A 115867-nucleotide genomic window follows, 5' to 3' on the forward strand; every position below is an offset into this window, starting at 1 on the left:
CCAAAAGATAACTCTAGTGGATTGCTCATGTTATTGAGTTACCTCACTTGTGGATAGGCTCTTGCAGTGTCTAAATTGTGTGGATGAGGTTTGTGCAACACCTCTTAGCCACTGAACCACCAAGTGTTGGTCAACACAACGAGGACGTAGCGTGTTGGCAAGCACGTGATCCTTGGAAGAAAATTGGTTATCTCTTGCCATTTGGTATTCTCCCAGTGATTAATTTAATATTCATCTTATGATTGGTTCACTCCTCTATACGGCGGTATAATCACCCTACTCACTCATTTATATTCTTGCAAACTAGTCCTGGCAAGCTCTTTAGTGTAATTAGAATTGAGAGCTTGCTTTGTTATTTTAAGTTCATCTAGTGGAGCTCTTTAGAGTAGCAAGATTGAGAGCCCTTAGTGAGTAGTAACATTGCAAGTTGTGTGCCTAGTAATCATTACAACTAAAATTGTTATATAGGTGGCTTGCAACCCTTATAGAGCTAGAGCAAGTTTGTATTTTGCTATTTGTCATACTAATCAAATTGCTCTAGTTGATTTATAGATTTTTAAATAGGCTATTCACCCCCCCTCTAGCCATATTAGGACCTTTCACAATCACGATGTCTTTGCGTGGAAACCTTCTAACATGCTAGGCATACCAAGGGAGGTCGTCGATCATGCACTACGCCTCGTCCTGGGCTCAAAGCCCACCAAGCAATGCCTATGTCACTTTGACAACAAGAGGCACAGGGCCATAGGCAAGGAGATTACCAAACTCATGGCAGTCGGATTCATCAAAGAGGTATACCACTTCAACTGGTTAGCCAATCCTGATCTTATTAATAAGAAGACTGGAAATGGAGAATGTGTGTTGATTATACTAGCCTCAACAAGACATGTCCAAAGGACTATTTTCCTTTGCCACGCATAGACCAGATAATTGAATCCACCTCAGGATGTGAAATCCTCTCCTTTCTGAATGCCTACTCTAGCTACCACCAGATCATGATGAAAGAGTCCGACTAGGTCGTGACTTCATTCATCACCCTATATGGTTCGTAATGTTACGTAACCATGCCTTTCAGTCTGAAGAACGCTAGTGCCACCTATCAATGGTGCATGCAGCGGCGCTTTGCCAACCAAATCGACCTGCCCGACCAGCCTGACCAAGTTGAGCGGCCAAAACTAGCAATCGTCGTCTATGTAGATGACATAGTGGTGAAAATGGCTCAAGCCAGTGACCTGATCGCAAACTTGACCGCAACATTCGTGAACCTCCGAAGGTTCAGCGTCAAATTGAATCCCGAAAAATGTGTTTTCAGGGTTTCAAAGGCGAAGCTGCTCGGATACATCATGTCCGAGCGTGGCATCAAAGCCAAACCCGAAAAAATCATGGCCATCTTCAATATGGGCCCTATACACATATCAAGGGCGTACAGAGGCTCACCGACTGTTTGGCCACCCTGAGCACGTTCATCTCCTGACTAAGCGAACGGGGGATGCCTCTCTACAAATTTCTCAAGAAGACACACGCATTCATCTAGACAGAGGAGGCACATCAGGCTTTGGAAAGCCTCAAAGTATCACTGACGTCAGCCCCAATCCTCATCGCTCCTGAACAGGGAGCATCCCTCCTCCTCTACATCGTGGCAAGCAACCATGTTGTAAGCGCCGCCCTCATTGTCGAGAGGGAGGAGCCAGGACACCCCCTAAAGGTCCAACAACCGATATACTTTATCGATGAGGTACTCTTTGATGCCAAGGTTCAATACCCCTAGGTTTAGAAGCTTCTGTACGCCGTGTTGATGGCAACCCGGAAGCTTGTCCCCATGGGGGAGCCCCCATGTGAACAGTTCATTTTCATGAATACACCCATTTCGTTTTGTGATGAAACACTTTGTTCGGGGAAGCTTGTCCCATCCGTTCCTTATTTTTACCTTAACATAATTTTGTTTATTATTCTTTCTTTTTCGCACATGCCCATTTGTCCCATAGGCTACAACCTTAGGAGCCCAAGCATGGCCCGCGAGGCTCAGCTACTTATAACCATAGGTAGAGGCGGGGTGCGATCGATCGGAATATTTAAAGCAAAGTTACTTAAGGTAATTAAAGGAACGGACTACCCATTTGTTCGGGTAGAAAGGTATTTACCACATGATAGTAAACAACAAGAGAGGTGGTACCGCACCTCCATGGAGCCCCCGAGCGACCTGGGCCGAAAGTGTTTGGGTCAGGATGTTCTATAGGAGCGAACATTGAGTGAAAAAATGGTAAGACCAAATTTTTAAGGGAAGAAACGACATAATTGTTCGATGTTCCAAGTGTTGGTGAGAACGTCGCCATTGTCGTCCTTCAGTCAGTAGGCTCTCGGTCGGATCACTTCGGTCACCGTATAGGGTCCTTCCCATGGTGGAGAGAGTTTGTGTTTCTCCTTGGTTGATTGGGTCCTTCAAAGCACAAGGTCTCCAACCTAGAGGATCACCTCGACCGAGAGGTTGGCTTGTTGCAGTCCGAGGCTGCTGGGGTCGACAACTCCTCGAGCCATGGGGGCTCGGAAGAGCTGACGATTGTAGTTATGAGCTCGTAATGCTCGCGATCGCATGTGAAGGCGTGCGAGAAGGTGCTACCCATAGTGATGATGTCGTTCGGTCTTGACATCTTCAGCTTTAGGTAGGTGTAGTTAGGCACCGCCATGAACTTTGCGTAGCATGGGCGCCCCAAGATGGCGTGGTAAGACCGGAGGAAGTCCACCACCTCGAAGGTAAGTACCTCCGAGCGGAAGTTGGCTTGGTCACCAAACATGACGTGCAGGTTTATCTGCCCGAGTGGGTACGCCTGCGCTCCCGGGATGACATCGTGGAAGGGGGAGCTCACCGGGCGGAACTCCGACCAGGGGATGCGCATGGTGTCGAGGGTGTCGACGTAGAGGATGTTGAGGCCGCTAACTCCTTCCATCAACACCTTGGTGAGGCGCTTCTTGTGGACGATAGGGTCGATGATGAGTGGGTAGCATCCCAGTCTGGCGACGTGCGATGGATGGTCCCTCCGATCAAAGGTGATCGAAGATTCCGACCAGCGAAGGAAAGAGGGAATGGCCATTTCGGTGATGCATGCCTCTTGGTAGCGTACTTTGTACTAGCGCTTGGAGTAGACGACATCGGATCCCCCGAAGATCATGATGCATTCCTTGGGGTCGGGGAAGCTGTCCCCATCCTTGCCCACCATGCCTCCACTCTTGGCTGCTGCCTCTTTGCCTTTTCCTTCTTTCGGCCCATTGGCCAGTCATAGGAAACACTTGAGGAGCTTGCAGTCCTTGTAGAGGTGCTTGATGGCCTTGCCATTGTCTCGGCTTCCGTTGAAGACTGCTCCGACCACCTCCTCACCGGAGGCGTGGTTCGTGGTGATGTCGAGTAGGTCATAGGTGGTACGGGGCTTCAGGCAATCAAGCTTGTGGATCAGGGACTCGCAGGCTGTCCCAGAGAGGAATGCACTGATGATGTCCACGTCGACGACATCATGTAGGGAGTTGCACCGCTTTGAGAACCTATGGATGTAATCCCGTAGGGACTCGCTGGGCTTATGCTGGCAACTCTTGAGGTCCTATGAGTTTCTAGGGCGGACATACATCCCCTGAAGTTCCCGACGAAGATCCTCTTGAGGTCCACCCAGTCGCGGATGCTGTCATGCGGGAGGAATTCGAGCCATGCTCGAACATGTTCCCCCACGTAGATGGGGAGGTACTGAATGATGAAGTGAACATCATCCACTCCCCCAGCTCGATAGGCGAGCCGGAAGTCTTTGAGCCATATACCGGGATTTGTCTCCCTGGTATATTTGGCGATGTTGGTCAGCGATTGGAAGCACTGTGGGAACGACACTCTTTGGATGTGCTGACCAAAGTCCCAGGCCATCTAGGCTGGGACTTCGGTCGTTGGGTCGGTGACCACGCCTGGGGTGCATTTCACCGGTCCCCTCGATGGTCCGGCTGGAGCCCATGTCTTTTGCTCTTACCACCGCCCGATGGACGTCATCATCATGCTGTTCCCGACGTCGGTTGCTGATGATGCTACGAGCGTCTTGGTTTGGCCCGAGACGTTCATGCACAGGCGGTCAGTGTGGAGCGGGTGCCGGGTCAAGCTGTGGCGCAGCTGTGCCCTCATGTTCCACGCTCGGCGGCTGTAGAGGCAAGCGGATGGAGTGATGTGTCTGGTGTGTTCCCGCTCCCCTAGTGGGGAGAGAGGCCGTGAGTAGATGGTGCGATGCGGAGCTTTTCGCCTGTTGAACGGCGGTGCTCTCCACCAGTGCCCGGAGATTCCGGTGGATCGCCTGTTCCTAGGGGTCATCCGGCTCGGTAAGGCCACACAGAAGCATCACTGCGGCAGCGATGTTTTGGCCAACCTAAGCGAACTGTGGGGGATCATTCTCTCCGTCTATGATGTTACGCTGGACCTGGCGGGCGCGACCTCGGGCATCGCTCGTCGGGTTACGCGCACGGGGCACATCGTGGTGTGCCGAGCGTGCCGGCGCAGGTGGCGGCTGGTTCTGCCACCTTTGTCGTAGCTCCTCACCATGTGCCTAGGCACACACGATGGCGTCCGTGCGAGGGTCCAGAGGGGTGAGGGTCTGTAGAGACTTCGCCACCACCGGCGGCTGTCCTGGAGCGTCTGCTATAGCACACTCCCAAGACAGAGGGTGGCTAGGTGCCATGACATCGCCAATGCTGGAGCCGTCGCTCTCAACATTATCATCTATGAGGTCATGAAAAGAGGTAGGAGCATAGCTCGCCATCCCCATGAATTCGGATGTGAGAGGAGGCGGTGCCAGCATCCTTCGAAGCCCCCGGGCGTATGCGTCCACGGGAGACGCGAGGCCATAGGGGAACCGGGCGCATGGCAGACGCAGCAGGGACAACAGGATCCCTCTAGAGAATCAGCGAAAGACAGTAAATAACAGTACGTACATTACTCACAGCGGGGTTTGAGCAGAACGTATGCTCGGAACAAAACGTAGGCGCCTCGCCGTTGAAGTCGTCGGGTGTCCCAGAGCTGATGGAGGACGCGTCTACTCCGATGGGCGCCGGAACAAGTGGCTCCTCATGGAGGTGCAGCATGCCGAGCCGGTCGGAAGTCCAGGCTTTCGAAGCGGAAGGCCTGGGACGGCTCGAAGATGGGTGGAACCCACATCCCAACAGGTGGGAGTGCGGGAAACTCCAGGGAGCCAAAACGAGTCGTATCGCTTGAGCCTGCCATAGCGAAGATTGTGGAAAAGTGGGCCATCCGATGACCAAAAGTGTGAACGTACAGTGTCCTTCCCACGGATGGCGCCAACTATCGGTGCAGAAAGTGACCAACACGTAAATATTTGTAGTTTTATTGTACATTGTGATTGGATATGGCCTAGCACTCAATGACACAGGGTTTATACTGGTTCAGGCAACGTGCCATACGCTTAGTTTGAGTTGGTCGGTGACTTTATTCCTGAGCCTAGGTGCTCGAAGTTTGCTGTGGGGTTACAAATGAAAGGGAGAAATATGGGGGTGCAAGAGATCCGGTCGGACTCCGATCTAAAGGACCGAGAGTGATGGGAGCTCCGCTGTGCGCTAAGTGTTCGAACGTTTGTTGTTCGTTGGGATCCTTGGTCGTTCAGATCGTGTGTGTGTGTTGTTTTGAGCTGTGACTGATTGATCTTGAAGTTGTGTTTGAATCGTCCAAAGAGATCTCTCCCATTCGGAGATAGCGCATCCCCTTTTATAGATAAAGGGGATGGCCTTACAAGTGAGAGGAGGAGGGTTTATGTATGCTATTAAGTCTTGTTGCCCACGCCATCAGGTACAATGATGATTGTAGGCGCCACAACACTGTTAATGTCAGATGTATGTGGAAGGTTCCGTCGTCTTCTTTCGGTATGGCAGATGTCGGCGCCTACCATACTGTTGGTGCCCAAAGGCATGGGGGTTTTTACCGTGTTCGCCTGGTATGGGAGTTGAGGGCGCCCACAACACTGTAGGGCAAACGTCGGCGCCCACAACACTGCTGGGCCTCTGACATGCCTGGAAGTGGAAGATGGCAGGGCATCCTTCTGACATGCCCTGTCGGTACTGTGCTGCAGGTGTACAGTGTACGGTCCTTGGTACTGTGGTTTGATTTGAGCGCCCTGCCTTTCTTGCCCCGCTCGTTTCCTGGGTCCTCATCGAGCGGACGTCCCCGGTCGGTTGGTCCCAGTTAGTTCCAACAGCGCCAGTCAGAGAGGCGGGCCGGAGTCGGAGGTGGGCCGGCCAGGCCTTCCAGTCGGAGAGGCGAACCAGAGTCGGAGGCAAGCGTCGTTCCTCCTTGGCCAGGATCGCCCTTCTGGCCTATTGTGAGGTTTTTTGGGCCGACCCAGGAGTTGCGCGTCGTTCGCAACGTCGTCTGTTGGGCTGATCTTTTGCTGGGAAGCCGGTCCATGAGGGACCCCGGGTTTATGAACCAGACACTCGCCGTCACCACCTCGATCTCCCTCCTCACTGCCTTTCCCGCGCGGCGGTGGCGGACCCTGTCCTCGCCGGAGCTCCAAGCCGCCATGGCTGAGCCGCTCGCCGTCACCACCTCGATGTCCCTCCTCACTGCCTTCCCGCGCGGCGACAGCCCTTGTCCTCGCTGGACCTCCAAGCCGCCATGGCCGAACTGCTTGGTGTCACCACCTCGTCTCCCTCCTCACTGCCTTCCCGTGCGGCCGCGGCAGCCCCTATCCTCGCCGGAGCTCCAAGCCGCCATGGCCGACCCCCTCGCCATCACCACCTCGATCTCCCTCCTCATTGCCTTCCCGCGTGGTAGCGGCGGCCCCTGTCCTCGCTGGAGCTTCAAGCCGCCATGGCCGAGCCGCTCACCGTCACCACCTCGATCTCCCTCCTCACTGCCTTCCCGCGCGGCGACGGCGGCACGGTGGGTCGGATTCACGGAGAAGAAGGGTGGGGCCGGTGGGTGAGAGACGAAGGAGCAGGGGGTGACCCCATCTCTCCCACAAGCGCCCACGCGCGCTGCAGCCAACCAGGCGAGTAGAAACGGACCCAGGGGTATTTTTCTGGGTGCAGGAGAGAGGGCGATTTGCACGCACCCAGTCAGTATGTTGGGCTAAATGAATCAAACAAGGCCGGTTGCAGCCGGAGGGAGCAGGGCCACCCCAAGGCTCCATATCAAACAGGCCACTTCGAACCAGTTATTAAATTAATAAAACAAAAATAATTCCCAGAAGGCGGCGGCTCGCAAGTACTGAGGTACCCGATCGAGGTCACATGTTGCTTCGCAGAAGGCGGCGGCTCGCAAGTGGTGCTCCTGCCCTTGACGCTACACATAGAAACATCCCAAATCTCGATGCTCATTATTCAGCGCCAAGACAGTCAAAACAAATGAATGAAATCCCCAAAAGTACAGCACATTTGCTTCTCCCTTTTAAAGAAAACCAACAAGTGTAGAACTTCCAACATTGTTTTGAAGATTTCAGCACGGTTCCGGTTCTCATAATTTGTCCAAATCATCGCAAACCAAGAATCTAGTACTGATAATAGAAGTCACATGCCCAGTTCTACAAAGTCACAACCCGGAAGTTCCCAAAAACTCTTGCAGATAGATTTGAATGAACCACACAATCACGCACGCAAACCTTGAAGTTGAACTCCTCTGCTTATTCATACGTGGTGGGAATTACTCTTAAACTCGCCCTATTGCACCGCACAGCTAGCTAATCCCTAAAACTCTACTGCTACTGCACAAGATAATCACAAACTTCAGTTCAGATCCCAGAACGGCGTGATACTCACACATGCGTGCCTCCATCGATCTGCTACTGCTACCACTAAACTACTAGTGCTACCAACCGCCCGTCTAACCTTGGATTGCGCCTCCAACACGCGCGACGCTCAGAACCAGGCGAGCGCCGCGGCGGTGAGGGCGGCGCCGGCTCCGGCCACCCTCCACACGCCAGGCCCGCCCGCGCCACCCACTGCGGCGCTGCGGTGGCCGTGCGATCCTCCCGAGGCCGTCCTCGCGCCGACGCCGGCGGCGGCGCCAGCACCGACCCCGCCGAGGAACGGGCGGCCGGAGCCGGAGCGGCCTCTTCCCGACCCGCCGCCGCCACCTCCTCCTGACCCGCCGCCGCCGCCGCCACCACCGCCTCGTCCTCCTTTGCAGGATGCGCCCTGGAAGTGGGTGGCCACGCAGAGCAGCGCCAGCGCTAGCGCGCAGAGCAGCCTCGTCCCGTCTCTCATCGCCGTCGCCGATGCGGTGGCAGCGCGGTGCGTCGAGGTGGAGATTGGGAAAGCGCTCGTGACGAGGCCAGCAGGGAGAGGCGTCTTTTTGGCTGTTGCGGCAGGACAGCCACAGCCACAGGTGAGGCGAGAGACGTCGTCGTTCGTCAAACTTGGCAGACGTCGTCGTTCGTCGTTCCCAAATCATAATTTGACAATTCGATACTAGTACAAGTCTCAAGTCTCTCTGTCCAACTTATATTGTGTCACCAATTAGTAACGGGGAGACGCAAGTGGCGAGCGCCTGGCACGCGATTTGCATTACTATTACTATTAGCCGTGACTTTTGAGAAAAGATCCTCCAGCTCCAGGAGAAAAAGAGATGAACATCTATCTATAATAATTCTCTCTCTCTCTCTCTCTCTCTCTCTCTCTCTCTCTCTCTCTATATATATATATATATATATATATATATATATATATATATATATATATATATATATATATTCGGCTGCCGTATCGTCCTAGCAAAGATCGCGTCTCATTTTGGCCGCAACCCTCCGATGCATAGTTTTCTTCTTTTTCTTCTTTCCCGACGAATATGAACACAATCGTTCACATTAGGGTAGGAGGCAGTCTTCTTGACTTACTCCTATCTATATTAGTGGAGGGACCTGCCGCTTCCTAGACGACTTTTAACGCTACGTTCGTTTGGTCTATAAGTCGTGCTGACGTTATAGCTGTGCTTGAACTGACGTCGCTGAGCAGCGCTGGGACTGGGAGTACGAGTACGAGTATGTACAGGTCGCCGTATAGGCGGTTCCGGGATTCTGCAGTTGGAATCTCACGAGATTCCAGGAGCTTTTGCAGGTCCGAAGAGCAAATCGAGCCCAGGCAGAGGTAGCACATTCAGGGCCTGCACGCGGTAGGGCCACGTGATGCTCCACTCCTCGATTGGGCTGGGAAAGGTCGTACTGGGCTAGAAATTCGGAGTTGGGCCGCACGAGTGAATACCACCTGATCGTGCCTCTCCCTCGTCGCCTCATCGGAGCGCGGGTGGGCCAACCCAATGCGGCACAATAAAACGGAAATATTCATTTTATCTCTGAATTATCATCGTGGCCCGATTTTTATCTTGACTTCAAAACCAAACATCTTACTCCATGAGCTTAGAAACCATTTAAATTACCTCCACACCTGGATTAAAATAGTTTGAATGCGGTTTCATTCCTTTTTAGTTAGTAAAAATCTAGTAAATACTTTTTAAACCTACGAAAAATGCCTCTATGCTTATAAAAAAAATTCAAGAGATAGATTGGAACAAAATACACAAGTAAATATTTAGAGCTCATGAAAATATCTCTAGAAGCTTTAAAAAAAATATTTGGTTCTAGAGAAATAGTAAAAATAATAATAAATGGAACTGTGTGTTGTTTGCATCTGGATGCATTCATTATATGCATTTGTGTTGTTTGTATCTTATGTTTTTGTTGCAGAAAGTTTTGAAAATGCGTTTAGGCATCAATTTTATGGCACCGTGGCCGTGGCGCTAGTGCGCTACGCGGCTATGCGCCTATATATGTCTACGGAGACGCGTGGACAAGTTCGGTTTCGATTTCGCTTTTTCAATTGGAAGACGCGTGGACAAGTCCAGTACTTCGGCTTCGATTTTTTTTTTTTTTTTTTTGAAGAATTCGGCTTCGATTTTTTCTTGTTCGATTCGAACTGACAACTGAGCTGCGTGGTTTACAGCTTAGCTTTGCTGGACTCGGCGAGGTGTGCGTACAGTACATGCGCTGTGTCGTTCTTCTGCAATTAGCCACGTGCTCATCACCTTAGCACGTGTTTAGTTCCAACTCTAAATTCTCAAAAAGTGTTACAGTACTTATCATATTGAATCTTGCGATACGTGCATGAAGCATTAAATATAGACAGAAAAAAACTAATTGTACAGTTTGGTTGAAAATTACGAGACGAACATTTTGAGCCTAATTAGTACATGATTGAACATTAATTGTCAAATAAAAACGAAAGTACTACAGTAGCCTAAATTCCCAAATTCACCAAACTAAACACGCGCTTAATATTCCTCAAGTACGTACTCCCCTTCTAATCTTTTATTAACTCGCTACTAACAATTAGCAAAGCCAGCAGAAGTTAACAAAGCTGTCAACTACAGCAACTAGTCCACGGTAGCGCCTAGTGCTGGTTTTCGAGCACTCGTGGTTTGCATTATTGCGTAGTATGATCAATTTCAGTAAATATTAGCAGACGCATCGTGCCGATTGCTACAGTAAGTACTCGATACTTCCGTAGTTCATCAACAAAAAATAATAATAGCACTAATGAGCAATATGACACGACTTGTTTCATTGTCTGCCATATACACAAGGATGGCCCTGCACATTCGTGTTTGAACTTATTTCCTCTTATCAAAGCATGGAGCTTTGGCCGCTCCTCAGATCGTCCACGTCGCCCAAATTACTTCAGTCGTTGGATTCTTCGATCGACAGTCCTCGTTGTTCCCACCGGCGTCTACAGTTCCCTCCTTGGAATATGTCAGAAGAAAGAAACCGAACCCTGTCTCCTTTCACCTCTCCGCGACGCTCGCCGCTCCCCACGCGCAGCGCGGCTCAGGCGATGGCGCGGGACGGCATCGGCGGTTGCCGGGCCTCCACGCGGCGGCGGCCTCCCTCCTCCTCCTCCTCCTCCTCCTCCTCCACCACCACCAACCCCACGCCGCTTCCTCGTCGCGACGCAAGGCAGCGGGTCGTGCGGCCTAGGGTTTCGCCCCTCCGTCGCCGGTTGTCCCCACGGCCGCGCGGCCAGCCAGCGGAGCCATTGACGCGTCAGAGGGCTCTAGCGGTGGAGGAACCTCCGTGCTGGCCGTCGATGACGACGGAGAGGTCACGTCAACAACCTCAGCGGTGGATCTAGAGCCGCCGCCCGCGGGGCCCATCCCGACAGCAGATCTGAAGCTGGAGCATGGCGTCCAGCTCGCGTAGGCAACGGAGGCGGTGGATCTACGGCCAGCAGCCGGATCCAGCGCGAGTCCTCCCCGTCTCCACTAGATCCGGCTGCATGGCCTCCACCGATGGCCGGCAAGGTAGGAAAGGAGATAAAGAGGATTTTTTGCTCAGCCCCCTTCCCACGCTGCCTGAATTTGCTCAGCCCTAAAATAGAACCTTGTCCTATTTACATGGATAATGATCTCTGTTAGTTTCATATGTCTAAATCCAATCCTAGACTGATCCTATTGTGTGCGTTTAATTATATGACGCCACCAACAGGAGGTGTTTCCAAAGCCTGTGCTTTTAGCGCCACCTTCTCATATAAGAGATGGTGCCGGCCTAAACTTCTTGTGTGTTCATATGTGGATCATGTGCTGCATAGCTGAGTTCTATCTCTTATAGGTGTGTTCATATGTGGATCATGTGATTTTATGAAAAGATAAATGGTAGGTCAACTCGCCAGATAACATTGTAGCACCATCAAGAATTACCTCTATATTTTTTTGGGGTACCACTAAGCTAATATTAGTTGTTATGCCGTTTGTATGTATATAAGTTGCAGCAGCAATGTAGTGCCTCATGGTTTGCTTTACTTTCTAATAATAGCTTCTAAAAAGCGTTCAGCTTAGCGATATAGGCTTATGCCTTGCTGCCTATGGTGCCTTTTAGCGAAGTGATCACCTTATCAATTTATCCCTGCAGCTTACCGCCGATATTTTACAGGAAATAACTGCTTCTTTGTATGCCTAATCTGGCTGGCCAGCGTTAGATGCAACCAAAAAAAGATGTTTGACTCAATATAGATCCATGATGAGAGTCCTTGCTATAGGCTCATGTCATTTGCAGTGATTGTGTGTTGACGCTGGTTGAGTCATTATCAAGGTACACTTTGTCAAGCTATATTCTTTTCCCGTGGCAGGGTGGCCCGTACTGAGCCGGATCCGTAATGCTTCATGATCTTTGGTCTGTGCCTTGTTAATGACAAAGTGTACCTTGATAGTGACCACATGATCATTAGAGTACAGTGATCCGAGCATTACGAATATAGAGACCAGATGAAATGATCTGGTCTCTGTATTCTAATGTTTTCCCCAGCTTATTTCATCTTATTGATTTTTTACAACTGCATCTCTTCATAGGATCATTACTGTGTTGGTTGGGCTTTGTCAATTCAGCAGGATTAATCGCTCCACTATTTTTCCCTTTGATAACCCAGTCAATACCTACTACTTTTAGATGCTTCTTGGATTAATCTCCTCACCCTCTTCTTCAAGGTACATTAGGTTGCTCCTCTCATTTAAGCTGATTTCTCCCATGTAAGTTGTTTTTGCCATAAATGCAATTGACAGCTGGCTAGTCACAAGGCCATGGTATGTTCATCCATTTTTTCCTTGTTCCTTTCTGGTATCTATTTATGGGATATGAATATGACCTTTTTTTGTATACCTTCCGTTGATCAGTGATGTTTCAGAGGTTACATATGTTTCTATTACAACAACTATTTCTTAGCTTACAAAAAAATTGGCCTTCATATCATGTATGTGTTTGATTCTGATGATAGAACAAAGCTCGATGAAACTTAATAATTTGATTTGTTCATACACGGTTGGCCCCAAGCAGTGCCCCATTCAATGCATTTTCGTTTTCCTGCCCATTCATACTGCATAATTATGATTATGATGTAATCTACTTTGCTGCACTAAACTCCCTCTGCTGCTACTCATGCAGTCATGCTATCAAAATATTTACAGGTTCAGGTTAACCGCTTTTAGCAAAATATTCCTGCTCCAAAGACCCTCCTGATTGCAATTTTTTTCCTTTTGCTAGGTTACCTTTGTAGGGTTTTGTTACCACCTGGGTTCTAAGATTGTTGTTTCTGTCATGCTTTATTTAATTTTCCACCTTGTGTCGCATGAATGCTCCACAGCATTATTGCGCAGAGTTAAGGAATTTGCAATTTCTTTGTATCCTTGGTGTGATCGTATAGAGCAACTGTTGTGGCGTGATCACTCTACTACTCATTTGCTCATAGGTTCGGCTGAACACCCACCATTTGTTGTTGATTTTCCTTATACAATGCACCATATCGAATGTGTGTGATCAAGGCAGGTTGCGTACATCTCCATTTATCCGGTATCTCTCCTCCATCCGATTTAATCCATCTAGTCTTTTCAAATACTTCTTGCTACAGCTTGTGACTGTGTCCAACAGTGCTGTAGATGATGTCTAAAAATGTATACATTTACAGTGTGTGTAAATTATGATTAAGGGAAATAATCATTTTTCGATAATTTATTAGAGTCAGCTCATCAACCATAATGGTAATTTGTTTAGTATGAAATATCATGGTTGCTGATAACTCCATATTACTGATTATAGAATTCTTTGTTTCTTTACATCTCATTATACATCCACAGTCCCATTTTTAGTTCTGTTAAGCTAGCAAATATGTCCACTGCTTTTTCAATATAGTTCTACTTTATATAGTTGCATCAAGACTCTATACAGACTTACTGCTCCACCAATGAAGGAAACTATATTATGCCATTCCCATTAAATAGAAATGGAATATTTTAAACTGCCATGTATATACGCTTATTCTAGATTTGGTGCGCTACATGCTCGGACAAATAAGATATGGCTTCGATCCTTCCTAGGGCCAGGCACAAACTGTGCAGCCTATTCTGCTGCGATTAGTATTGTATTTCAGTAATGAATGCTAGCGCTTTTGTTTTGCTAATTTTCTACGTACCCAACATTCGGCTGCACAAAGATTGCCTTCCAGCTTTCTCTGTTGTGCTGCCATGTGACATTATCCTTTATTTCTTAGGCATCATGCACTGCCACTAATTCATTGCTTGCTATTCATTCAGTAACGCTGATTTACCTAAATTTAGTTTTCTTTATTAATTTCTATGTAATGTGTATTTTAGGTGATACAATATATAAATATGTGGTTTACAAAAAAGAAAACCTAGATTCCCAACGCCGATATTACTTTGCATTATACTGATACACATGCTTACCAATTTCGTGATTAAACGTTGCCATGGTTTTAGCGGTAACCTCCCATCATTTTTGTTTTTTTACTACTAACATGATTAGCATCTACATGATCGCCCATGATCTATGAGGAACACAGTCAACATTTAGAGGCCAGTATTTGCCTCTCCATTGAACTCCCTGCTTAGCATCACTGCAATTTGTTCAGTACCCAAAATGATTTTACAAGGTGATTCTGTTTGTTGCATGTTATGTTTCAGGTTTGCATCATCACATTGTTCTATAGCCCGAGCTATATGAATTGAGTCAACTCAGAAGTTACATTATGCCACAAACATTCTATAATCCTGTATCTCCCGAACATATATGTAACCACGCGTTTATCGTCTCTGCGCGCAATGGAACACCAAACTCTGCAAGGTCAGATATGTCTGCTATTTATTGATTCCAAAATACAAAGTAGAAAACCTTGGAAAACTATGCATGTTGGGCGAAATATGTGGACGCCAAAGCTAAAGATTTTAGATTGGTTATTACATCACTGAGATACAGTATTGTCGTTCTACTGATCCAAGCATAGATCACTCTTAATTTTTTAATAGTCTTACCGTATTAAATATAAAAAGAGCACCAATCTTTAGGTTTTTGTGCATGACGTATCTACATTAGACTCCTAATATTGTTTCCGTCCAAATATTAAACTTATTTTTTTCTACGCCTTAACCGGGTGATTTGTCGGCGCGCGTGATGGTGCGCATGATGGACTAGTATATACAAACCACATGTGCAGTCGCCATCCTGTAATAACTACGATGATCATCAATGCCATTGAGCTCATGGCACCCGACACAGTCCGCCCCCATGTCTACATCTACAAGAGCCAGGCGACGGCGAGAACTATGGCAGCGACTCCCGCCGTCTTCCAGGCGCCACCGCGGGCACCGGTAGACGAACTGTCGTAATCGAGCTGAGAGACTGATAGCACTTTAGACGTAGATCAGTGAGTAATGCTTAATTTAGATGGACTTGGTGATGTACCTCGCTCTAGGACAGTTGCGGCCATGGTGCCACAGCGACATGGTCGTCGGTGTCATAGCAGTGCATGCATGGTGTAGTGACGGCGGTCGAAGGCGATGACGTTTCCCGTCATTCACAACGCCCCTTTAGATCGTACTAGGGTTAGAAACTATGGAGAACTGGCGACTACTGCTAACCTCATAATTTGTGCTCCATCCCCCACCATCCTTTTATAGCGCTGCACGATGGGGGCCCATCAGCCAGTAGAAAGGCTGAGCGTCCCCGATCAGGGCACGGATCAAGGGCCTAATTGGTCGTTGAGTCAATTGGTGGAGATCAACCTTACATTCTCCTCCTTTATCTCACCTTATGACTTAAACTTAACTTTTCTTTTATTTTTCCTATTCCATCACAGATCAGTGCATAGAGCGTGCCTTATCGTCACGGTCACTTGCCATTAGATTTAACAGCTACAATGCACCTCTCTATTTTGAAATAGATACTCAACTAGGCCCTTAGTATCCAGAAATCATAGACTTTTCCATAAACCCATGTCGATTGTGTGTTCTCTGAACACACTGGGTGGTAAGCCTTTGGTAAGCAGATCCGCAAGTACTTGCTTGATACTTATATGCTCATTGCTTTCAAAATGATTATGGATTTTCTCCTATACAACATATAACTTAGTGTCAATGCGTTTGGCAGCACACTTGACCTGTTGTCTTAGGAGTTAACTTACTTTAAATGGTTATTATTATTGTCTACCATTGTTAAATCCGGGTATAGATTCCCTTAACCTTCTTTTTCATAATAATATTCGAACTGTGAGTGTTTGCAACTACTGTGGATTTTACTACACATCTCGCCAAGACTTAACTTTTGTATCCTCAACTATTTGAGAGTACTTGTTCTATCTTACTCAACATGAGGCATATGATACTTTGCAAAATTGCAAGACATTCTCATCTCTATTCCAGTGATCTATATCTGGACTGGACTTCTACCAAAATATCCTAGATACGTAAACTATGTTAGGGTAGGTTCTTACTTGTACTTGTACACTGATCAAGCTTCCAACAGCTGAAGCATATGGAACTATATTCATTTGATCGATCTCAAATCAGTTTCTGGAACACTTAAAGTTCCCAAAACTGTTATCCTTGACTATAGGAGTAGGCGTAGGTTTACTCGCATACATACTTGTAAGTGCATCTAGCTCTTTAGTGGGTTTTGGTAAATTGAATGACAACACAATTAAAGGTCTAATAAGTTTGCTAAGTGTTGAACATGAAATTGAGTCTATTGCATATACTTGTGGGTTGTGTATTAACAAGTATATACAAGGTTCAACTAGTAGGCAAACTTGATGATATGCCACATTGTGTTAAAGTGAATGCCAAACTATGTATTGTTGTATTGGAAGTTTTTGGAAGCAATCTAGTTCAAGCAAAAGACAACAATGCAAATGGAATCAATGAAATGGCTTTTATGTTGTGGGATATCATAGCATCATGTGAAAGCAAACATACTTGGTAAATGACAATATATAGTGGATATAAGTCAGTCTCTACATTGGTTTGCTTACATGGATGAATATATGAAAGATCAATTGGAATGTCAAGCCAAAATAAGAAGGGAATAAGGAATTGTGAATTGGCTTGACCATATTGATGTTGATCCATGTATGTCTCTATGTGAGACAAACTGAAGCTTGATTGATCTCAATATTCATATCTAGAAAATATTCAAGCAAGGATCAAAATATTGAAGAAATGTTTTTCAATGGATGCTTAATATAATGTGACTTGAGTATGGCTTGATAGGGTGAAGATAGCAAGGAAAGGGCTTCGAGGTACTAAGCGAAGGTGAAGGGCAAGCGACGGCTTGGCGACTGAGGTACCATGGCTAAGGTGAAGAAGAGAGTACTTGCATTGAGTTGAGGTACTAATCAAGCTATGACAAGTCATATTGTGTTGAGGATCAAATCATTAGTGGAAGTGACTTGAAGCCACGAAGGTGAACTCATATGTATAGAAATAGTTTAAGTCACATATTCAAGGTATAATGAGAATGGGGAAAACATATTCGATAATAGTTCTCAATTGCCAAATGAAGTGGCAACCAGCTCAAAGACATTTACATTCTTTTATGCTTTGAATTTGAGTTTAGGGAAAGCCATACTATAAAGAGGGATTCTAGTACAGTTGGTCAACTATGCAACCAGATGCTCAAAACTTTAGATCTACATCCTCTTACCTAGCCAAAGCAGCCAGCCAAAAATCTCCAGATTCTACCTATTTTGGCTAGGGCGACAGTGCCGCCCATAAACGACTGTTGAGACCCAAGAGGTATAAATACCATTTGGGCTGGCCCATAATAAAGAGCCTTCTTCTCCAACGGTTCAGTTCGAAACTGAACAGACCAAAGCTCACCTCTCTCTCCTCCATTGTTGCTCCTTCAAGCTCTCAAGCAATCCTTGATTTCCACCATCAAAACTTAAGAGAAAAGGCAGCAAGACTCGATTGGAGAGCAGATCCACTGATTCCCAAAGTCTAAGAGCATTTGGTTCATGTTTGGCCGGTGGTTCTAGGGTTTGTTACTCTTGGAGCTTGCTCCTAGCCGGCTAGGCATCGCCCTTGTGCTTGCCAACTTGTGTGGCAGCCTTGGGAGGTTTATAACCTCATCCTGTAGTTAAGAAATTACCCCTCACTTCAAGAGTTCATTCTCTTGATTTGAGAATGAGGGCAAGGCAAGCCTTGGTGGCGAGCCAATCCTTTTGTGGATGCCTCATCAACATGGACTTAGGCAAGCCTTGGTGGCGAGCTGAACCATGAAATAAATTTTGTGTCCCACATGCTTCACTTTGTGTTCTTGCTGGTTCAACTCTTTGCTAGCTGTTGTTAGGGTTTCGTAGCTCGATCCTCTCTTGTGTGAGATTTCTGTTGTATCCAGTCTACGAATTGGATTTTGTCTTTCTGTTGTAGGATTGAGTAGTTGAGAGGGTCAGGTTACTATATGTGAAATCTCAACACTATCTACTTTATTTTTGAAGAGCGGCAGTGCCGCCCTATAAGGCCGGCAGTGCCGCCCTCTATTCTAACAGAGTTTTGAGTTGAATTTGTAGAATTGAGCAGCTGAGAGAGTCAGGTTCTTATCTGTGAAATATCAACGCTGTCTGCTTTATTTTTGAAGAGCGGTAGTGCCGCCCTATAAGGCCGGCAGTGCCACCCTCTGTTCTAACAAAGTTTTAAGTTAAATTTTTACAGGCCTATTCACCCCCCCCCCCTCTAGGCCTCCTAGGCGACATCAAGGTCCTTTCAATTGGTATCAGAGTCTGGCTCTCAATTTCGGGCTTAACCGCCTTGAGAGAACGATGTCGACAAGTGAGGAGGTATCTCTAGAACTTTTACTTTTAGATGGCTCAAATTATACATCTTGGTCTGCTAGTGTGCTTGATGTTTTTAGGACCATGGGTCCTTAAATAGAGTAGATTGTAGATGTGAGCATTTCACCTCCTCATGATGATTTGATCTACCTATCTAGAGAGGAAGTGAAATGCTTACAACTCAATGCTCAAGCTGCTAATGTCTTATTTAGTGCTTTGAGTGAAGATGTACTTGATGATGTCATATTTGGAGGTGGTAAACCACTTGGTGATGCTCATATCATTTGGACCACGCTCAAGGAAATGTATGGCAACTCCAAATGTGAAGAGAGCAACCTCTCATTGGAAAAACCACTTGAGGAATGCTCAACTTCATTGACAAATGATGAGCCTCAAGTGATTCTCTCAAAAGGCCTATTTGATCATGCCACATTCACTTCCTCGCCAACATATGACTTATTGGATGGTAATGAAATAATTGGTGAGAACAATATTTTTACATGTGGTACTTCTACTTTCTTTAGTTCTTGTGAGACTAACATTTTGAAGGAAGAAGAAGCTTGTGATCGATGGAAGCCAAATAATGAATCCACCTTACCAAGAAGCTCAACTCTCTATACCACTTCACATATCGGTCTCATGGCAAAGAAAGAGAAGAAAGTGGTAAGTGAGAGTGAGAGTGACAGTGACAGTGACAGTGGTAGTGATGATGATGAGATTAATCAACACCTTGCACGTCTAAGCAAGAAAGACAAGTTGATAGTGATCAAGTTCATAGAGAAGATTCAAGAGCAAGAAGAAGATCTCTACAAGCAAGAAGAGCTTCTCATTGAAAAGATCAAATGCTTGGAGAAGTTGACCAAAAAGCATGAAAAGCTTAAGTGCTCACATGCTAGCTTGGTCCAAAGGTATGAAAACTTGTCAATTGAGCAAACTCATACTATTAACTCTCTATCTTGTGTTGCTCAATTAGAAGATCAGATTTATATGCTCAAAGACAAGTTGGAAAAGCTTACTAGCAAAAATGAGACTTTGCAAGAAAGTCATGATGGGCTTTTGTGCTCTCATGAGAAGCTTATGGAGTCTCATCTCATGCTAGAAGTTGCTCATGAGGTTGTGGTAACAACGGTAAAATCATACCAACCTCACACTCATAAATGCACATATACACAAGGTTCATCTATTTTATCATGTGCTAATAAGTGTTGCTCTCAAGCAAGCCAACCTTCTGTTGAGCATGTAATTGTAGAAACTTGTGATGATTCCATTGCAAAAGAAAATGAACAGCTCAAGGAAGAAGTTGAAATGCTAAAAAGGGACTTGATTCAATGGAAGGGCAAGTGCAATGCTCAACCTTCTCAAGATAACCATGAAGACATGGTGAAGAAGTTTGAGAAGGGATCAACCAATGCATGCATCAAGCCTTATCAAAAGGGTTACAAGTCCAACAATGGCAAAGTGAAGGGGATACTTAAAGAAGTGCAATCTGTCCAGAATGCAGTAGTTCAGCCAGCTGCACAGACGGCGGCAGTACCGCACCTGGACAGAACAAAAAAGTTCCCAAGGCCATCAAGGTGCAACATCAATCAAAGAAGACTCTCATCACTTGCTTCAAGTGCAAGAAAGAAGGTCACCATGTCAGAGATTGCCCCTTGAAGAAAGAAGAGAAGGGCGTGAGCAAGATCCAAGAGAAGAAGAAGATGGCTCATGTCAAGTTCTCCAACATGGGACACAATGCTTCTATGTGTTCCAACAAGGTCGATGATCAAGCCACACTTCCAAAGAACAAGACAAGAAGAAGCAAGAGGAAGTGTTATGGTTGTCATGAGAATGGACATGAAATTGGCTCATGTCCTAATAAGAAAAGTGAAGGCTTGTCATCATCAACAAAGAGGTTCATTAGCAAGGTAACAAGCAAAGTGCAAGAAGAGAAGGATAGAAAGAACAAGAACCGCCTATGCTACACTTGCAGAGGAAAGGGACATTTAAGTAAGGATTGTCCCATGGGTAACACTTCTAAGCTCAACTTATCAATTGATTTAAATATGCTTAGGAGGCCCAAAAATGATACTTGTGCTAGAAAGATGATTGGTTCACCATGTGCTAGCACACAGGCCATTTGGGTGCCTAAGTCTCTTGTGACTAACCATAATAGACCCAACATAGTTTGGGTACCAAATTGTGCTTAGTAAGTGTTGTAGGTACTTGAAGGTGATATGAAGCTTCGGGGTGCTTGAGCAAGTTGATTGAAAATATTCACTCAAGCTATCAATCAATTCACATTGTATATTCTTATATGGTTGACCCGAAGATGAATTAATGGGAATACTTCAAACTTCATATTCACCTTGGTAACTAGTACCTAACCCTTGCTAGCTAGCCACTTGACATGTGTAGTCTCTAATAGTTGACAAATATATGTGTGTTTGTAAATTATTAAGAGTGGCTAGAGTACTTCAAGTCTAAGTGAATCATTTGCCATATGATGCTTTTAATGGCTTTCTAGTAGAGCAAGATCTTATTCAAGTTGTAGGTAATGAGGAACCACCTTGTGGAGTAATCAAGAAAATGGCCATTGGTGATATAAGACCACAAGAAGTACATGCTACAAACATGGAAGCTCCTCAAGTTGCTTCTATACCAAATTCCGCTGACAACTCTGATGCAGAGGTGCAGCACACCCCTGCTATAAATCAGCAGGGCGGTAGTGCCGCACCTAAGGGTGGTAGTTCCATCCCTCCTACATAGGAGCAGCTGACTTCACTCTAGTTCATGGACAAATCTACAACCCTCATATGTGCAAGATGAAGATAAAAGACCACCTCATCCATTACAATCAAGAAGGGTGGTAACATCTAAATCTCAAGTACAATTTATTTGAAACTAAACTCCTTTGTGTCTTGTGTAGCCACTTAGGATAATAGAAGCACTTGAGGATATTCATTGGTTGCTAGTCATAGAATAGAAATATGATCAAAATTGAATTGATCATCCACATCAAGCAACATAGGTGACTTGACTTTCCTTTGTGGACTTCAAACCAAGAAAAACAAGATGAAGCAAGTTTATGTTCGTGCACATTATGAGTTGGTTTGATGGATTTGGAATCTTGGTACACATTGGAGGATGCAAGTAGATTTCAAAATGGCCAAGAATAAAGAATCAAGCTCAAGTCAAGTAAAAGGACTTATTACTCATAAGTCAAGAACTTCCTACTTGATGGAATCTTGTCATATGTCAAATTGCCAAATTCTTATTCTCATCTTATGGGCATCTACATGCTATAATGGTTGTGAGTATCTCTTGGCATAGTTCAAATTGATTACACTATTGTTGCCATGACCTAGACATAGAGTGAAAATCTCAAGTTCTTAAATGAATAAAGTGCTATGTGAGAAATTCAAATACTTAGAGCACTTATAAAAGGAGACTTTAATCTATGGCTAGAGTTGTGAGACTAATCTTTCTCTCTAAGTGATTTATGTAGTCTCACTAAATGAGAATGTGTTTCTCAAATAGAGTGTGCTATTATATGAAGGCTATCAATCCAAAACCATGTGATATATTTTCTCTCTAGTTAATTTGGATTAGATTTGTCTATGTTAGCCACTCACCATAACATGGGTTAAATCTGCCCTTTGGACTTAAATGACCAACCATGCACATTTACATTTCCATTCCACTCAAAAGAATGTGCATGAGACATCAAGGGAGATTTAGTTCATGTTATGAGGTTTCTCCATTTTTGTAACCCTCTTGTCATCCATATATAAATGGTTACTAAATGGAAAACTAGTACTTGTGTTACTAATGTCTCCTTATGATTGAGCTTATTCATAGAAAATCAATAAGAAGATGTTGTGCTAATTTAATTCACAAGCTTAAAGGTTATTCTTCACCTAAAAAAAGATATTGCTGCTAAAGACCATTTAGATCAAAAGTTTATGAGTGTTGATGAGAGGACTGAATGGATATAACATCTTGTATGTATTCTCAACTGAAATCACCTCAAAGATTGGACAGGAAAAAAAGAAGAATCATCGATCATCAAATCTGTCCAGAAAATTGCAAATCTGAGTTGACTGCCTTCAAGCATGGATTTGGAGATTCAAATACTAATAAATTGACCTGAAACTTTGTGAGCATGCTATACACATCTAGTACTTGTTTTTGTACAATTGGTATGAAGATTGGCTTTGAAGAAAATCAGTTTTCAGTTGGTTTCTGTCAGCTTTAATAGTGCAGTTTTAGATTTGAGCAGTTCTGGTAGAAAATTATTTTCACAGACCAAATGGAGTTCAAATGAGCTAAATTTTTTAGAGAAGTTAGAGGACTCATAGATGAAGATCTCTACCAAATTTCATGCATATTGGGCTGGTGGTCTGAGAGATATGGATTTCTTTTTCCTTTCTGAGGATGATAGAATCTGAAAACTGACTGAATGGAATTGGATTGCATTGTGGCAATAAGATTGAGTTAGCTCTCAAGTTGGTTATGAAGAATCAGTAAATATGAGAAATATAAATTTGGTCTAAAGGAGTTTCAATGAAAGAAAAGAACTCACACAAGGGTCCAAATAAGTTGCAATCAGAGTACAAGCAGCAGCAAGTGATTGCAACTAGTTTGAACAAAAAGTAATCAGCTGAGACTATTGAATTGCAAGTAGTTTCAAGGAGTTCAAATCAGTTGAAGTATAGTACAAGTCACTCCCTTGACCTCATATTGTTAATGTGCTTAAGTGAACTTTGTGTACTCTTGTATGCACAAATTTAGGGTGTGGCATTCATGCCTTGAATGATGCTTGTTTTCTCCTGTGCTGGTCAGACAGGTGCAGCAATGCTGCTCTCTAGTGCGGCAATGCCACCCTCTGCTTGTCAGTAATCTTTGAGTGTATGAACTGTCATGAGCATCATGGTTATCATGTTACAACTTGCACCCCATTGATGCTAAGATATAGGGGAGTTCCCATACTTCATCTTAAATATGTGCATTTGACGTTTGAGGCCAAAATTTGAATTCCTTCAATGCACACATTTAGGGGGAGCTCACTATATAATAGGATTCAAAATCTTAATGTTTATCAATCTCTTGTAAGCTTTAGTTGTGTTGTCATCAATCACCAAAAAGGGGAAGATTGTAAGTGCATCTAGCTCTTTAGTGGGTTTTGGTAAATTGAATGACAACACAATTAAAGGTCTAATAAGTTTGCTAAGTGTTGAACAGGAAATTGAGTCTATTGCATATACTTGTGGGTTGTGTATTAACAAGTATATACAAGGTTCAACTAGTAGGCAAACTTGATGATATGCCACATTGTGTTAAAGTGAATGCCAAACTGTATATTGTTGTATTGAAAGTTTTTGGAAGCAATCTAGTTCAAGCAAAAGACAACAATGCAAATGGAATCAATGAAATGGCTTTTATGTTGTGGGATATCATAGCATAATGTGAAAGCAAACATACTTGGTAAATGACAATGTATAGTGGATATAAGTCGGTCTCTACATTGGTTTGCTTACATGGATGAATATATAAAAGATCAATTGGAATGTCAAGCCAAAATGAGAAGGGAATAAGGAATTGTGAATTGGCTTGACCATATTGATGTTGATCCATGTATGTCTCTATGTGAGACAAACTGAAGCTTGATTGATCTCAGTATTCATATCTAAAAAATATTCAAGCAAGGATCAAAATATTGAAGAAATGTTTTTAATGGATGCTTAATATAACGTGACTTGAGTATGGCTTGATAGGGTGAAGATAGCAAGGAAAGGGCTTCGAGGTACTAAGCGAAGGTGAAGGGCAAGCGATAGCTTGGCGACTGAGGTACTATGGCTAAGGTGAAGAAGAGAGTACTTGCATTGAGTCGAGTTACTAATCAAGCTATGACAAGTCATATTGTGTTGAGGATCAAATCATTAGTGGAAGTGACTTGAAGCCATGAAGATGAACTCATATGTATGGAAATGGTTCAAGTCACATAATCAAGGTATAATGAGAATGAGGAAAACATATTCGATAATAGTTCTCAATTGCCAAATGAAGTGGCAACCGGCTCAAAGGCATTTACATTCTTTTATGCTTTGAATTTGAGTTTAGAGAAAGTTGTACTATAAAGAGGGATTCTAGTATAGTTGGTCAACTGTGCAACCAGATGCTCAAAACTTTAGATCTACATCCTCTTACCCAGCCAAAGCAGCCAGCTAAAAATCTCCAGATTCTACCTGTTTTGGCTAGGGCGGCAGTACCGCCCTATGAGGGCGGCAGTGCCACCCATAAACGACTGTTGGGACCTAAGAGGTATAAATACCATTTGGGCCAGCCCACAATAGAGAACCTTCTTCTCCAATGGTTCAGTTTGAAACTGAATAGACCAAAGCTCACCTCTCTCTCCTCCATTATTGCTCCTTCAAGCTCCCAAGCAATCCTTGATTTCCACCATCAAAACTTGAGAGAAAAGATAGCAAAACTCTATTGGAGAGTAGATCCACTGATTCCCAAAGTCTAAGAGTATTTGGTTCACGTTTGGCTGACGGTTCTAGGGTTTGTTACTCTTGGAGCTTGCTCCTAGCTGGCTAGGCGTCGCCCTTGTGCTTGCCAACTTGTGTGGCAGCCTTGGGAGGTTTGTAACCTCATCCTGTAGTTAAGAAATTACCCCTCACTTGAAGAGTTCATTCTATTGATTTGAGAATGAGGGCAAGGCAAGCCTTGGTGATGAGCCAATCCTTTTGTGGATGCCTCAACAACGTAGACTTAGGCAAGCCTTGGTGGCGAGCTGAACCATGAGATAAATTTTGTGTCCCGCGTGCTTCATTTTTGTGTTCTTGCTGGTTCAACTCTTTGCTAGCTGTTGTTAGGGTTTCGTAGCTCGATCCTCTCTTGTGTGAGATTTATGTGGTATCTAGTCTTCGAACTAGATTTTGTATTTCTGTTGTAGGATTGAGTAGTTGAGAGGGTCAGGTTACTATCTGTGAAATCTCAATACTATCTGCTTTATTTTTAAAGAGCGGCAGTGCCGCCCTATAAGGCCGGCAGTGCCGCCCTCTGTTCTAATAGAGTTTTGAGTTGAATTTGCAGGATTGAGCAGCTGAGAGGGTCATGTTACTATCTGTGAAATATCAACGTTGTCTGCTTTATTTTTGAAGAGCGGCAGTGCCGCCCTATAAGGCCAGCTGTGTCGCTCTCTGTTCTAACAAAGTTTCGAGTTGAATTTTTATAGGCCTATTCACCCCCCTCTAGGCCTCCTAGGCGACATCAAGGTCCTTTCAATACTTTATTTCTTTAGAATCTTTTCTAAGTATGCCTTTGCGATAGTCCTGATACCCCATTTTTCTTCTATCTCGGTGAATTTCGATTCCTAGAACCAATGACGTTTCACCAAGACCATTCACATTGAAACTTGAGGACAAAATTTCTTCTTCTTCAATGACAGATTAACATCACTACTCGTGAGTAGAATGTCATCTATTCACAGGATGTGGAAAATGAATTTTCCATTCTTGATCTTCACATAAACGCTATTATCCTTCTTATTTTCTTTAAAACACAAACTTTCTTATCATTTCATCAACTTCAAATACTACTGTCTAAAGACTTGTTTTAACCCATAAATGGATTTCTACAGGTGACATCCCATACGTTCTTTTCTTCCATGACAAAACCTTTTGGTTGTGCCATGTAAAACTTTTCATATAAATCTCCACTGAGGAATGTCGTCTTTACATCCATCTGATGTAACTCTAAATCGTAATGTGCCATTAGCATCATTATGATTCTAAGAGAATCCTTGCAAGAGACTGGAGAGAAAACTTTTATTATAATCTATTTATTCTCTTTAGCATATTTGCTACAAGTCGTGCTTTATATCTTTCTACATTCTCTTTGGAGTCATATTTTGTCTTGTAGACCCATTAATAACCTACTGTTTTGGCTCCATTAGAAATTACTTCTTAGTCCCAAACATCATTGGTATTCATCGAATTCATTTGAACTTTCACAACTTCTTGCCATTGAAATGAGTAAATATTTCTCATGACTTCTTCAAATGAGATGGGATCACCCTTCATTTGAATCTCTTTACTAACATAGACATCATAGTCATAAAAAAACTAGTTTACTAATTCTTTGAGATCGGCCTCAGCCATTGGCACTTTTATATAGGGCTGTTGTTGCTCTTTATTGCCAAGAGGCAATTAATTCTATAGGCTCATGTATTACAAGATCCTTGTTTATATTATTTATCTTCTTCGAAGAGCTAACAACAGGTGTTGTATTAGTCATACAACATCAACAGGTATTGAGAAACTTATTGCTCCTGAGTGATTAGAGTGGGCATGTAGTCCCTCTTCTCTTCAAGTCTTAGATCTCTACATACCTCTACATACAATGCTCTCCCAGATCTTCTCATCTTTTTTTAAAGATAGTGTATCTTTAAATATCTTATTTTGGGTTTAGTCTGTTAAAACCTCATATGGCGCTTTAAGCACCACCTAAACTTCTTTGAGGCTGACTATGCTATCTTCCTGTTGGAACTTTAAAAGGTCCAGGAATTTAGCTATTTCTCTGCTTAGGGGTATCATTGTTGAGACCGTTGTACTCCTCCGACGGTCGTATTCATCTTAATTAATCTTTATCTCACTCTTAATGAAGAGTATATTTCTTAATTGACCTTAATACTCTCCCCCTCGAAATATGGCATGAACTTTACTACAATAATTTTGAGAACTATTCAGAAAGCCTGTTAACGAGGAGACATTTATAACTTACTTCATTCACATGATTATCTCATGTAAACAAAGTTATTTTTTAATCCATTTAGGAGTACACTTTCTTTATTTCATTTCAAGAACTCAACGACGTCTTTCATTAGCAGTACTTTTGCAAGTTACGCTTGCATCTTTTCTTATCTTTTGGTTAGTATTGACCATGACCATACATTTCTATTATGTCATGGTCAATATTAGGACAGCATAAGAGCTATCCAAACTTCTCTTGCTATGCGGGATACAAAACATGTGAATCATCACTAAACTACTTCCGCCATGCAGGATTGACTAGCATAAGTACTATACCAAAACTTCTCCCCATGCGGAATAAATCTATACAAAACTTAATCATGACGACTAAAACATTCACTTAAACTTTATTTTTCAATTAAATCTTTCCATTGGTTCTAATTTAATCAGAAAATTAATAAACTAACAAAAAAATGGTCCTGAACTGGCTTGACTCAAGCCTTTTTATTCACATACCCCAGCATTATAGCCTATTGACATGCAACCAAGTGATCTCGTTGGTTAAAAAACAAGGTGCTTCTGTATCAATTCTACATCACCATTGGGTAGAAAACAGAATTAATGCATAAAACTCATAAATTAACTTGAAATACATATAACTACTCTTCAAAATTAAATTCTTCCATTGGTTCGAATTTAATTAGAAGATAATGAACACTTCATCACAGCGGAAACATGTTAATAAAATACATTCTATTAGTTTAGGAGCATTTCTTGGTCCTTATCTACTCTCTAAAAAATTGACCATGTTGATGTAAACTTTATCAGAGATTTAAACCTCAAATTTGAACTCATTATAATATTGTCATCATCAACGTTGGTCAGAAAATGACAATACCATAATCTGACTTAAACAAAATAGACTACTCCACTAATTTAAAATTTTCCGTTGGTTCCAATATAATTAGAGGATAAATATAATCATAATTTACTAAATATAACTGTTCTTCAAATTAAATTCTTTCATTGGTTTAAATTTAATTAGAAGATAATCACCATTAAACTTTGCAGCGGAAATATAAAAAAAATTCTTTATCTACTTTTCATAAGCATTTTTACTGTACTCATCTATTCTCTGAAAAAATTATCCCGTTGGTTCAAATTTTGACAGAGATTTAAACTAAACAAAAATCATCAAAATTTGCTTCTAAAAATAATAAAACAATTCGTAAATTTCACTGTGCATTTTGGGCCAAAACCCTCTCGCGCGCTGCGTGCTGTTGAGGCCCAGCAACAAAATATGGCCCAGTCAGTCACGCGTGTCGCGCCGTCCCTGCGCCCAGGTGAAAGGTCCTTGTTTGGTTTTGGTAATTGAGTGACAACTTAGGTGGACTAATTATGTTTATGTGAGATACACATGTAATTAGTCCACAGGTATATATGTGTGAGCAACATATGCCATGAAGGTGAAAATGGCTTGGAGATATTGCAAAGCTCACACATGTGATGATGAAGGAGCTTAAATGCACATGAGACATGACATTGAGTCATGTGATCAAGGTGGAGAAGATCAAGACAAGACTTGGCTTGATGGACCAGTTGCAAGTGTGAAGGGCAAGTCGAAGGCTTTGGAGTGATGGACCGCGTGGCGGTGAAGCTTGAGCAAGACTTGGCGTCGATGGACGATGGCAATGGTGAAGAGCAAGTAAAGTCAAGATCGATGAACTAATATGATCACGTGATGATATGAAGTGGATCATATCATTGTTGATCGTGTTGGTGCATGTGTTGCATCGACGTTGGAGGAGATAGAATGGAATGCGCAAGGCAAAGGTATAACCTAGGGCATTTCATTTCACCGGTCATAGGTGTGTAGAGAAGTTTATGATTGGGTTTAGGATAGATGGTCGTACTATCAAGAGGGGCAAACTTGTTTGCATATTGGTCATCTAGTGCCACTCAAGTGATCTAACTTTGCATCGTCGCTAGGATCAAGTGACGTGGCAAGTTGAGTGGCTAACATCCTTTGGGAAATGATTGTGAAAAGCTAACGTACATACACATGGTGGTGTACACTTGTTGGTGTTGGCACATTTACAAAGGAGATGAAGTTGGAGTTGATGTGGATCAATTTGGTGAAGAAACTCCACCGGCGGAGTGCCTGCCCGTAGAGTGCGGACAGTCCGACGGTGCCACCGATACCCTACATAGAAAAGACAGGGTCTCACAGAGTACAACGGACGCTGGTCATGTGGTGATCGGACGCTGGGGTCCTACGTCCGGTTAGTGGTGGCAGACAGCGTGTAGGCGTCGGTCATCGACCGGACGCTGGCGCTGGAAGTGACCAGACGCTAGCTATGTGCATCTAGTCAAGGTGACGCATGGTGATGCAGGAGCTAGAGTGTGACCGAACGCTGGGCTGCGTCCGATCACGTGCGACCGGATGCGTCCGGTCAAGGTCGGTACCTTACTGTAAACGATCGGACGCTGAGGTCCAGCGTCCGGTCAAAAGATGACCGTTGAGATCAAAATAATACCATTGAACGTAGGTGACACGTGGTTGTCATCGGGCGACCGGACGCTGAGGTCCAGCGTCCGGTCAACACGACTAGAGCGTCCGGTCGACCCGATAGTTGCCCAGTGAAGGGCTAACGGCTAGTTTAGCCCTTGGGGCTATAAATAGAAGTGGCCTTCATCCATGGCTGGTGTTGAGCACCTCGGGGGACTTTGTGTCCATGCTTGAGAGTGCTTAGGAGCCCTCCATCTCACACATACTTGATAGTGATCATCCAATTGTGTGAGTGAGCGATTCTAGTGTGATTGCATCGTGAGGTTGCATCGAGTGACACTAGGTGATCGAGTTGTAAGCCGGTGGTGCTTGTTACTCTTGGAGGTTGCCATCTCCTAGACGGCTTGGTGGTGGTCTCCGTTGAAGCCCACAAGAAGCTTATACGGTGCTCTGGAGAAGTGCTTTGTGAGGGGCATTGTGCTCGCCCCGTGGGAGTCACGAAGAGCAACTTTAGTAAAGTGTGTCATTGAGCTAACCTCACTCAAGGGGTAGGTTCTTACGGCGCCCAACGTGCGGGCTTAGCGGGTGATGCTAATTAGCCGCCGAACCACCAAGTGAGTGGTCGACACAACGGGGACTAGCGTGTTGGCAAACACGTGAACCTTGGGAGAAAAATCATCGTGTCAACTTTGTTCTTCCCATTGGTTTGCATCCCCGTTACACAAGCTTGTAATTACTTTCATATATATTAAGCTTATGTTGTTGCTCTTGTAATTAGATAGCTTGTGTAGCTTGCTAATTACCTTCTTGCTTGTGTAGCATAGAAGTAGCTCTCTTACGTGACTAATTTGGTTTGTGTAACCTTGTTAGTCACATTACTTAGTTTGTGTAGCTAAGTATTTGCGCTCTCTAATTTGGCATTAGTTGCCTTGTTATTGAGCATTGCTAGTGAGCTTAGTTGGCTTTGTGTTTTTGCTTACTAGCATGTGTAGGAGCTCCCTTGTTGCTTAAAGTACTAGCGGCATAGGTTTATGTGACCTTGCTTCTAGAATTGGTTAGGTGAGCTCTAGCTAGCCTGGCACCTTTGTTACTTGATTAGTATCTTTACAAGGTGCTAGTGAACATAGATAGATGGGTGTAGTCTTGGCTAAATCGATAGTTTTAATTCCGCACTTGTTTCGGTTAGCCAACGTGATTAAGTTTTAAAAAGGACTATTCACCCCCCTCTAGTCGCCATCTCGACCCTTTCACCAGGCCACAACCTGGGCCTAGGCGGGGATTCCCCAAACCCGCCTGGGCCAAATCCGGTCCGATTTCTACCGATCGTCGGATCTCATTGGATGGTGCACCGCGCGTTTCGTCCGATCAAAATCGTGTCGCGGTCGCCCCGGTGGAAACCCTAGGTCCATTCGTCACCCTCCTTTCCTCTTTCTTCGCTATAGACGGCTCTCTCTCGGCTCTCTTTCCCTTCTCACCCAAAACATGGTGGTCGGAGATGGCGGCGCTATCGCCAGTACCCTCACCGATGCACGCGCCCACCATGGGGTGAGCGCATCGCCATCGAGCGGTCTAGCGGCATTGCCCTTGACCCCGCACGACTCCACTTCCCAAACCCTAACTAACTCCTCTCTCCCCATTCTCTCTCTGAGCGGCTCAACACTGAACGAGTGAGCGTAGAGAGCCATCTGAGTGAGCCCACGGTGGAGGGATGGTGGTGTCATCGCTGGCCCCCTTGCCAGCGCGCACGCTCCCCAGCAGGTGAGCGCGCCACCGTCGAGCGGCCTAGCCGCGGTGCCCTAGCACGACCGTAGTACACCAGCACGAAGGCCCTTTCCCGGGGTGATCTGGTGAGTGGAGGTCGACGAGGTAAGCCGCCTCCCTAGCCTTTGCCCTTTCCCCTTGATCTTCTCTGTTTAGATCTTCTTTCTTTTCTTCTCGGAGCTGATCTGATTTAGAGTTAGGGTTAGGGTTAGGGTTAGGGTTAGGGTTAGCCCTACTTTTCATCTTCCTCGTCTGCCTTCGCGGGTTAGGGTTAGGGTTCGAGTTGTTCTCGAAATCGAGACCCCCTTTGTTGTTCTTTTCTTCACCCCGATTAGGGTTAGGGTTTTAGTCCGAACCGGATCAAACCCTCTACTTCTCTCTCTCCGGTTTTTTTTTAATTTTTTACCCCTCACTCGATGTACACACTAGCCACCATGGCTCTGGTACCATTGATGGAACTGAAAGAACTTTTAAGCGTAGATCAGTGGGTAATATTTTCTGCTTAGATGGGCTTGGTGATGTACCTCGCCCTAGGAAAGTTGCAGCCATGGCGCCGCAGCAACATGCCCGCCGATGTCGTAGCAGTGCAGACGCGGTACAGTGACGGCGATCAAAGGCGATAGCGTTTCTCGTTGCTCACAGCATCTCTTTAGATCGGACTAGGGTTAGAAACGGTGAGGAACTGGCAGCTACTGCTAACCTCATAACTTGTGCCCCTAGCCTCCATCGTCCTTTTATAGCGCTGCGCGACGGGGGTCTATCAGCTAGTAGAAAGGCTGAGCGTCCCGGATTATGACGCGGATAAGGACCCAATTAACCGTCGGTGGAGATCAACCTAACATGAGCGAGTCAAGCACGCTATCATAGTTAGTGGTGCCTCTCGAGCCGCCGCCGGAACGAGAACTACCACCGCCTCTTGATCCACCGCCGGAACGGGAACCGCTGCCCTTTGACCCGCTGTCGGAACGAGAACGAGAACCGCCGCCTGATGATCCACTGCCGGAACGAGAACCAGAACCGCCACTTGATCCGCTGTTGGAACAAGAACCAGAACCACCACTTGATCCGCTGCTGGAACGAGAACCTGAACCCCCTTCGGAGCCGCCGCCGCTGCCGGAGGACACGCGCATGACCCCCTCGCTGACGTGCTCGTGGTCGTGGACCTGCTTGTCGGCGGCGGCGTGCTCGAGCGGCACGGCTCCGCTGCCGGCCGGTGCTTGTCCTTGGTGAGCGGCCTCGGTGCCGCCATCCTGAAGGGCGGCGGGGACTCGGACTGCGTGTGCGCAGCTGAAGGACACCGCGAGCGCGAGGCCGACGAGGAGGAGCAGTAGGAGCGCACCGGGACGGCGACGCGTCGGGAGAGGGGCCATGTCAAGAGCGCGTGCGTTGCTGCCTTACCAAATACGGAGTATAAAGCTCCGTTTAGATTCAAAAATTTTTGGGTTTTAGGTACTGTAGCACTTTCGTTTGTATTTGGTAATTAGTGTCTAATTATGGACTAATTAGGTTTGAAATTTTCGTCTCGCGATTTCTCGCCCAAATGTGCAATTAGTTTTTTTTTTCATCTACATCTAATACTCCATGCACGTACCGCAAGATTTGATGTGATGGTTACTGTACAAAAATTTTTGACTTTTGGGGAAGTCAACGGGGCCTAATACTATACGACGTCTGCCTGGACAAGTAGACAACGCTTATTTATTGGTGCGGGCGTGTATTGCGCTGGGATTCGTAGTCCGGCGGAGCTTTGTGGTGCCGGCGCGTGCCCGAACGCTACTCCGTACTCGGATTCGGTGAACACATTTTTTTTCGCACCAGGCAGTTGTCCGCGTCGAACTCTTGGGAGTTGCACGGTGTGGTCTACAACTAGACTAGATAGATTAAGGGCACGTTTATTTGAGCTTTTGGCTATTTTAGCTAGGTTTTTATTTTTTTTTCTTCAAAAGCCAAATAGCTTCCTTCCATAAGCCAAAAGTTCGGAAGTTTCTGGTTTTTGGCTTTCTGGAGTTATTTTTTTTTATCTTGAAACCCAAACAAACAGGCCTGGGGCGCTTTGAAACACGAATCTTATAAAAATCAGCTAGAGACCGGCACATCTTAGCCCTGGTTTAGTTCGCGAAAAGTTTTTCCAAAAAGTGCTATAGTATCCATCACATCGAATCTTGCGATATGTGCATGGAGCATTAAATGTAGACGAAAAAAAACTAATTGCACAGTTTGGTTGGAAATTGCGAGATGAACGTTTTGAGTCTAATTAGTACATGATTGAACACTAATTGCCAAATAAAAACGAAAGTGCTACAGTAACCAAATTTCTAACTTTTCGCGAACTAAACAAGGGCTTAAATATATGCACCTATTGTGGAGCTAAGAAAGTGGAAAGAGAGCCACGTGTTTGCATACGTCATGTGAACTCGGGGAAAAAACAACGCCACAAACCAAAAAAAAGTCCCCCTTTCTTTCAGGAGCAGAGCTGAAAAAGATTTTAAATATTTCATCTCATAAGAAAGATTTGCATTTTTTAGTTTGAATGATTTCAATTTCATCAGATCCTTTCTATACTTCTTAGATTGCACTCACCGTAACAATAAGTTGTTGAAAAGAAAAAGAGACTTTGAGTAGGACATCCATGCTTTTTTCCTCGAGAATCAACATTTACTGAATAATATAGAAGGGGTATTATTTTTTATCTAAGTAGATAAATCTCTAAATAGAGACACTTCTTTTTTTTCCTTTAGGGTCAAAATCTCGGGTTATTTTCTTTATAGTACGGAAGGAGGTGAGATTAGGTTCTCTTTTCTTCATTTTTTTCATTTCTTATTCTGCTATTTGGAATATTTTGGTATTCTTACTTATCTTATCTTACTTTCCTAGTTGTTCTAAGTAATGCGCGCGGTACAAAGTTCGTGGGACTTAGACGGCCGGGCTAAGAAAGGTAGAAGGTGATCCATATGCTTACACGTGTCGCGCGTCATGATGCACGAGATCTTAGGCTTAGATAGTTGGACCAGCTAAGGTTCCATAGCTCCAAAATGTATCTGACACTCTGTTGGAGGTTGATGATACAATCTATTGGCTCTTGGACTACACCATGGGTCCACTTTTGTCACCATGACTTAGATTTGTGATGTGGGTCTATGTTTACCACATATAAAAACAAGAAGAGAGGATGGGAGAGAGATCACAAATAGAGAAACCGACTAGGAGGTGAGAGTTAGGAATGGAAGTAAATAATCGTCATATTTAATATTAAATATAGATATAATATAGCTAGGCTTCAACTTATTCGAGGCAAGAGGCATTAGTCCACTATTATATTTATTACAAAACATGTAGCCAACGCTACAAACAACCAAAACGAGACAAAAGCACATAAAAACACCACAATACTGAGCAATTCATTTAAAATGACCCCATCAATGGAAAAAGTGAAAAATTGCATTGCCATCAATTTCACTTGTTTGTAATCTATATCTATATTATTTATAATATTAAAGAGCAAATGGATTCTCTCATCTGTCTTTTTTTTACTTTTCATAATGCCCTTGCGTCTCTCGTTGTTTCTTTGGACCCTGACCGACAATTCATGCTCATATTCGAGTTAGAAATGCATATTTTTATGCATCTAATGATACAGAGTTCGATTCTAATACATATTGGAACAATTATACATCATGTTGCAATACATAAGCATATTTGCTTACAACAACAACAATAATAACATAAATATATATAGGAACACATGACGCAACCATTACATAAATCATAGAACTACAACTCTACAAGTCATTCGGGACGTTTGCTAGTAATAAATACAATTTGTAGAAAGAATAAAAAGAGCTAAAATAAATAGGAAAGCTAAAGTTCACTCGTGTGATTTGAGCTTTCCCCTTATTCGAATTTTTTTGCCCAATCAAAGGACGTCACATGGCTTTCTGTCGGTGATATGGACACAGGTACCTCATCGTACGATTATTAGCCCATTACCATTGGAATAGGCCGAAGTTGACGAAGATGAGGTCCATCCGAATCAGGGCGCATCATCAGACGTGCTGGACAAGTAACCTGATGTAAGGAGCTTGGACGCCAATTTCTACAAGATATGATAGTTATTTAGATGTGGATTTTCTTGTAACCAACTAGGAAATATATTTGTAAATCGATCGCTACCGATCGAGCCATAGCATACTTTAGGCTACATGGCATCAGCAATAGTCATCAACAACCTCTTGCAAACTTGAGCACAGAGATAAAAAAAGGTCTACTCCCAACTGGACGTATGATACTATGTACCTGAATCAGTATAAATATGTTTTTCCTGTGCTATCCTTCTGATTCCCGTACGTGATACGCTGATCTGCATTGCCGAGGTCAAAACCTCCAACACCTTATTTCCCAATTCTGACCAGACTATAGTGTTATTCATGTGACGGATGTGGTTGTATCCCATAAATTTGTGGCGTTAAGAAATGTAAGTGATTTGGTCATCTAAGCCCAGATATCATCTAGGATTTGAATAGACAGACAAATTATAGTTGTTATCAATATATACTGGATTTATACTATACTGTACTTATATTAAAGTTACAATCTTATTGTAATTTCTATATAGAATTGTTGTAACCATAGATCTATTTGAAATCCTTTGTTTTATTAAATATGTTATATGTTTGTTTAAAATTTGCTTTTTAATATGTCATATTTTTTAAAAAAATCTGTTTGTATTATAAGATTCGTGTGATGGATATAGTTGTAGAACACAGATTTATATAGCATTAAGAAATCTGCAAATCAATCGGGTAATTGTTCCCCAAAAAAATCGGGTAATAAAATCCACACATCACTTAAGTTTTGTAATAAAAAAGAAAAAGAAAGAAACAAGAAGGATCCGCTAAACATTTGTTTTCTTTGAATCTAAACAATGAAGGCCCAGGAGGAGGCCCACGCGGTTGGGCTGCCCCTCGGCCGAACAGCACCTCGGCTATTCGTTCTCCCCGCGTGCTCTCGAGCAGGGACGAGCGGCCGCGCGGGACGAGCCGCGGGCGGACGATCAGGGACTCGCCGAGACCCGCAGGGGCTTGCCGGGGGAGCTGCTCGCCGGGTCACCGGGGGAGGAGCCCGCTGCGGCACAGGCTCACCGGAGAAGAGGAGGGGGGGGGGGGGGGGGGGGGGGGGGGGGGGGGGGGGGGGGGGGGGAGCGGGAGCTCGTGCCGGAGGAGCGGCTGCCGTCGGGAGGAGCTCGCTCCAGGGGAGGGGATCTTCTCCGGAGCTCGCTCTGCCGCGCGCCCGCGCCGTCGTGAGGAGCTGGGAGCGCCACCGTTGAGAGGAGCTGGGAGCCCGCGCCGCCGTCGGGAGGAGCTGGGAGCGCTCGTTCGGGATTAACTGGGGGCGCGACGACTAGGCTACCACCGCTGGCCGCCGCCGCCGTCGCTCTACGCCAGATGCCAATGTCTTCGCCGGACCTTTCCCCGGAAACGAGCACCCAGCAGGTACCGCCCCTTCTCTTCCCTTCCTGCTGTGCGAAACCGAACAGCATTCAAAGCCTAACCTACCTTGTCTTCCCTGTCTGTTGTGCGAAACCGAGCAGCACTCGAAGCCTAACCTAAGCTATTGGCTATTTGTAATCGGACAACGGGCATGATCTAATTGCAAGTGTATACGTGAATTTTGCCTACTAACTTCGATTTCTTTTGCAAAAAAATTTCGGGTGTACATATGTACACAGTACACCCATGTCTTTACTGGGCCCGCTCCTGTCTTTCAGTTTCAGCTCAAACCTGCACTTCGAACATATATACATTATTAGGAATTTATAGTACGAGTGATATTTTGCATGTCAACAACATTTTCGCAATGCCATAATTTTTTTGTTCTAGCTGACTCTTTTTTTTATATGTAAATGCAGTTGTTTCATATGTAAGACTGTAACCCAAAATTTGTTTTATGTTGGGCAGTAAATTTACGTTCTAGCTGACTCTTTTTTGATTCTGTGGTATCATGCTTTCTGCACATGTCATTTTGATTATTATCAGTTATTTTGTGCAAAGGTGCATATCTTCATGCTATCACTGTACTCACTGAATGGCTTTCTGATTACATTTCAGGTTCATATGGCCTGTGTAATGCAAGGACGTAGGTAAATCTAGATCACTAGATGCACTTCATTGTCCATTAGCTATCGTTCTTTTCACTTTTTTTATTTTTATAAGACATGTTTCTTTACTTAATGTATGTACACCATGTCAGTTGAATGGTTCCTTGCTATTTTATTTTAATTTCATTACAAGATCCTACTTCATTGACTTCCTCAATAACGTGAATGCTAGACATCAATCTAAATAGTCCTGTGAATATTGTTAAACAAACACCATCATTTATAGTTGCACCACACTGTCCAGTGCTAAAGTTTGTTTTGTGAATTATTATCACAGTGCATAGTTAAGTTATTGTATTCTTTTTTACTTTATTGTGATTCAGAGTTGGAGTGGCATACTATGATTCAGATACACGCCAACTTTTTGTGTTAGAAATCTGGGAAGACAGTGCTGGGGAATTTCCTCTGATTGATCTTGGTATGTTCCTCACATAAATAGAAATAAAGTTTGCTTCCTATTTGTTTGGAATATAGACAGAGGGGCTGCTATGGTAAAAAAGACAATTATGTATGTTTTCCAATATGTTCAAAAATTGAACTTTTAGGATTGGTAGAAAATGAAACCATATAGCTGACACTTTGTGATCCTGGTTTTGCATCAGTGAAATTTCAGTCAAAACCAAGCACAATATATGCAAGCACAAAAACGGAAGAAGCACTTTTGTCGGCTTTACAACGAAATGGTATGGCCACAACCACTTCTTCGAACTGATATCTTTAGTTCTCTTTTGATGGTTTTGCATGAAATAATGCAGATGGTAACGATGAGGCTCCTGTTGTGAAGCTCATGAAAAGCTCAACATTCAGCTATGAGCAAGCCTGGCACAGGTTAGCTGCTTTATCTACTGTTCACAAAACCTGGCACTTCTTAAATGTAGTAAGAAGTATTATTTCTGTGCCTTACAATATTCCTTACATCAGTATATAAGGGTTGTCACAATATTGTCTCGATTTGCATAGTACAACATTTACAAATACACTAAATTGCTCGACATGCTTTGTTGGATTGCTCTTGTATTCCTTCTTGAACATGTAGTAACCAAATTCGTCATGGTTTGGTGCAAAATTACTTCACTTTAGTAATATGTATACGGTGATGAGGTTTTGACATTATTAATTTCTAACCGGAATACTCTTTATTAGCTGAACATCTACAACCAAAAATGCTTAGTTGGAGCTATGTGATGACCTATGCTATGACTATCAATTTTCCTTTTGTATATATCTGTATTCAGGGAACTTGTAAGTGAAGAAACAAAATAACAAGCACGATCTCTTCTTGTAAAGTTCATAATTAGTAACCACTATTTTTAGAATATGAATAGCCTAGAATTTGTGGGGTCTAGAATGAAGAGTCTTAGTAGTGGAAGAGTCTAGAATGAAGAGTCTTAGTAGTGGAAGAGTCATGTAACTCCTTTATAAACTCTTGATCAATGAATGGAACAGTGGGGAGAATTCCACTTACATGGTATCAGCTAGGAACCGTTCCTATCCCTCTCCCTAACTCTTCCTCTCCACCCGCCACCTCCTTCTCTTCCTCGTCGTGTCCATGGCCGATGATGATACTCAGGCTGCTGCTGCTCTGGCCGCAGCAACCCCCCTTCCGTGGTCCAATCCGTGGAGCGGCTCCTCCAGATGTGGCCGATGCCGGGCCAAGGCATCCTGGCTATTCATATTCTAATAACCACCAAGCCTCATAGTATTTTTGTTATCTCTCTCAATGACATCTTTAAGCTGATAACTTGATGATGTAATACTTTGTATGCATATCTAAACTGCAGATTGATCTACTTGAAAGTTGCAGCTATGGATGATGGACTCAGTGCAAAAGAAAGGATATGCTTTGTAAGTGATCTTAAATGAGAATCTTGCTACACTAATTGCTACTTACATGTTTCAATTCGTCTCCTGAGATTTCTTTAGAAATATTAATTTTATTGTAAGTACCTGTTAATTGCATCTCTGAGATAAAAAAAAATATCGTTGGACCAATAATGGGCCTGTTCGGCAGGACTGAAAAATACTGTTACGGCTGATTGTTGTGAGAGAAAAATACTGTTCTGGCAGGACGTGAACAGTGATTCTGTGAGAGGAAAAACAAGCCAGCCGGCTGGCTTTAAGCCAGCCGAACACGCTAAATATGTGACTATGTGATCAAGCACTGCAACAAGGATTGCTATTTTCCTCAAAAGGATCGCTATCCTACTGCTTTTTCTCATTCCATTCTAAACTGATATTATCCTACTACTTTTCTCGTTCCATTCTAAATTCAGTCACTGATAACCACTGATTATTCATTATCTTTTTTATCATTCATTTTTCTACTCCCAAATCTTGTTAGCCATTTCTAGTTACGAGATGGAAATATCTTTTTGGTTTACTTGCAGCTTAATTCCATGATGGATCTTGGAAGCGATGTTCAAGTTCGTGCCGCTGGAGGTCTCCTAGCCATATTAGACAATGAGAGACTTCTTGACACCATTGAGCAGATGGAAGGTGGAGCATCCATTGCAATCGATTCTGTGGTACAGATCTCATTTTATCCTTTGATGATATGAGATAAACCGAACACACTGATGTGTTGAGATTTAATTACATCTTATGTCATGGGCAGTCAGCTGGGCTTATGGTCCTGGACGGCAGTATGTCAGATCAGATCCGACCTGACATACTGCTGCCCTGGTCGGCCAGCCCGTAACCAATAGACTGCCCATGACATCTTCCAGTGATAGTCTAGTTTGTAACCAACATAATTTTATATATATATTCTGGAAATATGGACTGAACACATTTTTAACAGGTTGGCATTCTCTTATCTATTTTTTAGTTAGCATTGAACGCCTTGACTTATAATCACAGAGATAAGTTCCTTAAACTCGATGCAACTGCTCATGAAGCACTACAGATTTTTCAAGTAGATAAACACCCTAGTTACATGGGAATTGGAAGGGCTAAAGAAGGGTAAGAATCTTTCATCAAGGATTCAAGTTTTTTGTGGTAGCTTTTGGCTGGTGTCCATTTTTTAATAATATTGACAAACTGCAGGTTCTCAGTTTTTGGCATGCTCAACAAGGTAAAAAACCTCTTTCTTTATTTGCTTCTTTTCTGAAAAGCACTGACTGTGTTTTGAATTTAGTGTGTCACGCCAATGGGAAGACGCCTCTTGAGGTATCTCTTACCTCTGTTAATAATGATTGCAATAATGATAAGCCAAATCTGTATTAACTATTCCTTTTTGGTTTCAGGGCATGGTTCCTACGTCCTATAATTGATATTGATGTCATAAATAATCGCCTCAACACAGTATCCTTACCCACTTTTTCAATTCTTGATGCCCACTAGACACCATTAGTTTTCTGTACTGTTTTCCTAGAAATGGCAGATAACATTCTTTCTTTGCTGTGAAGAAGTAATGTCTGCATTGCGTGAGACTTTAAAGTCTGTCAGAGATGTTCCCCACATGCTCCAGGTTCTAAGTTGGCAATACATACAAATTTTAATGTGGTGTTATTTGTACCTTCTTTGGTTGTGAACTTGTAGTACAATCATAACCCCTTTAGGCCTTTACTATGTCAATATGTCATAGAAAGACCCTTTCAAAGATAAACCGAATATCGATTTTATAGCTTTAATTATGCTCTCTTTATGGAAAACTGGCCTCAAATTCTGCTTCTGAGTTTGTTGGGTCTTGTGGTAGTTTCACCCTACACTTGCTCCCAAATTGTTCCGTGGTCTGATATTTTATTTTGCCCACCCTGTTCTTGCTATAAATATTTTGATTTTAGCATAACATAGTACGCATCTTGTTTCTGATAATGAATAGTGAATGAAGACATTGTTTTGGTTTATAAATGGTAAAAACAAAACCTGATATTGTGCTTATTCTTATAAGTGTCTCCAAGCATGCTGATTCAGGTTTAGAGCTCTTAATACTCATGCCTGATATTTGTTTTTTCTGTAGAAATTCAACTCTCCAAGTTCCTTCTGTACAAGCAGTGATTGGAACACATTTCTTAAGGTACCCCAAAAGTCTTGTTTCGAAATACCTACATTTTAACCTGAAAGATAGAAAACATGTCTTTCTAGATCGTTAGTACTTTTATGCCTTGCATGCTTGTGCAGTGCGGGACTAATAGAAAACTTAAATTTGAAATTCCCTGGTGTCCGCAAGTAGGCATAACACCAAACCATGTTTGTTATATTACTTACTTTAACAGCGTAAATATTAAGATCAGTAGTTAGAATTTCTGGCAGGAAATACCTGAAGAATTTCTCATGTGGATCTTTTGATTATTGCTTCATAGCATTCGTCATGCAACATGTTTTGATTAACGGTGTTGGGAAAGTAAGATTATCAGTCATAGTTGGTGCATGGTTTTTAGCATAATTGCTATGCCTACTCCTCTTGTCAGAACTTCTAGTCTTCGAGTATGTCAAGCTCCTCTATACAACTAGAGTACATAGGACAAACTGTTTGGTTTTAAGGGAAGTGGAACTTAGAATCAGGACCCAATCACTACAACCATGTGTTTTATCACTATCAGTGTCAAGTGTACATTGTAGATTTTTTTTAAAAAAAAAATAAACTCAATCATTTTGAATGAGTTCTTGTTTTTGGCCTTTCTCCTGCCTAGCAAGTTTACTATTTTGCATAAACTATGAATGAAGTGTTATATATTCAGTATGCACATCTGTGTCATCGTAAAAAAATTTCTGTCTTTTCCCCATTTACTTATTGGTATATATACGTTTCCCCCCCTTTTTTCAGTGCATTTGCTCTCTGCTGCATATAAACAAGATTTTTGAAGTAGGAATATCAGAGCATCTGGCGATTAAATTGGCAACATATGAACATTGATTTGATTGGAAAGGTATCAGTTCCAAGGGAGAACCATCAGTTCCACCAATCCAATATTGAAATTTGGACAAGTTTCATGTGGTTATTGTATCCTTTTCCTCATCGTGCATCCTTTATGTTTTCAGGCAAATTCTTCCATTACAGCAGAGTTGGATTACGTGTCAGACCTGGTCAGTTCAAAACTTTGTCAGGTTTCATTTTGATTTGGAAATATTGCGACCTTTTATTTGTATGCTTGATAGAAAAATATGCACAAAAGTATAAATGGTTTGACTGCAAAACTTCTTAAGCATCACTTATTTTTTTATCAGGCAGTGTAATGACCAAGTCTTCTCTCGCTCTCTCTCTAGAGATCTATGTCATATCTTATCTCGTTTTGTGCCAGTGATACATGTATCATTACACATTATACATGATGAACTTCTATAGTGTGATTTTTGGGTACTGTTAAAAAGTTCATGACATAATGATTTGTGAAACTTGTTACTTGAGGATTTAAGCCTGAATAAACAGTATACACTTTGACACATTCTTCTATTAGGCCCAGTCCACTGACCAAGCGCTTAGGTGTCAAATTTGGTTGACACGTTTTTGACTGCAAATAACTAAGCGCATATAAAGTAATGATAAATATATGACACCCTCAGTATCCAGACCGTTGCCTGGGATCGCTAAGATTCGTTTTGACGGCAGGCTGTAAGGTATCCAGACTGTTCAGGAATCTATAGTCTCTATACAAGTCATATATGTATGCATGTAAGGTTATCTGCACGATTTAGGGCTAGAAGTAAAACAAAATGGCTGGAGTTTGTATAATTTAAGTTTATATCTAATTGATCCCTTTCCTTTGTCAAAGTCAAGTTTATTTCTATTTTCTGCTTTCTGGACTATTAATCCTGTTTGGGCCCACGCATGGAGGACCTTTTTTATGCTTTTGAAAATGCATTGGAAACTCACAAAGTCACGAACATATTTTGTCTCATAGCTGTTCATATTTCATACAGACATGGAGAGAGCTATCTTAAGGGATTTAGTGTGTCGCGTCCTTCAATTTCTACCTCAACTGACAAAAGCAGTGAACTTTGCAGCAGAACTTGATTGGTATGTATGCTTTTACTGGGTATACAAATAGTATAGACATCTTACTGACAGTACATCAGTTAATGTGCTCTTCTTGATACTGTTACATCAGTATTTTATCATTAGCAATTGTTGCCCGCCAAAACAATTATGTGAGGCCCATCTTAACTGAAGATTCAATACTCGAGATACATAATGGCAGGTTAGTATTTATTTTGTTGATTTACAAATTCCATGATAGTTAGCTAGTCTTTAGTTTTACAATGTCTACAACCTAAACTTACTCCAGCAGCATTTGGACATGCTTTGCAGGAAATGACTGTTGATACCTTTGTTCCAAATGATACCAAAATTCGTGATGCAGGTGAATAGTGTGCGAGATTTATGAACCTTCATTCTTTTGGCACCTAGAATTGTTGCAAAACTTCTGACATAAGATTTTTTTAATTTAGGAAGAATAAACATAATAACTGGGCCCAACTACTCAGGAAAAAGCATTTACATTAAGCAGGTAATTTACTTTTACAATACTTCCTCTCTTATAACAAAACAAATTATAGGAAAGATCAATTTGCATTGGATATCTGCTTTCAGGTGGCCTTGATAGTTTTTCTTGCTCATATTGGAAGCTTTGTTCCTGCTGATTCTGCTATTGTTGGATTGACAGATAGGTTGGTCTAACATATAAGCACTTTCCTTGTATGTCACATGGTTTATATGTTAGAAAAGATTATGTATTAAGGTTGTAGACCAAAAAGCATATGTATGTACACACATGGGTTTGGACCAAACCTTGACATGCTCAAGAATCTTTTGCAGGATATTCTGTGCAATGGGAAGCAAATCCATGACAACCGAACAGTCAACTTTTATGATTGACTTACATCAAGTTGGAACAATGCTCAGGTATCGTGGTAGTGACCCTGAAGCTTGTGGTCTCATCTTTCAGCTGTAGGTTTGATGCTCAATTTGTTTTTCAGGCATGCAACATCAAGGTCATTGTGTTTGTTGGACGAATTCAGTAAGGGCACTCTAACGGAAGGTGAGAGTGGGACCACAGTAAATCTAACTCCTTTCTGTTTATCCTCAACATGGCTCAAGATTACATGGTTTGTTTTTCTTTCCTGATTATTTGTAGATGGCATTGGTCTGCTTGGAGGTACTATCAGTCATTTTGCAAACTATGATGCCCCCCCCGAAGGTTAGATAGCTATCTTGGGAAATGTTGTTTTAGAAATTCAATCTGATAGGTTTGCCAGTCTGGTCTTGTGGGCTTCCTTTCAATCACTTTGAATTTGTGAACTTCATTGCATGATTTGGTTAGCTCAAATTTTCTGCATTCTATTTGTTCTTATATTTTCCTCCTGATTCTTTTCAGTCCATTTAGTAAATTGATTTCATTTTCTGCTTAAGTAGAGAATTGAGCTGTGAATGTTAAAAAAAACGACTAAGACTAGAAAGGCAGATTTTAGAAATTGATAGTACTGTTGGGCTGTAATGTATAAAAAAAAAGGGCGTACCCAGTGCAGAGAGCTCCCGCTCTGTGCGGGGTCTGGGGAAGGGTGTCAGTGGCAAGCCTTACCCTCGCCTGTGCAATGCGACGAGACCGCGACTCGAACCCAGGACGTTCCGGTCACAGGCGGTAAGACTCTACCGCTTGCACCAGGCCCGCCCTTCGTTGGACTGTAATGTATATGAATAGGAAAAAGTTATCAGATCAGTTTCTCAAATCATATCATTTCCCCCCTGTTCCTTCCATATCTATTTCATTCAATGATGCTTTTGCACGAAAAAAGCATTTTGACATTACATTTCTCAGGCATGAGTAAAATTATTGTCCATGCACATGCAAATTCTTGGCATATTAAATGTGACTGATTAGTTTGATCAATGAGTAAAAAATACATCAATTAGACATTGTTGGCACCTTGACACCTTGAATTCCTTCTGTATTGTGGAAGGAATTATGTGGTTTTGTGTCACACCTGTGGCCCTACATCCTGTAACATATTAACCATATAATAACTTGTTTTCTATATCGTTTGCTATACTGGATGGGAACAAAATAAATTGGTGTAATTGCTGATTGACTCTTGTAGATCTCGTAAATGGCTTACCCATACATGGATGGCCAATGTATTCTATGATGCTTGAAACTAGCTAGCCCAGCATCAAAATTGACCAGTTCAGTATGTTGCGACATTGTCTAATTATTGCAGGTCCTTTTGTCAACACATCTGACAGAGATCTTCACTGAGAACTACCTACCACAGGTTAATAGTCAATGTCCATTTGCTGATGCATAGAAACAATTATTTTGTTTTTCAGTCAGTCTTGTGTAGTCCTGTTCATAACAACAAGAAATCTGAGACATTTGCAGTCTGAACATATCAAATGTTATACCATGAGTGTTCTGAATCCTGATGGACAGACGGGCAATGAAGATATCATATTCCTTTATCGGTAACTTGACAAGAAACCATGCATGCTTTATTCTTGTTCCTGTTTTGTTTTCCTTGTGTACTAATTACTTAATTTGTAATGCACATGATGAAGGCTTGTACCTGGGCAAGCTCTCTTAAGCTTTGGTAAGCTTACGTACTGCATTTCCAACAATTGCTATGGATCCTTTTGAATCAGTTACAAGGTAACATTTTTTTTGCCTTGCAGGTCTGCATTGTGCATGGCTTGCTGGTACGTACCTGGACGAACTTCTAATCACCCGGCATGTAATGATAACACGATTACTTTTTCAGTGAAACCATAAACTACTTTACTATTTTGTTCAGATTGGTATTGTTGTCATTGTTTTGCTTCAATTAAAAGTTGTGGTCATAGTGAAGTGATTGACATGTTGACGTGCCATGTAAAGAAGTTCCATCGAAGCGAGCAAATAAAAACAAGGGAGAAAAAAGAATTAAAAAAAAGAGTCTGTCTACCCAACAACCATGTGTTTTATACAGTTTCAACACATGAATTTTTTTACACCATAGAATTAAGATCCAACAACATTCATCCTCCTTCTAACTCTAGCATTCTTCTACCTTCGGCCTTCTCCCCTAGATAATCATAAATCACAAGATAATAGATCCACATATCATAAGAAATAATTTTTTTCTATGCAAGGACAAAAAAAAAAACAAATCACATCCAGATCTGATCGGAGCCATACGACATGACTGACGGAACGCGCGTATAGGCCTGCCCCCAGCATGGAGGTGAGCTACAATGGCTTGACGTAGACACGCACGGACGGACACGAAGCGCTTGAGATGGGCATGCATCCTTCCTTCTCAACACGCGACTTCAAGACCCTACTGGCTTGTGCGCCCATGTGACGATAAGAGGCCACCATGCAACCGGGCACGTAGTTGTACGTGACTGCTTCTTGAGACGACATCGGAAATGCGACCATATGTGTTTTTTTTTATCATAGGTGTTGTACAAAGAAAATCTATATTTTTTTTATGCTAAAACACATGTGTTATATAGTTTTTTTTTTTAAAAAAAAAGGCATCCGTCTCGATAGGTCTGCAGGAATCCAGAGCCCTACAGTAGAGCCGTGTGGGGATGCATAATTAGCCAGCTTCCTTCGGAACGGCGGTTCGCCCACCTAATTATACGCATCACACGCCTATAAAGCCAACAAACCCGGTGGAGGGGCTCCTGCATCCTGGTCAAGTCTTATCCGCCTCTCGCCTCCAACCGCGTGCGCTCCACGCCTCCTCCAGGAAAGCGAGAGGTGAGCACAGCCCCCCTTTCCCCTCCCTTCAATTCACATTCGTCGTCGTCGTCGTCGTCTCGTTCTTAGCCCTAGGATTTGGGGATCTGGAGGGGTTCGATCGCTTTTTGCCGCGAATCGGCTCTGGTATAACCAACGGATCTCGGATCGTTGTCTTCAGAAGGTCCCTAGTTTTGCGATGTGTTAGTTTTTGTCCTATGATTCTTAGAGATAGAGGGGATGGTTGTTCACGACCTCTGGGCTTCGGGGCGGTTGTTGAATTGATTGGATCTGTTCGGGATGCTGAGCAGCTGGGTTTTTCGGGGGAATTTTTATGTTGTGAGGTCACTCTGTCGAATCATGGGTTTCGACCCGATTCGTAGGCGTGCTCCCTGTTTTGGGTGGGAAGTAGGCGTATTTGTAGTGTTTGGGCTTCGATTCATGAGAGAGAAGATCTGGGATGGGATTTGAGGAAATCTGAACATTTGTCTAGCGCGTTTCTAGATCTATTGTCCAGCTGTTATATTATATTGTTCAGCTGTTATATGAGAGTGATTTTGGAACCCTGGGGTATGTTTGACCGAGTATGGTGTGGATGATTGTCCGTAACTTGCTGATCGCTACCGTCCTATCTCTGCATCATCAATCTGTTTACTTCTCAAATGTTTCGGCTTGTGTAGCATGTGATTGATAGTATGATTTTGGCAGCTTCTGCTTAAGATCAACAAATCAAAGCGTGATCAGCTCGGTGCCAATCAAACCTCAACAACCAAGTTTCATGTCTGATCTCGACGTCACGCTTCCATCTGCCTTTGGTATGCTCATTACTTTTCACATCCATGATTCCATGTTTTCTTGCGTTGTGGTTTAGCATAGCATGTTCTAGTTTCCTGAATACATTGATGACATGACATGCACGAATTTCATCTTGAGTTTGGTTCTTTTTGATGTATTCATGTGTGCATGCGAATCTGATGGTGTGGCATCATCTCTGATAGATCCGTTTGCTGAGGCAAATGCTGAGGACTCTGGTGCTGGTCCCGGAACAAAGGATTATGTGCATGTGCGCATCCAGCAGCGCAACGGCAGAAAGAGTCTGACTACAGTCCAGGGACTGAAGAAAGAGTTCAGCTACAACAAGATCCTCAAGGATCTCAAGAAGGAATTCTGCTGCAATGGTACTGTAGTCCAGGATCCAGAGCTAGGCCAGGTAAGATGCGAGAGTGATACGATTCAAATTCACAAAATGAAATGGTACCTGCTGGCTGTGGGTATACTGATGATGTGTTTGTCCTCTACAGGTCATTCAGCTCCAAGGTGATCAGCGCAAGAATGTCGCTACTTTCCTAGTTCAGGTATTCAGAATCTTCAGAGCTGAACTGAATACTGTTTTAGCAGACTCATAAATGTTGCTTCTGTTTATACTAATCATGTAAATGTTACTTGTCTTGGTAGGCTGGGATTGCAAAGAAAGAGAACATCAAGATTCACGGGTTCTAAGGGACCTGTAAATGCTTGTGGCCTATATTGTGCGCCTCCACATATTGGGAAGCTTGAAGCAGCGACAATTACTAGTCATTGCTTTCTTATATAAGAACATATAAGAAGAACTATTGCCCTATTGTCAAGTGTGTCTTGCTTGATGCAAGTTGTGTTTTCGTCTCATTGTTATGTGCGGCCAGCATATGTGTATGTCTTGTACTATGGGTTATTGCCAACTTAATAAGAGTACTCCCTGTTTGGCTATAAGCGCTGATGTTTTGTCTCGTGCACTTGTTCTGAGTTGGTTTTTATTTGTAACTAGGTAGCAACGGGTAACAAACTTATATTTTAAGTTTTTCACATAAATATGCTACAAAACACGGTGCCAATTTTCATACAAAACAGTATATTTTCATAGATATTCATGCCACTGAAACATGTAAATGTTTTCTTAAAAAAAGAAGCATCTAAATGAGGCATTCTTGCCTCAACATCATCAACCTACTTCAAAAAAAAAAAACATCATCAACAATACTACTAAGATGTTTTTGATAGGTATACTCTCAAAAATAGTTGCTCTTACAAGCAAATGTAAGGGACGGATAAAGGGTCTAGAAGCTGAATAGCCAGAAGTAAAAAAAAGTCCCTATGATTGTTCAAACACACCGGTTACATGTCAGAGCGAGTGGTCAACCGTGTTCTTTTATTACACTGTTTTATTTACTAATATAGAGATACAAACAAAAAAATATGATCGAAGCTCTTAACTTCAGGATAATAGATAGCCTAAGCTGTAGAGTTCTCATCCTTCTGACAATGGTGAGCAGCACTTGAACACTCTGATCCAGCCTTCTTAATTGACAAGGTTGGCAGCATGTACACAAGCTTCGACTTCACTTTCTTAACTTCGACCTGCTCACTCTTGCAACTTCTGACCAACACCACCGGATTGCTCTACCTTCTCGGTGCCTGCATCCTTGGTTCCTGACACCGCTGCATCTGTCTCACCAGTCCCCTGAGTGCTCCTCGCCTCTACAACAACCGCTGGCACCATATACAGATTAATAGAGTGGCCCCTCTCGATCTTACTGTCATCTCTCGTCTTCTCCTCCTCCATTGCTATCGAAGATTAACTCCTACTAACTCCGGTTCCTCCATCTGATATGGGGATAAATAACTCCCAGAACCCTGGCTATCTATTCAACAATCTATCCACAAACTATCAGCAAGAAAGGGGATTGTAAAACATTATTACAAACAAAAATCACATATTTAGATCCAGAGAAGCAAAGAACAAACCACAAAGTTACCTGTAATACAAAATCAGAGAAACCAAGGAAGCACTTGGCTGCTGCTCCTTCTTGGTCGTCGTCCGTAGGTGTACTGTTGTTGACTTAGTTGGTCCTGAAACTGAATGGCTAGCCACTTAGTACCGTCCTTTCCAGGTTCCATTAGTGGTTATAAGCGAGTAGCATCACATGAATTGCTAGAGGAATATGAGAAACAGTGTTCTGTGTAGCAGCAAACTGAAGAACTAATTGAGTCTAACCCACTCAGCCGTGCCCTCTACAAACCACAGTAACCAGACCAAACCGGCCACTACCGGGCTGGGTTGAAAGACCAACAAATCAATGTAAACCATGAGTGGACACTGCAGCCTATAAAAAAATTGAATGTCTGATCATACAACAAAACTATGATTGATTTTGCAGAGTCTGTTAGTTGATCTCCACCAATAGGCCCAACGGCGGCCTATTGGGCCCTATCTCTGCTCCCTGATCGGGGGAGCCCAACCCTAATTCGGTTGGTGGGCCCCTGTCGCCCAGCACACATAAAAGGAAGGTGGGGGCGAGGGCTCGGACTACGAGGTTCAACGGAGCCGCCATCCACCTACAGACAAACCCTAAAACCGATCTAAAGTCGTGCTGGAAGCGACGGGATGTGCCCCACCATCGCCGTCGTCCCTACAGGTCTACACCGGCCCCTCTGGACCACCACTGTACCTCGCCACCGAGCCGGAGCTGCCTCGACATCGGTGTCCGCGAGGTCACGAAGCTATTGTCCACGGCGGATCTACGGGTTAAACACAGAGGTACCAATCCTACGATCCTAACAATGGTACCAGAGCAGGTTACCTCTGTGTATTCCTGTGTATCCCTAACCCTAACCGGGTAAAAGCAAAAGAAAGAGAGACCGGCTCACGGTCTACCGGTCATCACCGCCACCGCGCGTGGGGGAAAGGAGCCGCACCGTTCGACGGCGCACGGCAAAAGTAAAGAAAAGAACAGATCCTTTCGGATCAGAGAAGAAATAGGGCCCTAGGCTCACAGAGCCGAAACCCTAACCCTAGAACGGGGATAATCTGTTCCGGTAAACAAGGGAAAAGAAAAGAAATAAAAGAAAACAGAACCTAACCCTAGATCCATTCGGATGTCAAAGAAAAGAAAGGAAAAACAGAAAAGAAAGGGGAAAAGAACAGGGTCGGCATACGAACCCTAAACCTAACCCTAGAACGGATCCTCATCCCTAACCGGTTGAATCCGAGAAGAAACAAAAGAAATCAAAGAAAAGAAAAGAAAGGAATCAAAGAAACCCTAACCCTAATCCCCTCCTTCGGTTCGGTTCGGATAAGAGGAAAGCGAGATCCAAATCGAAAAGAAGGGGGTGGGAAAGGAGAAAGGGAAGGGGACGGATCCACCCTCGCCGGCGCGGGAAAAGAAGAGCCAGAATAGCCTTGGCCGGCGCGGGAGAAGATAGGCCGAACCGGGGCTGCTGCTCGCCGGGCTCGGCAAAGGGGGCACCGCGGCCAGGCCACTCGACGGCGGCGCGCTCACCCGTCGGGGAGCACGCGCGCCGGCGAGGGGGCCGGCGATGGCGCCGTGGCTCGCTGCTCACTCCCGCTCGGTGTCCTCTCGGTGGCTGCGGCTGCGCTGAGGTAGAGAGAAGAGAGAGCGGCGAGCGAAGAGAGAGAAGGGCAAAGGGAGAATGAGCTAGGTTTTCGGCCGACGCGGCCGCTCTGGTTGCTTTTGATCGAGCGAAACGGCCGGGCGACCGTCGGATGTGATCCGACGGCGGAACGCGTTTGGGCCAAACTCAGCCTAGGCAGGAGCGAGCGCCGGGCCGCTTTCCCGGCCCAGGCCCAGGTTGCGGCCTGGGCGCGGGGGTGAGCGCGGGACTGTGCGCGTGCTGGAGTGGGCTGAACCGATTTTGGCCGTTTTGGGCCGAGAAAGAAAGAGATATAGCCTGTTTACATATTTTCTTTTTCCAGGAAAATTGAAAAAAATGCAAATTGGCTCAAAAAGAATAATAGAAAAGGTATTTTACCTGTGGGTAAAATTCAAGAAATTGAGCATATGTTTTCCGCTGCGAAAGAAAAGTACATCCTCCAGTGATTTTGAACCGACATGATATTTAACTGGAGAAAAGAAAAGATTTTCCAGAAAATGTTTATTCCCTGGAAATTGATTAATGGATTAAAGAAAATATAAAAAGCAATTTTCCCTGTGGGTAAAATTCAAGAAAAGCAGAAGTTTTTCCATAGCTAGAGAAATTATTTATTCTCCAGTTAATTTATACCAACGTGGTATTTAATTGGAGAAAAAGAAAAGTTTTCCGCTGCTAAAGAAATTGTTGATTCTCCAGTTATTTTGAACCAATGTGGTATTTAATTGGAGAAAAGAGATTTGTCATGGATTATGATGTTGTTATTTTCTGACCAACGTTGTTAATAACAATATCGTAATTTTAATGATTTATGCATTGATTCTACTTCTGCCCAACGGTGATGTAGAATTAGTGTATAAGAACAGATGTTAATTTTAATGATTTATGCATTAATTCTACTTCTGCCCAACAGTGATGTAGAATTAGTGTGTAAGAACAATTGTGAAAGTTAAAGATTTATGCATTAATTCTATTTCTGCCCAACGGTGATGTAGAATTAGTGTATAAGAATAATTGTATGTTTTGATTTTGACCAACGTTGGAATTAAGGCATGCAAATGATGTTATTTCTATGTTAAGAAAAGTTTTAACCTGGTTTTTCATCTTGTTTGAGGTGGACTGGGTAGTCACCTCACCGTGTTCCACTGAGTTTGTGGCACCGGTGAGGGAGACAAAAGATGCCACTTGGGCAACTAAAGAAAGGGATTTTGAATCCTAAAAGATATCCTATGGCTTTTGAGCATAGAAAGTGGGTCACTACCAGCAAGAAATGTTTGGCTGTGATAAAGAACATGATTGAACCCACAATTATGGGCTTAATCCTAGAATGTGACACGGTCACCAAGTACTTCGATAGAATAAAGAGTCAGTTCACTGACACTTCAAAGACATATGCTACTCAGTTGATAAAGCAGCTGGTGACAGAGTGTAACTCTGGAAATGGTGGCATAAGAGAGCTCACGATGCGTTGTCGAAATTATGGCACTATCGTTCAGGCCATATTTCAAGGGGGAGAATGGAAAGACAAGTTAATAATGATATCCTTCCTCCATTAGAGCTCTCAGTTTTAGAACAAAGGAAAGTATGTAAAAAAAATTAAGAAAAGATGACAAACGAAGCGTAGGAATTCTACAGATTATTCACACAGACATCTGTGATCAGTTTCCTATAAAGAGTGTGGATAGTTATGATCCATTCACAGATGATTACTCCCATTATGACTATATTTATCCAATCAAAGAAAGAAAAGATGTATTGGATAAATTTAAGATATTAAAGATTAAAGACAGTCAGGTCTGACCGTGGTGGAGTACTACGGTCGGCATACCCTAAAAGAATGGTATAGTAGCTCAGTATTCAATACCGGGCAAACCTCAGCAGAATAAAGTAGCTAAAAGAATCAATCGTACCCTGATGGATATGGTGGGCAGTATGATAAGTTACTCCACCTTACAGTTGAGCCTGTGGATGGAGGCGTTAAAACCTCCATTCATATTCTCAATAGAGTATCAAGAAAGTCGGTGCTCAAAACACCGTATGGGTTGTGGACAGAAAGAACACCCTCACTTAACCACTTGCGTGTGTGTGGGGAGCCCTGCTGAGGCTAAAGTGTTTAACCCAAATATTGAGAAGTTATATCCCAAAACAGTAAGTTGTCATTTATTTGGCTACACAGAAAAGTCAAAATGTTTTCGTTTCTACCGTCCAGAGAGATATACAAAGTTTGTGGAAACGAGACATGCTGTCTTCCTAGAGGACGAATTGATGAAGGGGAGCATGGTAGCTCGAGAAATTGACCTTAAAGTGAAGCGGGTGTAAGCGCCCACTCCAATGATTCATGAGCCAATTTTCTCACTACCTGTTGTAGCTGCACCGACAGTGCTAGATACTATGGTGCCAGCACCTGTTGTTATTTCACCTATGGCAACAATGAATGAAAATGAGGAACCTGTTCTTCAGGATTCTATAGAACCTATTGCCATACATGAGGGGGAGCAACAACAGCCTCAAACAAAAGATGTGCCAAAAGTGGAGACCCCTAAAAGGTCTCAAAAAGTTAGAAAATCAGCTATTTCTGCTGATTATGAAGTGTATAACACTAAGTAATTTCAAATGGAGGATGATCCCACCTCATTTGAAGAAGCCATGAGAAGTGATCATTCATCAAAGTGGCTTGAGGCCATGGAAGATGAAATAAAAACAATGAATGTCAATAAAGTTTGGGATTTGGAAATAATTTCTAAAGGAGTCAAAACAGTAGGCTGTAAATGGGTCTATAGAACAAAGCTTGGCTCTCAAAGAAATATAGAAAAATATAAAGCGCGACTTGTGGCAAAAGGCTATATGCAAAGAGAAGGAATTGATTACAATGAGACATTTTCTCCAGTCTCATGTAAAGTTTTCTTCAGAATCATAATGGCATTAGTGGCACATTACGATTGAAAATTACATCAGATGGATGTAAAGACGGCATTTCTCAACGGAGACTTGGAGGAAAATGTTTACATGGCATAACCGAAAGGTTTTGTCATGGAAGGAAAAGAACGAATGGGATGCCGCCTAAAGAAATCCATTTATAGATTAAAGCAAGCTTCAAGACGGTGGTACTTGAAGTTTGATCAGTCAATAAAGAATTTTGGGTTTTAAAAGAGAATGTAGAGGACAATTGTGTCTATGCAAAGTTTAAGAATGGGAAGTTTATCTTCCTTGTCCTGTATGTAGATGATATCTTACTTGCTAGTAGTGATGTCAGTCTACTACTGGAGACAAAGAAATTTGATATAAAAGATCTTGGCGAAGCCTCGTTCGTTCTAGGGATCGAGATTCACCAAGATAAAAGAAAAAGGGTATAAGGACTGCCACAAAAGGCATACATGGAAAAGATCTTAAAGAAATTCAGTATGCACAAATGTAGTCCCTCACCTGCTCCTATAGTCAAGGGCGACAGATGTGGGGATTTTCAATGCCCTAGGAACCAATATGAGCTCAATCGATAAAGTGAAAGTGGTTCCATATGCTTCAGCTGTCGGAAGCTTGCAACATGCTCAAGTATGTACGCGCCCTGACTTTGCATTTGTTACCGGGTTTTACTTGGTAGATTCCAGAAGAATTCTGGAATGGAACACTGAAATTGATAAAGAAAGTCTTGCGTTTTTTGCAAGGAACGAAAGGCCTCATGATGACATTTAGAAGATCTGATTCACTCCACATGGTGGGATATTCAGATTCTGATTATGCGAGAGTGAATGCATATCCAGACGTGGATTTTCTATCATCTCGCAAAGGGGAGCTATTTCATGGAAAAGCTCAAAACAAATTGTCACTACATCGTCCACAATGTATGATGTTTTGTAGCATGCTATGAGGCAACGGGCAGGTGAACTAACTAACGAAGTTCATACCCGGTTTGAAGGTGGTTGACGACATCTATAGACCACTAAAGTAATACTGCGATTATAATCTGGCAGTACAGGATGCTCACAACATAAGTCAAGTGGTGCTGCCAAACACATTGACATGGAGTATTATGTTGTGAAAGATAAAGTCCGGAATCAAGTCATAAATCTTGAGCATATAAGTAAAGAAAGGATGCTCGTGGATCCGCTTACAAAAGGCTTACCACCTAACATGTTCAGAGGACATGGTGTTCAGAGAACATGTAGCTAGCTTGGGTTTAAGGGAAAGCCTAAAATATTCCTGGACAAAAGAAGGCCCAAAGATAAGTATCTATTTCAGAACAGAGTAGTGAGTTGTAGCTGTTAAGTCTATCGGCAATGGACCGTGACGATGAGACATGCTCTATGAGCTAATCTGTAATGAAATGAACAAAAGCAAATGACATGAAAGTGAAAGATAGAATGAGATCAAGGGGGAGAATGTTAGTTGATCTCCACCAATAGGCCCAACGGCCTATTGGGCCCTATCTCTGCTCCCTGATCGGGGGAGCTCAACCCTAATTCGGTTGGTGGGCCCCTGTCGCCCAGCACACATAAAAGGAAGGTGGGGGCGAGGGCTCGAACTACGAGGTTCAACGGAGCCGCCATCCACCTACAGACAAACCCTAAAACCAATCTAAAGTTGTGCTGGAAGCGACAGGATGTGCCCCACCATCGCCGTCGTCCCTACAGGTCTACACCGGCCCCTCTGGACCACCATTGTACCTCGCCACCGAGCCGGAGCTGCCTCGACATCGGTGTCCACGAGGTCACGAAGCTATTGTCCACGGCGGATCTACGGGTTAAACATAGAGGTACCAATCCTACGATCCTAACAGAGTCCAATTAACAGGGACCAATGAATCTTAGATAGCATACACGAACGAAGTGATCAATACCAATTTAGACATGCAAATATTGTCCGGGCAATAGAGTGTAAGTTAAATAAGCAAGAAAAGGGTTCTTTGCGTATTCCTGTAAATCTTTATTTTATTCAATTCTAATCCAATTAATCCAACCAGACCAAACAACAACAAATTTAGTCATCTATTCATAATTCTCAGGACACCGCCTAGTCCAACACAAGTTTCTGTCTGCCGCCCCCCCCCAATTAATTATTATAATCATAGGCTTTTAGAAATGCATGGCTCATGCTAAAGTAAAAAATTCTTGAATTAGTCAGAATCTATAAAGTACCAATGCTCGTTGACAGAACAAATTATCCTACACAGCCTAGAATGCCGCAACCTCCACGGCCTCCGCGACGTTGACAGGCTCCTCAACCATATGTAGCCGACCGTGGTCGTGAGGTCACAGGCATCACCTCATGCCACGCCATGCTCTGCTGCAGGAGTGAGAGGGGAGAGGGGCGCAGGAGGAGGAGGAGGACCGTGACAGCCTACCAGGCTGCATTTGGTTGAGAGGGCGTCGTCATGCAGCCACAGCGGAGCTGCCACTCCACGAGGGATCGAGACGCATCCTCCCATGGATCCGAGCGTTGCCAGCAAAGAGGGATAGGACGCGCACGCCGCAGCTGGATTTGGATTTAGGTGAGGCGGCGATAGAGCGATTGAGGTACAACGACGGCTGATGGGAGGACGCGGTGAGGCTGTGGCAAACGGGGATGGGGACGCGAGGCAAGGTGGGCGGCGACGCACGGAAGAGGACAGAGGAGGGCAGGAGGCGGTGGATGGGGAGGGCCGGAGCCCGGCGGGACAGTGCGAGGCGAGGTGGGCGAGTGCGCCCGAGCGAGTGGCCCACATGTCGGGTCCTCTTGGTATTTTTTAGCTGTAGATGTAGCGCATATTTTTTTAAAAGTAAAGACAGGAGCTTTGCCGCTCAATTAGAAGGAAGAAGAATTCTATCTACAAGGACATCCATGGTACCAGACACCACCGGCCATAGGACCAAAAACACAATTAACCACCGCTCACATACATAGTTTATTACCCCGCAAAACACATAGCCCTACGCCTCTACACAGTATTTTCCTTGGTTAACGAGGCGACTTGTTCCCTAGTTTTGTGCTTATTTTTGAAAATCTTTCTGTTCCTTTCCTTCCAAAGTTCCACACAATGTAGATAACCACTCCATTAAACGTTCTACGTTCTTGCTTTGGAACCTTGCTCGCCACATTTTCCCACCACTCAGCAAGGCACTGTGGGTCTTATTGGGGCAGCTGCACTTCGAAATTTTCCGAGGATAAAACTTGGCTCCAGACGGCTCTAACGAAGAGGCATAGTAGAGATAGATGTAGTCCTATCTCCAATGGTTCATTACACAACACACAATGTTTTTGACGTGGCCATCCTCTCTTTTGCAGGTTATTTGTCGTGAGGATTTTATCATGTATTAGTATCCAGACATGCACTTTGCATTTATTTTCCGCCCTTGCCTTCCAAATGAGCTTAGCCTGGAACCTGCAATGTGCTCCTCGGAACTGTATCCTATACGCCGAACATGTGTAATAGTTTCCATCAATCATCCATCTCCAAACTATGGAGTCCTACACATCGGGCGTCAGCTGCACACCCTGAAGCCTGATCCAGAGGGCGACAAATTCTTATGTGTACAGATATTGTGATTCGCGTCCTAAGGGATATGATCCAGTTACCATTTTATAGCTCCTGGTGAACTGTCACGTTCTTTCTGCGTACTAGCTCCAAAAGGTGGGGCGCAATGTATCACACCCTCTAGCCAATTATGATACCAGAAACATGTCTGGATGCTATCCCCAATTGCTATCTTGGTTGAGGCATTAAGAGCAGTGGGTCCAGATCATTGCATGCGGTGATCTAGCAGTGAATCTTGCTGGGTCCTCCGCTGCGTCTGGTTGGTCTGCCGGATCTGAGGCCGGCTCAGCTAGCGACGAAGATCCTGGGTAGGTTCACGGGCGTCAGCTGCCGATCTCTCTAGTCGGCGGAGCCGCGTAAGCAACGATGAGGTCTCATTTGGCAGCCCGATCCAAAGTTGTCAAGTGTCAATTCTTCTCATGGTGCGAGCAACTGCAAATTACTCTTGCAGGATACAAGAGATGTGGTCTTTAAACCGCAGGATACAAGAGAGGTGGTCTTTAAACCGCGAAATGAGATGTGGTCTTTAAGGGCGCGTTTGCGACCCTGGCCCGGAGGCCTGGCTACGCCCGTGGGCTACAAGTTGCCATGTTTGTGGTCGATGGCCCGCAAGCAAGCCTGGCTTCGTAGAGCAACACTCGACCTCTCCGCTTGGCTCTCTAGAAACGACCGAAACCCTCGTTTCTTCGGAGCCGAGCTCATCTGCGATGCACGCGGGCGATTTTGGGCGGTGGCGGGGTGGCTTGTGTGGGCTCTGGCGGGAAGGGGAGACGTCTTCGCGCGCGTCCCCGCTCTCCGCTCCCGCTCTGGCCACCGCGCGCGAAGCGAAATGGCGGTGATTTCGCCGGCCTTTATATACGGGTTCCCACTCTCCACTCTTTCCTTTTTCCACTCGGTGCTTGCTCTTCCACCTCCCTCGTGAGAGACCGGTGGTGAGTTGTGGTGCGTGGCGGCGACGGCGACCTCCAGCTGGTTGTGGGTTAGGTCACTGGCGCCAAGTTTCTTCGCCGTGTCCCCGCTCCGACGGCTGCTGGGACTCCGTGGCAGCGGTGTTCCTCTTCTTCTCCGTCCGCATCTGCTTCATCTTTTTCCCAATCTGCATCCTCTACTTCCAGATCTGCCTCCTCTCCGTTGTTTGGACCCTGAGCCAAGGTGAAATCGACCCCCAATCTTCTTTTTTGTGGTGCTTCTTGAACCTATTAGGGTTTCTTGTTCGTTGCTGTTCATGATCTGTTAGGGTTTCATACTTGTTATAACTGTTTCATGCTCCTATTAGGGTTACTTGTACCTTGCTGTTCTTGATCTGTTGGGCTCGTGATTTGTTAGGATTATTGATCTGTTTCAGATTTGTATTGTACCTTGCTGTTCATAACTGTTTGATGCAGTTGTTAGTGTTACTTGTACCTTGCTGTTCTTGATCTATTAGGGATGTTGATCTGTTTCTGATTACTATTGCTTTGAGTTTTTTGTTCCATCATTGGTCGATGATGTTGTCCACATTTAGTATTGGGAGGCATCACATACAAGATGCAGCCGTGCTTTTGTTGGCATGCATTCATTTCACATTCATGTTGATGCCTAGCAAGGTACATTAAGCTGAAATCATGTTACATTTTTACATGCTTGTAGATGGATCTGTCTTTGAGCTGTGACATGCTGTGTAGGAAGGCAGCTGCCTTGACTGTTGTTATGGTTACATTTGTATCCACTAGGCTAAAAAGGAAAACCCCTGAACCTAAAACCCCACTGCCTGATCCTATAGCACTGGCCTTGATTAGGGATGAAAATGAACAGCACAGATAGAGAACACTGAGAATGATATAAAATTCCACTGATTCAGAGTGTATTTCTATGATTAGGATGAAGAGAATTGCTTTTTTTAAGTTAGTAAGAACTTTTAGAGAGAGGAGTCTTGTCACTGATAGGGAGGGGGTGTCAGTAGAAGAGCAGGTTGTCATGTTTTTACATGTTGTAGGGCACAACCAAAGATTTAGGGTTGTCCATCAGTCCTTTAGGAGGTCCATCCAAACTGTCCACAAGCACTTCCATTAGGTGTTGTATGCTGTGGGTGAGCTTAGGAATGAAATGATAAAGCCAGCTAGCACTACCACTCACCCAAAGATTCTTGGAAGCCATACATGAAATCCATATTTTAAGGTAATTGTATACCTTGGGTTCATTAGTTACATTAGACTTGTTGCAATGACTGACCCATGCTTTTTAGGATGTCATTGGCTTTATAGATGGCACTCATTTCCTAGCAAGGGTTCCTAGGCTCATGCAACAAGCTTTTAGGGGTAGGAAAAATGATCCCACCCAAAATGTGATGGTAGCTGTGAATTGTGATCTAAAATTCACTTATGTCCTGGCTGGCTAGAAGGGCTCTGCCCATGATACAACTGTTTTGGCAGATGCTGTAGCCAGAGAAGATGGCTTGAGTTTGCTAGAAGGTAATTGCACACCAACACTAATTACATATTCCATGGCCTATTAACACACTCTCTCACAGTAGATGTCTTGTGTAGGTAAAATGTTCTTAGTAGATGCTGGGTATGCATGCAAAAATGGTTTCCTACCTCCCTACAGGGGGGTTAGGTACCATTTGTCTGAGTATGGCCCAAGGAACAGGCCCACCAATGCAAGGGAGCTCTACAACCTTAGGCACTCATCACTTAGAGTGACTATGGAGAGGGCTATAGGTGCACTGAAGGGCAGGTTTAGGATCTTGGACAATAAACCCTTCCACAAGTATAGGACACAAGTGAAGCTTGTAGTTGCCTGTGTCATTTTGCATAACTGGATCCTAGGTTTTGGCATTAATGAAGTAGTGCCTGATGAGTAAGGTTTCACTACTTCTGCTGATCTAACCAACCTGCCTTCAGCCCATCTGGACCAAGTCTCTGTTGACATGGCTGAAATAAGGGATGCCATTTGCAATGCTATGTGGGAAGGGAGGGGAACAAACACTAGTTGATGTAATATGTTCTTGATTTTAGTTTCTGTACCCTGCTATGGAACTCATGTGTGTGTCATGGTGATGTAATAATTTGGTGGACAAAGCTGAGACCAATTTTATGCTTCATTCATTCTGTTCTTGAAACATTCTGTTCTTCATGATCTGTCAGTCTGTGGTTAGTTCATACAACTGTTAATATTGTTGTCAGTCTATTCTTGACTAATTCTGTTGTTGATTTCATTACATGCCAGTCCTAGGATGGATTTAGGTGCATTTGAGGGTGGGTTTGTTGCTGGTACTTCAGTGATGGAGCAGCTCATCAATGGTGGTTCTGCCCCTGTTGTAGCTGGTGCTGGTGCTAGTGCTGCTGCCCCTGTTGCAGCTGGTGCTGGTGCTGGTGCTGCTCCAGGTGTAGCAAACCCTGTTGATGTTGCTGCTCCTATAGCTGGGAATGGGGTTGTGAGGGCAATGAGGTGGACCAACACCACCTCTGGCTTTGTGCTAAGGAGGATGGCTGCCCTTGTTAGTGATGGTAGCAGGCCTGAGAAGATTTTTAAGGACAAAGATGTGAATTCTATGGACAAAGCTCTCAAGCAGTTCTGTGGGGAGGTTGTTAGCCCAACTCAAATGTACAACCACTTGAGGAAGTGGAGGCAGAAATGGGCTAGGGTGAGCAAGTTGAAGGACCTTAGTGCTGCTCTTTGGGATGACCAGGCTCATGCTATCATGCTTGAGCAAGAGCACTACCTTAGCCACTGCAAGGTAGCAGTTTGATCTCGTCTTTGCCTTGACTACCTATATTTGCTTTTCTTAAACTACATTTGCCCAACTCTGCAGGACTATCCTAAAGATGCAGAGTTTCTTAACTGCCCTATTAGGTTCTACACTGAGATGGAGGCTATCTTTGCTAATGCCATGGCCACAGGCAAGTTTGCACTTGGGTCTGGTGAAGCCTTAGGGCAGAACTAGGCTGATAGTGTTGGTGCCAAGGCTGATGGTCCTCCTTTGACCCACACCACAGTTCCCAGTGAACAGGGAGGGGATAGCAAGGCCACTGAACTGCTTCCTACATCCTCAGCTGCTAGCCCAAAGAGGAAGAGAGGGAACTTCTCTGAGGAGGAGATGCTCATGTTGACTAACATGTCAAATGCTGTGAACAATGTGGCCAATGCTCTTAGGGAGATTGGACCTACCCATGTTGATGCCAATCTGTACCTTGCTGTGATGGAGATGCCTGGCTTCAGTGAGGAGGCACTTATTGTTGCCTACACCTTCTTCCTGGACAACAAGGCCCAAGGCAGGGGCTTTGTGAACATAAGTGATGCCCACAGGGCCCTTTGGCTTAGGACCTTCCTGACCAAAAACTACTATGTGTAGTTCCACTACACATGAAGGGCTAGAAGGCCAAGAGGGGGTTGACTGTAGAGATGTATAATTCCTCCATCCCCTCTCACTCATTCTCTCTTCTTTTGACAACAGGACCTTTTGTGCAGTCTGCTTGTTCTTTTGACACCTGACCTTGATGGTGTAGTTTGCCTAGGAGGGTGGCTAACAATAGGCAAGGATTTGGGAACATTTGAGCCATTGGCTGTTGGGCTGAACTTGGTATTATAAGAAACTTATTTGTAGCCTCTGTTGGCTACTTTTTATTTGATAACTAGTTGCCTATTTTTGTTGTTTATGCCTCTGGTGGTAACTGTGGGATTTAAAGGCCTATGATGCATAAAACAAACTTGAGGTGGCTACCTTATTCTTGTTTTGATGGTTTTGTTGTTGTGTTTTCTTCTTTATTTGCCTATCCTTCCATTCTACACTTATGCTCAGTTGTACTCCATAGCAACAACATCCTCTTGTGATGGCTGATGGCAGTGAGTGCAACTGTTGTTTATTTGCCTCTTTATTTGGTTCTTACAATTTTTGGTAGCCACCAATGACTAAACAAGGAAAAAAACAGCTGAGGCTAATTTTTTTATCAAGTTGCTGATGATGTTCACCATCATTCAAATTGAATGGTCGACTGAGGCATGTCATTCAGACCACTTACAAGTTCTACATTTGGTTGGTTTCAAAGAATGCCTCCCTGCTATGTGGTCTTTGAAGGAAAGAAACCTGGGATTTATTTTACATGGTATGAGTGTGCTAAGCAAGTGCTTAGGGAAGAAGGGGCTATCTATCAGAAGTACAACAACTATGATGATGCTCTTAGAGATTTTAATGCAAGGGTACCTCAAGAACCCTTGCTGTTACCAATTCATGCCCCTCATGGGGATGCATCAGCATCCCATGAACTGGTGACAGGTAAGGTTCTGAAATCTATCCTCATTCACCTGTGCTGCAAGGCTGTTGCAAAAATGCTGTCATCTTGATCTTGTTTATGGTTGTAGTTGGTCTGTCACTCAAGTTGTTCATGTGCCACAGCTGTTGTTTTAATTAGGCCGATGATGACACAATAGGATGACTGCATTAGCTGGCTACATGCTTTCTGTTAACTTGTTGCCCTTCTCGGCTTGCCAAACTGTTAAATGTTGTATTTTGGCCAATGATGACACAATAGATCGATGCATTAGCTGGCTACATATCATTTTGCTGCCTCTTATCTGTTTCTGTAAACTTTTTCGTTTGTTGGCTTCAAAACTTGACTGAACCATGCTTCTGTTCTTCTTTACTGACTTTGATTATCCCATGTAGCCAGTAATGCCATGAATTGTTAAATTAGCATGTCTGAGGCCAACTATTTCATGCTGAAACTTTGATTTGTTGTTGTAACGGTTATGGAAGAGCAACCTCATTCTCCTTTCATTCATATCCATTTCTGTTTGTTGTTATGGGCCTGGCCGACCACAGCCAAATGACAAACACTATCTCGGTGTGGTAGTTGGTGGCGGTTAGCCTCTCAGCCCAGCTGCCTCTTCGATGACAAACACAGCCTCGCCTGAGCCGGGCTCACTGGGTACACAGACGCAAACAAGAGTTGTTGCACCACTTGGGCTGGCCAGGCCGGCCAGGTACAGGGTCGCAAACACGCCCTAAACCGCAAAGTACGGCCCGTTCAGTCGGCTTATCAGCTACTACAATATATTTTTTCTCTTCCAACAAAACAGCTTCAGCCGATTTATCAGTCGATTTTAATACTAGCCGAATAATCCGTATTGCCGGCAATACTCAGCATCAGTGCGCAGCACTGTGCGTGTTTTTAGTGCCAATCAGCATAACTATTTTATAGGCTTCTAGATCTTAGTACAGCATAATTCAAACATCCAGCAGGTTCATATTGTTGCTGGTTCGTGAAGAAGTACTGCTGGCTGGTTTGTGTGAGAGAAAAATACTGTTCCAACTGAAAATTTACTATCGTTTACGACAAGCCACAGCCAAACGAACAGGCAGATTGACGGACTGTGCACGGATTTCAGTTACTGTTCCTCCACAGTATAGATTACAAAATGTCCCGTTCAAATTTCACCTGAAAGACACGGCGCAACATCGAGCCAAGACTGATATGCTTTGTATGGATCTGACTTCGAAAGAAAGAGAAACCGCACAAAGGAGCCGGCAAGGAGCTAATAGCACTATTGAGGGTCGGGGATTCAGGATCGTCTTGTGAGCGCTGAGGAAAGCCACTGGCGACCGTCCGGACATCGGAGTCCGATTCGTCCCCATTCCTGTGCCCCCGCCCTATATATAGGAGTAGATAGACAAGGAACTAGGGTAGGAACCACAGATCCCTAATCCGGCCACGCAACGCAGCCTGCCTTTTGCTCCACCCGACTCGATTATTCGTCTCGAGTCTCGACGATTCATGGCCGCTGCGGTAGGAACCGCGCTCCTTCGATCTGTGGCGACCAAGATGAGGGGGATGACCGCCGCCCCCCGCGATCCTGTCTTGGTGACCGCCAGTCTGCCCCAATAGGCTCCCGCCGCGGGCATGTTTGAACAAGGAATCCAAAACGTAGGGATAAGAAAAAACGCAGGAATAAGGTATGACGAAAAATAAAAAACTACGGTATTTCAAAACACAGGAACAGAAAATTTAGGCTGTTTGGAACACAGGAATTTATAACATAAGAATTTATAACAGAAAATCTTCTCTTGCTGGCGTGAGACGGGCGAGTTGCCTCGGGCTTCCGCAAAGGAAGAGAAAACAAGCGATCGGACTGGATTTGATTTTTCCTGTGAAATCTCGTTGCTGCTACAGTGTTTTAGAGGAAAGGGTCTGTCCAATTCCTTTGATCCAAACACCCTGCTCATCTTCCTTTCCTACGTTTTTATTTCCTTCATTTTTCTTATGGAAATCCCGTGATCCAAACGACCCCCTAGACTGTCTCCAACGACCGGATACAAGGCCTATTTCATGTTTGGTAGCGCTATAAGTAAATGATTCAATATCTATTTTTGGCATTCTTCAACGACGAGATCTAAAAGAGAACCCTTTTTGTAAACTAGTATATTGCCCGTGCTAACGCTACGGTAGCGTTTAGAAAAAATAAATCACAAAACTAAAATAAATGACTATGGCTGCCACTATGTATGTTTGGAAGGGATTATGCTGGTAGAAAATTACAAGCGACGAATGACTTCATGTAGTTTGAGATACCATGGTTCATACATGGATTGTTCAATTTACAAACAAACAAAAACACCTAATTTTAGATGGTAATAAGTCCTACTACTCAAAGGGTGGGTTCAACTGACAGTGATTCTTACAATTAAACCATTTGAAGACATACACCACAAAGAAGCACTTAAATTTCTGTCACTATTATCCTTACAACACATATACCATAAGAAATTAGAAGTTTAATTCAGGTCAGTGACCTGGAAGGCCAAACAGAAAACAATCCTTGAGACAATAAATAGCTTGGCGTATGCAGCATGCAAAGACTTACTTTTGTAGTTATTACCGATGCTGGAGTTCTCCATCAAACTTTGCTACAAGCTAACATAACTTGGCTAGTGTACCTCGAATGCAGGGACTGAACTCTTCAGCTATCAGCAGTACTATGAAGGGCACTAAGAACTTTTGGTACAAACAATCTCTTACTCCATACATTAATTTTATCATCCGGATCACTCTGAAATACAAAGAACAGCGGTGTCAAAATTTTATTCATCCCTTGTATGCATCTTATTCCACCATACATCTTGACAAAGATTAACAATACATTTTTTAAAGACTCCTTGTAAGAAAAATAAAAGAGAAGATAGGACAGGGATCGGACAACAGTGTTTAAACTCAGTGTGTGTGAAGATTTACCTGATTGGACTATGCCATCATCATCACTTTCATCACCTTTACCATTGACCTCTGATTCTGAACCTTTACCCTCTACCTCTGCGCTCTGCATGATTATCCTCTCCTTCACTCTCTGAACAGTCTTTGCCACAATCCTATAAGGACGGCGCTGACCTGGAACGAGTGCAGATCAGGCCCAGCAGGATCAAGCCTCCAGTGATCAGTCCCTACAGGCAACAAGGCACAACAAAAGAAAATTATTCAACCCAATGCTCACTGAAGCAAACCACAAACAGCTGAAGGATGAGAGCAGACAGATGCCCACCGTCCAGCTGCAGAGCACAATGTTGATTCACATATACCCATCGATTCCCAATGTACCTGCAGATTAGCACAACGAAGAAGTTGATCCATAGCTCAAACCAACTACCTTTATGTACATCTACTAAAATTTAGACAGTTCGTACCAAAAGAAGGGCTCTTCCACTCTTATCCATGAGAAGGGGCCCAAAGAATGGATCCTGCAATTCCTGTTCCTGCAAAACATAACTGCTATCTCAGCATTACAAGGTTTGGTACTAATGCATGGAACAGAAATAAAATTAGGCAAAAGGTAACCAGAGCTCATCATTATTACCTTACTTTTGAGATCAAAGAGCTGATCAAGTAACATTTGATTCTGCAAACATATCGACCCTTGTCAAATGCAAGCCAAAACAGTGTACTGTAAAAATATATAAACCACACAGTCAGGTTTTCTACCTTTTTGACCTGATATGCTTCAGAGATATCTCTAGGTTGTCCACCGCACCGGGCACCCACGCCGCCAGCTGGGGAACAACAATGCAGGAAACAGATCTCTAAGGAATAAGGATAACATAGTAAGAAAAATCACATGATAAAAGATGCACCAAGGGTATAACTACTGCATACTGAATAAGATTACTGTTTACTAATATTTTTTAATGCTCAAACTTCTAACAGATTAAGACTGAACAATCAACAACTTTGATATTTTTAGAAGAACAAGAAAATCTGAAACACAATTTTATTTATTTTAGGTGCAGCTACATGTCCTAAATCCTAACCATACAGCACTTCATATTGATACATAAGTGTAGGTACGAATTCATTAGTAACAAAACATTCGAACACTCCGCATCATGAATCAGGGATCACTGTAGAAGAGTATGCTTCCAATCTAAATGTATCACAACACAAACTGATTTTATATGGACTGCCAATTGTGCACCACTAAGATACATGAGGAAGACATTTCATGATTCACGGTATAAAATGGGCAAACAAATAAAACATACAGAATACCCCATGAAAACGGGAGAAAGTCCCCTATTAACGGCAACTTGTAAACACCACTTTAACCAAAATGGATCAGGACTAACCTAATAATTTTAAGCGGAATCTCTTGTACAAATGACTTGAAGTATCAACTTTGAAGAATGGTCAACTAAGCAACAAACACTACATGAGTTCATATGCTGCCAGCAGATCCTGAGAAAATTTCAGCTGGTCAAGAAAACCATCATTTGGGCACGCCAACTCAGAAATCTCCTTCAAAGCTTCTAATGCATCTGAAAAAAGCAACATGGGTAAAATTCTTTTATAGTAGATGAAAAGATACATGTTCTCTTTCCAAGAAAAGAGAGTTCAGACCTTCAAGAGATTTGTGTTCTAATCTCATGAGATAAGCAACTATGATGAAAGAACTGCTGTAAATTTGAAATAACGATGAATAAATAAACATACAAAGATGCAAAAGGGAGTTGGTGAACAGTCTTGTTCTAACCAATTTACTAAATAGAGACGCTACATGGGTAAAGTCAAATTCCAATTTACAAATTTCAAGCAGGCAGCAGCCTACTCCAAGTGGTTTGTGTCACAAACATTCAGTTTCATCGCATGCACTACAAATTGGTTTGGTCAAATTGCACACCTTCAAAGCAAATTGGTACTGCTATGCTATTACTACCACGCCCAATCTAATTCCATTGCTAAACATGACTGTTCCGAAGAAGTGATCCTAACTTTACGCACAAAACAAAATCGAAAATGGCAACGCTCCAGATGCCTACCTCCTCGACACCCCAGCAAAGCAATGGACGAGAACACAGGACACCGTCTTGATGACCGACGGGGACGCCGTCTCGGATGGGGCCTAGGAAGGGGAGGGGGAGGAGGACGTGGCGAGCGTCGGAACGGCCGCTCCGTGGTGGCGTCGGCGGCAGGGGAGGGGCCGCCGCGGCAGACACAGCCGGCGCCCATCGTGGGGAAATGGGTCGAGATCGGATTACGGTTCCGCCCCGAGCGGCGGCGATTCGGCGCGGATTGAACGGATCGGGGAGGGGCGCGCCAGATTCAGACGGGGGTGCCGGCATTCGGGCGAGCGGAGGGAGGAGTAGCACGCGTGAACGAGCAGCGCGTTCGGAGGGAGGAGCTCCGCCTGTGGCGGCGTGGTGCCCAGCCGTCCGGCGCTCGCGGCCTCACGCTCAGCGCCTAGTAGCCTGCGCGGCTGCGCCCCTGCCCATCTACCGCCCGGAGCGGCAGCGCGTCCGTGGATCGGCGGTGCCGCGGAGGCTGCAGGCGGCACTCGGGGTTTTTTTTGCGTCTTTCTTTTTTTCCCGTAGATAGCGGGGTTCGAACCTGGACTCTCGCGGTTGGGTTTGCGGATGCTGCGCGTTGCGATGGAGGGCAGACACACTAAACATGAGCCGTCGAATTTGGATGAGTAATGAGAGAGAATGACTAAGAGATAATCTGGTGCATCCATTTTGATGGTGTTATATTTTTAGGGTGTATTCATGGGTGTGGATGTAGCATAGGTCATGACTGTAGAACAGACATTTATTGTGTGGCTATAGATTTATTCTGACTGGTGTATTATAAGGTAGGGTAGATGGGTCTTCAGAAGAGAGGATACTCAAACTTGGGTTATACGTCTCCTGATATCCAAAATAGGTCTTCCATATAGATACTCTGTTGGATGCTATAAGTATTCTATTAGAGACTTATTTTGAATTTGGATCTTCCGATGGGTCTCCTGTTGGAGACGGCCTTAGCTCTTCCTCTCGCCCTAGCGCCGTCGACAACTCTCTCAGAATAAGAATGTTCCAGATCAATTGCACAGTGCAAAGTCTGTACCCATGCCAACTGCATCCAAATTTCTTTGCTTGGCTGTTATTGGCACCTCGGCTTTTTTTTTTAAGGTTGGGTGAAACCGAGATTGGAAGCATTGAGCGACGAAATGGTTGCTCTCGGCAGAGAGAGGTCAATCCTGATCAAAGCTGTGGAGGAGTGCCAAAGGACACACATTAAAGCCCGAGATGATGCAATCGATCCTTCTCAAGCCCAAATCACGCAAGCTTTAGTTGGAGGAGAAGTCGATGCAAGCACCTAGGGCCCGATCTCGGCGGAGGAAGGTCATTGACATCAGAAGCGGCATCGGCGAAGACAGCGGCAGGACAGAACGGGGAGATGGTGCTTGACGATTGGGATTTGTTGGAACTTTTATTTGCTAACGGGCCCCAGATGTATTGCCCAATCCAATTTGTGCTGTCTGTTGTGCTATTTGCGAGCACCTGAGATGCTCAAAGGAATTTTTACATGTTGGACGAGAGTAGTTGCATTGCATGCCTTCTTATTTTTGGTCATATCTATAGTTTAATACACCCAGTTTCTTTATAAAGAGATACACAATGTTTGGTTCGTAGGTGTTTTGTAAGACTTGAATCAATGTTTTCCATTAAGATTTTGAGCTAAATTCATCAAGAAAAAAATAGCACTATTGAGTAACATCGGGAAAAAAATATACTGTAAATAATACTACTGTTACATTTGATTACACGGAGCATCGGAGCTCACTGTTTTTCTAAGCGAGCTAAATGCTTTACAAGGGCATGGATTAGGTACAGCGAGTGATGACACTCGATGGAGGACCAATGCAGCATCCCATACAAGATACAACGGTACCCTGCCCTATAGTTGAAGGTGCCGCTCCAGATTACCTCCCCCACCGGGCAAGACCATGGTGTTCTCGTTGACAACGAAGAATGAACGGCCATGCTATATCTTCTGTTCTAGCGTTTGGTGCAGCTGTACCTTACGTCCATTGGTCCTTGCGTTCATGAGTTTGGACTTCAGGTTGCGCTTCTGGGTGCCTTGGGGCCATTCGACACCTCCTTTCATAGCGCGGACCACATGAGGGTTTAGCAACTCTGGACTCCAGTCCCCAACACTCGGTGAGACTTGGCACACCTCACTGTTCTTGAGATCAGGAGAGCGAGCAGCATTGGGCATCCTGCTGCTTGAAAGCCTACCATTCAGTAACTCAGAACCTGTTTTCCTCCTGCTGTCACCATTTGATGATCTCCAGAGTCGGGCAAAAGAAGATCCCTTCTGGTGTTTTTCTCCCATTGTCGAACAGACACCACTGATGCAACTATTTGATCTGCAGTTTTCACAATTATTTTCTTCCCAGTCGGTTCCACTTGCTGATGCACCGTTTCCTCCACAGAAACCGTTTACCGATGGTTCACTTCCATCAGGTGAATTGCTTGACCCTTGCTCCTCTACATGGCTGACGGTCTCCCATCCACTATCATCGTCATCCTCATTTCTGGCACAAGGTTGAGTGGAATATTTGTTTGCTGGTTTTTCCAGAAAGATGTCAGTTTCAGGACTCACTGTATGGATCTTTGTTGCATGGCTCATGGGAGTATCTCCATTACACTGTCCAATTTCCTTCTCACTAATATCTTCTCTCTGTCTGAGTTCCTCAAACACAGCAAAAATGTCCTCTGAAGGAGGTGGTGGTTTGTACGAGAACTCTTTACCATGAAGCTTCATTGAGCTAATTGCTTCCCTGAGCCTTTCACCATCTCTTACTGTTTCTTTGTTTACACTGCTGCCTCGGTGGAAACTGAGGAAAGCCTCCAGGTTAGCCTGAAGCTCACTCAGCTGTGAATACTTGTTGTCTAATGTCAGTTTAGCATCAACAAGCTTCATCTGTACCCTCTCTTCACGCCAAACCTCTGCCATCTGTAGCATCTTCCTTTCTTCCTCCACCTCATCTCTTATCTTCATTGACTCTTTCTTCAAAGCTTCAACCTCAGCTTTGTCATCCGCAATCTCCTTCGCTAATTCATCACACACCTCCTCCATGAGTTCCCTGGCCTTTCTTTCCTTTTCATAATCTTGAAGATATCGTTTTGCCAATGACTTCAGCTCAGAGAACTCATCCATCAACTTGGAGTTCATGACTTCGGCCCTTTGTCGATTCTTCCTCTCTCGATTCAGATCCCCTTTAACAGCATCTAAGATGCTTCGAACCTTATCATGCTCCCTACTCCTCCAGGAAGCCTTTTCCTCAGCGAGATTCTTCACCAAGTGGTCAAGCTTCTTCTTAGCAGATCGGCTCTCAGCTTCAAGCTCATGAATTCTGTTGCGGGCCTGCATAAGCTCTTCTTTAAGTGCAGAGATTTCTTCATCAGCAGCTGAAGCATGTCGATCACAGAAATCGTAGTCAGCACCGCCCGATGTGTTCAGGCATCGACGGTCCCATTTTGTTGCTACTTCCATTTCAATTCGGGGTGACGGAGAATAAGGTCCAACCTAATTGTAGTTCATAAGCATTTCATCAAATAAGACTGGATCAGAACAGAAGGTGGCTGTCTGTACCAGAAATAATAATTTGTGAAGGAGACATATACCTCACGAATGATGCCATTGCCAAGAGGCTTAGTTCCTGTCCTGCCCTCAAGGACCGCTTTGTAGTAATTGCAACGATCAGGAGTATGCAGATGCCTTGGGCTAGGCTGCAAAATTAATTCCCTGTTAGTTCACCACTAATACTTACTAAGAGTATTTTGCCGGTATTACAGAATTTGCATGCAAAATGGAGTAAAACTTGTCAAAATCCGTCCACCGGGATGTCTTCGTTTCACAACTAAGAGCAGCTAATATCTGGGGACCACACAGGTTACATCCTAACAACAACCCTGTACATTGACACATGGAAATATGGGGATGTCACATATTCAGGCCCAGTTGAAAGAGACATACGGAAAAGAATCCAAAGCAGACTGGAATGATAAGGATCACCAATTGGACCAACTCAGAAGAACGCACTATAATCTAGCATGAAACACAACATGATTGGTCCACAGTCCACACAGACGGAGACTGCTCTTCCTCAAGAAGCCAAAATTTAAGCAGCCTGTAGTTCGGTGCTTGACATGGAAATATCAAATATATCGAGGCAAATCCACGAGAACCATGGAATTACGCAATCACAAAGTGCAAACAATGAGTGTTAATTTCAAGAGCTTACGCTAGTTAACAAAACTGTAACGAAATTTGCACAAGCAACAGCCAATCCCATTGCTAGTGGATCAAAAAAAATTGCCAAGCTTTAGGAACATTCAGCTCAAAAAATCCAGAGAATCGCCCCACCTCTTCCCCCCCCCCCCCCCCCCCCCCCCCCCCCCCCCCCCCCAACAACGACAAAAACCAAAGAAACGTACACTACGACTCAAACAAACGAATACTACGACTCAAACAACGATCACAATTCACAAACCACCCGGCCACTCAGCGTCGTACTCTCATGCTACTGGAAACTGCTTGCACAAAAACGAAGCCCGCTTCGCGGACCTTCGCGGAACACACAACAGAACGGCCACATGAGACCCTAGAAGCCTGGAACGCAACAACGCGCATGGATCTCGAGTCGAGAACAGCAGGCTCACCTCCAACGGTCGCCGCGCTTTCCCGGGCTCCCGCGGCGGCGGGTGCGCCCGCCACAGCGACGCGGCGATCCTCCGCACGGACGCGTTCTCGCGGGGCGGCACGGCGTCCCCGGGCCAACGGAGCGGCGGGGTGGCCGGCGGCGGCGGCGCGTGCGCCGGGGCGAGGGCGCGGCGGGCGGAGGCGAGGGAGGGGCTCTGGACGACGCGCAGCCGGCCGCGGCCGCGGCGAGGCCGGGAGGGGGACGCCTGGCGCGGGGTGGCGGCGGCCCGGCCATGCGCCCGCCTGGCCGGAGACCTCATCGCCACCGGCGACGAGCGGCGGGGTCGTGCCATATGTTCGTCGGCCGCGGCGCGGCTCACCACCGAGACGGCGCCGAGGGCAGTGGCATTGCCCGCGAATAGCGCGCGGGCGGACGGGGTGGGGTGGATTGCGCGCCGCGCGGGTAGGGGTAGGCGCGCGAGATCTACTGCCAGTGGTGGTGGCCCGGCGAGACGACTGGTACTCTATAGTTGTAGGCCTGTGAGGTGAGGAGGCTGGACGCTGGAGAACATGGGCACGGGAAAGAGAAGTGGGGACTGGACTGGAAATATTTCCCCCCCCCCCCCCCCCCCCCCCCCCCCCCCCCCCCCCCCCCCCCCCCCGCCCCCTATTGGGTTGTGGGAGCTGAAATGTTTTTTTTTGGTTGGGGGTGGAAACTGGAATGGTTTTGAGCTGGGTCTGACTTGGTAGGAGCAGTGCTTATATACACAAGACAAGAGTAGAAGCAGTAGAATTTAATTGTTAGGAATTAGGAATTTTATTGCAAGCGGTAACATGAGCATGGTACACGAAGCGTACACACCAATTCAGAATCTTATCTTATTGATCTTGATTTAGAGAGACCGTACATAATGTTAAACTATTGTATTTGTACAATATTCTTGTGCAAGTATCTGCTTTTTGTTAAGTGCCGTTTTACGTGGAGTTATTTTTTTTTCACATTAGCTTTCGGTGATTTTCTCTCAGAGTGAAGTGAAACTAATACCTAAAGTCCTAAACCACACGGTTGCATGAGTACCTTGCTAACTTAACTCGCACACATAAATTAAACTAGCCAAGTCAATTGCTAAAGCACCTCACCGTGTGTTTCTACATTTAGGTGACAGTGAGATTTCAACGGCGCGGCAAGGATAAAAAATACTGTAGATCGGTGGTGGCTGCGATTCCAGACTTGCAGTCTCTGTACTGCATTTGCTCGCTCGGCATCGGCAGACAATCGGAGCGTTGGTGCAGGTGCAGGAGGCGCCACGCCCACTTTGGGTTCTTGTCGAGTTTACACAAAAAAAAAAAAAAAAAGGACCGCGACGCCTGAACGGCACGGCGATCGCGCACACGTGCTTCGATCGATCGTTCCATACAGCCATACTACGGGGGAAGCCTTTTCCTTCATGCATGGTCCAGAGGCAATAGAGAACATGGGTTCACTGGGTGTTTGGTTTCACCAAAATCCAAACTTTGGCACTATGCAAAAAGAAGATTTTTCGTCACATCAAACTTGCAGTACATGTATGGAGTACTAAATGTTGACGAAATAAAAAACTAATTGCATAGTTTGGTTGTACTTTGCGAGACGAACGTTTTGAGCCTAATTAGTCAACGATTGGACAATTATTACCAAATACAAACGAAATGCTACAATGCGCTATAGGAAATCTGCCGCCGCCGATTCGGGCAAACTAAACGAGGGCTCAGTCGAGTGATCTCGTCGAGCTCTGCTTCGTCGGTTGAGGAATCTGCAGTCAGTCTCCCTGCATTTGCTACCTTGTGCACCTGTTGACCTAACGTACCAAACATCGGAGGTACCAAGCAGCAGGGTACGCGTACAAACTGATAATACGGCACATGCATGGTCCTGCCGCCCGGAGCGAGTCGCCGACGTGATGACGCTGCCAAACCAACCCCTCCTCGGTCGGCGTTGGGGCTCCGGACCACACGGGCCAACGTGCCGAAAAGCAGGGTTCCATCGGCTGGATTTCGACACCTAAGCCGCGAAATGCATGCACCGCTGGGCGCTGCCCGTCACGGAGTTCGTGGTGTGCCCCTTCAATTCAATTAGCTAGCGACTACCGGCTAGGGCCGGGGAAGCGCTGAGATTGATGAGAGCTCGTCACATGAAAGTGAGGGGCCGTGTGGGCTTTTGCATAAATATAAATACTACTAGTATACCGACTGGTCCGGTGTCTACAACCTGTTTGGCTGGGGCTCAAACAATCGTATACGATCGTGGATTATTATTGTTGGCTAGTTTGACGTGAGAGAAAAATATTATTCTGGCTGAAAGTTTATAATCGTTTACGACCAAACGAACATGCCGCTAGTCGGTGCAGAATACTGCACCGTAGCATTGTAGGTGTAAGGTGTACCGCGCCATCCGGATCCGGTGGTGCTAATTTCAGGATCAGGGATCAGGGAAGCTTGTATATGCCGCGTTCGGCTGACCCCAAACCTGACTTGATCTGCTTCTTTTTTTAGCCAGAACAGTGTTTTTCTCTCATAAAATATCAGCCGCTGCACTGTTTTTCAGCCGCTACAGTGAATATTTTGGGTCAGCCGAACGCAGCAAAATAGGAGCTAATGGCTTGTCCTAAACATGCAGATGTATTGATTAACTTTCAGAAGAAGCGTCGTGCTCCTACTACTCCTTGGTACTGCTACTAATAAGCAACGGAACAGCGGGTACATTTGAAGTACTGTACTCTCCAGACTTGAAGAGTTGGCCGTACAAAAAAAAGTTTGGAATTTGAATCTCTGTCACATTGCATAACTAGCACGTATCTATCCCGCCATGACACTGCGGCCTTGTTTACATTGCCTCAAAATTCCAAGTTTTTTCACTCTTTCTTCGTCACATCAATTTTTGGATGTATGTATGGAGCATTAAATGTAGGTAAAAAAATAACTAATTACACAATTTGGTTGTAAATCACGAGACGAATCTTTTGAGCCTAGTTAGTCCATGATCGGACAAAGTTTGTCAAATACAAACAAAACGTGCTACAGTGTCCAGATTGCAAAAATTTGCAATCTAAACCAGGCCTACAGCGAATTTGCTGTTTCGTTGTGCGCTTGTTTTCCCAAACCTCCAAACCCTGTTCTGAGTTCTCTCTACTGGAACAGAACAGAAAGAAATGGAGCTCCAAACCAGAGCTCCACCGGACCACCACAGCCTCCACGCCGGGGTCGGCGTGCCCGGAGGACGGACAGTGTGCGGAACAGGGCGGGGAACATCCGAACGTGGCACCGGCGGCCGCCATTTCCTCGGCTAGGTGGGGGCGGCCGGCGTTTTCACGGCGGTCTCGGGGCCGCCGCTTGGCCGCTTGTGCGTGCCTTATCTCATCTCTCTGTACGCCTCTGGTTGGAGGATTAGATCGACACCGAGCAGGCACCGGGCCACAACTACAGGGTCAAGCAGCACAACTTCTGTCCATCTGCAGGATACGGATACGATGAGCTGGCAGCAGTGTTGCTTCTGTCAATGTAAACAAAGGAGTAGTCACATGTTACTGTGCGAAGTGGGTCGCCTGGATTTCAGGCTATGCTGCATAGACCAGGTCTGTTTGGGTACCTCCATTTCAGGCTATGCTGCAGCAGTGGTTTCCAAAACTTACAGACTCCTCTGCGTCGCGTTGGTCGCATTGGAACGTGAGTGCGCGAACGAAGTTGCAGTGCAGGCGCCCCAACCTGTCGTCAGGAAAAGAAGCTACTACTCGTAAAGCCGGGAGATGGAAAGCTAGTAGCGTGGGGACTGAAGCCTTTGGGACGCTTTCCGTTTGGTGGTAGCAGCTTGCTACTAGCGGTAGCGCGTCCGTTGAGCCGCAAAGCCGGGAGATGGAAAGCTAAAAGGAACCATGCAATGCGATCATAGGTGCCCACCACTCGGCAGCGGATCGTGGTGCTCGCAATTTGCATCACGAGAGCTTGTGGTTCGGTCAAGGGGAGCATCACGCGGCCATGTGTCATGTGCAACAGCCAGCACCACACAGGATTATGACATCCGCCATCATTCTCTCCGACTAAGAAACTGCAAGATGGTCCTCTCTCTCGCCTGTATTCCGTTGCTGTTTTCTTTAGCTGACCTGAGTTTTCCTCTTGGTTTCACTCATTGCTGCGTAGGGATCAAGTCCGTAGGATGTTGTTTGAGAGCTGTTGTCAGGCACCACTGCACCAGGCAGCAAGAACCGTGTGGTGTGGATGTGCTCTCGGGATGATTAGATGATGCATCAATAGGGATTAGGGAGTAGCTCTGTTGATCAACGGGTTTATGGATGGGGTTAGGTGCTCCCGTAGATGGGAATTGAAGGGGTTACTATAGTAACATATGGACAGTGGTTATGCGCGACATTGGTAGGAGTAAAAGGAGAGGTTTTGATGTTTTGCATGCGCGCGTGTTGTTTTTTTACCTTGATTTGCTTGAGATGATGATGGTACTACTGCTAGTGGCCTAGTAGGACTGTAGTTGTTAATTGCGTCGTAGGCATGATTAACTTTAATGCATAATTTATGTCACATATAGACACCTAGTATTAGTAGGGACTAGCTTATGAAACTAAGGCAGAATTTAAGTCACTATTACGTGTACTAGGGTGTTTCTAACAGTGGCACATCAGTAAGCTCAGAGGTTAGAGCGTGATGTTCGATCTTTGTTAGGGTTAAGCATCTCGTTTTCTCTCTCTTTCATGGATGAGTTCATTGTCGCCACTACTAGTACTTCACCTGTATATTCGTCGCTGCCTCCACTTTCATATATAAAGTTCCAATGGTGCAGGTAGCGTAGATCGAGATGGGAATACGAAGATGGGCGGACCTGTTAGGAGACTCGATATACTGTCACTGGGCCTCCCAATAAGCAAACAGGCCAAAAGCCAAATACATGTACTACGCAACACAATACAAAAAGGAGGACGAGCTGCATCCGAAAGGCTGCCGAACGATCAGATGACGAAATCGACGGTGGCGAGCTTTTCTCAATTCTATCCCTTCTATATTCTTCTTCTTCCCTTCTACAACTTGGACAATTCTGCAAACTCATATTGCTTTGCTTATAATCTGTATTGTGTTGCTAACATCTCGCTTTAGAGCCATCAGTCCATGGTGACAATTAGCTATACCACGGCTACCCCCATCGCCTCGAGGATATGACCGTGGCTACCACCGAGTCCCTGTCACCCCTGACACTGAAGGGTGATCTTGGCATACGAGAGGGAGGAGGCGTATTCCAGAAGAGTAGACGTATTATATCGATTAACTTTTTATTTGCATTTGACTGTCATTTGGGACCCACGGGTCAGTGTCTGTAAACAGCACATAAGTGCTACGAACCCGATTGGGGAGACATATAGACATTCAGTATTAACACGAAGTCGCCAAGGCAGTGGCTCTCCTCGCCGGCGTTCCTCGCCCGTTCCTTGTACTGTCTTGCGCTCACGTCGACGGCTCCTCGTCAGCGGCCAGGGGTGACAGTCCCCAACTTGCCACTTGGCTCATACGGGGACTCTGGCGTAGTTGGCTGACTGGTGAACCAAGACGAAGGGACATGGGCCGTCAGGCCCACTCACTAGTCAGGGATGTACCCGGCTAGCTTCCGACTTTTGAGATCCTTGAGTGGCCGTAGGATGATCCCCCGACTCCTGTCACCAACTCCATGCAAGAAGTCATGGGAATCTCTCCCTCTGCTCACAGTGATTTTGAATTGTGGGTGGATAGCCGAAAAAACCGTTCCTCATAGTATTCCGCTCCCCCTTCACGTGTCTTGTCTTCTTCCTCTTGTCGCCTCCCTCGCCTCTCCTAATACCTTCCCTACCTCCCGCGACGCTCCCTGACCTCTATTGCCATCCCTTTCCGCTTCGGCTGTCGTGACCAACACCGAGCTTGGGTCGCCAAGATCTAGCCCGCCTTCGAAGACCAAGCCCACCAAGATCCAAGCCATCATTGCCAAGCTTGCCGAGACCAAGGTTTCCATTCCAATATTTTTGTTCATGTGTTCCAAACAAGCATAAGTTTTTCCATCCCTGTGTGTTTCGAATCCTGTAGTTTTCTCCGTTCCTCTGTTTTTTATTCTTGCGTTCCAAACAGGCCCTTACATATTTAATCGTTGCAGACGCCAGCCTGGTTGATGCACCGGATTTCCTTATACTCAGTGGAAGCTAAACACAAATCCTAAGGCTTGTTTGGATGCATATTAATCCACTCCGATATGGATTGGGAAATGGGAAGTATTGTGGTGGAAAATTAATACCTCTCAACCCATATAAATTTGTGTATAAACAAGTCCTAGCAGGTAACACTTGCACATCATCTGGAGGCTTTTTGAATTTGGTTGCGAAAATATTTCTTTATGGAAAGAACAACAATAGTATTAATTCCGGGAAGACCAGAAAAAAGAAAACTTGAATGGACTTCGGGAATCTGCCTTCGGTTTTGATCTGCCTGTGGTAAGGCTGTATTCTGCAGTCTGCACCTTCTTCTTTTTTTTGCGTCTTCCCCTTCTCTTAATTAATCTCTGAATGGAATCCGTACACATCACGTTCTCGGGGAAAAAATAGGAGTGTGCCTCCTTGTCTTAGCTTCTCTCTCCATCACGCGATCTTGAAAGAAAAATTAACTTGTACTGTATTTAAATATGCTTCTGTAATATTGTAAATTCCTAAGACGCACGTGTGGCAGGGGGTGTCGTTCATCATTCAACGAGAATGATTCGTGGGAAAGCTGGTTAAATTTCCGTGGCTGCTTACTCGCCGATTGAACGCTTCCATCAGACGTTGACATATGTTTCTGAAAATGCTTGCTTCCCGAAAACGTCTATCCAATTCAACGCAAAAGGTATAAACAATGAGAAACTCGTACCCTTCAATGGCCAGTGTTCTAACAAGGTTCACACGACGAGAGCTGCTTCTTGCCGGTTGCACATTTTGCCACCCCTCTTCGTGTAAGGACTGCAAGTCTGCAACCTGAGGGAAGCAGCACCTGAGAAGAATGATTAAAACGTTTCATTTTAGCTAAATAATGCTACAGCCTGAGAAACCAGCACCTCAGTCTTGTCTGGCCGCTGAGTTGGAGTTGAGTCGAGAATGTGAGATGCATCGTACGCTACCGACTACATACACCGTACCATTTTCGGCCAGCATATTCAGGCCTGCATCACATCGTTTTTACTTGTCGGTCGGCGCAAGCAAGGAGCTATAGGAACGAGACCTGGCTGGCATTGGAATTCTCAGGTACGTACAAAGTTTCACTGTGCTGCCGCGGAGTTGCGGACGGGCTCCGCAGCTCGCACGCAGACGCCCGCTGGTTCGGCAGCTAGCAGCCTCCCTCTCTGACCCAGCGAGCGTATATATATGCAACCCGGCTGCAGAAGCTGATGGCGAGTGGGGCCGGCGGCGGCGAAGGGATGACGCTGGGGAAGGTGCTGGCGGAGATCGTGAGCGCCGGCGAGGTGGTGGTTGATGGCCACCACCGACGACGGGGCTGGGAGCCCGCGCTAGAGAGCATCCCGGAGGCCATGGAATCGTGACAGTACATATATAGATATAGGCATATAGGGGATGAAACAACGAAGGTATACATATATTGTACGTGATGCTCTTTAACCATGTACCGTATATTCTTTTATTTTGTTTTATTTTACTTGTATATCAGCACACATTGTATAAGCTGCCAGCAGAGAGTGAGAGAGAGGAAATAATGATGTTCAGCGTAGCATTATTATAATCACTCGAGGCGAAACGTACGCAGGCTTCAGAACCGATGATATGTGTCTTTTATTTCTGTAGCATAATATATATATAACATCTCAATTTCTGTGGCATAATAACATTGTATACCGCGCCTACAAGTACAAGTTTAATTTCTGTGGCATAATAACATCTCAATTTGGTTTCCAGCTTTGGTGACTGGCTGACGGCTTAGCTACAGTGAGACGTTCTTGTTTATATACAGCAAAGAACTGATGATTTGTCCATATGTCTTTTCATGACAATCGAAGACGACAACATATGTTCAGTATAGAGAGGAAACACGGGGAAATATTAAATCGAAACACCCCATTAGGCCTTAGTGAAACCGTGAAAACACTCTAAAAACGTATTTAAATGAGATGCAATTAGCATGGATGTTTAAACACTCTAAAAACATAGGGATAGGAGTTGCCTAAATTTTAGCTTCCTTTAAGGTGACATTTATTGCATATATGTTAGGTTAAACTTGTAGCTTTTAATTCGTTGCAACTTTGTAAGTATAATCTGTAATTTTTTGATTCGAGAATAAAAAAAAATAGGTTAGACAAAACTATAAACCCGATAAAATCTAATATGTTTTGGCACAAAGACAAATAACAGTTTATAAATGTTTCTATAATCAAACAACGACAAAAATTTGATATATTATAGCACAAAGACCATTAACAAATCACAAAAGGACAATAGTCTACGTGCGGCTATATATGCTAACCCGCTCAGATTCACACGGCTAGCACGTCTCTTGACGTAAGCCTAATTTCAGGTACCTGTAATTTAGGGAAAATGAAAAACATATGTCTTAACACGTTTTGAAAACTTCTCACAACAAAAGCACGAGATGTAGTTAACATAGATGCATTTACAATTAAATGTGTGATGCATTATTATCGAAAGTTTTAAAACACATTTATACATTCATTAGAATGTTTTGAAAATTTTGTAGATCTATTTGGATTTTTTTTTTCATTTTCTAAATCTAAATATATTTGAAAGCTTATAGATGTATGCTTTAAAAAACTTTAATAGATATTTGCTGTATCTTTTAACTATAGAAAATCTGAATCCGTCTTGAGATTCACTTTTAACCTGGGTAGAGAAACAATTTAAACAGTTTTGGATGTAACTTGTAAGATGTCTAGTTTTATGGTTACGCGATTAAAATTAGACCACGGGGAGGTAAAACCGTAAAATGGACCTTTTCTACTCCGTTTTAACAGGCTGGCGTGGGCTCAGCCCAATCACAGGTTCTGGCGTCCCCTGCGCAGCTGCGCTCGTTTCCCTTCATCAAGCAGGCCTTGTGTGCACAGCCCAAGGGCCAGGCTGACCTTTGACGCCGCGCCGAGCGTGGGCCGTGGGGACTTGGAATCAGCCCCATTTCAATCTTTTCTTTTTCTTCGGAAAAACGAAAACCGCAGTGCTATACGGTTCCTCACTGAATTTTTTCCCCTACCGCTATGGCTCCTGGTGTCCGCACCGCGCTATGGCTCCTGGTGTCCACGTGTCGCGATATGATTGGAAGTCCGCACCATGCCAGGTACGGACGGTCCATACCTAATTTTTTCCCGCCGCGGAGGGCGGGCACCTCGGCTCGCTTGTTGCCTTGTTGGCCGCGTGATACGGCACGAATGCTGTGGCCCCATGCTCGCCGTTCGGTTGTGGAAGAGCTCCGCCTTGCTATTCCAGCGCCACGCCGTTGCTGGGGACGCGCTGGTCGCCGGGTATGGCTGCGGCCTGGCGCTTACCGGTATCGATCTTTCTTCTTTGTTGCTACTGACAAGGACTCTAGGAGTGCTCAGATTTTGACATGCTGTAGGGCCAATGCTGCTAGGCATTTCCTGTTCGGGGTGTATTTAAACTGATTCGATTAGTATCGAGCCGTCGTTAGCTGTGATTTCATCTTACTCCGTTATGTTAGTTGATCTCCACCAATAGACCCAACGGTGTATTGGGTCCTTGTCTCTGCTCCCTAATTGGGGGAGTCAAACCCTAATACGGTTGGTGGGCCCCTGTCGCACAGCACACATAAAAGGAAGGTGGGGATCAAGGCTCGGTTGATGAGGTTCACTGGAGCCGACATCCCACCCATAGAAAACCCTAATCCGATCCTAAAGAGGTGCTGCCAGCGACGGGATGTGCCCACCGACGACATCGTCGCCCCTGCAGGTCACCACCGGACCACTGTAGTACCACTACGGACTCCACTGAGCCGGAGCTACCGCGGTACCGGCGTCTACCCACTGTGGTACATCTACGGAGAAGACAAGGATGATGTCTTTCCTGGATCTACGGGTTACACACAGAGAGGTACACACATTAATGATCCTTACAATGATATCAGAGCTAGGTTGCCTCTGTGTAACTCTAACCCTAACCGAGTAAAAGAAGAAAGAAAGAGAGACCGGGGTGGCGGACGTCACTGTCTACCGGTCACCACCGCCACCGCACGGGGGGAAAAGATGCCGCACCGTTCGACGGCGCACGGCAAGAGAAAAGAACCGAAGACTTCCTTTCGGATCTGAACAGAGAAGGGGTTCCCTAACCCTAACCCTAACTGGGTTAAAGAAAGGGGGAAAAGAAAAGGTTTCGGCCTTAAGATGAACAGAGCCGAACCCTAAATCAGAAAAAAATCCAAATCGGACTCAACCGAAAAGAGAAACAAGATCCAAAAGAAAAGAAGAGGGCTTTTGGCCTAGAAAAGAGTCAAATCCCGAAACCCTAACCCTAAATTATAACCCCATCCTAAAATCGGGTTAATCCCAAAAGAAGAATGGGAAGGGGGAAGAAGGGGAAGGAATCAGTCTCGGGGAAGAACAGTGAACCCTAGCATCTCGATCTCAAATCAAAAGAAAGAAAAGGAATCAAAGAAACCCTAACCCTAACCCTAATCCCCACCTCCGGTTCGAAAAACAGAGATCAATCCAAATCGGAGAAAGAGAAAGGGAAAGGGGAAGGGACAAACCTCGCCGTGCGTTGGGATGGCCCTTCGTCGGCGTGGGAGAAGAAGGGCCGAGTCGGGGGCGGGCTGTTCGCCGGGCTCGGCCAAGGGGGCGCCGCGGCCAGGCCGCTCGACGGCGGCGTGCTCACCTGTCGGGGAGCATGCGCGCCGGTGAGGGGGCCGGCGACGGCGCCATGGCTGCCTCGCTCCACCGTCCGCTCGCTCGCCATCTCGCTCTCGGTGGCTCCTGTCCTTGCGTTGAGGAGAAGTGAAGAGGAGAGCGGCGACAGAGAGAGACTGAAGCGAGAGAGAAAGGAGAGACGAAAATGAACTAAGGTTTCGGGCACCGGCCGCGCGCGTCGGTTTTTTATACCGCCCGAAACGAGCGCGCGGCCGTCGGATCAAAATCAACGGCGCCGGTTGATTGGACCGTCGTTTGGCCCAGGCGGGCGAGCGCGCCGCGGTACTTTGCTGGCCCAGGCCCAGGTTGCGGCCTAGGTGCGGCCTGCGCGCGCGCGGAGAGGCGGGCCGAGCCGGCTTTTGCCAGTTTTGGGCCGAGAAAGAAAGAAATGAGCCTGTATTTTCCTTTTTTCTTTTTCTGGAAAATTGAAAATGCAAATTGGCTCAAAAGAAAAATAGAAAAAGTAATTTTCCTCGTGGGTAAAATTCAAGAAATTGAGTATATGTTTTCCGCTGCTAAAGAAAAAGTATATTCTCCAGTGATTTTGAACTGACGTGATATTTAACTGGAGAAAAGAAAAGTTTTTCCAGTAAATGTTTATTTCCTAGAAATTGATTAATGGATTAAAGAAAATAGAAAAAGCAATTTTCCCTGTGGGTAAAATTCAAGAAAAAGAGAGTTTTTCCACAACCAAAGAAATGATGTTTATACTCTAGTTATTTTGAACCAATGTGGTATTTAATTGGAGAAAAAGAGATTTTTCCGCTGCTAAAGAAAATGTTGATTCTCCGATTATTTTTGAACCAATATAGTATTTAATTGAAGAAAAAGAGATTTGACATGATTATTATGTTGTTATTTTCTGACCAACGTTGTTAATAACAATATCATAATTTTAATGATTTATGCATTAATTCTACTTCTGGCCAACGGTGATGTAGAATTAGTGTATAAGAAAAGTTGATAATTTTATTGATTTATGCATTAATTCTACTTCTGCCCAACGGTGATGTAGAATTAGTGTATGAGAATAATTGTGAAAGTTAATGATTTATGCATTAATTCTATTTCTATCCAATAGTGATGTAGAATTAGTGTATAAGAATAGTTGCATGTTTTGATTTTGACCAACGTTGGAATCAAGGCATGCAAATGGTGTTATTTTATGTTAAGAAAAGTTTTGACCTAGTTTTCATCTTGTCTAAGGTAGACTGGGTAGTCACCTCACCGTGTTGCACTGAGTTTGTGACACCGGTGAGGGAGATAAAAGAGAATGATGCCATTTGGGCAACTAAAGAAAGAGATTTTGAATCCCAAAAAATGTCCTATGACTTTGAGCATAGGAAGTGGGTCACTGTCAACATAAAATGTTTGGCTATGATAAAGAACACGATTGAGCCTGTAATTGTGGGCTCAATCTCAGAGTGTGACACGGTCACTAAATACCTCGATAGAATAAAGAACCAGTTCACTAGCTCTTTAAAGACATATGCTACCCAGCTGATAAAGCAGCTAGTGACAGAGAGTCACTCTAGAAATGGTGACATAAGAGAGCTCACGATGCGTCGTTGAAATTATGGCACTGTTGTTTAGGCCATATTTCGAGGGAGAGAATAGAAAGACAAGTTAAGAATGATATTCTTCCTCCATTAGAGCTCTTAGATTTAAAACAATGCAGAGAATGCATAAAAGAAAAGTATATAAAGAAAAGTAAGAAAGATGACAAACGAAGCGCAGGAATTTTATTGATTATTCACACAGACATCTGTGGTCAGTTTCCTGTAAAGAGTGTGGATGGTAATGATTCGTTCATAACATTCATAGATGATTACTCCCATCATGTCTACATTTATCCAATCAAAGAAAAAACAGAAGCATTAGATAAATGTAGATATTTAAGGCAAAAGTTAAAATCTAACGCAATTTAAAGATAAAGATAGTCAGGTCTGGCCGTGGGAGAGTACTACGGTCGGCATACCCTAAAAGAATGGCATAGTAGTCCAGTATTTTACACAGGGCGAACCTCAACAGAATAGAGTATCTAAAAGAATCAATCGTACCCTAATGGATATGGTGCGCAGTATGATAAGTTACTCCACCTTACAGTTGAGCATGTGAATAGAGGCGTTAAAACCGTCATTCATATTCTCAATAGAGTATCAAGAAAGTCGGTGCCCAAAACAGCGTATGAGTTGTGGACAGAAAGAGTACCCTCACTAAACCACTTGCGTGTGTGTGGGGGAGCCCTGCTGAGGCTAAAGTATTTAACCCAAACATTGGGAAGTTAGATCCCAAAACAGTAAGTTGCCATTTGTTTGGCTACCCAGAAAAGTCAAAAGGTTTTCGTTTCTACTGTCCAGAGAGACACACAAAGTTTATGAAAATGAGACACGTTGTTTTCCTAGAGGATGAAAAGATGAGGGGGGCATGGTAGCTCGAGAAATTGACCTTGAAGTGAAGCAGGTGTATGCGCCCACTCCAATAATTCACGAGCCAATTTTGTCACTACATGCTGTCGCTGCACCGACAGTGCAAGATACTATGGTGTTAGCACATGTTGTTATTCCACCTGTGGCAACAATGAATGAAAATGAGAAACCTGTTCTTCAGGATCCTATAGAACCTATTGCCACACATGAGGAGGAGCAACAACAGCCTCAAACAGAAGATGTGCCAAATGTGGAGGCCCCTAGAAGGTCTCAAAGAGTTAGTAAATCAGCTATTTATGCTGATTATGAAGTGTACAACACTAAAGAATTTCAAATGGAGGTTGATTCCACCTCTTTTGAAGAAGCCATGAGAAGTGATCATTCATCAAAGTGGCTTGAGGCCATGGACGATGAAATGAAATCAATGAATGCCAATAGAGTTTGGGACTTGGAAATAATTCCTAAAGAAGCCAAAACAGTAGGCTGTAAATGGGTCTACAAAACAAAGCTTGACTCTCAAGGGAATATAGAGAGATATAAAGCGCGACTTGTGGCAAAAGGCTTTATGCAAAGAGAAGAAATTGATTACAATGAGACCTTTTCTCTAGTCTCATGTAAAGTTTCCTTCAGAATCATAATAGCATTAGTGGCACATTACAATTTAGAATTATATCATATGGATGTAAAGACGGCATTTCTCAATAGAGACTTAGATGAAAATGTTTATATGGCACAACCGAAAGGTTTAGCCATGGAAGAAAAAGAACGAATGGGATGCCATATAAAGAAATCTATTTATGGATTAAAACAAGCTTCAAGACAGTGGTACTTGAAGTTTGATCAGACAATAAGACACTTTGGGTTTTAAAGAAAATGTAGAGGACAATTGTGTCTATACAAAGTTTAAGAATGGTAAGTTTATCTTTATTGTCCTATATGTGGATGATATCTTACTTGCTAGTAGTGATGTCAGTCTACAACTAGAGACAAAGAAGTTTTGTCCTCAAAATTTTGATATGAAAGATCTTGGTGAAGCCTCGTTCGTTTTAGAGATCGAGATTCATCGAGATAGAAGAAAAAGGGGTATTAGGACTGTCACAAAAGGCATACATAGAAAGAATCTTAAAGAAATTCAGTATGTACAAATGTAGTCCCTCACCTGCTCCTATAGTCAAGGGCGACAGATATGAGGATTTTCAATACCCCAGGAACTAATATGAGCTCAATCAAATGAAAGTGATTACATATGCTTCAGCTGTCGGAAGCTTGCAACATGCTCAAGTATGTACGCGCCCTGACTTGGCATTTGTTACCGGGTTTTTATTTGGCAGATTCTAGAGCAATTCTAGAACAGAATACTAAAATTGATAAAGAAAGTCTCGCGTTATTTACAAGGAATGAAAGGCCTCATGATGATGTATAGAAGATCTGATTGACTCCATATAGTGGGATATTCAGATTCTGATTATGCGAGAGTGAATATATATCCAGACGTGGATTTTCTATCATCTCGCAAAGGGGAGCTATTTCATGGAAAAGCTCAAAGCAAACTGTCACTACATCGTCCACAATGTATGACAGTTTGTAGCGTGTTATGAGGCAACGGGCAGGTGAACTGACTAAAGAAGTTCATACCCGGTTTGAAGGTGGTTGACGACATCTACAGACCACTAAAATTATACTGCGATTATAATCTGACAGTACAAGATGCTCACAACATAAGTCAAGTGGTGCTGTCAAACACATTGACATAGAGTATTATGTTGTGAAAGATAAAGTCCGGGATCAAGTCATAAGTCTTGAGCATATAAGTACAGAAAAGATGCTTACGGATCCACTTACAAAAGACTTACCACCCAACATGTTCAGAGAACATGTAGCTAGCATAGGTTTAAGGGAAAGCCTAAAATTCCTGGACAAAAGAAGGCCCAAAGATAAGTATCTATTTCAGAGCAGAGTAGTGTGTTGTAGCTGTTAAGTCTATCGACAATGGACCATGACGATGAGACATGCTCTATGCGCTAATCTGTAATGGAATGAACAAAAGTAAATGATATGAAATTGAAAGATGAAATGAGATCAATGGGGAGAATGTTAGTTGATCTCCACCAATAGACCCAACGGCCTATTGAGCCATTGTCTCTGCTCCCTGATCGCGGGAGCCCAACCCTAATACGGTTGGTGGGCCCCTGTCGCACAACACACATAAAAGGAAGGTGGGGATCAAGGCTCGGTTGGTGAGGTTCATTGGAGCCGCCATCCCACCCATAGAAAACCCTAATCCGATCCTAAAGAGGTGCTGCCAGCGATGGGATGTGCCCACCGACGACATCGTCGCCCCCAGCAGGTCACCACCGGACCACTGCAGTACCACTACGGACTCCACCGAGCCGGAGCTACCGCGGCACCGGCGTCTACCCGCTGTGGTACATCTACGGAGAAGACAAGGATGAGGTCTTCCCCGGATCTATGGGTTACACACAGAGAGGTACACACATTAATGATCCTTACACGTTACTGTACTTGGTGTGCGATTTTTTTATGGATCCAGTTTAGTTTTTTAGTATTTCTTTTGAAATTTAGTAACTTAATTTGCTTGGTGGTTCCTAAAATGTTTGCTTGTTAGCTCACCATGTTATGTAATTTTGGGTCTGGGTCAGCAACTTGGAGTCGATATTATTATATAAATGGGGATCAAGCTCTCTAAGACATGTAATCTTGCTGATTCATATATTGACTTAATGCGATGTTTCTGCTTGCTGGACATTTGGAACTGTCTAGTTCCACTGATTTGTGACAAGGTCTTTGTCGGTGTTTTGGAACCGGGGGTCCCTCTACCGACGAGTGAATTTGTGCTGCGTGCCCCTAATCCCGGATGGTAATGCAAAGAGACACAAGGTTTATACTGGTTCAGGCAATCGAGGCCCTACGTCCAGTCTGAGAGATCGATCTTATGTTCCTTGCATCGGAGTGCTCGTAGTAGGGGGTTATAGGCTGGGTGAGAGAGGGATCAAGCCCTAGGTCTCAGCGAGGGTGGTGCGGGCTGCTTGAGGCGTTGTTCTCAAGTAGCGTAGAAGTGTGTCGTTCTATCGGTGTGTTCGTCTCCCTTTTTCTCCTCTCCCTACGAGGCCCAAGTCCTCTCCTTTTATAGTTGAAGGGAGGACGAAGGTAGTACATGTATCACTATGCGACGTAGTGTCAATAGAAGTGGCACGTCCGAACCCTGTGGCCCGTTCTGGTGGCGGCGTGGCCGTAGGAGCGATCCGTCCTTGGAATACTGGAGCGGCGTGGTTGTCCCATCAGGTCCTGTGCGTTGTGGGAGCCCCGGGAATGTCTCAGAGCGGATGTGACGGCGAACGTGCAAGCCCTGGTGGACAGATTGTGCGCGAGGCCGAGGCCTGGTTGGTGCCGAGGCTTGTACTGCGGTGGAGGTCTCGGCGGGCACGAACCCCGAGATTGCCGAGGCCCCGGTGTACAGTGCCGAGGCCTTGAGCGGGCGGCGGGTCGCGGGTGCAGCGTTAGGACACAGTGGCTAGTAACCCCCGTCACGCTCTGTCCCAGGTGCTGATCGTGGACACAGTGCTAGGACACAGTTGCCGGTAACCCCCGCCATGCCCTGTCCCAGCCGGTACGGCGCTGATGCGACTTCGGGTCGCATCGGCCATTCTGTGACGTTGAGCCGCAGTCCGGTGGAGATTGCGGGAGTGGTTGAAAGTATTAATGAGACGTGACGCGCTGTCGGGAGGGTCAACGGACCATGGACAAGCCGGCCCCGAGCGACACAGAGAATGAGGCCTCGCGCGAGACGGAGATTAGGCCCCTTGCCGAGGCCTCCTCTAGGGTGCCTCGCACGAAGCGGAGTTGGCGTCGGGATGCCGAGATCTCCCGCTCTATAAACGGGGGCGGCGTGTCCGAGCCCTGTAGCCGGCCACTGTTGTGGTATGGTTGATGGAGTGGCCCCGTCCTTGTTGTGTAGAAGTGATGCGCCGGTCGTACTTGATCTTGTGTGTCGTGGGGCTCTCAGTACAGCTTGATGCAGGATATGGCGGGTGACGTGCTGGTCATCGTGCGATGACGTCGTAGGGAGCTGTGGCTCTACAGATGGCGAGGCTGAGCCATCGTGGGGGGTTTGGCGGACATGGATCCTCAGGCTGCCGAGCCCCTGAAGCATACTGCCGAGGCCTTGGGGGGAATTATTGATCCTGGGTGCTGATTCCGAGGCCACAGTATCTCCGACGTGGCTCCCCACGCTACGTTGTTCTCGGAGCAGGAGTTGGTAGCACAGTGAGGCATGGGCGTCAACTATGTGCTTTAGTGGTTAGCACAGTGGCGGGTAACTTCTGCCCAGTCCTGCCTCCTGTCCCGTCGGCCATTCTGCTGTACTGTGCCGAGCATGCGGCCGATGTCAGGGGCAGTAGTTGACTGAGTTAATGTGACACGACGTTTTGTCAGAGGGGCGGGTGAAGGAAGAGGCAGCGGAGTGCTGCCAAGCCTGCCTCGCCGAGATGGAGAGTCGGCGGCCCGGTCGAGGCCCTTGGTGGGGGGTCGCTCGAGGCCAGCGGTGAGGGGGCCTCGGGCGAGTCGGAGAATCGGCCGAGGCCAGCGGTGTTTAGCTGGTTTCGACTTTTACGAAGTCTAAGCAGCCGTTTTTTGGTTCTTGCTCAGGGTACCCCTTCTCACTGTATCCGACAGTAGCCCCCGAGCCTTGGGGGGAGTGGAGGTACTCCCCCTGAGGTTCTGACGAGTATTGGCCCTTGATAGTTCCTGTTGGGATGGTGTTTTGTACTTGAGGTTTCGGTGGGTGCGCGCGAGCGCACCCACCGGGTGTAGCCCCCGAGGCCCTGGAGGAGTGATTTCACTTCTTCAGGGACTTTTTTCTCTCTCGAGCGAGGGGTTTTCATCGTGTTTGCCGGGCCCGTGGGTGCGAGTTTGGATCGCAGGGCCTCGACGATGCTTGCGGAAAGAGCCCCTTAGCCTCCGCCTGGAGCGAGAGGGCCGTCAGGGGTTCCCCCGGCTTTTTGTACGACCCTCGTGCTTCCTTTTCGCTCGGAAGGAGGGGTGGAAGATGCCATGCTACCCTCGGTGGGTGCGAGCGTTGGCATTTCCGGTGAGCTATTATCGGGTAAGTCCGAGTGGAGGCCCGTACCCCGTTCGCTGGGGGCCGGCTAGTGGTCCGGAGACGCGCTCCAAGAGTACCGGCGGGTTTCTCTAGTGGGTGCCGAGGCTGTTCGCTGGGCCTTGGTGGCTCGGTGCCTCCCTACGGTGGGATCCCATTCGGAGACCTCCCTACCGGTCTCGGACACGACACAGGGCGCGCCCGTATAGGCTCGCCCGTAGCCGTCCCTGACTCTTTTGCCCTGGGGCAGCTGTCGAAACCCCTAGGGGCCCAGCCTTCGAACCCCTGGACCGTAACGGGCTCTGGTCGCTTGTCTTTATCTTGGGTGCAGGGGTCTTCCCGACTTTTTTGTCCGTCCCCCGCATGTCCTTTTCGCTCGGACGGGGGGCTGTTTGCCGAGCCCACTCGTGTGCGAGCCTGAGCCGCTGGGTCTCGGCAAAGTTGTAGGAGGAGCCCCCGAGTCTCTCGCATGGAGCGAGAGAGCGGTCAGAGGTCCCCCTGGCTTTTGGTTCGCCCCTCGCGCATGAGGGTCTGTCCGCCGAGCCCCCCTCGGGTGCGAGCCTAGGTCGCGGGGTCTCGGCGTCTTTCGCAGAAGAAGCTCCCTAGCCTCTGCACGGAGCAAGAGGGCCATCGGGAGATCTTCTGGCTTTTTGAACGACCCTCGCGCTTCCTTTTCGCTCGGAAGGAGGGTTTGTTTTGCCGAGCCCCCTCGTGTGCGAGCCCAAGTCGCTGGGCCTCGACAATGGTTTGCAGGAAGAATCCCTTAGCCTCTGCGTGGAGCAAGAGGGCCGTCGGGGATTCTCCTGACTTTTTATTCGACCCTCGCGCTTCCTTTTCGCTCGGAAGGAGGGGTGGGACATGCCGCGCTACCCTCGGTGGGCGCGAGCGATGGCATTTCCGGTGAGCTGTTATTGGGTAAGTCCGAGTGGAGGCCCGTACCCCGTTCACTGTGGGTCGGCTAGCAGTCCGGAGACACGCTCCAAGAGTACCGGAGGGTTTCTCTAGTGGGTGCCGAGGCCGTTCGCTGGGCCTCGGTGGCTCGGTGCCTCCCTATGGTGGGATCCCATTCGGAGACCTCCCTATCGGTCTCGGACGCGACACAAGGCGTCCCAAGCGTTTCGCTTGCTTGAGTCTCGGCCTCGTATAGGCTCGCCCGTAGTCGCCCCTGACTCTGTTGCCCTGGGGTGGCTGTCGAAACCCCTAAGGGCCCAGCCTTCGAACCCCTAGACCGTAACGGCTCGGTGCCCAGTTCCTTTGCCTGAAAGGAATCGGGGGGGGGGGGGGTTATTTCTCTCTCTACGGCTGATAACGGCAGGCGCGTCTTTTGAGGCAGCTTTTTCGGGGAGGCGAAATGGCGCCTGCTGCTACTATGGTCGGACGCGACGTGGCGCCAGCCGACGGGACATGCCTGCACGCGTGATTAATGAGGAGGGAGTGGGCGCGTGGGCGATAAGACCGGATCTGGATAACCACGTCGGACTTTTTGGGGAAACTTCCCCGATTTCGTCGCCCGGTGGTTTCGTCTTGTCCCTGCATAAATACGCAAAGAGCCTCGCCCTCCCCCTTCTTACCTTTTCCGCATTTGCCTTCGCTGCCCCTGTGCCGTTGCTGAGAGCATAGAGCGCCGGGGAGGAGAAGGGCGAGAGCGAGAGACTGAAAGAAAGAGAGAGATTACCGCCGTAGCAGCGACCTTTGCCGCGCAATGGCTGGTGGTCCCGTCATCCTCCCGGCGGATCCCTGGGAGCGGTCTGACATCACCGAGGAGAAGCTGCAGTCGCTCGTGGAGGACGGTCTTCTTCGCCCGATCATCGACCCTGACGAGCCGGAGTGGATTGCTCCGGGGGATGAGTCGGAGCCGAGGCCGCGCGACGGCTACGTGGTGAGCTTCATCGTCTTCCATGAGCGAGGCCTCGGGTTGTCGGCGGATAAGTTCATGCGGGCGCTCCCGCACTACTATGGCGTGGAGCTTCACAATTTCAGCCCCAATTCCATCGCGCAGGCGGCCATCTTCGTCGCCGTCTGTGAGGGGTACTTGGGGATCGCTCCCCACTGGGAGTTGTGGCTCCACTTGTTCCGAGCGACATTCACCACCAAGCCGGGGGGAACGAGGGGGGCTCGGAAAGTGCAGAGGGCCGGCGGCTGCACCCTTCACGTGCGCCAAGACCGGCAGTCCCTCTACATCCCGGCCCAGCTGTCATCGTCCAACCGTCGTTGGTACGACGGCTGGTTCTACCTCCGCAACGACGACGGAGGACTTCCTCCTTATACCGGGCGGGTTGTAGAGAGTCAACCAGAGAAGTGGGGATATGGCGTCATCAAGGTTGATCAGCCCAGGCTGGAGCCGCTATTGCGGGCCTTGGGGAAGCTACGTGACCACGGCCTTTCGGCGGCCGTGGTTATGGCAGCCTTTCACCGCCGGAGGGTGTTGCCGCTGATGGCCCGGCGGCAGCGGCTGTTCGAGATGACCCCGCGCGACCCGATTGCCGGTATCAAGATGTCCGCCTTTGCCCTTACCGACGACGAGACCCTGCGTCGGGTGAGAGAGGCGGTAGACGGGAAGCCAAAGATCGACGATTTGATGCCGTTCCCGATGCGCCCTTCGCGGGGGTACATTTCACTGGTGAGTTGGATGTTGCCGACGCTTTCGTGGCCTTCTTGTTTTCCGCCTTTTTTGTCTGCTGTCTTACTTCATCGTTCCCGTAGGGGATAAGGGACGTGCGAGACTCCCCGCCGCCTGTTCCCGAGGACGCCCAGCTGCGAGCCGTGAACAGGGCGCGCGCCGAGGAGGAGAAGAAGAAGAAAGATGCCAAGGAGGCGAAGCGCACGAAGAAGCTCCTCGCGCGTGAAAAGCTAGACGCTCGTCGCCGGCGTCAGAAGCTCGACGGTCTCCCGTTGGAGCCGTCTCCCTCGTCGTCCATGTCGGATTCTTCGGGCGACGGCGGCGGGCACGAGGTGGGGACGGCCTGCCTTGAACACCTCCTCGACATTAGGGAGATGGTGCCCGGGGCGCCGGCAAGGAGCCGAACGCCCCTAGGAGGAGGAGGTGTCCCAGGGCCGGTGGCGGCCCGTCCCGGGGCCGAGGCCGACATGCCCGAGGCGCGGGTGTCGGAGGAGCGTGCCGTCAGCCCGATGGGTCCGACAGTGGAGGTGGAGCGAGCGACGGTGGGGCCGACCCCATCGTCTCCGCGAAGGGTCGAGGAGGTGCCGGGGTCCAGCGGAGGCCAGCAGGCTCCGGTGGATATTGAGGCCGCGCTGCTGCCACCACCGGCGCCGTTGCAGAGGAGGCTGGCAGTGTCGAAGCGGCTGCATCCCCGTTCGCGGTAAGCGTCTTTTCTTGTGGAGTCCATAGTACTTCTTGTTTGTCCCTTGGTCGCATGCTGACCTTGGGAGTGTCTTTGCTTCCAGCCAGAAGCATCTGGTGGAAGATCCTGCCTTGGCGCCCCGTAAGGCGCTCAAGGTGAACGTTAGCTCCTCCTCCCATCAGGCAGCGAAGGCGCAGGCTAGCGTGCAGCGTGGCGCGGCATCGGGCGGGGCCGTTTCGGAGGAGGCGGCTGCCCAGGAAAAGGGTGCCGAGGCGGCCGCGGAGCGAGTGGAGGAGGAGGGGCCCACGCCTCACGATGTCGTGAGTCTTGGGGCAAAGGAGGCTGGGGCGTCCACCATTGCCGAGGCCATTGAGGGTGAGGTCGGAGCCCCCAAGGCCTCCGAAGTCGGGGCGGTGGATGCCGGGGCCACCGAGGTAGAGATGGCGGAGGCCGGAGCCCCTGGATCCGTCGAGGCCAAGGCGATGGAAGTGGAGACGGAGCAAGTTTTGGCGCCACCCCTGGTTCAGACAATCTCGTCTGATGATTCCTCCCCCGGGAAGGAGGCGGCGGACGTCGAGGCGGCCAGTACCGCGGAGCAGCCAGTCCCAGATCCTGCCGAGGGGAGTTCGGCCCTTGCCCGGCTACGGCCCGAGCCCCGTGGGTGGAACTTCCCGCATGTTTTCTGGCGGGACCAGGCTGATCCCGAGGGGGAGCCTGTGTTCGCCCTTGAAGATATCGCAGAGGGGGGGCGGTGGGATACCCTCGAGCAGTACCGCCAACTCACAGTGCGGTCGCTGCAGACCGCGATGACTATTGTGGGACGGGACTTGCCCGGTGTCACCCAGGTAAGTACTTTTCCTCTCCCGTGCCGCGTTGTTTCCTCTCCGAGCCCCCACGCAATGTTTGACGCGCGTTTTTTGTTTTGCCCCTTTAGGAGCTAGAGACCCGATCCCTTGGGAAATCGGTATTCCTACGAAGGGAGAAGGATATCTGGGACCAGCTCCGACGGCAGACAGGCCTACTCGCCAATGCTCAAGGGCTTTTGTCGGCGTGGAGTGCGGAAGTGGAGGACCTTCGCCTTCGTTGTGCTGACATTCAGGCCGAGTTGGCCACGGCTAAGGAGCAGTCTGCCCCTCTGGTAGTGAAGATCAAGGAACTGGAGGAGGAGCGAGACGCCTTCAGGTCTCGGGCCCAAGAAGCGACGGCCTCTGCCAAGGCCATAGCCGGGCAGCTGGGTGCGGAGCAGAGCGAGCATCAGCTGACCAAAGTCGCCTTGGCCGAGGCTACCAAGGCGTCCGAGGCCTCTCAGGCCGAGGCCTTAGATTGGAAGAGCAAGGCCGAGGGTAAGTTCCGCCGAATCGTGCTCTTTGTTCTTTTTGTTCTGGTTTGCGTTCGACTTCTGACCCCTCGTTGCGACGTAGATCTAGAGAAAGAGGCCTCCCAGGCGGCTGAGGCCTCCATTGCAGCGCAAGCGGCGTTGGATGTTGAGGTCCGGGAGCACGAGGCGCTGCGCAGCGCAGTCCGTACCGCCTGCGAGGCCCTAGACGTCGAGGGGGTCCAATCGGCCAGCTCCCTTGGGAGCCGCCTGATTGCGTTGAGCGGCCGCGTCCACGAGAGGCTCCGGGGGGCATTGCACACGGGCGTCAAGCATGCCCTGGCCGTCGTCTCCTCGCACTATGCTATCAACCTCGAGGCTGTCAGTGACGGCTATGTGTTGCCAGAAGATGACGAGGAAGCTGACGTGGAGGTCACGAAGCTGTTGGAGGCGGCCGAGGCACCTGGCGCAGCGCTGGCTGGTCTATTTGAAGAAGAGGTGGTCCCTCCCACGCCGGCCGCCGATCCTTGAGCTTTGACCTGGGCCAAAAGGGGCCATGTAACCGAATTGAGTTAGTTGCCGTATCGTGACGTTTTTGTGGCCGTTGAGGCCTTTAAAGTATTTGCGTACGTGGGTCTTTTAACTGTTTTCTATTCTACTTCCGAGCCTGTGCCCTCTGTCTCGATCTTGGGAACCCGCAAAGAAATCCCTCGGAACCTAAGCCATCCTTTGGCGAAGGGTGGTGAGGGAGCTGCCGTAGCCCAGAGGCGTAGGCCGTTCTCACGACTCGACCGGCCCTTTGGCCTCGAGACAAGCTTTTGGTCTTTGGGTTTCTTGTGAAGGTCCCGTCGGAGCGCGAGAGAGTTTGGCGTAGAAATTTTTTGAAAGATCATTAACAAACGGTGTTCGGGACTTAGGGGGTTCCCCCTTTTTAGCCCCCGAGGGAGGCTCGGCTTTGCAGAGGCAGAGTCGAGTCTTCCTTATAGCGCTATTGAGACGTCGAGCCCCTATCGATAGACAAGCTCTCTGTACAGAACTTCCTTGGAGCCTACGTTGTCCTTTGGGTGAAAAAGGTGGTGAGGGAGCTGCCGTAGCCCAGAGGCGTGGGCCGTTCTCATGGCTCGGCCGGCCTTTTCGCCTTTGAGACGATCGTACTGTCCTTAGGTTCTATACAGTCGACTTGTTTATAAGGGGGTAGGTTCCCCTTGATGGGGGTTTCTCAAAAAATTATAACAACTAAGAATGCTTCTTTATTGCATTTCGAGAAACAATGTAAACGACGTTTGGAAATTTAAGGGTAGAAACAACGTAGCTGTTCTATGTTCCAAGCGTTGGTGAAGATTTCGCCCTTCTCGTTGGCTAACTTGTAGGTCCCGGGCTTCAGCACTTGGGCGACGATGTACGGCCCTTCCCAGGGTGGGGTCAGTTTGTGGCGGCCCTTGTTGCTCTGCCTCAGTCTCAGCACCAGGTCGCCCACCTTTAGGTCTCGGCTTTGGATGCGCCGGGCTTGGTAGCGTTGTAGGGCTTGCTAGTACCTGGCTGAGTGTAGTAGCGTGACGTCTCGGGCTTCCTCTAGTTGGTCGAGGGCGTCTTCACGGGCGGTGCGGTTGCTTTGCTCGTTGTACGCCTGTAGCCTCGGTGAACCATACTCTAAGTCAGTGGGGAGGATGGCCTCGGCTCCATAGACTAGGAAGAACGGTGTGAATCCCGTGGCTCGGCTCGGGGTGTTTCGTAGGCTCCAGACGACTGACGGGAGTTCGTCAAGCCATTTCTTGCCAAACTTATTCAACCGATTGAATATTCTTGGCTTAAGGCCTTATAGGATCATGCCGTTGGCACGTTCTACTTGGCCGTTCGTCCTTGGGTGTCCTACGGCCAACCAGGCCACCCGGATGTGGTGGTCGTCGCAGAACGTTAGGAACTTGCGACCGGTGAATTGCGTCCCATTGTCAGTGATGATGGTGTTAGGAACCCCGAACCTGTGGATGATGTCCGTAAAGAATAGCACCGCTTGCTCGGATTTGATCTGGGTGATCGGACGAGCCTCGATCCATTTGGAGAATTTGTCGATGGCTACCAGCAGATGGGTATAGCCCCCGGGTGCCTTCTGCAGAGGCCCAACCATGTCCAGCCCCCACACAGCGAATGGCCATGTGATGGGGATGGTTTGGAGGGCTTGGGCCGAGAGGTGCGTCTGTCGAGCGTAGTACTGGCATCCCTCGCAGGAGCATACTATCTTCGTGGCGTCGGCCACCGCCGTTGGCCAATAGAAACCTTGTCGGAAGGCGTTACCCACGAGCGCCTGAGGCGCCGCGTGGTGCTCGCAGACTCCCGCGTGCAAGTCCCAAAGTAGGGAGTGCCCAGCCTTGGTGGTGATGCATCATTGGAGAATACCCGATGGGCTACGCCTATACATCTCGCTGTTGCAGAGGACGTAAGTCTTGGCTCGTCATGCAAGCCGCCGGGCCTCAGTTCTATCCGCAGGAAGCTCTCCTCAAATGAGGCGATCAAGGAAAGGGACTCGCCAGTCCGCTCCTTGGTCGACCTTGGGAGGCTCTGCGTCGATCGCCATGGCCTCAGGCTCGGCTGGTGGGGTCTCGGTGGCCGAGGGGGCCTCGGGCCCTGCGTTGGGCTCGGCCGATGTGCCCTCTTCCGTCGCCGAGGCGTAGTCGACGGATGGCTTGTGGAGGTCTCTGGCGAAGATGTTTGGGGGACCGGGGCTCGTGCCGACGCCATTTTTGCCAGTTCATCCGCGGCTTCGTTGAACTTTCGCGCAACGTGGTTGAGTTTGAGACCATCGAACTTGTTTTCTAGGCGACGTACCATCGCACAGTACGCCTTCATTTTGGGGTCATGGCAGCTTGACTCTTTCATCACCTGATCGACGACGAGCTGGGAATCACCCCGTACGTCGAGACGTCGCACTCCAAGCTCGATGGCAGTTTGCAGGCTGTTGACGAGGGCCTCGTATTTGGTGACATTGTTGGAGGCGACGAAGTGAAGCCGGATCATGTAGCGCATGTGTATCCCGAGGGGCGAGACCAGGAGCAGGCCCGCGCCAGCCCTAGTCTTCATCAGAGACCCATCGAAGAACATGGTCCAGCATTCTGATTGGACCTGAGCGGGTGGCAGCTGTGTGTCGGTCCACTCGGCTACAAAGTCAGACAGGACCTGTGATTTGATCGCTTTCCGAGGCGCGAAAGACAAGGTTTCTCCCATGAGTTCGACAGCCCACTTGGCTATTCTACCCGAGGCCTCCCGGTTTTGGATTATCTCTCCCAAAGGAAAAGACGACACCACAGTCACCGGGTGGGACTCGAAGTACTGACGCAGCTTGCGTCGAGCCAAGACTATGGTGTAAACCAGCTTCTGGATGTGGGGGTAACGCGTCTTAGTCTCAGAGAGCACTTCGCTGATGAAGTAAACAGGTCATTGGACGGGTAGAGCGTGTCCCTTTTCCTTCCTTTCGACTACTACGGCTACGCTGACCACTTGGGTCGTCGCGGAGGCGTAGAGTAAGAGGTGCTCACCCTCGGTGGGCGGAACCAGGATGGGGGGGTTGGTGAGCAGTGCCTTGAGCCTGGCGAGGGCTTCCTCGGCCTCGGTGGTCCAAGAAAAGCGCTCGGACTTTCTCAAGAGGCGGTACAAGGGCAAGCCTCTTTTGCCGAGGCGCGAGATGAAGCGGCTTAGGGCCACAAGGCATCCCATGACCCTCTGCACCCCCTTGAGGTCTCGGATCGGGCCCATGTTGGTCACGGCCGAGACCTTCTCCGAGTTGGCCTCGATTCCTTGTTCCGAGACTATGAACCCCAAGAGCATGCCTCGGGGAACCCCGAAGGCACACTTCTCGGGGTTGAGCTTGATGCCCTTCTCTCTGAGACATGTGAAGGCAACCTCCAAGTCGCCGACGAGATCGCCGGCCTTCCTGGACTTGACTACAATGTCATCCACGTAGGCCTCGACGGTTCGCCCAATGTGTTTGCCAAAGACTTGGATCATGCACCGTTGGTAAGTAGCCCCCGCGTTTCTGAGGCCGAACAGCATGGTTACGTAGCAGTACATGCCGAATGGAGTGATGAAAGAAGTCGCGAGCTGGTCAGACTCTTTCATCTTGATTTGGTGGTAACCGGAATATGCATCAAGGAAGGAAAGGGTTTTGCATCCCGCAGTGGAGTCGACGATTTGGTCGATTCGTGGTAGTGGGAATGGGACTTTCGGGCACGCTTTATTTAGACCGGTGTAGTCCACGCACATCCTCCACTTGCCATTTTTCTTTCTGACTAATATAGGGTTAGCCAACCACTCTGGATGGAATACTTCCTTAATGAACCCGGCTGCCATGAGATTCTTAATTTCTTCGCCGATGGCCCTGCGCTTCTCCTCGTCAAATCGGCGCAGGCGCTGCTTTACCGGCCTGGAGCCTGCCTGGATATCTAAGGCGTGCTCGGCGACCTCCCTTGGTATGCCCGGCATGTCCGAGGGACTCCATGCGAACATGTCAACGTTTGCACGGAGAAAGTCGACGAGCACGGCCTCCTATTTGCTGTCGAGGGTGGTGCTGATCTTCAGACCTCGGCCATCGGGGTCGGCGGGATCGACGGGGACGAGCTTGACGGCCTCCGTGGGCTCGAAGGTCCCGGTGCGCCGCTTGGTGTTGGGAACCTCGTTATCAAGCTGGTCGAGATCGGCGATGAGGGTCTCGGCCTCCACGACGGCCTTGGCGTACTCGATGCACTCGACGTCGCAGTCGTATGCATGTTCGTACGTGGACTCGACGGTGATGATGCCGTTGGGGCCTAGCATCTTGAGCTTGAGGTAGGTGTAGTTGGGGACCGCCATGAACTTGGCGTAGCACGGGCGCCCCAAGATGGCGTGGTAAGCCCCCTTGAATCCAACCACCTCGAAGGTGAGGACCTCCTTGCGGTAGTTGGAGGGAGTGCCGAAGCAGACGGGTAAGTCGATGCGCCCGAGGGGTCGTGTGCGCTTTCCTGGTACGACGCCGTGGAAGGGTGCGGAACCACCTCGGAGCCATGAATGGTCGAGCTCCAGGAGCTCCAGAGTGTTGACGTAGAGGATGTTGAGGCCGCTGCCTCCGTCCATGAGAACTTTGGTGAGCCGGGTGTTGCCGACGATCGGGTCGACGACAAGCGGGTACTGACCAGGGTTTGGAACATAATCGGGGTGGTCGTCCCGATCAAAGGTGATTGCCTCCTGAGACCAATCGAGGTACCGGGGGGTGGCCACCTTGACCGAGAAGACCTCCCGGCGTTCCCTCTTTCATTGGCGCGCCGTGAGGCATGCCGAGGGTCCGCCAAAGATCATGAAGGCATTGTGTACCTCGGGGAACCCATCATCTTTATCGTCGTCCCTTTCGCCGGTGCCCCTTTTCCTGGCTTCGTCGTCGTTGGGGAGCCCAAGCCTGGCGTAGTAACGCCGGAGCATGGTGCACTCCTCGAGGGCATGCTTCACCGGACCTTGATGGTAAGGGCAGGGCTTTTTCAGCATGTCGTCAAATAGCCCGGGGCCCCGAGGGCCTCGGGGATTCCTGCGATCTGTCGCGGTGACATGGACGGCCTCAAAGACCTCCTGCTTCCCTGGGCGACCCTTCTTCTTTTTCTTGGGGACGCGGGTGGGTGAGGCCTCGGGGGCCTCGTCCTTCTGCTTCCCCTTGGCGTCGTTGTTGGGGAAGATGGCCCCAACCGCTTCTTCGCCCGAGGCGAAGTTGGTGGCGATGTCGAGGAGTGCGGCCGCTGTGGTTGGTACGTTCTGGCCCAATTCTCGGACCAGGTCCCAGTAGGAGGTGCCAGAGAGGAACGCTTGGACGATTTCTGAGTCACCGACGCGGGGCAACTCGGTGCATTTCTTGGAGAAGCGCTGGATGAAATCTCGAAGAGATTCGTCTGGCTTCTGGCGGCAACCTTTGAGGTCCCAGGAGTTCCCCGGGCGCACATAGGTGCCCTGGAAATTCCCGACGAAGACCCTCACCAAGTCGCGCCAGTCGTGGATCTGTGCGGGAGGAAGGTGTTCGAGCCAGGCTCGTGCCGAGTCTGATAAGAACAAAGGGAGGTTGCGGATGATGAGCAGGTCATCCTCCGCCCCGCCTAGCTGACAAGTCGGACGATAATCGGCCAGCCATAGCTCGGGGTTTGTCTCGCCGCTATACTTCGTGAGGTTGGTAGGTTGCCGGAACCGGGCTGGGAAGTGAGCGTTGCGAATGGCTCTGCTAAAGACCCGAGGGCCCGGCGGCTCGGGAGAAGGACTGCAGTCCTCTTCACTGTCGTAGCGACTGCCTCGATGTGGGTGGTAGCCCTGGGTGGCTCCGTCGCCGCGGCGCCGTCGTCTGCCAACTACTTCGTGGTCGCCTTGTGCCTCGTGCTGGTCTCCAGGTCGATCGCGCACCGAGGGGGCCTCGTTGGCCGCCGGCGCGCGAGCGGGCTCGGGATGGACCGAGGCATCTTGGCCCCGGCGAGGTCGCGCCGTGGGTTGCTCCGAAGTGCTTCCGCGCCGGCGGGAGGCGGAACTTTTGGCCTGCTGTACCGCAGCGGTCTCGAGGAGGTCACGGAGCTCTTCGCGGACCCGTCGCCCCTCGGTGGTGGAGGGCTCGGGCATTGCTCGGACCAGCATCGCGGCCGCTGCGACGTTCCGGCTAGCCCGATTAAAGATTAGGGGCGGCTCTCCCCCCTCGTTGTCGTTGATGCGGTGATGGACGTCGTGGGCCCTCCCTCGGGCTCCTCCGCCCTCACCGCGCCCTTGCTGCTCCTGCTCGAGAGAGTCCCGAAGCTGCTGTAGGAGGAGTCGGTCTTGTTTGACCTTGGCTTGAAGCTCGTGGAGCTGCTCCAGGTCTGGGCGTCGATGCCCCCCGCGGACGGGGTTCTCGTTTCGCGCCGCCGGGGCTACGAGACGCGGAGGCGTGGCATCGCCCGCCCTTGCCTGGGGTGGGGGATGGTTGCCTGTCCCTTCGTCTTCTTCGCCCGCCTTTGGCATCCCGAGCCCGACGTGGAAGCACTCGCGAGATGGATCGTAAGTCCCTTCATCGTCGGAGTCGGAATAGCCGAGGCAGTAGTCGCTTGCGGCCAAGAATTGGCGCAACGCCCCAGGGTTGTGGAGTTCGGAGAAATCCACCCCGGGCCATGCCTCGTCCTCGTCCGAGGAGTCGAAGTGGGTGCTCAGGTCGAGAGCGAAGCGCTGGCGGCGTTCCGAGGGGTGCTCGTGAGCGGCAGCGTAGGCGTAGGCATAAGAGGCGGCGGCATCCTGCAACCCAAAGGGGCATGAGGATGGTGCCGTCTCCATATTCTGCCCCGCCGGGGTCGACCCTTCAGGGAGTGGTGGAGTAGAACTAGACGACTGGGCGTCGCCGCGAGCCACCGGCGATTTTCCTTTGTCCAGGCTCAGGCCAGACAGGTCCCCAGCCAGGGACCCCGTACCAACAGCTGGTCGTAGGACGTCGGCGGGGAGTGGCGTGCCGCCCCGGGTTCACGTAGCGTCGGGGTGGCCTTCATTGCGTCGTGCCTGGCGAGCGCGGCGAGAGCGGCTGCCCGGGCGCCGCCTGCGCCTGGGCTGCCGGGGCGTGACCTCATCGTTGGATGGTGGGGCTCGAGGGGCGAGGAGCACTATGTCGTACTCATGCCCCAGAGACATGAACTCTAGGCTCCCGAACCAAACTATGGTGCCAAGACGCAATGGTCGTATGGGGTCTGCCATCCGGGTCCTGCTGGGACGATGAAGCTAACACGCAGCGTCCCCTACCTGACGCGCCAACTGTCGGTGTTTTGGAACCAGGGGTCCCTCTACCGACGAGTGAATTTGTGCTGCGTGCCCCTAATCCTGGATGGTAATGCAAAGAGACACAAGGTTTATACTGGTTTAGGCAATCGAGGCCCTACGTCCAGTCTGAGAGATTGATCTTATGTTCTTTGCATCGGAGTGCTCGTAGTAGGGGGTTACAGGCTGGGTGAGAGAGGGATCAAGCCCCAGGTCTCGGCGAGAGTGGTGCGGGCTGCTTGAGGCGTTGTTCTCAAGTAGCGTAGAAGTGTGTCGTTCTATCGGTGTGTTCGTCTCCCTTTTTCTCCTCTCCCTACGAGGCCCAAGTCCTCTCCTTTTATAGTTGAAGGGAGGACGAAGGTAGTACATGTATCACTATGCGACGTAGTGTCAATAGAAGTGGCACGTCCGAACCCTGTGGCCCGTTCTGGTGGCGGTGTGGCCGTAGGAGCGATCCGTCCTTGGAATATTGGAGCGGCGTGGTTGTCCCATCAGGTCCTGTGCGTTGTGGGAGCCCCGGGAATGTCTCGGAGCGGATGTGACGGCGAACGTGCAAGCCCTGGTGGACAGATTGTGCGCGAGGCCGAGGCCTGGTTGGTGCCGAGGCTTGTACTGCGGTGGAGGTCTCGGCGGGCACGAACCCCGAGATTGCCGAGGCCCCGGTGTACAGTGCCGAGGCCTTGAGCGGGCGGCGGGTTGCGGGTGCAGCGTTAGGACACAGTGGCTGGTAACCCCCGTCACGCTCTGTCCCAGGTGCTGATCGTGGACACAGTGCTGGGACACAGTTGCCGGTAACCCCCGCCGTGCCCTGTCCCAGCCAGTACGGCGCTGATGCGACTTCGGGTCGCATCGGCCATTCTGTGACGTTGAGCCGCAGTCCAACGGAGATTGCGGGAGTGGTTGAAAGTATTAATGAGACGTGACGCGCTGTCGGGAGGGTCGACGGACCACGGACAAGCCGGCCCCGAGCGACACAGAGAATGAGGCCTCGCGCGAGACGGAGATTAGGCCCCTTGCCGAGGCCTCCTCTGGGGTGCCTCGCACGAAGCGGAGTTGGCGTCGGGATGCCGAGATCTCCCGCTCTATAAACGGGGGCGGCGTGTCCGAGCCCTGTAGCCGGCCACTGTTGTGGTATGATTGATGGAGTGGCCCCGTCCTTGTCGTGTAGAAGTGACGCGCCGGTCGTACTTGATCTTGTGCGTCGTGGGGCTCTCAGTACAGCTTGATGCAGGATATGGCGGGTGACGTGCTGGTCATCGTGCGATGACGTCGTAGGGAGCTGTGGCTCTGCAGATGGCGAGGCCGAGCCATCGTGGGGGGTTCGGCGGACATGGATCCTCAGGCTGCCGAGCCCCTGAAGCATACCGCCGAGGCCTTGGGGAGAATTATTGATCCTGGGTGCTGATTCCGAGGCCACAGTATCTCCGACGTGGCTCCCCACGCTGCGTTGTTCTCGGAGCAGGAGTTGGTAGCACAGTGAGGCATGGGCGTCAACTATGTGCTTTAGTGGTTAGCACAGTGGCGGGTAACTTCTGCCCAGTCCTGCCTCCTGTCCCGTCGGCCATTCTGCTGTACTGTGCCGAGCATGCGGCCGATGTCAGGGGCAGCAGTTGGCTGAGTTAATGTGACACGACGTTTTGTCAGAGGGGCGGGTGAAGGAAGAGGCAGCGGAGTGCTGCCGAGCCTGCCTCGCGCGAGACGGAGAGTCGGCGGCCCGGCCGAGGCCCTTGGTGGGGGGGTCGCTCGAGGCCAGCGGTGAGGGGGCCTCGGGCGAGTCGGAGAATCGGCCGAGGCCAGCGGTGTTTAGCTGGTTTCGACTTTTACGAAGTCTAAGCAGCCGTTTTTTAGTTCTTGCTTAGGGTACCCCTTCTCACTGTATCCGACAGTCTTGTTAATGACCTTCTCACTGTATTTTCTGGAGTTGAATCAGCAACCTTTTTGGTGAAGGTTCTCACTGGCATTTTTTATGTTCAACAAAGTTCCCTTAAAACAGGACATTCAACAAATTTCTTGAATCGAGCCAAGATGATGTTGTTAATTATTCTTGATGGATATCATGGCTATGTGGTTATCACTGAAAAACACCCGATCGGGATTTTAGCAAACCCATTTCAGCTACAAACTTCATTGGCAAGAAAGGTGATCACTATTCTTTCAACTTTGAAGTAGTCACTGCAGCGGTAGTATTGCTTACAAGTTTTTGAGTTTCCTTTCTTTTCACTTACAGGCTTTTAGGCATACAAAACTTCATTCGTTTGACTCCTCTGCTTTCTCTCACTGAGGACTTCAGTTAACTATAACATTATGATGGACTTGCCTCTCCTTGCTACACATCCTGTAAGGTTTCGAGTAATCCTAATATATTGTTTAGATTGTAATAAGCTAGCAATTTACTTAAAATGTGTCTTTTGCACTTGACAAGGAGTTAGTCACACTCAAACTAACGAGATTTCGTAGCAAATAATTAACGCTAATGTTTAGCTTAGCCTGTTGATGGTAGCAGTTGTGCAACAGTTGCAGTATTGTTGTTCCATGCTTATCCTATGTTAATGAGAGGAGTAATATATGTTCCAACTCATGTCACAGGTTCTCCGCGATTTTGATTCTGATCAAGTAAAAAGAGCTATATGACTCATGCCTTGTAGATATAAATAGCACTCAGGATTCCTTAAGCATTTTTTTATTAATTTGGGAAGGCTAAAATTTACAGCTACTATTGCTTCAGATCCATTATTAGGTATAGAAGTGTGGCATTACAAGGACTATTTCATTGGAAACGAAAATTTTATCATTAGCAAAATGCACGATTCAGCATAAATGTGAATGTTATGGTTTGCTAACTGATTCTTACAATATTTCATCAAACGCAACCTTTTGATGCGAAAATCGTAAATTCTATCTATGGTTATCTCCGTACAACTGAAAGGAAATGTTGTAGCCATTAAATGCGTATAGCCATGAACTACCATGAAGCATAGGCTCATCAACTCTAGCACCAGGATATCTCTTCTGATGGTGAAAAATTGATTATGCCTAACCAAATCACATACGCTAGTTTCATTCAAGAAAATGAGCTGCTGATACATCCTGCCTATATATGACACACATCAGTTTCAAGAATGTTGAAAAATTGATTACACCTAACCAAACCACGTGCACCTGTTTCATTCAAGAAGATAATATGTTGTTACATCCTACCTATATGTGACATTAAAACAAAAAATGTACCGTGTAGATACTCCCTCCATTCGGTTCCTCTCTACACAACTCTGGCTTGATTTATCATTTCTTAATTCTCGAAGCCATTTCAGCTATCTTCTTCATTTTTTCTCTCATGGCTATCTTCTTCATTTTTTCTCTCTTGGCTATCTTCTTCATTTTTTCTCTCATGGCTATCTTCTTCATTTTTTCTCTCATGGCTTTCTTCTTCATTTTGCTGTAATTGTTCTTTACCTCCTTCAGTTTCGATTTGGTTAGTTTCTGTGCCTATGTTTGGAACTGTTATGGGCAAAGGATCTTTGATGTCATCTGGAGGATCATAGTTTGGATCAGCAAGAAATGTAAGGGCGGTCACAACATCACTGATCAGTGGCCGACTGCTTGCTTCTTCTTGTAAGCACATTGATGAGATTGCAAGTGCCTGGTATAGACCTTTCAGAGGAAACTTCCTGTCAAGCAATGGGTCGGCCATCTTCACAAACTTCCTCTTATCCCTGAAGAATGGTGCTGCCTGCAGATAAACAACACTTAGTAGAGCAGCATTGCAATTCTAACTGTATGGATTTCTGATTTTTTTAATTGATTACAGTCTGAATATGTTTCCTAATAAAGAGGTTTCAACACTGGATATTTCTTGGGGACAAGTGAAGCTAGGTGTAAAGCTCACCCAATGAACAAGAATCTGCTCGCGAGTTGGTTTTGTGGTGTCGATTGCTCGCCTCCCAGTGATGAGCTCTAAGAGAACTACGCCAAAGCTATAGATGTCAGATGTCTTTGTTAGCTTGCCGGTCATGGCATACTCAGGAGCACAATAGCCATATGTGCCCATCACCCTTGTGCTGACATGGCTTTTGTCACCGCTTGGACCAAGCTTCGCCAGACCAAAGTCCGATAACTTTGCATTGAAGCTTCCATCCAAGAGAATGTTAGATGCCTTGAGATCACGGTAGATCACTGGCGGGTTGGCTACCTCATGCAAGTACTCAATGCCTCTAGCTGCACCAACTGCAATCTTCATCCGTGTGTGCCAGGATAGTGGCTGAGAATTTGGAGTGAGATCTATACAATTCAATGAACAAACAGGTACAAATTACAATTCATGAACATGCATTTATATTATATAAAAAATATATGATTGAGAGTTTGTATTACCGAGGAGGTGATCTTGCAATGAACCGAGTGGCATGTACTCATATACTAGGATCCTCTGGTCACAATCGGTGCTGTACCCAACCAAGGTAACTAGGTTTGGATGATGCAGTAGGCTAAGCATCAGTACCTCGACGAGGAACTCACGGTTTCCTTGCAACCCTTCTTTGTCAAGCTGCTTAACTGCTATGACCTAGACATGGGCATATTTAACATAATCAAGTTATGTTATATTAGCAAGTGTTTCTTCATGTCTTAGTTTAATGGAACGTAGAACGGTGAATTTGGAGAAGAAATGCTTATTTACTTCCATAGTGTCTGGAATGCATCCTTTGTACACCCTTCCAAAGCCGCCTTCACCCAGCAAGTTTTCTGGGCAGAAAGAGTTGGTGGCATCGACCAGTTCACGGAATGTAAACACCCTACTAGGAATGTTATGATTGCCGATCCGTAGTATCTCCCCTGCTGCTGCCCTGTGCTTGGGACTGTCTGCATTTAAAAAAGTTGCTGAGAGTCTGAAATACATCTTTTGTCATGGAATGTAGCATTGCTGATCTGTTTTCATCATACTAATCACAAATTTTTAGCCTGGGAATAACGAATTTCAGGGTCAAATTAAGTTCAAGAATAAGGCAATGGGCAAACAGACTTTCATGGACATGCTAATTGGTATTTATATATTTTTCTGAACAATTTTTCCAATCTTTTTAGCAATGGTTGAGACATGCATGATGGGACTTTTGTTGTACGATATCTGTAACTTCTCAAAAAATTCCAATCCAATGCTTAAATGCTATTATCATGTATTAATTTTTTTCTTCTGCAACTTTTATGTTTCAATAATTGGTGGGAAATACTGATTTGTCTTTTGTAACTTTGCTGTTTTCAAGAAATGGTTGAAAATACTATAGTTATCAGCTTATTATCATCTTATACCTTTTATATATGTGCATGCAGAGCAAAAAATTCCAGGAGAATAAAGGCTGGATTCTTACTTGAGAGCGAAATTCCCTTGACAAGGGTTGCCAAACCGTTCTGTTCATCCTTCCTCTTCTTTTTCCTCCATATCTTCTTTGTCCACTTGCATTTCTCTGGCTCAGGGATCATCGCCGTATTCTTCCTCTTCTTTTTTGCCTCCGATGTCAACGGTTCCTCTGCTTCTCGTACCGCCCTACCACAAAATCCACGGACCCACTTCCTCTTCTTTTTACTCTTCGTGTCCGATTCCTCTTGCGTGGCCTTGCTCGTTCTCCTGCCGCAGACAGAGCGGATCCACGAGCAGCAGCACGCACATCTGAGTTGGTTGCAGCTCAGGATGTTCTTGCAACAACATCTGTTAGCGGAGCTCAACAGCCCCATGGAATTGCCGGATCGACGCGAGAGTGGGCGAGCACCCTTGTGCCGATCCCTGCATGCAAACGAAGAACAGCAAGAGGTCTCAAAGGTAATATTCCCTTTCTCTCTTTAATTTTTCTTGCACTTGGTTTCTTGCCACGCGCCTTTCTCTGTGGATGGTAAAAATTTGGGAATGTGGCAGCTTCTCATTTTCCTTGGACGAACGTTCTCTGGCCAAGAAGCTATTTTTAGTCCACTTGTTTTTGCTCTTATTAATCGCTGTTGGTTTAGTAATTGTCTTACCACACCCTGATCTTTCGCATGAGAAATAGGAGTCTGTTTTCACCCATTGGCTAGAAATGTGCTCAGTTGCTTAGGGTTATAATCATGCATGGTGCATATGGGTGTTATGCTTCACTTAGGAAGAAGCGTTGGGTGAAACCATTGTCAACTATGGTTGGATAGAAAATTAGTTCAGAGTACGCAACATGTAGATATTGCTATTGTGTGTGACAACATTTCATGGTACATTATTTCTAGAAATTTTGTTGCATGTAAAATGTCGCATATCACTTCTATTATCAGACCAGCATGCATGCGGCATGCCCATGCACTCTAGTACTATTACTCTACGTCTCTACTCGATTTCTAGTTGATTGCGCCTAGTAGTGACCGGGGCCCGGCGGTGAAGATGCTGAAGGCCTGTGGTTTGATCCAGCACATCGCTGGCAGCTTGTGCACAACTGCACATATGTGCTGCCGCGCCTTGATCGCTCGTGTGATGTCTGCTACTTGGTGCTGGCAAGAGGCGGAAAGCCGATGCACCCCTTCCGTGGCTTATGCTGCCTACTATAGGGGTCGCTACTCTGCTGTCACTCTGGGGTCTGGCTGTGACACCCTCTTGCCAGCTGCTGCCCTGTCTCTCCATGGTACCCTCTCTGCCGTTGACACTTGACACTCTGTGCCATAGTATTCGCCTTGACACTGCTCACTTCGCCATTTCTGTGGGGTACTGATATGCTGATAAGGCTCAGTTCTGTTTGTAGGCGGCAATACCAGGTTGGGGTGGTCTTGTGGCCTTTTGTTAGGATCCGGTGAAGGTTTGAAGTTTGAACCACGTTTAGAAGAAACGTGAGGACGAACAAGACGGATAGTGAAAGTACAAAATGTGAAGTGTTTGGGGGTGTCAAAAGGTGCCTGTTTGGAACATCCTTAAACAGCTGTTTCGGAAGTTTTCATGGAGCTATATATATACAAGGCGCACATGCATTTTTTCTAAGAGGTTTGAGTGTGGAAAAAACCTTCTAAGCACAGGGATTTTAGTATGGTGTGTGGCACAATCTTGTGTGCTGACACTTTAGGTCTTGTTTGGATGTTATCGTATTGACCTCAATTCACATGTGTTGGGGTAGAATTTAGTTTAAGTTCCACTTCAATCCACTCCAACAAATGTGGATTGATGCAAATCCGAATATATCCAAACAAGAAAAAAATTAACACTTCTGAGAAAAAAGAAAGAGAGAAAAGATACCTTGACATTTCTGTCCCATTCTGACCGGGATTTCGGAACTATGCATGCAAATGCAGCAGGCTATACTAAAACAACGCTTTGTCTAATAATCTAACTATTATTATTTAGATAAATAATCTTATCTAGATCTTTTGAGTGGACATGAATATAATAATCTTTATATTTCTTTCTTCATAAGTGATTCCTGATTAACCTAAGCAAGAGTGATCAATCGATGGTAGCTTTTTAAGACAGGGTCTAAGGACTAAGGCCTTACTGATAAAATTAGATGTGCAGATTTTGAAACTTGTTTTCATTTCCTAGTTATTTATGATGCAGTATTAGTAGGGCTGCAGAATCCCTTTGAGACTAGCAAATTATCAAACTTATCGAAGAAATGTTGTAGAATGGCACAGTTTTTTTTTTAATCTTGATAATCATTTACTTGGTGAGTCAATACAGCTTGGTGAAGAATTGAGGAATAGTCGATGCCAGGTACAAAATGAATATTAGAATTCCATGACGAATAAAAATATCTGCTTGCTTAATTGCATGCCCTGGACGTATTGATACTTTTTCACTCTTAATAATTTGTATAAATACATCTCAGTAGTCCAGTTTGATTCATCCAACTTATGCAGAATTTCTTTTGATTTTCTCGGTGCAGGCTACATATCAATTTAACTGGAACAAACAGTATGATTCCCATGGGACTCATTTGAATTATTTCTGAACCCTTTTTATTAGTGTGGAAAAAACCTTCTAAGCACAGGGATTTTAGTATGGTGTGTGGCACAATCTCGTGTGCTGACAGTTTAGGCCTTGTTTGGATGTTATCGTATTCACCTCAATTCACATGTGTTGGGATATAATTTAGTTTAAGTTTCACTTCAATACATTCCAACAAATGTGGATTGATGCAAATCCGAATATATCCAAACAAGAAAAAAATTAACACTTCTGAGAAAAAAGAAAGAGAGAAAAGATACCTTGACATTTCTGTCCCATTCTGACCGGGATTTCGGAACTATGCATGCAAATGCAGCAGGCTATACTAAAACAACGCTTTGTCTAATAATCTAACTATTATTATTTAGATAAATAATCTTATCTAGATCTTTTGAGTGGACATGAATATAATAATCTTTATATTTCTTTCTTCATAAGTGATTCCTGATTAACCTAAGCAAGAGTGATCAATCGATGGTAGCTTTTTAAGACAGGGTCTAAGGACTAAGGCCTTACTGATAAAATTAGATGTGCAGATTTTGAAACTTGTTTTCATTTCCTAGTTATTTATGATGCAGTATTAGTAGGGCTGCAGAATCCCTTTGAGACTAGCAAATTATCAAACTTATCGAAGAAATGTTGTAGAATGGCACAGTTTTTTTTTTAATCTTGATAATCATTTACTTGGTGAGTCAATACAGCTTGGTGAAGAATTGAGGAATAGTCGATGCCAGGTACAAAATGAATATTAGAATTCCATGACGAATAAAAATATCTGCTTGCTTAATTGCATGCCCTGGACGTATTGATACTTTTTCACTCTTAATAATTTGTATAAATACATCTCAGTAGTCCAGTTTGATTCATCCAACTTATGCAGAATTTCTTTTGATTTTCTCGGTGCAGGCTACATATCAATTTAACTGGAACAAACAGTATGATTCCCATGGGACTCATTTGAATTATTTCTGAACCCTTTTTATTAGTGTGGAAAAAACCTTCTAAGCACAGGGATTTTAGTATGGTGTGTGGCACAATCTCGTGTGCTGACAGTTTAGGCCTTGTTTGGATGTTATCGTATTTACCTCAATTCACATGTGTTGGGATATAATTTAGTTTAAGTTTCACTTCAATCCACTCCAACAAATGTGGATTGATGCAAATCCGAATATATCCAAACAAGAAAAAAATTAACACTTCTGAGAAAAAAGAAAGAGAGAAAAGATACCTTGACATTTCTGTCCCATTCTGACCGGGATTTCGGAACTATGCATGCAAATGCAGCAGGCTATACTAAAACAACGCTTTGTCTAATAATCTAACTATTATTATTTAGATAAATAATCTTATCTAGATCTTTTGAGTGGACATGAATATAATAATCTTTATATTTCTTTCTTCATAAGTGATTCCTGATTAACCTAAGCAAGAGTGATCAATCGATGGTAGCTTTTTAAGACAGGGTCTAAGGACTAAGGCCTTACTGATAAAATTAGATGTGCAGATTTTGAAACTTGTTTTCATTTCCTAGTTATTTATGATGCAGTATTAGTAGGGCTACAGAATCCCTTTGAGACTAGCAAATTATCAAACTTATCGAAGAAATGTTGTAGAATGGCACAGTTTTTTTTTTTAATCTTGATAATCATTTACTTGGTGAGTCAATACAGCTTGGTGAAGAATTGAGGAATAGTCGATGCCAGGTACAAAATGAATATTAGAATTCCATGACGAATAAAAATATCTGCTTGCTTAATTGCATGCCCTGGACGTATTGATACTTTTTCACTCTTAATAATTTGTATAAATACATCTCAGTAGTCCAGTTTGATTCATCCAACTTATGCAGAATTTCTTTTGATTTTCTCGGTGCAGGCTACATATCAATTTAACTGGAACAAACAGTATGATTCCCATGGGACTCATTTGAATTATTTCTGAACCCTTTTTATTAGTGTGGAAAAAACCTTCTAAGCACAGGGATTTTAGTATGGTGTGTGGCACAATCTCGTGTGCTGACAGTTTAGGCCTTGTTTGGATGTTATCGTATTGACCTCAATTCACATGTGTTGGGATATAATTTAGTTTAAGTTTCACTTCAATCCACTCCAACAAATGTGGATTGATGCAAATCCGAATATATCCAAACAAGAAAAAAATTAACACTTCTGAGAAAAAAGAAAGAGAGAAAAGATACCTTGACATTTCTGTCCCATTCTGACCGGGATTTCGGAACTATGCATGCAAATGCAGCAGGCTATACTAAAACAACGCTTTGTCTAATAATCTAACTATTATTATTTAGATAAATAATCTTATCTAGATCTTTTGAGTGGACATGAATATAATAATCTTTATATTTCTTTCTTCATAAGTGATTCCTGATTAACCTAAGCAAGAGTGATCAATCGATGGTAGCTTTTTAAGACAGGGTCTAAGGACTAAGGCCTTACTGATAAAATTAGATGTGCAGATTTTGAAACTTGTTTTCATTTCCTAGTTATTTATGATGCAGTATTAGTAGGGCTACAGAATCCCTTTGAGACTAGCAAATTATCAAACTTATCGAAGAAATGTTGTAGAATGGCACAGTTTTTTTTTTAATCTTGATAATCATTTACTTGGTGAGTCAATACAGCTTGGTGAAGAATTGAGGAATAGTCGATGCCAGGTACAAAATGAATATTAGAATTCCATGACGAATAAAAATATCTGCTTGCTTAATTGCATGCCCTGGACGTATTGATACTTTTTCACTCTTAATAATTTGTATAAATACATCTCAGTAGTCCAGTTTGATTCATCCAACTTATGCAGAATTTCTTTTGATTTTCTCGGTGCAGGCTACATATCAATTTAACTGGAACAAACAGTATGATTCCCATGGGACTCATTTGAATTATTTCTGAACCCTTTTTATTAGTGTGGAAAAAACCTTCTAAGCACAGGGATTTTAGTATGGTGTGTGGCACAATCTCGTGTGCTGACAGTTTAGGCCTTGTTTGGATGTTATCGTATTCACCTCAATTCACATGTGTTGGGATATAATTTAGTTTAAGTTTCACTTCAATCCACTCCAACAAATGTGGATTGATGCAAATCCGAATATATCCAAACAAGAAAAAAATTAACACTTCTGAGAAAAAAGAAAGAGAGAAAAGATACCTTGACATTTCTGTCCCATTCTGACCGGGATTTCGGAACTATGCATGCAAATGCAGCAGGCTATACTAAAACAACGCTTTGTCTAATAATCTAACTATTATTATTTAGATAAATAATCTTATCTAGATCTTTTGAGTGGACATGAATATAATAATCTTTATATTTCTTTCTTCATAAGTGATTCCTGATTAACCTAAGCAAGAGTGATCAATCGATGGTAGCTTTTTAAGACAGGGTCTAAGGACTAAGGCCTTACTGATAAAATTAGATGTGCAGATTTTGAAACTTGTTTTCATTTCCTAGTTATTTATGATGCAGTATTAGTAGGGCTGCAGAATCCCTTTGAGACTAGCAAATTATCAAACTTATCGAAGAAATGTTGTAGAATGGCACAGTTTTTTTTTTAATCTTGATAATCATTTACTTGGTGAGTCAATACAGCTTGGTGAAGAATTGAGGAATAGTCGATGCCAGGTACAAAATGAATATTAGAATTCCATGACGAATAAAAATATCTGCTTGCTTAATTGCATGCCCTGGACGTATTGATACTTTTTCACTCTTAATAATTTGTATAAATACATCTCAGTAGTCCAGTTTGATTCATCCAACTTATG

At 46.0% G+C, this 115867-nt stretch overlaps 5 protein-coding genes, 1 long non-coding RNA gene and 1 pseudogene across 8 annotated transcripts; 3 read left to right on the forward strand and 4 right to left on the reverse strand.

The window, feature by feature from the left end:
• The first annotated feature begins 18615 nt into the window (after positions 1-18615).
• On the forward strand, positions 18616-20816 carry LOC136511144 (uncharacterized). Its single transcript, XM_066505332.1, is given in 2 exon segments — positions 18616-19327; positions 20122-20816. Coding segments are annotated over 2 exon segments (1407 nt in total).
• Positions 20817-32465: 11649 nt separating this feature from the next.
• LOC136511145 (uncharacterized) lies at positions 32466-33005 on the reverse strand. Its single transcript, XM_066505333.1, has one exon. It carries the CDS (start codon positions 33003-33005, stop codon positions 32466-32468), a length of 540 nt encoding a protein of 179 aa, XP_066361430.1.
• Positions 33006-36829: 3824 nt separating this feature from the next.
• Positions 36830-46639, forward strand: LOC136511146 (DNA mismatch repair protein MSH5-like; annotated as a pseudogene).
• Positions 46640-47321: 682 nt separating this feature from the next.
• On the forward strand, positions 47322-49197 carry LOC136511596 (protein translation factor SUI1 homolog). 3 transcript variants are annotated; one of them, XM_066505638.1, is made up of 5 exons: positions 47322-47469; positions 48157-48263; positions 48447-48658; positions 48750-48803; positions 48904-49197. In XM_066505638.1, exons 2-5 carry the CDS (start codon positions 48227-48229, stop codon positions 48946-48948), a joined length of 348 nt encoding a protein of 115 aa, XP_066361735.1. In that variant the 5' UTR covers positions 47322-47469; positions 48157-48226; the 3' UTR covers positions 48949-49197. The 3 variants fall into 3 exon arrangements, with proteins under 3 accessions (XP_066361735.1, XP_066361736.1, XP_066361737.1); XM_066505639.1 differs by having other exon boundaries at positions 47456-47595; XM_066505640.1 differs by lacking the exon at positions 47322-47469 and adding an exon at positions 47609-47632.
• A 17694-nt stretch (positions 49198-66891) lies between these two features.
• Positions 66892-67367, reverse strand: LOC136511881 (uncharacterized). Its single transcript, XR_010772889.1, has 4 exons — positions 67330-67367; positions 67205-67246; positions 67035-67116; positions 66892-66948 (listed from the first exon to the last, which is right to left on the reverse strand). It is a non-coding gene; the product is annotated as an uncharacterized lncRNA (long non-coding RNA).
• Positions 67368-70332: 2965 nt separating this feature from the next.
• Positions 70333-73918, reverse strand: LOC136511870 (WEB family protein At5g16730, chloroplastic-like). Its single transcript, XM_066505896.1, has 3 exons — positions 73332-73918; positions 72294-72398; positions 70333-72195 (listed from the first exon to the last, which is right to left on the reverse strand). The coding sequence occupies exons 1-3, from the start codon at positions 73662-73664 to the stop codon at positions 70648-70650; spliced, it is 1986 nt and encodes a 661-aa protein (XP_066361993.1). The 5' UTR covers positions 73665-73918; the 3' UTR covers positions 70333-70647.
• Positions 73919-106515: 32597 nt separating this feature from the next.
• On the reverse strand, positions 106516-110500 carry LOC136511871 (probable serine/threonine-protein kinase PBL23). Its single transcript, XM_066505897.1, has 5 exons — positions 109507-110500; positions 108819-109000; positions 108515-108704; positions 108030-108421; positions 106516-107873 (listed from the first exon to the last, which is right to left on the reverse strand). Exons 1-5 carry the CDS (start codon positions 109868-109870, stop codon positions 107451-107453), a joined length of 1551 nt encoding a protein of 516 aa, XP_066361994.1. The 5' UTR covers positions 109871-110500; the 3' UTR covers positions 106516-107450.
• Between the last annotated feature and the right edge of the window lie 5367 nt (positions 110501-115867).

The sequence above is a fragment of the Miscanthus floridulus genome, chromosome 16 (genome assembly GCF_019320115.1).
Source record: "Miscanthus floridulus cultivar M001 chromosome 16, ASM1932011v1, whole genome shotgun sequence".
NCBI classification, from domain to species: domain Eukaryota; kingdom Viridiplantae; phylum Streptophyta; class Magnoliopsida; order Poales; family Poaceae; genus Miscanthus; species Miscanthus floridulus.

Bases quoted from the DNA above. Each gene is read 5' to 3' on its own strand.
- LOC136511145 (XM_066505333.1), bottom strand. From the start codon at position 33,005: ATGGCCCCTCTCCCGACGCGTCGCCGTCCCGGTGCGCTCCTACTGCTC.
- LOC136511596 (XM_066505638.1), top strand. From the start codon at position 48,227: ATGTCTGATCTCGACGTCACGCTTCCATCTGCCTTTG. The intron at 48,264-48,446 runs GTATGCTCATTA...CATCTCTGATAG, and splicing joins CACGCTTCCATCTGCCTTTG to ATCCGTTTGCTGAGGCAAAT. The intron at 48,804-48,903 runs GTATTCAGAATC...TTGTCTTGGTAG, and splicing joins TCGCTACTTTCCTAGTTCAG to GCTGGGATTGCAAAGAAAGA.
- LOC136511870 (XM_066505896.1), bottom strand. From the start codon at position 73,664: ATGGCACGACCCCGCCGCTCGTCGCCGGTGGCGATGAGGTCTCCGGCC. The intron at 72,399-73,331 runs GTGAGCCTGCTG...TTAATTTTGCAG, and splicing joins AAGCGCGGCGACCGTTGGAG to CCTAGCCCAAGGCATCTGCA. The intron at 72,196-72,293 runs GTATATGTCTCC...AACTACAATTAG, and splicing joins GCAATGGCATCATTCGTGAG to GTTGGACCTTATTCTCCGTC.
- LOC136511871 (XM_066505897.1), bottom strand. From the start codon at position 109,870: ATGGGGCTGTTGAGCTCCGCTAACAGATGTTGTTGCAAGAACATCCTG. The intron at 109,001-109,506 runs GTAAGAATCCAG...TTTTAAATGCAG, and splicing joins CAAGGGAATTTCGCTCTCAA to ACAGTCCCAAGCACAGGGCA. The intron at 108,705-108,818 runs GTAAATAAGCAT...GCCCATGTCTAG, and splicing joins GCATTCCAGACACTATGGAA to GTCATAGCAGTTAAGCAGCT.